At 53.5% G+C, this 136,789-nt stretch overlaps 7 protein-coding genes and 1 non-coding gene across 24 annotated transcripts; 1 reads left to right on the top strand and 7 right to left on the bottom strand.

The window, feature by feature from the left end:
* The first annotated feature begins 11,006 nt into the window (after positions 1 to 11,006).
* Positions 11,007 to 14,933, top strand: WNT1 (Wnt family member 1). Its single transcript, XM_075552986.1, has 4 exons — positions 11,007 to 11,110; positions 11,791 to 12,044; positions 12,690 to 12,955; positions 13,486 to 14,933. Exons 1-4 carry the CDS (start codon positions 11,007 to 11,009, stop codon positions 13,972 to 13,974), a joined length of 1,113 nt encoding a protein of 370 aa, XP_075409101.1. The 3' UTR covers positions 13,975 to 14,933.
* Positions 14,934 to 23,508: 8,575 nt separating this feature from the next.
* On the bottom strand, positions 23,509 to 29,385 carry DDN (dendrin). The gene is made up of 2 exons (XM_075551773.1): positions 29,177 to 29,385; positions 23,509 to 28,792 (listed from the first exon to the last, which is right to left on the bottom strand). Exons 1-2 carry the CDS (start codon positions 29,383 to 29,385, stop codon positions 26,830 to 26,832), a joined length of 2,172 nt encoding a protein of 723 aa, XP_075407888.1. The 3' UTR covers positions 23,509 to 26,829.
* A 2,243-nt stretch (positions 29,386 to 31,628) lies between these two features.
* On the bottom strand, positions 31,629 to 45,092 carry PRKAG1 (protein kinase AMP-activated non-catalytic subunit gamma 1). 3 transcript variants are annotated; one of them, XM_075551770.1, is made up of 12 exons: positions 45,001 to 45,092; positions 40,964 to 41,012; positions 36,391 to 36,500; positions 36,112 to 36,193; positions 35,956 to 36,014; positions 35,765 to 35,810; positions 35,472 to 35,526; positions 34,391 to 34,517; positions 34,122 to 34,287; positions 33,972 to 34,009; positions 33,576 to 33,722; positions 31,629 to 33,434 (listed from the first exon to the last, which is right to left on the bottom strand). In XM_075551770.1, the coding sequence occupies exons 1-12, from the start codon at positions 45,007 to 45,009 to the stop codon at positions 33,327 to 33,329; spliced, it is 996 nt and encodes a 331-aa protein (XP_075407885.1). In that variant the 5' UTR covers positions 45,010 to 45,092; the 3' UTR covers positions 31,629 to 33,326. The 3 variants fall into 3 exon arrangements, with proteins under 3 accessions (XP_075407885.1, XP_075407886.1, XP_075407887.1); XM_075551771.1 differs by lacking the exon at positions 45,001 to 45,092 and adding an exon at positions 44,457 to 44,540; XM_075551772.1 differs by lacking the exon at positions 45,001 to 45,092 and adding an exon at positions 37,903 to 38,066 and having other exon boundaries at positions 40,964 to 41,015.
* Positions 45,093 to 45,486: 394 nt separating this feature from the next.
* KMT2D (lysine methyltransferase 2D) lies at positions 45,487 to 85,944 on the bottom strand. 14 transcript variants are annotated; one of them, XM_075551764.1, is made up of 55 exons: positions 84,749 to 85,944; positions 80,259 to 80,344; positions 79,880 to 80,006; positions 79,473 to 79,696; positions 79,268 to 79,377; positions 78,938 to 79,100; positions 78,264 to 78,429; positions 78,047 to 78,161; positions 77,750 to 77,907; positions 77,394 to 77,539; positions 75,910 to 77,256; positions 74,702 to 75,816; positions 74,235 to 74,348; positions 73,781 to 73,891; positions 73,006 to 73,110; positions 71,882 to 72,063; positions 71,553 to 71,717; positions 71,347 to 71,456; positions 71,201 to 71,248; positions 69,932 to 70,153; positions 69,625 to 69,744; positions 69,434 to 69,547; positions 68,901 to 69,031; positions 68,667 to 68,814; positions 68,471 to 68,536; positions 68,182 to 68,292; positions 67,855 to 67,992; positions 67,666 to 67,750; positions 67,256 to 67,497; positions 67,089 to 67,162; positions 66,804 to 66,854; positions 64,876 to 66,702; positions 64,587 to 64,769; positions 64,372 to 64,508; positions 61,716 to 63,604; positions 60,292 to 60,415; positions 60,098 to 60,194; positions 59,945 to 60,011; positions 59,615 to 59,847; positions 56,618 to 59,533; positions 56,352 to 56,492; positions 56,061 to 56,228; positions 55,755 to 55,848; positions 55,165 to 55,240; positions 54,838 to 55,013; positions 54,622 to 54,752; positions 53,887 to 54,019; positions 53,597 to 53,724; positions 52,279 to 53,419; positions 50,873 to 51,009; positions 50,641 to 50,771; positions 48,762 to 49,047; positions 48,503 to 48,576; positions 48,304 to 48,412; positions 45,487 to 48,175 (listed from the first exon to the last, which is right to left on the bottom strand). In XM_075551764.1, exons 2-55 carry the CDS (start codon positions 80,305 to 80,307, stop codon positions 48,083 to 48,085), a joined length of 16,548 nt encoding a protein of 5,515 aa, XP_075407879.1. In that variant the 5' UTR covers positions 80,308 to 80,344; positions 84,749 to 85,944; the 3' UTR covers positions 45,487 to 48,082. The 14 variants fall into 14 exon arrangements, with proteins under 14 accessions (XP_075407879.1, XP_075407871.1, XP_075407880.1 ...); XM_075551756.1 differs by having other exon boundaries at positions 55,755 to 55,914; positions 64,876 to 66,699; XM_075551765.1 differs by having other exon boundaries at positions 55,755 to 55,914; positions 64,876 to 66,606.
* On the bottom strand, positions 60,493 to 60,655 carry LOC142452146 (U1 spliceosomal RNA). The gene has a single exon (XR_012785187.1). It is a non-coding gene; the product is annotated as a U1 spliceosomal RNA (small nuclear RNA).
* Positions 85,945 to 89,952: 4,008 nt separating the features above from the next.
* RHEBL1 (RHEB like 1) lies at positions 89,953 to 93,535 on the bottom strand. The gene is made up of 8 exons (XM_075552985.1): positions 93,292 to 93,535; positions 92,642 to 92,713; positions 92,168 to 92,235; positions 91,852 to 91,934; positions 91,702 to 91,758; positions 91,271 to 91,318; positions 90,612 to 90,693; positions 89,953 to 90,454 (listed from the first exon to the last, which is right to left on the bottom strand). The coding sequence occupies exons 1-8, from the start codon at positions 93,341 to 93,343 to the stop codon at positions 90,365 to 90,367; spliced, it is 552 nt and encodes a 183-aa protein (XP_075409100.1). The 5' UTR covers positions 93,344 to 93,535; the 3' UTR covers positions 89,953 to 90,364.
* A 21,041-nt stretch (positions 93,536 to 114,576) lies between these two features.
* On the bottom strand, positions 114,577 to 119,281 carry DHH (desert hedgehog signaling molecule). The gene is made up of 3 exons (XM_075552984.1): positions 118,728 to 119,281; positions 115,853 to 116,114; positions 114,577 to 115,593 (listed from the first exon to the last, which is right to left on the bottom strand). Exons 1-3 carry the CDS (start codon positions 119,028 to 119,030, stop codon positions 114,968 to 114,970), a joined length of 1,191 nt encoding a protein of 396 aa, XP_075409099.1. The 5' UTR covers positions 119,031 to 119,281; the 3' UTR covers positions 114,577 to 114,967.
* Positions 119,282 to 121,118: 1,837 nt separating this feature from the next.
* Positions 121,119 to 134,522, bottom strand: LMBR1L (limb development membrane protein 1 like). Of its 2 annotated transcripts, none has more exons than XM_075551752.1 (17): positions 134,102 to 134,522; positions 130,697 to 130,781; positions 129,635 to 129,668; positions 128,624 to 128,763; positions 128,327 to 128,430; positions 127,404 to 127,530; positions 126,801 to 126,869; positions 126,615 to 126,679; positions 125,865 to 125,937; positions 125,701 to 125,784; positions 125,526 to 125,602; positions 124,720 to 124,797; positions 124,460 to 124,533; positions 124,134 to 124,224; positions 123,966 to 124,032; positions 121,894 to 122,055; positions 121,119 to 121,736 (listed from the first exon to the last, which is right to left on the bottom strand). In XM_075551752.1, the coding sequence occupies exons 1-17, from the start codon at positions 134,171 to 134,173 to the stop codon at positions 121,669 to 121,671; spliced, it is 1,470 nt and encodes a 489-aa protein (XP_075407867.1). In that variant the 5' UTR covers positions 134,174 to 134,522; the 3' UTR covers positions 121,119 to 121,668. The 2 variants fall into 2 exon arrangements, with proteins under 2 accessions (XP_075407867.1, XP_075407868.1); XM_075551753.1 differs by having other exon boundaries at positions 121,894 to 121,971.
* Between the last annotated feature and the right edge of the window lie 2,267 nt (positions 134,523 to 136,789).

The raw sequence follows: 136,789 nt of genomic DNA, 5'->3' as shown, positions 1-136,789 counted from the left end.
TCAGTTTCTCCACCAAGAGCAGGTGGCTGGAGGGCGCCTTTGGCCAGCTGAGGTCCGAGCTGAAAAGCGACTTGGGCGTAAGGACCGTCTCCAGTGGAGCCCACAGCTTGAACATGTGTGGGGCATTCTGAGCGGGCAGGAGAGCCACGACCCGCCCCGCCCATCTCCGAGTCCTGCGCCTGCCCCTTGGGAGGGGTCAGTCTTGCCCTGAGTATGGTCCTAGCGGAGGCTGGGGAGCCGCAGAGGTCTTGGGCCAGCCTCTAGTGGCGCTTGGCTTGGAGGCACCCCTGCTCGCTGGGGTCTCCACCTTCCAAGGATCCCAGGGGCTGCACTTGAGGCTGGCCAGCTTCCTGCTTGGCTCCAACAGTGCCTTGCCTGGCTTCAGGGAGGCCCCTGATCCCAGAGGAGTCCAGCGAGGGCAGCTAGGAGAGAGCCTGCTCTCGGGGCACAGACACAGGCAAACAGCCACCAGAAGCTACGGTGGCAGCGAAGGGGTTAGGCGCCACCGCGCTACTGCCTGACTCACCCTCATAGTCGCTCTAACCACTTCGGGCTATTTTTGCCAGAGAGGGGCCCCAGGCTTCCCAGCCGCCCCCCCCCCTTACGCCCCTGCCAGACCGCAGCCCAGGCACGGCTGGCCCCGTGGACCACGGCTGGCGCTTTGACTCAGAAACCAGCCTGGGGCGACAGAGCCACAGGGTTGATGCCCACAGCCAGTCAGCTCTTCCTTGGCAGTGGGCTGGCAGCACTGTTGGGGCTCCTGGCTCAGGCTCGGAGGTACAGCTGCAGATCCTCCCCTATGCTGCACTGTGAGTGCACCACCAGACAAAGTTGGCTGAAAGCTGGGCGCCACTTTTTCATGGGGTTCTGCACCTAACCACCTGTGTGTTCAGGGTCTTGAGTAGGCTGGGGGTTGGGGGGAAGGGTCCACAGGTGGGGTCCTGCAGTCCCTGACAACACTAGACAGCAGAGGGTTGGATACCAAGTCTGGGTACCATAGAGTACCTGTACACACCCCACCTTAAGAACCAAGCAGCAAACCACAAAGCCCTATCCAGGTAATTTCCATCCTTACACCTGTCCTGCACCAGAGTCCTCCTTCTGGTCCCACACATCAGCCTGGCACTCCACTAAGCTCCTGAAGGAGATGACCTTGCCTGGCCCTGTCCCCATAGGGACCTTGTGGACATTTGTCTTTCTCTGTGTGTCTAGGGGTCTCCTTTCCTCAGGTGTCACAGGTCTCAATGACTACCCCTAAGGTCCCAGCTTCTCAGTGGTCCCCTCAGTGGCCTGCTCCCATCCTGTAGTACCCTTATTCCGGCGCTCTCGCCCTGCTGAAGCCCAGCTCTGGGACTAGAGGCCACAGGCAGGCAAACTGGGTGGCCTGAGCTGGCCCGCAGTGCCCTGAGCACGACCGACCGACCGGCTGGTTGGCCTGACTGCTGACCCATGGGCGGTTGGAGGGCGGCGGGGCAGGCGGGGCCGGCAGAGGGCTTCGGGTGCACACCCATTGCCTAATACCCCAAGAACGCGGCAGCTCCAGGAAAGAGGAGGGGCTGAATGAGGGAGACCTTGGGGAGGAAAGTGGGGGGCTGTCATCATTGAGGGGAGGAAGCCAGAGCAAAGTGGCCCCCTGTCTCTTCCAAGAGAGAAGTCAAAGGGCTCCCCTTCTTATCATGGGGATGGAGCAGGGAGACAGCAATAAGGCGAGAACATAGGGGCCCTGGAGGGAGGGGGTAAAAGACAAGAGTGGGGCCCCAAGAGATTGGGGAGAATCAGATCGAGAAACTGAGGTGGTGCCTAAAGCCAGGCACAGCCCTGGGAACCTCCCCGCCCCCCCCATCCCCATCCCCCTGCCCCTCCCGTGTTTGCCTTGGCCCCGGGTCTCGGGTGACTCATCTGCTGCTGAGCCACTGATAGGGGTGGCCAGGCCAGGGGAACCCAAATTATAGGCCCGGGAGGGACGGATGCGCCCGCAGCGGTGAGCTCAGCTTGCACTGCCCACCCTCTGCCTCTGGCCTCCGCTTGCAGCATCTGAGGCCACCACCCAGAGGCACCAGAGAGTCCAAAACATGACTACACTGGACTTTGGGACCACCCCCCTCCAGTCCGCATTCAGCCCAGTGGCCCCAACAAATCTGTGGGATTACCGGGGGATAGAAATTTGCTTCCATTCTCCACCCTGGCTAATCGGTGAGCTCAAGCAGGCGAGTGCCCCCTGCTGGTGCCCATGAGGAAGACAGGCTCCTCCATCCACAGACTCAACCCTGGTCCTCTGTTCACCCCCAACCTCCAAAGTCCAGACAAAAGGACGTTTCCCATTGGATGATACACCTTCTTGTCCCCATTCCAGAAGGTTCTTTTGCCACTGAGTCCCTCCTTCAAGCCCTTAAAAGTGGTGTGGTTAAACTCAACTAAACATGATACAGAAGACTCCATGGGGCTAAGAAGGCTATGGAGGCCGTGCTTTGTATAAGGGGGAAAGAAGAGGCCATGGGGGTGGTGGTGATGGCAAAGGCACAGAGGTCTCTGGGAAAGAACATCCCAGAAGACAGAGAAGCAGATACACAGACCTTGAGAGTGAAGTGCGTGCTTCTTGTGTTTAAGGAATTAGCCAGGTTGCCAGTGTGGACTGGATGGGGCAGGGCAGCAGGCAGGGAAACTGGAGAGTGAGATATCATATGGAAAGATTTTGCCTTTTGCTGTGAGGGAGACGGGGGGGGGGCACCGAAGAAGGCTGAGCAGAGGAATTCAAGGATCTAACTTTGGTATGAGAATTGCCGGCCCGGCCTGGGGCTGCTGTGTGCCTAGACCAGGGTGGAGAACTGTGAGGAACTACTGCAGTAATTTCGGCAAGAGATCCAGGGCTGGAGTGATGCAGTTGTGAGGATGGTTCCGATCCTGGTTCTGTTTTGAAGAGGTGGGGATATAGAGGATAAAAACCAAGAGAGTGAAGGAATCAAAGAGGACTCCAAGAATTTGATCCTGAGCAATTCCAAAGATGGACTTGAAAGTGATAGCTAGGCCAGCCACCTGAAGATCTCCAGGGACCAGGAAACAGACAGAAGATGAAGACACTCGGCCCTGCCCCTGGAGGAGAGGGGGCCAGGGAGACAGACATCTCCCAGAGCTGGGCCCTTGTGATTGGACTTCCAACCTCGTACTTTGTGGGCAAAGAAAGGTCCTTGTATACCAGTGGTTCTCAACCTGTGTGTCCCGACCCTTTTGGGGTTGTGTGTCGAACGACCCTTTCACAAGGGTCACCTGATTCATAACAGTGGCAAAATGACAGTTATGAAGTAGCAATGAAAGTAATGTTATGGGTTCTATCTGTGAAAAAAAAAAGTAATGTTATGGTTGGAGGTCACCACAACATGAGGAACTGTATTAAATGGTCGTGGTATTAGGAAGATTGAGAACCACTGATGTATATGGAGTTGCTGTTTGCTAAGATGGGGATGATGGCAGACAGAGCAAGTTACAGCAGGGGGTACTCAGGAGTTCAGCTCTGGATGTGCAAATATTAAGATACTTATTCAAGGGTTAGATGTGCAAGTCCAGAGTTTAGGACCAGAGGTTAAAAATAAATAAATAAAAGGGTGAAGAAAGCTGACGGTGCCTGGCTATCAAAAGATATAGCATCTGGCGTCTTAAAGGTTTGAAAGTAAAAAAGCGGCCATCTAGCTCAGAAGCAACAAAGTCCACATAGAAGAAGCACACCAGCCTGTGCGATCATGAGGTGTCGAAGGGATCAGGTATCAGGCATCATCAGAACAAAAAAATCTTACCATAGTGAATGAAGTGGGGAGTGCGAAGTGAAGACTCAAAACCCATCTGTAGGCCACTGGAGATCCCCTTACAGAAGGGTCTCGGGAGGAGATGAGCCAGTCAGGGTGCAATGTAGCAACGATGAAACGTACCACTTTCCTCTAGTTCCTAAATGCTTCCTCCCCCTACCCCACTATCATAATCCCAATTCTACCTTGCAAATCTGGCTAGACCAGAGGATGCACACTGATAAAGATAAGAACTGGAAACACAGGGAATCCAGGGCAGATGATCCCTTCAGGACAAGTGGTGTGAGTGGCGATATTGGGAGGGTAGAGGGTGAGTTGGAAAGGGAAAACCGATTATAAGGATTTACATGTGACCTCCTCTCTGGGGAACAGAAAATAGAAAAGTGGGTGAAGGGAGAAGTCGGACAGGGCAAGATATGACAAAATAATAATTTATAAATTATCAAGGGTTCATGAGGGAAGGGGAGCAGGGAAGGAGGTGAAAAAATGAGGAGCTGATGCCAGGAGCTTAGATGGAGAGCAAATGTTTTGAGAATGATGAGGGCAATGAATGTACAAATGTGCTTTACACAATTGATGTATGTGTGGACTGTGATGAGTTGTATGAGCCCCTAATAAAATGATCTTAAAAAATAAATAAATAAAAGGAAGCAGAAGAGAGTGTGGACAGAAAAAAAAAATTCCAGAGTAAAGTTGATTGCATCCTAGTATTTAAAAGTTGCCGATATAATTGGCATAATATGGACTATGAAGGCAACATCCTACATCTTACTTTGGTGAGTAGCAACTAGGGTCTTAAAAGCTTGTGGAGGGTCATGCTAAGGTGCAACTAGGGAACTCTCCCCAGGCTGTGCAGAGAAGATGGGGAATCAAAGATGCCAGGAAATGATTAGCCAGAGGACTAATGGGCCCTGTGAACCGCAGCCTCCACTGCCCAGAGACTAGAGGGACCTTGGTGCCAGGCTACCACTGCTGAATGCTCTGAAGAGGATCACAGGAGGAGGTCCTGGAGAGAGTGGGAGAAAGATGTGGAACAAAATCCAACTGCATAAAAAAAAAAAAAGACCAGGCGTTCTGCTCCAATAGAGACCGGTGAAACTCCTGAGACTGTGGCCCTTCCACAGGCCTGGAACTGAACTCAACCTCATTGCTCAATTTTCAGGCATAGGATAGACAGGCCTATATCGCACACGTTAACCCCGGGAAGATGTGTACTCCTTAAACCAGGGCTCCTCAAACTTTTTTAACAGGGGCCAGTTCACTGCCCCTCAGACCTGTTAGAGGGCCGGACTATAGTTTTGGGTTTTGGTTCTTTTTCGGACTATAGTTTTTAAAAAAACAACCTATGAACAAATTCCTATGCACACTGCACATATCTTAGTTTTAAGTAAACTACAAAACAGAGCAAAAACACCTGGCGGCCTGGATGAACAGTCTTGGCGGGCCGCATGTGGCCCGCGGGCCGCAGTTTGAGGACCCCTACCTTAAACAATCACCCAAACCAAACCCAAAGGGCAGCATCTGCCCAGGGATCATGCTCAGAAGGCAGGAAGGGCCAGGAAAGAAGGATGAGGGAAAACAGGAAACACAGGGAGGAAATGGGATGAGTGCCTGCCATTACACTGTGGCCATTAAAGTCAACGTCACAAAACAACAGGTGTGTGAACTATTGCACGGAAACCAACTTTCTCTGTAAACTTCCATCTACATCACAAAAAATGATTGTTTTAAAAAAAGAAAGTGGAGACATGAAGAGAAACCAGATAAGAAGAAGAAACAAAAGGTAAAGAGGCAATGAGGTAGGAATAAAACCAAACCAAGAGAAGGAGAGAACCACTGCCATTCAGTGGATTCTGGCTCACCGCAGGAGTCTCAGACTGTACATCTTTGTGGAAGCAGACAGAGTCCTCCATCTTCTTCAGAGCAGAGCAGCTGGTGACTGGGAATCCTGTCCTTCAGTGAGCAGCCCAGTGCTGAACCCACCGCTCCACCTGGGCTCCTCCGACGTAGGAATCTTACTCAAAAAAACCTAGGGAGAACGTCTTTCAAGGGGAAAGTTTTCCGCTGTCTCTGTTGGCCCAGAAAGGTTGGTGAGGTTAAAAACCAAGAGACGACATTGTTGGGTGATGTTGAGAAAGAGGTGTAGCTTGGTGGTAATGGTTCAAGCAACCCTTTTGAGGTTTGCGGTTGAAGAAACACGTGGCAAAGGAGCGTTCCTGGATGACATGAGGCATGGGACCAACTGCGGAGGTTTCTCAGATGGAAGCCACGGCATGCTTGCCTCCTGGTGGGTGTGGTCCTAGAGAGAGGCAAACTGATCGTGCAGGAAAGGAAAAGGGTAGACTGATGGGGTGATTGTATGATTTAAATAGCAATTTGGTTCCGAGCCCACTGTGACCAGTCCTTTCTTCTCTTTGCCCCTACTCCTCGTGGTAGAACCATGGAACCAAGGGTCCTGGCTTCCCTTCTCATCTCTGCGTGTCCCGCTTAGTCGCACACAGGGCCTCCCTGCCTTCAGAGCTTGCCTGTGGAGTTGCCTCTGTCCACTAGGCCAAAAGACATGGCTCAGGCCCAGTGGGGAAGAAGTCCTAAAGACCAAGGACATGATCGACCATTGTGGAAAGTGATGTGCTGTTACCTCTAATGAATAGGGAGAGAAATTCCATGGGATCGATCCAGTACTACCTCTGTTGGGTTTGTCCCCTGAGGAAGTAAGAACGATAGCATAAATAGACATATGCACTCACTGTTCCCAACAGCAAGAAGTAGGAAAAGATCCAAATGGCCAGCCATAGAAGAACCGATCAGGAAACTGCACATACTCACAAAGAAATACTATGTGTCACCGAAAAACAATCATAGAACCATGAAACACCTCATGATACAGGTGGAACTGGAAACTACTTAGCAGAGTGAAGTTAGTCAATCAGGAAAGTACAGATATTGTATGAGACCACTATTATAAAGACTAAAACCCAATACAAAGATTTGCTTACCAAGGGAACAGATTGTGGCAGTTACCAGGGAGAGGAGGACAAGGGATAGAAGATGAAGCAAGGGATTAGTGGTGTGGCAGTTACACAATCTGTCAACTTGCGAAGGGGTGGAGTCTAGCCTGTCAATCAGGTCAGCCAATGACATCTCTGTGTTGACATAGTCTCCTCCCGGGGATTCTGGGAACTCCTGTCTTCCTCCCTGGAGGTGGGACACATACGCTTACTGCAAGACAGTCCTGTTGACAAGCTACATGGAGCCACACTAATAACAACCAGAGACCTGGAGTTGTAGGTGCCACGTGGAGACCCACACAAGACTTTCTATCCACTGACCTGTGATCTTCCTGCATTTAGCATCATTGCATGTGTTGCATGAATCTGAAGAGGAATTTATAGACTGGTATCAGACATATGGGCTAATATCATACTTATGGACTTGATCTGGACTGGGCTGTTTTCGTAATATACAATTACTCTTTATAGAGGGTTAGCAGGTATTGAGTTGGGTGAAAAGGGGGATGGAGGTACACAGAGGGAAATCCTCATTGGGAAGTAGGTAGGCTGTGGGTGTGGGGGGTTGATGGGTGGTTTGAACTGTTGAATGCAGAGTTGATGGTCTGAAATGTAAACCCCGCACCTAAGTTACAATAAAAAAAAGACAAAAGACAGTCTTCCATGATATATTGTCCAATCACTTAAGTCATCACTGCTGGGTGCCCCCTTTTGAGACTGCTGGTTTGGGACCTCTGGAGGATGCAGGACCAGCATCCTTCATGCCATGGGGATGAAGCATTGGAGAGGCCAGGCACGATGGACTGGGCAAAGAACTTGGGAAGGACATTACCCTAAAAAATCTAGCATCCTCCCCCCAACTACCATGATCCGAATTCTACCTGGCAGGGCTGGATAGGACAGAGGCTGTACACTGGTACATATGAGGGTTGGAGATACAGGGAATCCAGGGTGGATGATACCTCCAGGACCAAGGGCGTGAGGGACGATGCTGGGAGAGTGGAGGGTGAGTGGGTTGGAAAGGGGGAACTGATTACAAGGAGCCACATGTGACCTCTTCCCTGGGAGAGGGACAGCAGAGAAGGGGGGAAGGGAGACCCCGAATAGGGCAAGATATGACAAAATAACGAGGTATAAATTACCAAGGGCATATGAGGGAGGGGGGAAAAGGGAGGGAGGGGGGGAAAAAAAGGAGGACCTGATGCAAGGGGCTTAGGTGAAGAGCAAATGCCTTGAGAGTGATTGGGACAGGGAGTGTATGGGTGTGCTTTGTACAATTGATGTATGTATATGTATGGATTGTGGTAAGAGTTGTTGGAGTCCCTAATAAAATGTAAAAGAAGAAAAAAAAAAAAGATCATTTGATACATGAAAGCCCAGATAGATAACCCTTCAGAGAGGGTAACAGGAGTAGTGGTTCCCTGAACAAATGGGAAGAGAGGAGGGGAAAAGGGGGATGAGGGAGCAGTGGATAGCCCTGATGACTGTATAACCTCACTCACGGGAAGTGAACAACAGAATTGTATGTAAATGAAAATATTGGATGGTGTAAATGTGGCAAAAATGGATAAAATACGTGTTGCTGGGGGTATAGTGAGGGAGGGAGAGTATAAAGGGGAGCTGAGATCAAGGAGTTTAAGAGGAAAGCAAATGTTCTGAAACTGACTGTGGTAGCAATTGTACACTACTGCTTGATGTGATTAAACTATGGAATGTTAAGATATCTGTTAAGAGCTCCCAATAAAATGATTAAAAGAAAAAAAAATCTAGCATCCATCAGACTTTACTGTGTGTTCACCGGTAAGGTATCACTTTTTAAAATGCAAATGTACATGGAGAGCTAATTAACTTAGCAGGCATTTTATTCCATACCATGGTTTTCTTGACTCAATTAGGAAAGTCTGGTCTTTTCTGAGATCTGGGACTTTGGAGGCCGGGTCAGGGGAAATTACCCAGCCAGAGAGTCCCCTAAAACAGAAGATGAAGCATAGGAAATCCACAATGGAGGCAGGACAACTCTAAGACCCTTTTTTTGCCTGACTGTTGAGTCATTTGGAACTGGACCGGCCAGCACACTTCCAAGGTCAGGAGGAACGAGCTAGGGCTTTGAGTCAAAGCAGCCTCCTCTTCGTTTTGAATTGAACCCTGCCACTTATTAACCCTGGCGTCATGGACAGCTAAGCAGTTGGCTAGGTTGGTGATTCAAAGTACCACCAGCCACTCCCACAAAAATGTTTCAGCCTTGGAAATTCTATAGCCACTCTTGATTTGGAATTGATGTGATGGCAGTGGGATTTTCTTTTTCTGGTTCACTACTTATTAACTGCTTCCTTAGACAACAAATGATGTTCGTTTGCTTCTCTGTAAAACGGGAGAGGCCAGAAGAGCAGGCTCCTCTGTCCAGCATTCAGCTGCATGTGGGAGTGAAGAATGATTACCAAGCTGGTAGTGCCCCCTATCCCCCAAATAGGGAACAGCAGCCTCTTCTTCCACGGGGGTCAAGGTGGCGGTGGCTTGAAGCTGAGTTGGAGCACCAGGAAGCAGAGAAAAGAGCACCATCAGGAAGCGTGATCGATCGCAGGCACTCCGCTGTCTGAGGGTGGGGTATGGGGGTAGTGAGGATGTCCAGAGCTCTTGATGACAGGAAGAGTCCAGAAAGAAGCAGACCACTTGGACATACACATTCCCTATTGTGGATTCAGTTCAGCTGCCCTCCTCTAGTCCTGGCCTTTCCACCATACACACACTTGACAGTCACTGCACTGCCCTGCCTTCCTGATCTACTTCTCAGAAGACTCGGCTCTTCCAGGTCTTGCCCCTCTTGCTGCCACCTTGATTGCAAGCTAAGCACACACCCCTTGACACGCACAGGCTGACACACACTAGTGGGTGACACATCACAGGATGAAGTGACAGGGTGCATGGGGTGACAGGGTGACACATACATGCATACTCTCCAGACAGGACAGGCACACACTCATCTGTCTACCTCCACACAACCCTCGGTTGACCTTCTGGGCCTCCCCTGCATGCAGCATCCACCTCCTTCCAGACAGACAGAGAGACAGAGGATGAGCTGCTTCCTCCCACCCCTGGGGCAGGAGGGGGGGAAGGGGGGAAGGGGTAGGAACCTGTAATAGTCACTAGATGACTCCCTCTGACCTAGAGTCTATAGAAAGGTTCCTAACATTCCTCTTCACAATACAGTGTATGTGTGTGTGGGGGGGGGAGGGGGGGATTTGGAGTCTGCAGCCGGCAAGCAGGCAAGCAAGCAGTGCTCTTAATGCACACTCACGCATGCATTTTCTCACTTGCATGAACATTCCATTGTCCCGCGCACACACACACACACACACACACACACACACACACACACACTGCCATGGGCGCTCATTGCCACCCACACGCTCAAATTGCCACTGCCTGGGTTTCTCTCTGTGGCCAGGGTTCTATGTGGTCAGCTCACCCCCAGCCCACCCTGGGGATTTCCCTAACCACAGCCCCACCCCTCCCCGCCGTCGGGGGTTGGGGTTCCATCTCCTCACCCCGCTCAGAACCACAACTTCCCTCCAGCGAGGGGAGCGAGGGGGCGCCGGCCAGGTCCCGAGTGACGTCGAGGGACAGCCCCAGCTTAGACTGGCAGACTGCGGGGCTGCAGGCTCCTGCGGGCGGGTTCTCCCCGCAGCACAGTCTAGCCGCGCCCTCTGGCGGACACTGGTCCCCGACGGGCTCCCGACGCAAGGAGCCAGGCGAGCGCGCGTGGGCGGGCGGACCAAGGGGAGGGGTCGGCAGCCCGTGCAGGCCCCGGAGGGGAGGTCGGGGGCCACCGGGCGGGGGGGCGGGGGTGAACCCCGACGGCCAGCCCGCCACCACTGGGCTCAGACGGGCGGGAGCTGCGGCCCCGCTCGCTCCCCCTCGCCGGTGTCCCTGACCGGTGCGCCCTGGTGCCCCGGCGTGGCCCCGCGGGGCAGCCTCCTCCCGTCGCTTCAGTCAGCGCCGCAACTATAAGAGGCGGTGCCGCCTCAGCCCACCAGCCGGGACGGGACCGTGAGCCATGCTGCCCGCCATCCGCCCCCGGGGCTGTTAGAGCCAGACTGCGGACTCTCGCCACGGCTGCCACCGCCGCAGGTCGAACCACCGTCGTGGGCAGCAGTGAAAGCGGCCGCGAGGGCAGCACGGAGGAGGCAAGGCCGGGCAGGCCATGGGGCGCTGGGCGCTGCTGCCTGGCTGGGTTTCCGCTGTGCTGCTGCTGGCCCTGGCCGCCCTGCCCGCGGCCCTGGCCGCCAACAGCAGTGGTCGATGGTGGTAAGTGAGCTGGCGGGGGTCATCACTTGTCTCGGGCGAGCCAGGGGGTCAGCCCGACCCAGCTCCCAGACTCTTGAAGCCAAGCCGTCCGTCCGCAGACAGCAGACAGGTTCTCTCGCAGCGCTATGACTTCCCGCCGCGACACCCAGGGGCACCCGGGCCCAGAGCTGCCCGAGGCTTCAGCTCGGCTCAACAGGGGTGGGGGTGGGATGGGGGGAACAAATGATGACTTGCCTGCGGTGGCCCTGGGAACCCCAGACAGGGAGCTCACTCCCGTCTAGCGCGACCGGCCCTTTCTCCTCCTGCCCCAACTCCAGCCTCACGGGGGCGGCCACAACACAGGTTTCCTGGTCCGGGAGCTAGGGGCTAGGCGTGCGCCCTGAGCCAGCAAGAAGAGGGTGGAACTCCTCAGAATGTAACGCCTTGGGCGGGCTGCCTGGAAGCAGGTTCCGACTCCCCACCTCCCCGACTGCACTGGTCCGACCCAGGGCACCCAAAAGCCTACACTTCCCGAGTCCTTCCAAACTAGTGCTGGAGCGCGGAGTTTTTACCTGATCTTTGCTCTCCACTTCACACTCTCCGGAAAATGCCCCCTTAGGTGGATTAGGTGGTGGGTGGGCCTTTGGGGTTAGGGTGCAGCTCTCCTTTCTGAGCCTGAACTCTTATCATCATCCCGCTAGGGGCATCGTGAACGTGGCTTCCTCCACGAACCTGCTGACCGACTCCAAGAGTCTGCAGCTGGTCCTGGAGCCCAGTCTGCAGCTCCTGAGCCGCAAACAGCGGCGGCTGATCCGCCAGAACCCCGGGATCCTGCACAGCGTGAGCGGGGGTCTGCAGAGCGCCGTGCGCGAGTGCAAGTGGCAGTTCCGGAACCGTCGCTGGAACTGCCCCACCGCCCCGGGGCCCCACCTCTTCGGCAAGATTGTCAACCGAGGTGGGTGCCTCGGAAGGAGAAGCTTCCGGGACCAGAGGAAACGCGGGGTCACCCCCAGGGCATGGGTGGGTGTCTGCAGGGTGGCAGGATCAACCCGCCAAGAGCCTCAGCTCCGGCTAGACCGGGCCAGGCTCTTTCCAGCCTGGTGGGTGCATGAAATTAATTTTTTTCCTGAGCCGTTGCCCCACAGAAAGGACTGGTCGCCCCTTTTCCTTACTCTTCCTGAAGGCACCTGGGAAGTTGCTTTTGGAGATCGTGCGTCTGCTTGAGGCCCAGCAAGGCTGGCAGCACCAAACTGGGCCCGATGCTCAGATGGCAGAAGGGACCTGCGATGCAAAACTGGTGGCTCGCTCGCTCCCCTCCTGTTGATATTTCTCCCAGGGGTTGTCCCCACTCTGGCTCTGGAGTCAAAAAAACGAGCCCTGGGCCCAGGGAGGTGTGTTTCAGGCGCGCGCCCTTGCCTGTATTCTCTCCGTGGGGCATAGACACCAGCTTCCCGGCCCTGCCCGGGCACCTAGCGCTCAGGACTAGAAGGGTGGACTCCAGCCCTGGGACTCCCAAGTGCTTGCGCAGCCCTCCCCTGAGGGTGCTGGCCACTCGCGCCTGCGCGCCCCGTCGCTGATTCCCCATTCCCTTCCCCCACAGGGTGCCGGGAAACTGCGTTCATCTTCGCCATCACCTCGGCCGGGGTCACCCATTCAGTGGCACGCTCCTGCTCAGAGGGCTCCATCGAGTCTTGCACGTGCGACTACCGGCGGCGTGGCCCCGGGGGGCCCGATTGGCACTGGGGGGGCTGCAGCGACAACATCGATTTCGGCCGCCTCTTCGGCCGGGAGTTCGTGGACTCCGGGGAGAAGGGGCGGGACCTGCGCTTCCTCATGAACCTACACAACAACGAGGCCGGCCGCACGGTGAGCTCGGCGGAGGGGGCGGGGGGTGGGGTAGGGTGGGGGGGTGGGGATGCGCAGGGGGCTAACCTGGGACTTGGGAAATAACAGCCAAGAAATTTTCAAAAAGGCAAGGAGCTTAGGGTAGGGCCCCTTGAGGCGCCCTGGGGTGGAGTGGGATAGGTTGGGGGCGCGGCGCGGGCTCCGGGAAGGAAACCAGAGACGGGAAGACAGTGGCTGCGGGCACAGTGGGGAGGGGGGGCTGGGCGGAGGGCAAGGGCACCGGCAGAGGGGCGAAGCCAGAGGAGCCCTAGGCTGTGTCGCCGGCCTCCCGACGCAGTACAGTTTCGCGGACCAGGGCGGAGGGAGCGCTGCTGACTCGCTGGCAGGGAGCCGCGCCGCGCCTGGTCCCCAATCCCTGTCGCCAGGCCCCGCGGCTGCCCTGGGGCCGAAGCTACGCGGGGGGGATCCCCTGCCTGGGGTCTCGGCGGCGTCCGGGAGGGGGCGGCATCCGGGGCCTGACCGAGCGGGGCGCCCTCTCTCCGGCCCCGCAGACGGTGTTCTCGGAGATGCGCCAGGAGTGCAAGTGCCACGGGATGTCGGGCTCGTGCACGGTGCGCACGTGCTGGATGCGGCTGCCCACGCTGCGCGCCGTGGGCGACGTGCTGCGCGACCGCTTCGACGGCGCCTCGCGCGTCCTCTACGGCAACCGCGGCAACAACCGCGCCTCGCGGGCGGAGCTGCTGCGCCTGGAGCCCGAGGACCCGGCGCACAAGCCGCCCTCCCCGCACGACCTCGTCTACTTTGAGAAGTCGCCCAACTTTTGCACTTCCAGCGGCCGCCTGGGCACGACGGGCACGGCCGGGCGCGCCTGCAACAGCTCATCGCCCGCGCTGGACGGCTGCGAACTGCTCTGCTGCGGCCGGGGCCACCGCACGCGCACGCAGCGCGTCACCGAGCGCTGCAACTGCACCTTCCACTGGTGCTGCCACGTCAGCTGCCGCAACTGCACGCACACGCGCGTGCTGCACGAGTGTCTGTGAGGGGCGGACAAGGGCGGCGGACGCGCGCCGGGAGCCTCCTCCAGCCTGCCCTCCCAGCCCCACCCCCACTCCCACCCGGGACTCGCCGGCCGCCTCCTGTCCCCGCCACGCACGCCTAGCCCCACTCTGCCACCTCCTTCGACCTGGGGATTCCTCAAACCACTGGCCGAGGGCGGCACGGACTCTCCAGCCTTCCCCACGGTCCTGCCGACCTACCTCCCTCCCTCTCCGCGGGAGACCCTTTGTTGCACTGGCCCCCCCGCAAGGCCTGGAGGTGAGAAAAGGACCGTCCCCTCCCCCAGCGGGGCCGCTCCGGATCACGATCACGGGGTACTTCGGTTTCCTCCTCCGCGCCTACACCTCTGGGCTACTATCCTCCCCCGACACTCCGTTTTTTTCTCCGGGTTTCCACGTGTCGTCCCTTCCCGCTTTTTTCCCTGCCAAGGGCGCAGACCCTGACCGCACACCTGGGCTTCAGGGCCTCTCCTCCCACCTGCAGCTGTAGCGGGAGGCCCCAGGGTGAAAGGGCAGCTGTGGTGATGTGGAGGATGAGTTGGGGTGGGGGTGGGGGGCAGCTGAAATGCTCCCGGTCGGGGCCCCCAGCCTCAGTAGAGGTTGCCACGGAACAGCTGTGAGCTCTGCCGCCCCCAGTCCCCTCCCACCCCTTCCTGCGCTCCCTCCTGCCTTATCAGTGTGTAAATAATTTGCACTGAGATGTGGATGCCAACCCAAGGCGTTTGGTTGTTGTAAATAAAACTATTTATTGTGCCGGGTTCCAGCCTGGTTCACAGAGACCACCCCCACCTCACCCCAAGCCCCTCTTGATTAGGCTGCCCTGGCCCCTTGTCCATGTGCTAGCCTTTCTTCCACTCCCTCCCTAGTCTCTCAAACCCGACCTGCCTTTGCTGACCTGAACCAGCATTTCCTTCCAGTGTTGCTATTAGTGGCCTCTCGCCCCGCCCCCACCAATGTAGCGTCTTCCTCTGCAGAATAAAATCTCTATTTTTATCAATGACTTGGTGGTGGCTCTTCCTTGAATACAGCACACACTATTTGTTCCCTCCAGACACACTTCTCTCTCTCAGCACCCCTCCCAGGCCTGGGAGTGAATGCTTCTCAAAGATGTGAAGTACCATGATGGGGGACTGGTTTCCTGGCCCTGACCCCCTGACCGAGGACCCTGAGTTTCTGACCCTTGGTTGACCCTAAGGAGGCCCCTTGGAGCCAGGTCTCCTGAGAGAAGAACCTGGTCAGAAGACCCTGCATGGTTCTTGGGGTGTGAACCCCAACTGTCCGGATGCTGCTATTACCTGGTGCTAAATTGTGCCTGTTTCCTTTCCTTGGGTGGTTAGAGTTTACCCTTCCTCCCGGGAAGGGTTGTGAAAATAGCTACAAAACCAACAAGCCTTGATGGGCTCTTCCTTTGTGGGGTAAAGAAAGACCCAAGCAGAGAAACTCAAGTTGCTGCCCCAGGGCAGAGTACCCAGTGAGTGGGTAAGCACAGGGAGTGCAAATTCAAAAGGAGGCTTTAGTTCCTAGGAAGGTGGAGGGGCTGGGAGAGAGACCCAATGCCTGCCAGCCCTGGAGGCAGAATCAGTGCTGCTGAGGTGAAACAATGTGAAATGGCTCACTACAGATTAGCAAATCAGCACAAGTAAGACTGGGCTTTCTTGCTTATTGGGTAAACTGGCATTGCTGTCTCTTATGTTGGGCAATTGGTCAGGGCAGCAAGGAAGGCACTCCCCTGCCCTTTTTGCACCCTCAGCTTCTTCTCCCCGCCACCCCCAGCAAGGAAGATCCAGATAAGATTACAGGTGATGATGGGTGACAGGACAGGTTCTAGTCTTGGACCTGAATGCTCAGAGAAGAAAGGGCAAGAGTGTTAGAATCCAAGTGCAGGCTAGGCTTGAACCAATGCAGCCAAAAGGAAACCCAAGTGTGGTCCACCTGCACCCAAGCCCAAACCATTCAGTCAGCCATTCCTCTCTGGTGCCTGATTTCTCATTCCACCCCCAACGTCAATACTGCTAAGTGCACAGTAACCAGGGTTGGCCTGATCCTGCCCACAGCCCTAAACTTCTAATCCTCTGTCAGATGTCTAACCTTAGCCTTAATCCTCCCTTCAAGAAAATGCTACCTCCTTCTCAAGCTCTCAGATCGGTCCCTAATCCTGATTGTAGCCCTTCCCAGGGGAGGACCAAAAGGGCACTGCATGGAGAACTGGGGAGCATCCCACCCCCCAAGGGCAGTAACAGGATCTAGGAGGACTAGAGAATTTTCCCCTCTCCCTAGGACCCTTTTGCTGTTGTTTCTGCCTCCCACCACTCCCTGGATGTATGAACTCTGACCCTTAGTGTCCTTTGGGGGATGTGTGGGGGTAGGGCAGTGGGGCCAAGAGCTGCTCAAGCCTGCAGTGACATCCCTCTCCCTCTCTCCATCCACCGAGCTGGTACCAGCTGGGCGTCACTGGGCAGCCTAGGGGAAGGGATAGAAGTGTTATTGACCTGGGTAGAAGAAGCCATCCGAAAGGCCTTGAGCCTCCACTAAAGAACACCCTGCCACAAGAAATGCCTCCTCTGTAACCCAAAGGATGGTTAAAGCCTCTGGCTCCCTAAGTAAGGAGAGGCTGCCAGAGGCCTGCCTTAGAGAATGCCCGGAGTTAGAGAGAAGAAGCAGGTGGGGTGAAAGGGTTGACAGCCTAACTCCAAGAATCAATCAGCCGCACCTTTGGGACCCAAAAGTTGGGGGTCTCTGGACTGAAGTGACATGCAGGGGCCAGATGAAGAGGCAGTAAAGGGATGGAGTCCCGGCCTGCCTCAGATGGGATGAAGCTTCCAGGAGTTAGTCCCCTTGCTTTCTGGGCTTCAACTGCCTTGTCTCTTCAACGGAGTGGCTCTCTTTGGTTATAGCGATGTAAGCCTTATCCTTCTGAGCGGATGGGGTCTCCGATGAGACACCATGCGAACTGTTTGGATGATTTGAACCACTCTCTATGCCTGGTACTATGCCACATGCAGGGGCCACAGGGATGTGCAGATGAGACTGCCAAATCAGAGACACTGGCAGGCTGGCCAAAGAATCGGCAGCTCTGGTGAGGATCGTGGGGGCTGATGGCCCCATAAAATGTGGAGTCCTCTGCACACCCATGAGGTCAGAGGACAGCCTCCCACCCTTACGTCATCTGACCGCCAGCTCATCTCTTCGGGAGGCTAAGGGTGCCAAATGATGCTGGGTGCCAAACAATGCTGGGCCCTCCGCAGGATGTGCACACAAAAAAAGGCAACCCAGCGAGCGGGCTGTAGCATCCACAAATCATTGCGAAGGATCTATTTGATGATGACAACTACTGTGTGCGCTGTCCTCCGCCGGGCTGGTGAGGGAGATCCCTGGGCAGGATGAGAGGGTCCTTCCACCTCCTACAGGCCACAGGGTCCAGAGCAGGCTCAGGGCTGTCCTCCAGAGGAAGGTGTCCTGCAATCTGCCTGAGGCTATCCTCCCAGCCCTCCTGGTCCTCAGGTGCCAGGTTCCACAAACCCAAGGGCTTGTCAGGGACCCCAGACACATGGCTGACCTGAGCTAGGGAAGGACGGAGGGAGGGAAGATCCCAGGGCAGTGGAAAGGCTGAGAGGACAGAGATAGCAGGCAGTGCACAGTCCGGGATGGGGGTGGGGCAGGGAGGCAGCAGGCTGACACCACGCACACCGGGGCCACACGCACCCTGGAAAAAGCCTGTCAGTGGGACTGCAAATACCCTAGGGTCTAGTGCCCCCCCATCCTACCCCCTGCGCTGGCTCAGGCCTCCTCTCCAGGGCCGAGGGAGAAAAATAACAAAATGAGGAGAAAATAAGCTGTTTGGCTGTGGTGTGAGCAGGAATATCCATGCAGAGCTGCCCACCACTCACCCTTACTCACTCTTTCCACACCCAGCCAGGGCGCCCAGCATGAGACAGACCACCCCCCTGCCCCCTCCCCCGTCTGGGCTAAAAGCAGACGCTGGGGAGCAGGAGCAGCGGGTTATAAATATGCCCAGGGAACTGCTGCCAACTCTCTGCCTTGTCATCCCTCCGAGGGGGAGGGGGTGGGGTGGGGTGGCTCCTGGGGAGGAGTCAGGGCTGCCCTATTCCCCTGGGGCTGAGGAAGTGGACCTTCCAAGAAGCTACTGTGTGTGTGTGTGTGTCTTCTTGCTCATGCATGCCTGCCTCCCCCTTTTCAAGGGCACCCTTCCATGTTCCCTGGGCCCTTCCTCATCTGCTCACTCAGTGGTGGGGGCAGCACAAGGTCCAGGGGTCATACTGCAGGCCGGTGCCACCTCCCTGTCTCAGACCCGTTTACTCTCAGCAGAGCTGAAGTTCATCCATTCGTTCAGCAGGCATTGACTCTGGACCTGCTGAGGGCCAGACCTTGAGAACAGGCTCACCTGCTCCTGCTCACACGAACATACACACCAACACACACACGTGCATACTCAAACTCACACAGGTGCACACTCAGACCCACACAGGTGCACACACAGGCTCACACAGGTGCACACTCAGACACACAGGTTTACACTCAGACCTCTGTTCATAGCAGCTCCAGGCCCCCTTGGGGTTTTCTGGCTTTAAACAGGCAACCTCACCAGAAGGTAAGGTAAGGCTCAGGCTCCCAGGTCTGCCACCCATTAGGTGATGTGAATGGAAGGGGGGAAGGGGCTGAGAAGAGGGCACCTCAATACCCCTCTGATTAGTGAGGGGTCCTTTCCCCAAACTCTCAGTCCAGCCCCTATCATCTTCCTGTTCTGTAAGGTGCTACTAGACATCTGTTCAGGTGGCCAGAGCCTCCTATCATTTGCCAAAGAGGTGCCAAGCTGGGCAAGAGGGGGCAGTGCCACCCTGGGAAGGTTCTTCCCCATTCTCCTCCCCAAAGGAGACCCCCTCCCTTCTCCCTTCTCCCTAGTAATCCTCCTCGGAAGTAAAGGGCTGGTCCTGGAGGCCCCTCAGCCCTATTGTGGCCCCTCGCCCTCCTCGGCTGGCGTCTAATTAACTCCTCCTGCCCCTGGTTTTGTGTGCCCCCCTTACCCCACCTTGTCGGCCCCGCCCCTCCGCTCTGGCCTGCTCCCCCCCACGGACATTCCAGCCCGGCTGGGCCAGTGTGCCAGGGCAACCAGGGCCGGACCAAGGCCTAATCCCCCCGCCGCCTGGCCCAGCCTGGGGAGCCCCACTCACCTCCCCACTCTCTGGGGGCTGCTGGACTCTGCTGTGGCTGAGACACACAATTGGGACAAAGGCACAGCCCCCAGGGGGCTAACTCAGCCTTCACGCCCAGGTTGTGGGGCATTTGGGGAGTTTAATGAATTGTCCATCACGCCTTTCAGGGCCCGCCCGTCAGCCTGGATTAATCTTCGGAGCCCTGGTGGGGTAGGAGACACTAAGCCTGTATTTATTACTCTCCCATTGTCACTAATTGAGGTAATTATCTGTGACTCTGGCCTGGCCAACAATGCAGCATTCACTCCCGGGGACCTCGCTGGGCCTGGCTCCCACTCTTGACACCAACCCTCCCTCTCCTCCTCAACCCGCCAAGGGCTAAGTTGGACCCTGAAGCATGTTGGGAAAGTGGACAATGTCCCAGGAGGACAGCATTTCATCCCAACCAGTGTTTCCACAGCTCCTGCTCTGGAGTTGGGGGCCCGAGGGCAATAGGCAGGAAAAGAAGGCAACCTCTCTCTCAGCGAACAGACTTGGTAAGCACAGCCCACAGACTAGGGGGAGCATGTTTCTGGGGTGTCTGGTCCTCTGCATTCCTCCACTCCTTTGTGGGCCTACCCTTGTGCCCTTCCAGGGCCCTAATATATGGGGACATTTTACCACATTCCAGGTCTCCTAGGAGGGCCAGTGGAATGACTGTGGATAGGATGGTGGAGGGGAGCAGGAGAAGGCTTGGCAGGGTGTTCACAGGAAGGGTGAGAGATGGACGCCATTGTGGGAGGAAGCCCCCCAGGGAGAGACTTGGAGTGGTGAACAGTAGGTGTCATTTAGAGACTGTCTCAGTCACTGTTGTTTTTCCAAGCACCTAGCAGTTGTACCTGGCACCAAGGTGGCGCTCAATAAATCAAGTACTTGTGAAATGAATGATGAACAGACCAGGGGTTGGGAAACTGCCTGGGCTTCTCTTCTGAGTTGCCTTCCGGCTCTGCTAGAAGGAGATGTCTACATCATCCTGGGACAGGTTCTTGGATGTGCACATCACCTACTGGAAACCGCTCAGGACCCTGGAGGGGCTCAAAGCTACAGCTAGAACAGCGCCACCTCGTGGTGCTTCTCGGGAGAGCTGCTGTAGAAACCCCCAGCAAAGTAGACTTCTGTAGAGGACAGGAGAAGGTATCACACTGGGCAGCAGCCAGCCCTCTTTGAATGTAAATGATGCACTCATTGCCATCGAGTCTATTCTGACTCACAGTGACCCTATAGGACAGATCAGGACTGCCCCTGTGGATTTCTGAGACTGTAACTCTTTAACGAGAGTAGAAAGCCCCATCTTTCTCCCACAGAGTGATTGGTGGTTTTGAACTGCTGACTGTTAGCAGCCCAAGATTATAGTCAAGACAACCATATAGGGACAGCTCTACTCTGTCACCTTTGAGAAGTTTATAGTCCAGCAGGGGATCCCAGAAGACAGCAAGACCAGCAAGGGTAGTAAGCAAGTTGCAGAGGAGAAAAAGTGCGATGGGCATGGAGGAGGGTTCCAGCTCAAAGCTCTCATCTCTCTTCTCTCAGTTCCTCTCACTAAAGCTCAGATGCTCTATCCTTCCTTGCTTTCTAGGGACACTTCATGGTTTGGCTCCCACATACCTTTCCAGAATTCCAGAATTCCACTCTGCACCTCTGCACTCCCTGGTGCCTCTATGCTCTGAGAAAGCCATGTGTTTTCTTACCACTCTGCACCCTTCTCCATGCCCTGGAGTGCCCCCCTTTTTCCACCCCTCTTTCTTCCTCCATAAGCGCTCTTTGAATCCCCCTTGGCCGTGGCCTTGCCTTCTTGGTAGGGCTTTTATGACCTGCAGTGCCCATCCCTGGGTGGCTATCTGTACACCACACCGACTTTCCTCTTTGGCTTCCAGTTCCCCATGGGCTCAATGTGCCTTCATTAACTGATCAATAGATGGATAAATGCACAGGCAGCTGGCCTGGTGGATGGATGGATGGGTGGATGGATGGGTGGTTAATGGATGTAGTTGCTTGGATAAATAGTGATCGATGAGTGTTAACTATTGGCTGGATGGTTATATAGATAGATGAATGAATGGTTGAATGCTTTGTGTGTGTATATAGGTCTGTATGTACAGATGGGTAGATGAATGGATGGATAAGTGAATGGAAGTGTGTGGATGGATGCTTGGGTGGTCTTCATCTCTAAAAGGATTCTCAACATCACAACACATTATGTAGTAGCAGGGGTTTGAAGGGAAGGGGCTGACCCCGTGCCAGCAAGGCAGAAGAGGGAAGATCATCTACACCCAGCCTCCCTTCACTAACATATGCATGCTTGGCAGCCTGTCTCTTGAACCCTGGGGATATTTCCACTCCCTAGGAGACAAAGCCTACAAGGAGCCTTGGTGGGCTGGTGGTTATGTCTTGGTCTGTGTACTGAAAGGCTAGTAGTTTGAAACCACCAGGTACTCTCTGGGAGAAAGATGGAGTTTTCTACTCCTGTGAAAAGTTCCCTTCTCGTAACTCACAAGTAAACTCTACTCTGTCCTATAGGGGTGCTGTGAGTAAGCACTGACTCCTTGGCAGTGAGAGAGAGGAGACAAAGCCTTGAATAAATGTTCCTTTCTTTCTTTTTAAAATAATTTTATTGGGGGCTCTTACAGCTCTTATAACAATCCATACATCCATTGTGTCAAGCACATTTATACATATGTTGCCATCATCCTTTTCAAAACATTTTCTTTCTACTTGAGCCCTTGGCAACAGCTCATTTTTTCCCTCCCTCCCTCCCTCCCGCACCCTCCCACCCTCATGAACCCTTGATAAATTATAATTATTTTAATATTTTACACCATCTGCTGTCTCTCTTCATCCATGTTTCCGTTGTTCCTCCCCCTGGGTATGGGGTGGGGGTGGGGGGGTTATAAGTCAATCAGATAATTGCAATTGGTTTCCCCTTTCTCCCCACCCTTCCCCCACCCTCATAATATCGCAACTCCCATTATTGTTCCTGAGGTGTTGCATTTTTTTAACTGAGGGTTTTATCTGTCTTGGTTTCTGTGTGTTGAGAGCTCTTATCTGTACCAATGTGCATGCTCTGGTCCAACTGGATTTGTAAGGTAGAACTGGGAGCATGGTAGTGGGGAGGAGTGAAGCATTAAAGAACTAGAGGAAAGTTGCATGTTTCATCGGTGCTATACTGCACCCTAGCTGGCTCGTCCCTTCTTTGTGACCCTTCTGTGAAAGAATGTCTAATTGTCTCCAGATGGGCTTTGGGTCTCCACTCCGCCACCCTCCAGCCCCGAGTTGTTCCTTTCCTCATACCTTCTTGGCCCCTGTGCATGCCTGGCTCCAGTGATATGGATTCTGCCTTCACAGTAATGACTGGGGATCTCCTCCTCCACATCCTTTCCCCTTTCCCTCAGACAACTTGACTGTGAGCTTCCTGAAGGCGGGAAGCACCCAAAAGTCTCTTTTACTTCCCTAGGGTAAGTATCTAATGGAAGGACCAACAACTGAATAATGGAAAGAATGCGGACTCTTTCCCCCATAGACACACTCACTACATACTCATCTCTTCAGGTCCTCTCCTCCTCCTCCTCCCACTCACACACATTCATACTCTTGACCCAGAACCTCTGAAGTCCCAGAATAGGTCCTGGGTCCTGGTTTCCTTTACCTATTTGTGGCTGATCTATAGCAGTTCCAGGGCTTTCCTGAAAAGGGGAGGGTCCCCAGCTTCCTGTAAAGCCATAGTAACCCGGCCCAGTGTGGGCCAGGAGGGGGCTTCTTTGGGAAGAACCTAGCAGTTGGGAGGGAGTAGGGTCCTGGACTAACTGAGAGCTTCTGCCCCTACCTGACCACACCCTCCCGGGTCTGCTGGCCCTACTCCTGACCCCGTGAGGCTGTCCCAAGGTGGGGGCGGAGTGGCCGGTGTCTAGGGGCTGGCTGGCTGGCAGACACAGACAGATTTAGAAGTCATTTTCGCAGCAGGGAGCCTCCAACCTCCCACCCACAGGCCCTGTAGACCAGTCCGAGATATGGCCAAGCAGGACTTAGCCCCTAGACCAGCAGTGGCTCCTCCCTTTCTTCTCCCTCTCCCTTTCTCCCTATAATTTTTTGGCAGCTGGTTTTGAGCCCATTCATAGGCAAAGTTGGGGGAAATCTTGGGGGCGGAGAGGAGGTTGCTATGACACAAGATCAGCCATCTGTCCTGGTGCTTCCAGGACAACATTCACTAATTCCAGGACCTATGGGTCTCATTCCAGAGAGCTTCCCTCTCCCCTTGTCCTGGCTTCTGCTGCCAGCTCCTCCTCCTCCCTCCCTGCACCCCACACCTGCCCTCTTGCTACACTTCCCACAGACACTTGTGAACTAGACCAAGGGAGACCTGGTCATTACACTCACTGCCATCAAGGCAATCCCCACTCATAGCCAACCTGACCCTGAAAGAACAGAGGAGAATTGCCCCTGTGGGTTTCTGAGAGGCTAGAAAGCCTCATATTTCTCTCTCAGAGTGACTGGTGGTTTCGAACCACTGGAAGAGCTGACCTGACAGTGAGCTGCACAATGACTACACATGTCACTTGCAATATGTCAAACACTGGTGTATGGGTTTTACATACTGACTAATCTTCCCAACAGCTCTATGAGAAAAGCAGTCATAATAACTTCCTTGTGTTGCTGAAGACAGGGAGACACAATTTATGTAATTGTCCCAAGGTCACACAACGAGTGCAAAATAGACTCCAGATCTGCACCCACAGGAGTACCCCGGGTTCTCTGTTAACTGTAGCAACCTGCGTGGGCTCTTACAACTGACCTCTGGGTGCTCATCCTCAAAAGGGCTCAGGCAGCATGGTGGAACCCTTACCCGCAGGGCCAGTCCCCCCTCGCTGTCACCTCTTCTGCCAGCCTCAGAGTGTCCCCTGGGTTGTAGCAAAGTTCAGGCAGATCCTCTCACCTCTGCCCAGGCCTTTCCCAACCTTCCTCCGAGCTTGAAGCCCATGCTCTTCTCAGGCCCAGAGGTCTAAGGCACAAACCCTTCAGCTGAACCATGTCCACCCCAGTCTAGCCTCAGCCATAATCTCCTGCCTTCTCTTCACCAGTCAAACTGCTGCTGAACCAAGCCATGTGGTCATCAATTTCCTCAGCAGACCAACTTCCCCTCTGTGCCTTCCCAAACCTTATCTCCGATGCCACCTCCTCCATCCACAGAGACTGCTCCCTCTCCTTCATTTGACCTTTTACAGTAAGGGACACTCCCAGCTCAACACTCCCATTATGTGTGTTTTCATCTTCATCTCTTCCTTCCGATCACAAACTGCCCATGGTCATTGTCAGACAGGACTCCCAGTCTCTGTCCTGGAGCCCGGCCCAGGCTGGCCCCATGCTCACTAACTGCTCAGGGGTTAGAACTGGGTTTCTGGGTGGAAGGGGAACCTTCTGGAGCCTTTGGTGCCTGCCGAAGGTGACCCCCACTTCCTCTAGCAAGAGCTAGCTAACACTTGCTTGGCAGTCTGGGTTTCTGACAGGTTCTGGGATGGGCCTTACTGGGGCTCTCAGCCGGCTTTCCCCCACCCCTCCTATGTGAACCAAGTCAGCCTAAGGTTCGGATCCTTACGGATCCTTACGGTCACTAGGTGGCCGGAACACCCCCATCACACCCCCACCGCCCAGAACCTCTCCCGGTGGGTGACGCGGACATAATTGGAGAGTACTTGGTCTGGGAGCAGGGCTGGAGCCCGGACTGCTGAGGCAGAGTTGGCGGGCGGGTGGGGGTGGGAGCCCCCGGCCAGCACCCGGAGACTGAGTCTGGGTGAAGCCCCCGCGCCGCCGAGAGAACGGCAGCTAAATATACCCGGGCTGAGTCAGCCCTTGCCCGGAATGGGGAGTGGGGGGTGGGGTGTGCTGCGCCGGGGCAGGAGAAGAGCACCGAGGTGGAGGGGATTTCGGAATCCAGAGAGCCCAGAGCCGGAGCTGAGGGAAGACAGGGGAGGGCCCAGAGTGGCCTGCAGAAATGGGAGTCCTGGTCCCCAGTTCGTGGGAAAGAGTGGGGAGCACGGGGGGAGGGGCGCTGTAGGAAAGGGGGTGCTGGAAGGAAGCCGGGGCCAAGTCTGGAGCGAAGGGGAACTTACATTTATTGAGCGCCTACTGGGTGCCAGGCACTGTGCTAGGCGCTTTACATACGTTATCTCATTAAGTCCTCACAACAACCCTGCGAGGTAGGTGTTTATAAACCCTCATCCTCATCCGACAGATGAGGGAAACTGAGGCTCCAGGAGGTGAAGTGATCCAAGGTCACATGGCTACCTAGTCAATGGCAGAGACAGAGTTGATGTCCGGGACTGGAGAGAAAAAGGTCTGGGTCCCAAGCCGCTTGGTGTGACCGAGCACACTGAGGGGCGCGGCGCGGCGCTCTCTCTAAGGCCTGCTCCCGACCCCGCTGCTGACCTGGTGCGGGACAGGCTCGCAGTAGGTCCCTGTCCTTTGATTAACAGGCAGTGCGGGCTCTGGAGGCGGGCGGGCAGGGGGTTGGGGGGGGGGGGCAGTTGGGACCAGCAACGGGGGAATCTGCGACCTGCGCGCGCCCCGCAGTGGCTACAATGAGAATCACACCCTCCAGGCTGCTGCTTGGGACCAGCCTCGCGCTTCCTCCCCAGAGGGTTTCTGTAAGAGGCAGCAATGAGCCGGGTTTCCTAGTGCTCGCCGGTGGGAGACACAACGTGAAAAGTCGTGGTGGACTTTTCAAAGCATCAGTCAGGAACAGTGGGGAGGAGGGAAAAGAGAAGGCCTAGAAGCTCCTAAGAGGTTTTCCTGGCTGCTCCCACCACCACAGGCCAGGGGCCAGGCCAGAGCTGCCGAGGGGAGCCCTCCCCTGAAGCCCAGAGGCTGGGAGAGGCGTCCACCCAGTCTCCTTGGCGCTTCGCTCCTGCGAACGCTGGACCCAAACAACACGGCTTGCTGCTGTGTCCTTAATGGAGGGAAAGCACAGGTGACCTGGAAAAGCTCCCAGGGACCGCCCCCCCCCCCAGGCTCAATCACCCACTCTTGTCCTTTCCTTGGCTTATGAAAAGAACCATGAGACAGGAGAGTGCCCCAAGATGCTGACATGTCAGAGATAAGAGGTGGCCTGGCAGGGGAAGTCAGTTGGGAATGGCAACCAAAAGGGTGGGGCCACCACAGTGTGTGCGCTCATCGCTGGTGTTGACTGGTTCTAAACGCCTTCCTTTCTCTCCTCCCAAGGGCCCCTGGGTCACAGGTCCCCAGCTTGCCCAGGAGGTCTCAGTGCCAAACATCAAGTTCTCCGCGGAGACTCTGCTCTCCTGTGACTGCCGCCATCCCTGCTCTCACCCACAGCAGACAAGGGCAAGGCCTATCTGCTCAGGGCCACCGGAGCGGCCTCAGCCCCTGCTGAAGACCCACCCCAGGGCCTCCTGGCCCACGTGCCCTGCATGGGGCCGCCATTAAAGCCTAATGCTCACCCCCACTTCTCCTGAAAAAAATATAAAGGAATGGGCAAACCGCCCTTGGTTTCTCACATGGGAGCCTTCCACTTCAGGTCGGGGCAAGGGTACAAGGTCAACAGAAGCAAAAAGGCAGACAGAAAAAGAGGGTGGGTGGCCCAAGAACGCGTTGAGAGGCAAAACTATAAGAAGGGGGTCTCTCACCGCTGCTCCCTATTTCCTTGTGGGCTCCTCTGGGCTGTCCCCACCCGGAGGCGGGCCTCCTCCTTTCGGCTGATGACACCTAGAATCTCCCGGATACCTTCGCTTAGCTCCACTCTCTTCACCCCCTCCCGGGGCCCCTTGGAGCCTCCAGCCCCAGACGGGGTGTGCTCACTCCGCCAGGAGATGCTGGAGGCCTCTGTGTCGCTGGCATCTGAGGAGCCGCTGTGGACGCTAAGTTCCGCAGCTTCATCAGAGTCCGAGTCTGGGGCGGTGTGGCGACGGATGCGGGACACGGCTTCCCGAAGGGCCCCCGCGTAGGGTCCCGGGGTCCGTGCCCAGGTGCAACTCACGTGTCGTGGTGGTGGTGGTGGGACCGCGGTAATTTCCTCCAGGCCCTCGGCGCTGCCCCCGTCTCCTGAAACCGTTGGGCCTAAGGCTGCATGCTCTGGGCTAGCTGGCTGCGTGGGGGCGTCCCGCAGGTTCACTTCGCGGACCGGGAGCCCCAAGATTCGGGAGGCGCGTTCCTGCAGGGAGCAGTCCCCCGGCTCTCCGCCCTCAGCGTCACTTTCGCGCCCCATGCCGCTGCTGGCCTGGGCCTGGTGTGAAAGGCTACCACTGGACAGCAGCTTTTGGCAAGAAGCAGGGACAGCGGCGGGCCCCTTGCCCTCGTCCTGGTCCCCCTTCGGTCGACTAGCCGCATTGCTCACAGCGCGCGGCTCCCCAGCCTGCACAAGCTGCACCTGCTGGGTGCGGGGAGTCGGCACGTACTGGGACCGGATCACCACGCACGTGGCGTCAATGACAAAGACGCCTTCTCCCCGAGTGGAGCGGTAGGAAGTGCGGGGCAGGGTGTGGGCGCGGCGGGTCACCTTCCATCCCTCCAAGGTCTCGGGTCGAGCCCGCTCACTGGCGCCCCGGGACTCTTTCCATCCAGTGCCTCCGGGGGCCCAGGGTCTGGGGAGGGTCTGACTCTGCCTGGGGGGCTTCCTTTTAGGGGAGGGGAGCCAGCTTTTGGGAAGCCAGCTTGCTTCCCCACCTTCTCTCCCCTCCCCGGTGCCCCTAAGATGGGGTCTGGACCTGGGGGCGGGGCGCGGGGGGCTGGAAGTCGCTGGGGCAGGCCCCAACGGAGCTGGCTCCCTGCGGGGGCTCCCTGGGGTTTGGGCTGGGGACTGGCCGTGGCCCTTCTCCGTGGGACCCTTGCCGAACTCCGGCCTGGCTCTTGCCATGTCACAGCCTGGGGAGCCCCCCAGGAGACCTTGGCCCTGTCTGAGGCCCCACGCCCCGAGGACATCCCGGTAGATTCTAGGATCCAGCCTTTTCTTGGCGCGCCCTGCCTCGGACCTGGCTGGGGTCGGAGCCGGAGAAGCCGGAGCGGGGATCGGAGCCGGGGCCAGGGCGGGGGCGCAGGAGGTGGGCGCCACGGCCTGCTCGGGACCTCCCTTGGTCCCTAGGGTCCGGTGAGGGCCGTCGTAAGAGGGTGGAGCCACGTAGGGTGGCGGCCGGTCCCAGCGGCGTCTCGGGGCCATCCTGGCAGCGCCTCGCAGCAGCAGGTGAGCCTCGTAGCTGGGGGGCCCGGGGCGCCGAGCCCCCCAGGGCCCCGCCCACGCCGCTCCGGGAAGGATCTGCGGCGGCACGGACGGACGGGACGCCCGGCCAGGCGCTCCGAGGCGCTCCGGCCGCGTTGGAGCCGGGAGTGCGGCTGGCTGGGCCACCCGGGGACCGTGACGGGGCTCGGGGCGGGCCCGGCCCAGGGGGCTCCTTCGGCCCCCGCCCGCTTTGCGCCTCTTTCGCTCGGTCTCCTTGGCCTCCCGCTCCTGCGACGCCGCCTTCCTTTTCTCTTGCTCCCGGGTTCGGGCCTCGGCCAGGGACCCCGCCCGCCAGTTGGTGGCCTCCTGCAGCACCCTGGAGGCCCAGGGCCGGCGGGCCGGCGGCTCCGGGGATCCTGGGCGCGGCCCACACCTGGGACAATGAGCAGGAAGCCAGGTGAGCAGTCTGGAGGGGAAGGGTACCAAGAGCCGGGGAGCTGGGAGCACTGGGAAGCACTCTGGGCCACCGAATGGAGGGGTGTGTGTGAGTGTGGGCGCACGTGCGTCTACGAGAGGGAGAGGGCTGGAGTGGAAGTGGGACTCCTGGCCATCTCTCCGCGCACACTTCACCAGCGCTTGCCCCATCACATTGCCTGCCTCTTCTCAAGCCCTCTCCTGCTCCGCTACCCACCCCCAACAACACAGACTGAGGAGTCCAGGAGTCGGATCCCAGCCCTCCAGGTGGGGTGTCTGCGGGGTGCTTGGGCCCTACTACTTGCCCCCCCCCCACTCTTCCCCTGGTCCCTCCTGCACTCACGTGCGGCTCTGTGTCCAGCGGGCCCAGTGGCTGTTCTGGGAATCCATGGGCTGTCGAGAAGAGGCCGGGTGACTATAATGACAGGAAATGGTCTTCACTTCAATCACCAGCAGCTTGGACTTCTGCACCCAGAGGCAGCTGCCAGACTCCTCGTCCAGGAGCTCCCGGGGGCTGTCGGGCCCCTCGGAGAAGAGCGGGCCATCCAGCATCCTGCCCCACCCCACCCCGGCCCCCCACCCTCCCACCCGCCCCGAGAGAGCCCCCTCCCAGCCCGGGGAGCCGGCGCCCACTGCAGAGCGGCGGGCCCAGAGACTAGGGACTATATATACCCGGGTACACGTGTGTGCCTGTCTGTGTGTGCGCGCGCCCATGTGACAGGCGCGGACGGCTCAGCGCTGCTACCTCCCCCACGTGCATAGCCGCCCCCTGGGGCCTAGGATTGGGAGCCCCTTCCCACTGCTCTGGGTATCCCCAGCTTGAGGGGACCCACAAAAGTAGGTGAAGGACTTTTGATTCTTGCTGAGTGCCCCCTCCCCCCACCCCTGCCCCCATTTCACCAGCCCTCCCCTTCTCCTTCGGGCTGCCTGATCATCCCGTTTAGGCCTTTTCACCTGGACTTCGGTTCCCCCAACCAGACAATGGTGGTGGGACTGGAACTCAAGGTCTCTGCCTGCCACTCAGCTGGTTTCCATGGGGTGCAGGAGGGGCTGGGCCAAGGCTGGGGGTCTATTTTTAGCGGCAGTGGCTTTCGGGTGCAGAGATGAGATAAGTAACCAGCTTCCAGGCTGGAGGGAGGAGGCGGGTGGCTTTCATGCAGCTTTTGAGTGACTCTGGGGGCAGAGCTGCCTCCCCCAAGTTCAGAGGGTGACACTCCCCCCTCCCTCCCGCATCCTTTAATGCCTGCCTGTGTCCTGAAGCAGGGCTGTCAGTCCTGAAGCAGTCCACAACTTGGCTTGTTCACCCAACTGCTCTCTTCTCCCATGCTACATATTTGTCCTTGGGCACCCTCCCCAGCAGCAGGCTCTGCTCCTGCGTCGAGGCCAGGATGTCGGGGTCACACTGTTCTGTGCCCACACTCTGCCCAGCTTTAGGGAGGACGGGATAGAGCTAAGTACCGTGCCCTTTCAGAAAGGATGGAGGAGGAATGGCGTGCTCCCTTGGCACAACCAATCCCTTAGCAACTGAAATGATGAATGTGACCGTTTCCCAGGATAGAGTTCCTGTTTCCAGTGCCACAATGTCCAGCTTCCTCAGCTCCCACCTGAAGTGATGCTCAGGAGGTGAGCCTCTTAGGCTCATTCTGCTGCTCTGGGAGGGGGGGGGAGGCTGTTGCTTCATCCGCACAGTCCCTCCCCCCAAGCCTATGGCAGGTGTCCCCTGATTCACCATGGTAATGTCAGTGGCAGCACAGCCCACGCCAACCCTTCCATGCAGAGACTTAGCAACCATGCCTGGCAACCGTGGCAGCAGCTCCAGTGGAGGGGAGGGGGGAGGGGAGACTGTATATGGCAACAGCTCGTGAGGAAGAAGGGATAATTTGTGTCTCCTGAAAGTGGCACAGGTCAGAAGAGAAAGCTGGGCTCCCGGGGCATTCACCCCTTTCCCTGTTCTATCCTACCACTCTTGACACTGGCTGGTTGTTTTTTGGGGTGGGTATAGGATGAGGAAGGGATCTCAACTTGCTTTCCTTTAAAGCACCTGCAGTCTTTTGGGTACAGACTCTTCCTTTTAAGGGGATGGGACCAGAAGGGTTGTTATGGGGCAGAGCCTGACTGACAGGGGACCTAGGCCTCTTGCTCCTATCATGAGCCTTTAAAAGAGGGGACCCAAGCGCCCCATCCCAATCACTTGACTCCCCAAATCTGTGTACCTACCAGCAGCACTGGAGACTTGATTGAAGGAGCTTCTTTCTACCCCAAGTCCCAGCAGAGTGCTAGGGCTTTTGAAGGCCTTGCCACCTCCCTAGACAAACCCTCCTTCTGGAATGTGGCATGGAGCCATCTGTCCTTTCCACCATGCACCCACCCACACATAACATAAACATACTCCGATTCTAATTACTTGGAAGCTTCCCTCCCCCAAGTTTGGGAATGTGCAGTGAGGCGTGTGAAGAACCCACAGTGCATCTCTATGATCCAGCACGGAAAGCCGAGCTAGCAGGTCTTGCTGCTTTTCCTAGTGCTCCATCGGGAAGTCTGGTGGGGGCACCAGCGTGGTCGGACGAGGGGCTCAGAGGGCTTAGTTAGGCATGGTGGGGACAGGGACAAGGAGTTCCTGTGATGCGGCTCTTGGCCCTGGATGGGAAATTGTTATCATAACCGCATGGCAGAGATGAGTGGATACTGAGCAACTAGCTCAGACTCATGGTATCCAGTGCTGCCTGTAGTACTGGTCCACACAGTGCCAGCACAGGGGAAAGGTCTTAGTTTTCTAGTGCTGCTCCCACAGAAATACCACACTGGATGGCTTTTTCAAACAAATTTACTCTCACTGTTTTGGAGGCTACAAGTCCACATTCAGACTGCCAGCTCTGGAAGAAGGGTCTCTCTCTCTGTTGACTCTGGGGGAAGCTCCTTGTCTCTTTTCACCTCCTGTGGGCCTGTCAATCCTTGGAGATTCTCCATGTGTGTCGGAGGTTCCCAATGCTGAGATCCCAGGGCCAAAAGGCCTTCTCTGCTTCTGGGTCTTTTCTCTTGATAGCAGCAGGTTCCTTTGATCTCTGCTCACCTGTTCTCTTTGTATTTCAAGAGATGGACTCTAGATACTACCTAATCCTATAGATTGTGTCTGGCCTCATCAACTTCGTAGAGCTTGGGGCTAACAACACATAGATTGCATCTAGTCACAAAATGGAGGATAAACAACATTAACACTGAGAATCATGGCCTAGCACACTGATACAAATTTTGGAGGGTCACAATTCAATCCAAACTGGGTAAAACAGGGTCACCATGGTCCTGATGTTCCCCCTCCTTCCTCCAGCTATTTTCACCTTGGAAGAAAGGCAAGACCTTCAAAGACAACAACGGCCCAGAGGAACACAAACACAGCCGAGCTCCTACATGTAGAGAGCTGACGGTTGTGGTGGGCCTCTGGCTGGAGGAAAACCCCCCCTGTCTACTACGACAGCCTAACACTCTCATGGGCTTCCAGCTCTGATCCCAGCAGAGGGGAAAGTGAGATTGCAAGCAGGGGGCTGCAGGAAATATCAGCTATGGAAGGCAATCTAGAGTAGTGGTAAAGAGCATGGGATTTGGAACCAGACTGTCAGGGTTCAAACTGCAACTCTACTTTTTACTAGCTGTGTGACCTTGGGCAAGTTACTTAACCTCTCTGTGCTTGTTTTTAAAGTCTCCAAAACTGGAATAGCAATAGTACCTCTCATCATTCTAAGGGTTCAATAAATTAATTGATGTAAAGCAAAGCACTTGGAAAGGTGCCTGGAGCACAGCACACGTTTTACTGACACACAGGTGGTGTGCTTGTTGCTATTCACCAGTCACAGGAGTCACAGGAAAGCAGAAGGCTGGAGCAGTAGTGTCCATCAACTGCAAACATCAAACACTGCAATACCACGAAGAGGGTGCTGTCACTTTAATTAGATTTGCTGTGAAAAGCAATTAACTTCAGCTAACTACCGCATCCTCCACATAACCCCCACCTGCCTGCTTCCAATGAAAAACAGCTCAGAAGCTCAGAGGCGTTCCTCGCTGCGGTCCTCTCCACTCCCATTATGGGAAGAAGCGTCACTAACCGGACTCGGCCTCCCCCAAACAGCATGAAACAGGATGAATAAAAATATCTCTATGCAGGCTGTTGTGCTATTATCCTAGGGCGGAGTTTGGGGTAGGAAGGAGGCACAGGCAGGGTGAAGTCTAGGGATCTCTTAGAGATCAGAATCTGCCTGAGGGCAGGCACAGAGCCCACCGCTGACCCAGAAAGGGAGCTAGGTCTAAGAGGGCAAGGGCTGGACTACAATGTTCTCAAGCATGTGTGTGAAGGTAAGGACGGCTAGACAACTACTACTACTCCTTCCTCTTCCACCTCCCTGCACTCCTGAGGGCAGGGGACCGTCACGATTCTCCCAAGGTGTCATCGCCTTCCCAGAGCTGCTCGAGGCAGTGAGTGCTGCCTGATCCTCTCCCCCAGCTCAGGGCTTCTTCTCTCCGCCTGTGAGCACAAGGGCCTGCAGGATGTCGGACAGAGATACAATTCCCTTGACCACGTCATTCTCATCCACCACCACAAGTCGGTGAACCTGGCCCAGAGCAACGAGAGCGGAAGGAGGTACTCAGTACAAGCCTCAGTTGGGGTTGGCCACTCATCCTCCCTCCCCAGCCCACCAACCCGTTCCCCTCACCACTCCACCCCTGCTTCTATCATGTCTCGGACCTCCTACCTCTGCTTCCACCAGCCTGTTGATGATGGTCTCCAGAGTCTCGTGACGGTAGCACTTGAGGACTCCCTCAAAATAATGCGACCGATGTTGCAGGGCTTTGGTCACAGACACATCTAGGTTGTTGTAGGTCTTCTCGGCTGCCAGATTCTGGGTAGAAAGAGGAAGGCGCTTACCGGGAAGGGGGCCAGTCCCAAACTTCAGCCCACCCAACCTCACCAGAGGGATTTACGGCACTTGTCACCCATCCCCTCAAGCCACACCCAGTTCAGCAATTCCTTTTCAAACAGGATTTGAAAGCTTGGAAGCTCTCAAGTCAGACTCCCTTCTCCTAACATAATTCAACACCCCATTCCCCCAGCCCCCTTTCCATACATCCCAAACCCTCCAGTCACTCACGATAACATCAAACTTGGAGTAGATGTCCACCACACGCCCTAGGGGGACAGAGGTGGCTCAGTAAGGATCTAGCATCCGAGGCTCCCCTGCCCAGAGTCCCTCTGCCAGCAGAGGTGCTGGGGGAGCGCCCTTGGCCCAGCCATTGCTCACCCTTCTCATCCACCACTGGCAGGGCAGACACTCGGTGCTGCACAAAGATGCCCAGAGCCACATAGACAGGGGTGGTCGTGCGGACCATGGCAATGTTGGCATAGGTGCCGATCTGCAGCTCTTCCAGAGACTTAGACATGAACTCTGGCTTGGGAAACTCGGTGATCTGGGGAAAGAGCCATCAGCTTGAATTCCAAGGCCCCCCACACCACCCTCACAGACCCTTCCAACTCTGTGTATAAGTAAGAACTGGGCTGAGAAGCACTTACAAACAACTTGAGGAACTTGAGGATGCGTTTGTGGGTGAGGATGTACAGTGTGTTGCCTGATTCCGGGTCAATGACTGGCAGCCTATGGATCTTGTTCCGAATTAATGAAGAGACAGCATCAAATAAGCTGGTGGAAGGTGGGAAACAATGATCATCAGTTCCATAGTGCTGGGGCTGAAGGAAATTAAATGAGTGAGCTTATAAAAGGAAAAATGGTGTGTGTATGCACGGAGGCAGTGTTTACACTAGACCTACAGAGTGAGTGTGTATTTGGGCAGAGTGTCTTTTCTCTCTTTTGCACCTTTCCTTAGATTTTTGAGTGTCTAATGCAGTGGTTCTCAACTTTCCTAATGCTGCGACCCTTTCATACAGTTTCTCATGTGATAGTGACCCCCCAACTGTGAAATTATCTTTGTTACTACTTCATTAACTATAATTTTGCTATTATTATGAAACATAATGTAAATCTCTGATATGCAGGATGTATTTTCACTGTTACAAATGGAACATAATTAAAGCATGGTGATTCATCACAAAAACAATGTAATATAAATACTGTGAAATATTTATTTCTAATGGAAAATAAATGAAATTCTGTCTTGAAGCATGGTATAGCATGGGTAACAGTCTTCCCGCAGGGTACTAGAATGTGGGCAGACCCGCCTGGGGACGGATAGAGGAGCGTTGTCTCTGTTCCTAAGATCATCAGAAATATGTGGTTTCCGATGGTCTTAGGTGACCCCTGTGAAAGGGTCGTTTGACTCTCAAAGGGGTCGCAACTCACAGGTTGAGAACCGCTGGTCTAAGGCTTTAGCTAAAGGAGGTCTGGTACAGTGGGTTACACGTTGGGCTGCTAGCCACAAGGTTATCAGTTTGAAACCACCAGCCTCTCTCTGCGGGAGAAAGACAAGGCTTTCTACTCCCATAAAGTTTTAAAGTGTCAGGAACCCATAGGGGCAGTTCTACCCTGTCCAGTTCGGTTACTATGAGCAGGCTCTGACTCGAGGGCAGGGAGTAGGCTTAACTATGCCCATGGTCCGGGGCTCCCCTTCTGGACAAATAGGCAATCGCTGGAACTCACCTGGCATTAGGAGAAATGCAGACAAGTGGTTTAAAGGAGTCCTGTAGGTACACCTCTGAGGGGAAAAGGAATGATTTTTCACACGCAAAATACCGCCATGGAGAACCAGCTCTCACAGATCACTTTCCTGACTGTGGGGGTGGTGTCTGGGTGTTTGGGGGATCGAGCAGGAGGGGGGCGACAACAGGATGGGGCATATTTCCCTTGAGCTACCTTGTCTTTCAGGGAGCCCTCCCTCCTTCTGCACAATCTCTGCTGCTTTATCCTTTGACAACCCTCAATCTACTACACACCTCTCCACGTTTCTATCTTGTGTTCTTCTAGCTCATAGATCTGCACCTGGAAGTGGAAGTAACAGAGTTTGAGACCTGATCTTCCAGTTTTGGTTTCATTTGCTTCTTAGGCTTGCTTGGAGGAAAGAAAATAAGAATGAAGGACTCTGGGGAGGGCAAAGGGTTTTGATTGTTGGCCTAGGGCTCCTTACCAAGGCTGATTTATAGTAGCGGTGCAGAATGTTGATGAAATCGGTGATAGTCAGCATGCCTAGAGGCCAAGACAAGAGACTTCAGCACTGGCCTAAGCTTCTCTTCCAACCCAGGCACATGTCCAAAAATACTCTTTTCCAGAAACATTTGCTTACCCACAAAACTTTGCTTCTTACTGTCCCACAAAGGGGCAGCTCGTACACCATTAGTCACTAAGGCAAAGAAAGCTTTCTTCACCTGTAGCCAAAAGAGTAATAATCACAAAGAGAAATTCACAGGGGAAGGACTTTGAGAAGCACAGGGGTTGGGTCTATCGGGGAAAACACGAGACTAGCCCCACAGGACAAGAATAGTATCCCCGGGATGAGCTAGGACGGGAAGTGTGGAACCAGAGGCTTCAAAGAGGGGACAAGGGAAGGGAGGAGGTAACCCACCTGCAGGGAAGTATCAAATACAACCAATTTGGAGCTTGTAGGGATCAGGTCATAGCAGCGATGAGACTTCATGAAGGAAGTGTACACGCTGTTGTTGGACTCTGGGGTCTCTGCATAGGGTGGGAGAGTTAGTAGCTTCCTTCCTTGCAACAATGCCATTCAAAAGAGGCAGAAAACAAGTGTAGCTTCTAAAACGCTCAGAGCATGACTTTAAAAATGAGGTACCCTATTGTATGTTTTATTCTTATTGGTTCCACAAAACCAGGAAAACGTCCTCAGAAGCCATTTCACCCCACAATCCTGTCTCTGGGTGAGTTGATGTCTACTGGCACTTTTGGCCAAAGACGGCTGACTGAAAGGGAAAGTCTCAGGAGTCCTCATTATTCTGTCCTCGTCTACAAGCGGTTTTCTCATCTTAAGCCCGTTCTCCTTTCCTCGAGGTAGTTAGCACATTTTCACTTGTTCTCTTCCCAAGGATAAAGATGGAAAAATAAGTAACCTTCATAACATTCTTCCAAGATCTTCAGATGTTAAAGGTATGGTCCACGCCAGGTTGTTTCGGATCAAATAAGCTGGAACCCAGTACTCAATCAACCTAGCCCTAAAGTCCCTGAAAGTCACGTGGTGTGGGCCACCCTGGAACTTGCCATTCATGCCCCGAGCCTAGCCAGATGGGAGTTTCTGGCTTAGGCTTACCTTTCTATTCCTCTCATTTTAATGGCTTGCTCTAAACTGGAGCAGCAGCTCTCCCAAATAATGGCTTGAATGTGCTCGACATTATTTAATTCTATCAAATCTGTAAGGTAAATATTGTTTCCATTTTGCCAGATAAGAAAACAGGTTCAGAAGAGTTTAAATAAACTTCTCAAGGTCAGACCATTGGTGACAGAACCAAGACCCAAACCCAGATCTGCTATAACTTCTTACATCTTTTTTTTCCTTCTCCATTTTTCGTTTTACCAAAGGTAGATGAGCAGTTTAACGAAGTCAAATAGTTCTACAAATTTGTTTAAAAAAACAGCAATTCTTGCCAACTACCTCCCTATTTGACTTCGCCCCCCCCCAAATGATCTGAGCATGTTGATACATTTCTGTGTCCATGTTTCTATCACTACTGTTTAATTCCTTTCATTTGGAGGTAAGCTCTATTACCTTACTACCAGGGAAGATGACAATCTTCACTTCTCTTTCCTATAAGTATACGCCCTTCTTGAACATGCATCTCCCATCCTGCCAGCAGTTACATCATAATCGTCAGCATTGAAAATTATTTTGACTATTAACTCAGAACTAAGCCCAACAGTAACCTCCCCTCTGCCCTGCTCCTGTTTCCCCTCGAGTTCATCACCGTCTTGTCCTTTTGTTTTCTTATTTTTACATGTAAAGCACATAGAGCTAATTCAAGCCTTAAACTCTTTACCAAGTGTCTAACTCTCTCAAGAAGTTCAGAAGCATCACAGGCATTCTATCAATTTAAACTACGCAATGAAGTCTCTCCCGGAGCCTTCTGACCTGCTCAAGTCTGGGCTGCTTTGTCCCGTGTGCGGTCATCCTGGGCTCTTCCTTCATCACCACCCAGGGGCCTCCTCTCCCGTCTCTCCTGTGCTGGTGCTCCTGTTCCCTGTATCCCATGCTTTCATCTTTCTCGACTTACTAGAGCAGTCTCCAGTAGCTTCCTGAGAAAGGGTGCACGGGAGTTAAGTTTTTGGACACCTGGTAGCCTGCAGACATTTTTATTCTACCCTCATGCTTGATTTATAATTTGGCTAGACATAGAATTCTAGATTGGATTTTATTATCCTGTAGAATGCTGAAAGCATCCTTAGTTTCTGGCAGAGCTAAGCGTCCATGGCGTTGAACTTATTCTCTCTGGAAACTTGTAGGGTCTTCTCTTTTTCTGTGTTGTATAATCTCACGATGGGTCAATTTCATACATGGCACGGTGCTGATATCCAGGGGGTCCTCAAGGGGAAACTAACTTCTGTAATTTCTAGGCAATGTTCTTAAATTACTGCCTTCCCTGTTTCCATTCTTCCCTTGCTATCACCACCTAATCTTCAGACACTGGGCCTCCCAGACAGAATCTGTTTTCAGATTCTGTATTTGATATTTGGCTAAGTATCTTTTCTCTCCTATTGTCTATCTCTGTGCTTTTGAATTGTTTTCTTCTAGGCTTCTTGACTTACACATCTTTCTGGGTTTCATTTTCTTTGCCATGGTACTTTTAACTTCTAAGGGCTCCTTTGGGGTTTTCCAGGAATTACTTTATATATGTGTATGTGTCATGCTGCAAACGCATCCTTTTATCTCAGGCTCCTGAGATAGTGCGAACTTGTGAGCTGTCTTCCACTCTGTGACCCTTCCCCCTCGCTGCTTTTTTCTGTTTGTTTCTTTTGGCATACCTTCTTTTTCTGAGGCTGTCCTCAGGTGTCCGGGAACCCCTGGTTTAAGAGGATTTCAAGAATTTTTTCAGAGGAGAGGCTTTAAAGATCATTACATGTGAATGAGGAATTATTGACGGCGAGTCATTTAGGTGGGGAACTTTCAGTACTTGGGTTTTTAGGACTTTCCCATTGAGCTGGTTGGATTCTGGACCGAAGGATGAGATAATTTCCTGTTTGGAGGGTGAAGTCTTTTCTGACAGTGTTCTGGAGGCTGACTGGAAGAGGGCTCCATGCCCCTATTTTTAGTCCAGTACCTCAGCCCTCCACGGAGCCAGAACTCCTCTCTAGACCTTCAGTCTTCGCCAAAGTGTGGAGGGGGAGTTGTCCAGTTGCAGCATATGGCATAAGGAATCTTGACTGCTTCTTAGACCTTCAATGCCCTTTGGCTTTCCCTAGTGCTAATTTAGAATTCAGGTTTTTTTTCCAGCAGTTTTTCTGCTAAGATATTTGCCATTCTTCTGTCTGCTTTCCAATTGCTATCATCTCTTCTCTTGTTCTCTCTATCCTTGTTTACTTACACCTTATGGTGGTTTTAATGCTTTCTGCGAAGGAGTAGATGCAGGTGTGTGTATTTAATCCCCCAATCTCTAACTAGAAGCCCACCATTGTTTTTCACACTTGAGAACTCTCAGACTCTCAAGAACATGTCTTTAGACACTCGAAATACATTATATTTATATACTGTCATTTAGGCTAAAGTCCCAGAAATATAGTTGACTTGGTTTTCTCCGGTGTGTTTATTTTATAAATAATTTAAATCAGGTGTCAAATTTGAAAAAATCTAGATGTTTTAACCTAACAAGTCCTAGTTCCTTTTGAAAATCAGATCTGGCACATCTAGGTGCTTTCCTGCATAACTGGCCTGGATAGGGACTGTCTCCTTTCAGACAGTACAAGAGAGCTAGCTATAGGAAACCACAGTCAAGTACTCAGAGGACATAAATGTCAGCACCGATCATTAGATGGCAGTGCTCCATTAGGAAGTGTCACCCAGGCAATTCAGAATTAAGATGAACTTTTTCAGAAACCTACAAAATCAAAGTGGAAACATCTTTAATTCTGTACAGAACTCTTAGAACCTTAATATGTTCAAACATCTCCTATGCTATCATTCCTCTTGACGCTCATCTCAGTCTGTATTTCCATCCCCGGGAGAAAAAGTACTCCTGATAACGTAGCAGGCCCCAGGAAGACCTAGGTGTGCTCCTGAGGCGTGCCCCTTTCCAGATATGCCGACAGGACTCGCAGCTCTCTAGATGGTCTACTTTTAGCCTTCCTCTCAGAACTGCCTTCTCCGGGCCCCGGCTTTTAGAGCTTCGGGGCTCCATTTCTAGATTGGTCCTAAGGGCTCTCAAGGCCTTGCTATCATTTGTGATGTACCTTTAGTGGCTTGAGTGAGTGCTTGATACCACCAGGGCCTTCTAAAACCTGGTCAGCCAAACCGGAGCAGCCAATGGAAGTTTTTCCTGTACTTCAGAAGTTCCCCTCCCGTCTTTTAGTTAATTGAGGGTAACTTTAATCGCCCTGCCAGGCCAAGATTTACCCAAGTGATCCTGTCAAAAAGTGACTTAATTTGTATGGTTTGTCATACTATCTGGCCCAGCTTTCATCTTTCCCAAGGAGTTATCCTGAGTACTACTAGCAGTTAATGTGTTTAGCTGCTGCTAACTGAAAGGCTAGAGGTTCAAGTCTACACGTGGGGGTTTCAAAAGAAACACAGCCTAGAGATTGACTTCTACAAAACCAGTTGTTGGAAACCCTCTGGAGCACAGTCCCACGCTGGCACACACATGAGCTGCCATGAGTTGGAGATGACTTGACAGCATTTTTTTTAATCCCTAAGACAGATGTGGAGTCCTGGCTGCATAGCGGGTTACCCATTGGGCTGCTAAGCGCAAAGTCAGCAGTTCAAAAGAGGAGGCTTCCTACTACTCTCATAAACACACATAGTCTCAGAAGCCCATAGGGACAGTTTTACCCTGTCCTGCAGGGTCACTGTGAGTCAGACTCGCTCAGTGGCAGTGTATGCATGTGTGTATTGTTTGACTACAAATGTGGAAGTACTGCTGAGGACAAGTTAGGTGTGGCCATGGGTTTCATCGCCAGTCTTGTTTCTTCAACAAACTTACCTGGAGGATGCTCACTCTCCAAAGCTAGGGAGCTGTCTGAAGAAGGGACCTGAAGAGACAAGAGAAACATAGACTCACTTTAACCTTGTTCTACCACCGTAGCCTGGCAACATTAGGGGCTGGGCTGGTGTAGTGATGAGTTCCTCCATAGCACTACAGGACCCTTTACACACTGACTGTATTTCATCTTCAAGACAACCCTGAAGTACATATTTTCAGATTTAGGAAATGGAGGTCGGTTCAAGTTGACATTCAGCAAGCTGCCCCAGGTCGCATGGCTGGGAAGGGGTGAAGTTACGGATGTAAACACAGATTTGCCTTAACTTTTGGGGCATGCTATGTTGCCTTTCTGATGAAGCAGCAGGTCTGAAAAGCTGAGACTAGAAAATCTGGTTTAGGGTTGACCCCAGAAGATTTCACAGGCCGACCAGATTAAAACAGGGAAGCTTTTAGACATCGATGGCAATAGCAATGGCACAATTCTGCCTGACGTGACTGCACTATATGATACATAGTAATTTTTAAAGGGAAAAAATAGAGTCAACACGGCGTTCGTCTCCCACTCATGAGATGGTTATGGGAATGGAACTTGCCAGCAGGCCCCTTCTCCTTACCACTGAGGTACAGGTGGGCGGATGCTGGCAGATGGCTGTCAGTCAACAGTAAAAAGTTTGACGGAGGGCTGCAGGAAGAGCATAAATGTTACGCAACCAGAGGTCCGTCCCCTCAGCACCCTTGGGAGTCAAAGGCTGCTATAGCCCAGGAGTTGCCGGTTTTCTAAGCTTCTTCGCCCAAGAGCACTCTGAACACAGACAAACATTTAGAAGCATCTCTTGTGCTCCCTCAAGTGAAACATTTGGAAATGTCATTGTTATCTAGGAAGCCAGACGGGATCACGACAATTTTCATCCACTTGAATTAAGAGTTCCTGCACACCAGGTGCATGCACCCACATAAACCAGGCACATGGAACTAATGAAATTATGTAAAATAGTTCTGGCATAACACGCCCATGTATGTACTATTCACTCGGTCTCCCATATTATAGGCAAAGCATATCATTCTGTTAGTTTTCTGTAATTTCCTATGCATCTATGTATTCCAAAAATGGTACTTCTGGCCATAATCATATAATAAAAGGTACAGACATGGTCAAGAAGTTGGCAGTCTCCATAATCGGAAAATTTGAATTGTGCATTTGTTTCTATTAATTTAAGTTGCTAATTAGAGCACATTAGTTCAACAGTTTATCTACTGGTAAACACTTTTGGCATACATTTCAAGTTAATATAAAATATCAGTACCTACCTTAAGGGAAGTTTTCATGTGATCAGAAATAGAAATGGGGGTCAGCAACACGCTTTTTAAAAACTGGCAATAACATGCTTATCAAAGTCAGGGTGTTTTTTTTTTTAATTTCTGGAATGGTGCATTATTTGCATAAAAAACACAGTGAATCCCCAAAGTAACTTTAAACCACATTTCACTTCCAGAGCCTTTGCATTCACATGCAATCAGAGGCCTTAACTTGACAAACAAGGTGAAGTTGGCAAGACAGTCCTAAAAGTCCCTCTCTCTCCTAATGGGCGGGGTGGGGGCAGGGGAACAGTCACCTCTCTCCACACTAAGCTATAATGTCTGGTAGCTGGGACTGGTATTTTGGCAAGGCTTTTGGAACAGCCGTGTCACTCTGAAGTGGGAGAGAAGGCTGTTCACAGTAAAGATACACATATGGCATAAGGTTTCACAAGGACACAGGAACAGCTTTTTGTCTTTTAAAATACTAACTCAGGTAGGTGGCAGTTCACATTCCCAGGTCATTAACTTTGTATTCCACAGGCACTAATCGAACCCCTAACAGCTCCTTGATTTCCCTTCTCTCTCCTGTGGGTCATCTTCCACAACACCCCATGAATACCCAGCAGCCATACGGCCCAGTGCTTTATCCTCCCCTCCCTTGGCAAACTCCACAGTCCATTCCCTTTCTTCTGGAAGTGTCTATCTTGGTTTCTACAACAGCTACTTCCGCAGAACTTGCTGCACCCACCATATGATACATACATACTGCATGGAATTATTTTGTTCATATAGACATTTTGTTCCCTGTTCAACTGAAAAAGCAAATGTTTTGAGAATGATGAGGGAAACAAATGTAAAAAAGTGCTTGCCATAATGGATGGATGGCTTGTGATGAGTTTAGCGAGCCCCCAATAAAATGATTTAAAAACAAAACAGTAAAATCTGCCTTTCCTACTACTCAGGCTTTGGCTCCCTTCTTTATTTATTGCACTGGCATGTTCCTGGGAGTCCAGAATTGTCACTTCCATTCCTTCATTCTCCTTAACAGTGGTAAACTATGCTGACCTGTCTGCATGGCTCCCTCAAGTCCCTCATTCTCCTTGACAGACTTCACTCAGGCTTTTGTAAACCTCTCACTTGGCAAGAGTCGGTAAAGCGGTCTCCCTTCCCCAAATCTCTCTACTCCTTTGTGCTGTCACCAAGTTCTCTCACTAAAGCATCTCAGGTGTGGAGGGGGCTTTCATCTCCCAACAAGAAACTCACTACACTTTTGGGAAGCAGCATGATACAATTAACAAGAAGCCAACAAGCTGTTAAGAACACTCAAGTACTTCCTTGCTCAGAACCCTCCTTAGGTTCCCATTCTTACAAAACAAAGGTCAAATGTAACATGGTTTGTAATGTCTCCAACCTGACCTTTGCTCACTTTCTCCCTTTGAGTGACCCAAATCAAAAGCTTGATGTTGCCACCCTCCAATTACTTCCTATCTCTCCCACTTTCTATGCCCTTGCTTTCACTGCTCTCAGCCCAGGTCCCTGCTCCCACAGCTCCTTGCCTCTTCTCCATTGATGGGAGCACTTTTCAGCCTGCCTTACACAGTGACTGCAGCTAGCTTGCCCTCACCCCCACTGGATACAGACTGAGCGGTTTCAAAGCTGGGGCTTTCTTTCTCTTCCTTACACCTAAGTCCGTGCATGACATGTTTGAGCTCTAAACTAGAAAACTTACAAACGCTTTTTAAACATAGACGATCTGAAAGTAAGAAATGTTAAAAGCTACCGCATGTCATAGCATTAGGCCCTTTCTTCTGGCTCAGAATCCCGCTCATCTGCAGGAACTGACTTGCTGCCTGGATGACCCACTGCAAATCATCTTAGCACGCTGGGCTCACTTTTCTTCTTTACAACCGGAAGGGCACCCACCTCTCTGCACGCAGGCCAAGGTGCCTGTGGCAAAGGGATTACTTTGTACACCAACCGATTCACAGAAAGGTGACCCTGGAGCCCTTACACAGCTACTGTAGCAGGGGATAAAACGAAGACTGGAAAAGTGACAGGCCGCGAGAAAACACTGGGCTGTAACACTGCCCGGCTAGGGTTTCGGAGTTGCAGGGCTCCAGTGGCACCTGAGCGGGCGCCAGGGGCCTGCCCCAATTTGTCAATACCAACGTGCCAAGGAGTTCTACGAACGTGCCTGCTCAGAACCGCAAAGACGGCCACGACTCGAACTTGTCCCTCTTTCCGGGAAGCACCTCTTCTCGGTCTTGGGCAAGGAATGTGACCTCGCTGGACACGGGGCAGGGTAAAAGCTGTCCAGGTGTCCCTCTTGCCAGGGACTGCAGGGATCACAGTCGGACAACAGGGGGCCCAGGTGATACCTGCAGGCGGAGTCCGTGCAACCCGCCCCCCTCCACCGGAACCCGGAGAGAGGGACCACGGCCCAACTCTCCAAGGGCGACCCCGGGAACGTCGGAGGTGCTCAGGAAAGGGGGCCCGGGGTTTGCCGGGGCGTGAGTGGGTCCTGGTGCCGGCGGGAAGCCGGAGTCCCGGTCCGCCCTGGCGGACAGAAGGCACCGGCGCGGCCCAGTCCTAGAGGATGCGCCTGGCAGACGCGCCAAGGGGCAGGGCGGCCGCCGGGCTTCGGGTCCTTTCCTTCGCATCAGGGCCAGCCCCTGCCAGGGCCCTAACGGGGGGCTCGGACGCCATGGCGCCCCCCAACGCCCTTCCGCGTTCCTCACCGTCTCCATCGCGAGAGGCGCCGGCCAGACTTTGCGCTCGAGGAAGCGGGCTCCGCGCAGGCCCCGCCCCACGCGGCCACTTCCGCCGCGCGACGCCGGCCGCCAGGAAGCGGCGCAAGGCGGGAACCCGCCCTTCCGGCGGCGGCCGCGCCTGGGGAACCGCCCTCCCGGGATCCTCGCGGACCCACAGGGCCTGGCCGGCGGCGAGGACGATCGGACGGAGTCGCTTGTATTTAAAATGTTCTTTTTTTATTTGTCGTTTAAAAACAAACTTGGAAGAAGCAAAATCCAAAACTTGCCCTTTGCCTCTCGCAACATAAATTATGTACATTTCAGAATGATCGCTGATACAAAACATGCCAAAGGACAGGGGCGCTGGGGGTGGAAGGGAAAGGGCGCTTTAAAAAAGGGAATCATTTCATCCGTTGTTACGAAGGACAAACCTTGCTGTACAGGATACACACAACACAAAATAAAGTCTTCACGGGATTCACACTGGTCAGCGATTTATTTTTTAAAAAGGGGGAGGGTCCTGGAGGTGAGGGGAGAAGACTGTAAAAGGGAAAACTGAAGATTGAGTATGTGCAAGTGTAAACCAACCCAAAATACAAACACGGGGGTGGGGTAGTGGGGGTGGTAGAATTCTGATGCAATTATACAGGCGGGGTACTTAAAAAAAAAATCAACAACCAAAATTCCAACCTTGTAGCTTGGGTCTGAGTTAAAGTTTATATAAAAATTAAAAACTGTATAAGGTTTCTTCACTAAAATCTACAGGACTATCGGATACCTAGCATATGCTTACAAAGTCGGCCCCGTTCCCTTTTCCCAATCCCAGGGCCCAAGCCCCAACCAGAGCCTGACTCAGGAGAAGAGTCAGGCTCACCCTTCCTGTAGGCCAGACTTTTAGCGCTTGGAAAAGGGACATCCAATGGCTGTGGCTTTGGGGGCAACAGCCCAGTCTCCCCACTGTCTGATTTAATGACGGTGGTTCCTGTGTGTGTGAGGGGGAGGTGGGTGGGTGGGTGTTACTCTCTTAAACATTTGCAGCTTGAAACAGTTGAGGAAGCAGCTTAAACAAAACAAAACAAAAAATCCTCCCTACCCCCATCAATCCACAACCCCCCAAATTCAAAAAACAAAACAAAAACAAACCTAAAATCACAACAGCGACTGACCGTGCCCTCCCTCCAGCAGGCCTGCCCATCCACTGCCACCAAGCCCACCCTACACACTCCAGACATTTGATTCTTGAAAAGAGTAAATTACAAAATGCCCTTTGCCCACAGCCCCTAGGAGAGAACTGCATATAAGCTTCATCTTCATCCCTGTGGTGGCTCCCTACCAGAAAGGGATGTGGGGCCTCACTCACCCACCCCCTGCTTACCCCTACCCACCAGGAAGAGGTTCAACTGCAGCACAAGCTTGGGCGGAAAGGGGAGGAAGGAGGGGGCAGGGGACCCATCACCCTCTGGCTCCCCCTGGGGCCAGCTCACTTTTGTGCGTTATAACGTAGTCCAACTATACATCAGGGGGTGGGAACCACCCAGCCTTGATACCCCCACCTTACAGCAGTCACAGCCAGGGGTGGGGAGGGGGGGGTAAGGACAAGGGCGGTAGGTTGGGTAATGGAGGGGGCCCCCCCACAAGGGGAGCTCCATGTGTCCGCCCCATGCCCCCCTACCATTTATAAACTGGTTTTGTAAAAAGAAAATAGATATATTTATATAGAATATATAAAGCACAAAAATTAGTAGTTTTACATTTGCTCTCCCCGGGGGTGGGGGGAGGGGAGGGTTCTCACCTCCAGCCGGCTCCCCCATGCCCCACAAGACTATGTACAATCCCATGTATAAATAGATAAATACCCCCCACCCTCCCCGCGCTGACACTAAGCTCCCCCCGCCCCCACGTCACCACCCCATCCCACCAGACCAGCAGCAGTTTGGTGACTGAGGGAAAGGTGGGAGCTCCGGGCCACACCCTGCCTCACTGGGTACGGGCATGCCACTCAGGGACAGCCCTCACCCTGGCCCCACCCGCCCCATCCAGGGGCTAGAGGGCAAATGGGCTCATGATGGGGCTGAATTAATGGGAGAGAGACAACCTGGTCCTAGGTTAGCACAGCCCTCCCGCCCCCGTGTGCAGAAGGAGAAGGAAGTCCTAGAGCAACCAGGGGCCAGCCATCCCCAGTCTTCCTCTTCCTCAACCACAATCACCACCCCATGCCCAGAATTAAAAACAAAGATGAGTTTTTTGTTGTTGTTTTTTTCTTCCTCTTCTGACCCGCCCTTCCACCCACTCAGAAGAGGGCAGTGAGGTGGGGGAGAGGGTTGGGGCAGTAGGGGGCTTGGAGAGGGTCTCACATTTCAAAACAGCAAAAAATCCAACACTTAAATGAGGTAGGTGTGGGTGCGGGGTCTCCTTGCCCGGCTTGCCTGGCTTGCCCTCGTGGGCAGTTGGGCACCTCTTTCCCGTTCATGTTGCATTTGTCAAAGTGGAAAACAAGGAAACACAACCCACAGAGAGACAGAAACACAGAGGAGAAGAGGGAGACAGAGACAGATCGAGAGGGAAGGGGAAGGGGGGGGGTGAAGGTGGGGGCAGGACCCGGCAGGCAGGGCCAGGCGTGGGACCCGGCCTTTGGGATTGTCAAGCTTAGTCAAGTCTCTTTGCAGCCATGAGTTGGGCCGGAGAGGTCGGTGGGAGCAGCAGGGCTGTGAGGCCCAACCACACATCCTCCTCCCCCTCCCTGCTGCCTCCCAGACGCATCTGGGTAGTTCCCGGCCCGTATCCCCCTCAAACCTGAGATGCCCAGTGGCTGCTTCTGTCTGGCCCCTCCTGGAGCTGGGGGCAGAGATGCCAGCCGAGGGGCCGGTGGTGGGGAAGAGGGTTGTCCCTGGTGCCCAGGGTGGGCTTGGCCTAGGGCCCTCTGCCCCAGCCTCCTGCTCCAGGGGCTCCGGTTAGCCGGCAGCCCCAGCCCTGGGTCCTGGCTCTGGCTGCTACCGCTCTTCCCCCTCCTCCCTTTCAGGGAAGAAGTGGGGGGTGGGGGGCCTCCCCTGCCTGGTAGCCTCAAAGCTTCTTAGTTCATCCATTTCCGACAATTCCAGGCTCCACAGTGACAGGGGATCTTGTGCTGATCGTCCTCAAAGTCAAACTGATAGTCATAGGTCAGCTGGAAAGAGAAGAGGGCAAAGTCGAAGTCAAGCCCCCAGAGAAGGACAGCGGACAGAGTAGCTCTGAACTGCGGCTGGTGGCCGAGAAGCGGAGGGGGCGCGGGGCACTCAGGATGCTTCCCCTCACCTCCTCTCCTTTGGGGATTCGCCGGCTGGAGATGATGATGATTTTGTCCTCCTTGTCAAACGTCACAACTTCGGCCACACAATTAGGGGCACAGGAATGGTTAATGTACCTGGTCAGTGGGAGAGTTGGGATGATTTGGGTTCCTGGGTGGGCCACACCCAGAGCCCCTTAAGTCCTTCTTCCTGCATTCATCCCTCACCTGGCCGGGCCTCCAGTCAAGGTCGCATCGATCACGTGCTCATTGTTTATCCGGAACATGTAGATGCCTCGGTTCTAGAGAGGAACAGATGGTAGAAGACGGGGCAGGGGATCAGAGAGCAGCAGCAGTGGGGCTGGGATCCAGCCGCTCAGCAGAGGTCAGCAGACTGGTCTTGCTTTCTCATTTCTGAACCCAATCCGGTGGCTTGCTATTTGGCTAAGCCTGCCCCACGCACGAGGGCCCTTCTGCCAACGCCTACCTGCTCTTCATAGATTTTCTCCCGCCGATTGGCCACCTCGTTGCGGATGATGGTGCCGATGTACTCGATGACCATTGTGTGCTTCTCTAGGTCCTTGGCAGCATAAAGCCCCAGGCCCTGGATCCGGGAGCGAGCCAGGTAGACGTTGTTCTTCCACTCGGTACGCAGGCGCCGGTACTGGGATGACTTGGAGTGCACGAACTGCTTGCTGTACGGGGTGCTGCTCTCGCCCGTGAAGGTGCTCTGGTAGGCCTTGGACATGCTGGTGCTGTTCAGGGTGTGGGGCCTGGGAGGTGACACAGTCCATGACAAGCCTACTCTCCTTCTGAGTAGCTGCACTCCACTCGCCTCCTCCCTGGGACGTGCGCACCTGTTAGATGTGCGTGCTGCCGGCAAGCATCTGAAGTGCTGCCTTGGAAACGGAGGGAGGCACCTGGGTCTCTGCTTTGGTGAGGTAGCAACTAGCTACTGGGGTGTGTGTGTGTGGGGGGGGTTCCCAAATAGCCCAGGTGGGGGTGGGCACAAAGGAAGAGGGATGCACAATTCCCCTACACCAAGCCTGCTCTCCCGGGTCCCCTGCCTCTTACCACCCTCCTTCCACACCACGCTCAAGGCCATGGTCCTTGGCGAGCCTTCCCCAGCAGCCCGGGGCTGGGATTTAAGCCGAGTTTGTTCACAGCCCTGCTTTCTGTACAGCCGGGAAGCCCTAACAGGGACCCGGTTTGAGCTGGCATTGGCTGTGAATTCACACCCACAGGTGGCGCCCTTCCTGCCTCCAGACTGCCCCTTCCGCCGTCCCTCAGTGCAGGGGAGTACCTGCTGCCTGGCACCAGCCCGCGTGTACCCTCCCAGAGCAGTGGTTTTCAAACGCTTGGGTTTTGTTTCTTTCTTACTCTTTAAAACTGTAGTCGAGGTCTTTGGTTGGTTGGTTTGGTTGTTTCCTTTGACAAAATTTTAATTGGAACTCTGCACAAATGGAGTCCCTTGGGTTGAATCCAATTGAGGAAGGGGGCTAGAGAAAGGGGGGCGTGGAGGTCTGCCCACTCAGTCTGTGTTCCAGGGCTTTCTGGAACACACACCCACAGTTTGAAAACCACTGCTGCTGAGCATCAAGGACTCGGGCAGCCTAAGGGTGGAGCCTGTGCTCTCGACAGCAGACTCAGAGCGCCCAGAGGCCTTTCAGAGTGAGCCCTGCTGCCAGACTCTGCCCAGGGAACCAGGCGACGCCCCTGTGGAACACAGACCAACAGTGAGTGAGCCACCTTTGGCAGGCAAGCTTCTGGGCCCAGCAGCGTGACCTTGGTGTAGTCACTTGACCTTTCTGGGCCTCAGTTTACTTGGCTGTAAAATGGGGGTCATACCACCTGCCCTACCTACCTCATAAGGTTGTTGTGAGGATCAAATGAGATAATGGATGTGAAAACGCTTTGAAAAAAAAAGTATAAAGTGCTATACAAATGTCAGGCTTTATTATTTTTCTATCATACTTCAAATTTTTTTTGTGATACCAATGCAATTCAGCCTGGGAAGGGAAGGTGACCCTAGTTCTCATGGTTTGGGAAAATGATAGGCCCCACCCCTAGAGGCAAAAGAGGAGAGGGAAGAAGTAACTGGGTCCCTCAGGCGTTTCATACCATTTCACCACTGCCTACCCAGAGCCTCCCCAACACCCAGCCCCAGGGTGCCCAAGAGAAAGCTGCCCTGCACCCCAGGCCTCCTGAACACCTACCCTCATAATGCTTGGCACCCTCTTAAGCAGGAGGCCTATGAATGACTCCCCAGTCTCTCCAGGAAAACTGATCTGTACCCTAACTCTCCTACAGTGGTTGGCCGGGCCTTACCAACGCCCACATCCCCTGGCCCCGGCCCCCAAGCTCACCGTTTGTAGTGTGTGAGGATTTTAGGCTCCGATCGGGCACAGCCAGTGGGGTTGATCATGAGTGGCAGCTCCATCAGGGGGTGGCGCCCATAGCGGAATAAATAGTTTTGACAGCTCTCCACCCCAGGCAGCTGTGGGCACAAGCCATGCTCACCTCAGCCTGCACTTTTAAGGCAGGAAGAACCAAAGCTCCCAGTGCCCTCGCTCGGCCCGCCCCCAGCCCCTGCCTTACTGATTCAGCTATGCGAAGCACGGCATGCACCGTCAGCCCAAAGAGCTCCTCGCCCTTCAGGTACTCTGGGAAGAGCCTCAGCATGTCAGCCTCTTTTCGCATGGCAGCCACAGGCTCGATGATGCGATTCCACACCGCTGAAAGGCAAGAAAGAATAGCCGTCAGAGGCCATTTCCCTCCCTGACCTCAAGCCCCGCACCCTGAGCCTTCACACCTCCCGGCGACGATGGTGGCTCTTCACCATCCTCTCTTGGTCTCTTAGTTCCACCCTCCCTCCACAAGCCAGGAGGCTCCCCAATGTTGGAGGTGACCAGGAACACAAGGCCCAGGACATTTGCACTGATGCCAGGTTCCTGGTTTCTAGAGGCCAGTACTGGCTAGGGGACCTTGTCCCAAAGCCTTCAGCCATCTTCCAGACGCAGGTTCTTCCTATACCTGCTGGGTACAACAGCACTTACCGCCTAGGGCTAGATAACTACAATCACCTATTTATAGCACTCAAGTCTCACCTGTGACATAATTCTTGTTTGATAAACGATACCTGCTCTTATGCAGGACTGCTGAACCTACAGGGACAGGGTTGGGTGAAAGGGAGCCGACGTCAAGGAGTCCAGGAAGAAAAAGAATGTTTGGAAACGGAATGTGGTAGCAACCGTGCAATCCTGCTTGCCGTGACTGAACTATGGAGTGAGATATTATGTATTGACTTCCAATTCACAGTAAATGAAAAACAACAAAGCAATATCTGTTCCTACTGTTACTTTTATCATCAATACTAAAAACTTCAGATGTAAAGAATGCTGTCTAGGCACAGCAATGACACGAACTGCTGGCTAGGATCAGGTTGAGCAAATCAGATGACAGGGCGCCAGAACTGTGTCCCTTAGCTTCACAGAGGGCAAAAAGAGCAGCCAGACCATGTGTGGTTAGCCGGGGAAGAGATTCCCCATTACCCAGGAATCTACGAAGATGGAAAGGCTGGGATGTCCCTGAGCAGCACAGCGGTCAGGCACACAGCTGCTGACCACAGGTTGGTAGTTGAGTTCACCCAGAATGCCTTGGAGAAGGGGTCTGGAAACCTAGTTCCAAAAGCCAGAGGACCTTGTGGCGCAATGTTAGCGCGTCTGACTCCAAAAGCCCCAGCCCTTCAAGAGCCCTGGAAGGCACAGCTCTGCTTAGACACACGTGAATTACCATGAGATGGAATCAAGCCTTGCCTTCTTCTTTTTTTTTAAAAGAGGCTTAAGTACTTTCTCCGGGGTGTCTTCATGAGACCCCTGCCTGCCTGAGGTAGGGGGAAGGGACCTCACCCTCGACATGGAAGTTTTGGGGTGCTTATTGCATAAGGTGACCCTGACAGAAACACGCCCAACTCCACAGTCCCACTTCAAAGGCCCCAGGCTCACCCTGGGGGGAGGCATCAGTGAAGACCAGGTCCTCCAGGCCCTGCTCCATGACTTTGATGATGAACTCCGGCCGCCCATTGTTCTCGCCAATGGAGCAGCGGTAGCAGCAGCGGCGGTTGTTGGTGCGGAGGCTCCAGTAGACGCGCGTGGCCTCATAGCCCACAGGGTAGAGAGCGGTGGCACTGTGGAAGTCAGCCATCTGGTGAGGCAGCAGCTGTCCGATGGCGTGGAACACAAGCCCCCCGACGCGGAACATATGCAGTCGCTCTCCCCGCTGGATGATGCTGGCGATCTGCTTCACTTCATCCCGCTCGATGTAGACCCGCCGGAAGACTGCGAAAGAGCTCAGCTCCTGCTCGCAGGGCCCCTTGATCTTATGCATTGGGCACAGCATGGTCTTATCCTTGAAGAACATGCACTTGGCGCGGATGGCACAGGCAAAATGGTAGACGTTGGGGCAACGCATGCGATTGCAGCTGCTGGTGGCCCCGGTGCGCTGGCATAGGGAGCACTTGGTTAGCAGCCCCCGGTGCAGGGCGACCTCCACGTTCATCAGTGCCCCACCTTGGGTCTCGTACACCTCTGTGGACCACAGGGCACAGTTGAGGTGCACCCAGAGGTCCAGGTCCAGGTTCAGCAGGCGGGCCGGCCCATCAGTGGCCCCATCGCCCTCCTCGTGGCAGAAGCAGCAGCGCCGCATGTCTCGAGGCACCTTGTCGGGCCGCAGGGCGGTGCCCAGCTGCTCCATGAACTCCGCCACTTCCCGCTCATCCTCCTGCCTCACACTGCCCTTCTGGATGGTCAGCAGCAGCCGCAGCCGCTTCCAGCGCACCCCCTTCCACTTTTTGAGGCGAGGAGGGCGGGAATCCTCCCCTTCTTCTGGGGGCCGGGCTCGGGGCTTGGGCCGGGCAGACTCAGGGGACGAGGGCGGTGGCAGAGGCGAAGGGACGGGGGGCTCAGCCAAGGGTTCGGCTGGGAGTTCAGCCAGGGGTTCTGCAGGGGGGCTGGCAGGAGAGGGGGCCATGGGAGAAGGGGGTGGGGAGGGTTCCTCAGGAGGTGGGGCCGAGAGCTGTCGAACATCAAGATTTGAGACGTTGTAGGTGTAGCTGTGCTGGCTGGGTGGCTCTGGCGCGGGGCTCTCCTATGGGAGGGGGCCCCAGACAGTGAGTGCCAATGCCTCCCCCAAATAGCACTCCACCTTCCACACGGCCGAGGGGGGTGGGAGGCACTTGTCCCGCCCCCCTCCCCACCCAGGTTCCATTCTTCCTTAAGCCCCATCTTCTCTGCCCTTTCACCCACCCCTGTGCCCCAGATCCACCTGTTTCAGGAGGCTCAGGATGTCTAGCTGGCTCTTGAGGGTATAGCCCGGCAACACTGCATCCAACTGCTTTAACCAATCCGGGCCGGCTTCAGGGTTCTTGCAACCCAGACCTTTTTCTTTCCCACCTGTGGAAGGAAGTTAAGAAGGAAGGTAGGAAGGAAGGAAGGATGGAAGGAAGGAAGGAAGGAAGGAAGGAAGGAAGGAAGGAAGGAAGGAAGGAAGGAGCTAGAGTCCCTCACCAGAAACCACTGCCCTCATGTCCCAAGGGTCGTTCCTGCCACACTCACCAGGGCCCTCAGCTTCCCCCTTCTTAGGCTCAAGGCCCGCCTGCGCGGGGCTTTCTGGGAATAGTACTTCATATGAGTTGGGAATCTTCATGCTTAGCAGCTCCGCCACTGCCACCATCACACCATTCAGGTTCTATAAGGGGAGGGATGGGGACATTAACAGAGCGGCTACAGGAGTTTAACAACGCACCCTCCTCCCCTCCCTTGGTGGGGATTAAGGTACTCTGAATAAAGCGCCCTATGCAGTTGCCTGTCTGGCCCTGGGGCTCTCCCAGTCTGTCTCATGTGCTTCCCAAACTGCTACGGCACCAGCGAGAACACAGTGGGAAAGGGTCTCCATGCTCACTGCAGCCACAGCCTGGACAGCCCCAGAGGCACGTCAGCACAATAAAGTACCCAAGAAGTCAGTAGGAAACCCACTGCCTTTTGTTTGGCTGTAACTGGGTTTCCCATTTTCTTTGACCATAAAACTCTGTGACCACTGTCTAAGAGCAGAAGGAACAGAACAGTCCACCCAATGTGACCTGGGAAGTGACTTGTGGCCTCTGTGGCACCCTATTCATCAGGTGATCTGTCTGCCTTTGCCACCAACTGTCATGTTAAATCGGCTCCAGTTCCCACAGCCTCTAGCCCAGGCCTTCATACGCGGCAGGCACTCTAGACGAACCAAGGCTTGTTTTCCATCGCCCTGAGCTCCGGGGACTGCCCCCTGGCTGGGGTCCCCATGGGACTCACCTTGGCTGCAGCAGCAGAGACTGTCAGCATGACCGACACCTCACTTCCTTTGCCCTTCTCCCAGGTTGTGGCAGGCAGTTTCCCAGGGGCCTCCAGGTCTAGGGCCCCATATGGTTTGGCATCTGGGAAGGCTGAATGAGAAAGAGGAAGAGTGTGTTGAGTGAGGTCCCGCCGCCTCGCTCTCCGGGCCCTACACATTTGCAACGCAGCACCTACCTGGGATGCTGGCCCGAGGAATGATGGGGATGACTGGGGACAGGGCCCGGTCATCTTGTTCCCATCGGCAAGAGCCCAGATGAGGGAAACGAGGCGCCTCCTCCCCTAGGATGCTCTCGGGGGACGAAGCTGGCACTATGCTGTCAGGAGAATCGCTGTCCTCGTCACTCTCCATCCTATGGGCCCAAATTAGACACTGGTTTTGGCAGTTCTGGGGACTCCCCTTCCCAAATCCGTATCTGTTGGCCGCTTGGCCTGATGTGAAAGCTAAGGGAAACTGAGGCAGGCCCCTGGCCCTTTGACTCTCATCCCCGGCCCCGCCCGCACCTGACATCCTCCGTTTGGTTGTGAGGGGGTGTGGGCAAGGCGGCCAGCAGGTCCAGACTCTTCACCTCCGAAGCATCTGCGGGGTGGAGAGGGAGAGGAGCAGTCAGGGTGAGGGGGGCTGGGACCCATGGTGCTCTTCCCCCAACATCTCAAGTTACAGCTCAGCTATCATGGCCACCCCTCTCCCAGTCTGGGGCAGACAAGTTTTGTTGGCTGAGCCTTCCTTCTGTGCCAAGTCCCAGACTTTAGCTGCCACTTGTTAATTCATCTTTTTATTAACTTCATTGATGACTACAACCCCCAGTCCTAATGAGAAAACGGAGGTTCTGGTAAGACACTCACGCTGTCTGCAGTGACACAGCTAAAGAAATGCAGGAGCTGGAACTCAGACCCAGCCCTGCCCTGGCTCCACATCCACTGACACACAGCTTCACCGACACTCCTCCCCTCATCACAAACCCGTCCCAAAGCTCTGCCTAGCCCAGCGAGCCTGCCTTGTAAGCTCACAAGGCACCGTGTAACAGACCAACTAGTTCAGACCCCAGTCATCAAATCCTGCAGAGAAGGTGCCTACTCTGTTGACAACTCACCCTTCAATGCCCCTTCGGTGTCTCGGGCAGAGGCGGCATCCTTGGGGTGCTCCCCCAGCTCTTCAGACGGGGTGACTCCATTTACCATCTTTTGCTGCACCGATGGGGGTGGGGTGGGGGGCAGCGACGAGGGTGGTGTCGGCGGGTTACTCAGGTTATTCTGGGGGTGGGGTGGTGTGTGCAAGATGGCATAGGGAGACGGATGTAATCTCCCGGCCCCATACTCTATCAGCAGTTTCCTCCCATTGCCCAACCCACCGCCCCAAGAACCTCAAGCGTCCCCAAGGGTATTGCCATTTTGCTGACCTTGGTAAGCAGCTGGGAATAGTAGTCAGGGCCAGCAGGTAGTGCCCCACTCCCAAAGGCCCCCCTCAGCTGGCTTTGCCCACTGAGTCGAGAGCCACTGCCAAAGGGGGCAAAGAGGCCAAAATTGGCGGTGATGGTAGGCTCCGTTAGGGGCAACAGGGACAGCTCCTAGGAGGGGCAAGATGACAAAGTTGGGACCCTACAGTAGCTGCATCGCTGCCACTGCACAGCTAGGGGCCAAGCTGCCCCCTATCCTGGGATGGGACCAGGGGACTGGCTCCTGGGGGTCACCTGTTTCAGCTGTTTCAGCAAGGCCTCGCTGGCCCTGACCCCGTCCTCCTTCCGCAGCTTCTTTCGGGAGCTCACCAACCTGTCGCTTGCCTTCTGTACCCGCTTGGGCTTCGGGGTCAATGGCTTCCTTGCTGCGGCATCCTAAGCCAGAGAAGCCCACAGTGAAAGGTACTTCTGTCTTCAGAGGCCTGGCCTCGTCTGCCTCACCCAGACCAGCTCTCCTGCCCCCAGGCTCCTCTGCTCCACTTAAGCTGGAGCTCACTTACCTCCTTATTGCTGGGGGTACCCTGTAGTTTCTGCTCCAGCCCAGCCAGCTTGCTGTCAATGTGCCCGTTGATTTCAGATCGTAGCCCCTCTTGCCCCCGCCCAGTGCCGAGCTGTACGTTCTTGGCCCGCAGAAGCTTCTGTAAGAGCAGGTGTCCGGCCTCTGAGCGGGGGCCTGCCAGTAGGAGGTGGTTGCTGGTACCTGGTGCTCCAAGTGGTTCCCCATTGGTTTCTCTCTTCACTGCCTGGGCCCCCAGGGCGCAAGGCTCTTCCCGAGGCTCCTGCTTAATGCTCAGATGGGGTGGCTCGGGCACTGCCTGCCCGTTCACCTGATCCAGATGCCCAGGGCCCAGGTTGCTCTGCTCTGGCTTCTGGGTTTCTGTTAGGTTGTCTGGGGGGTCCCAAGGTTCCAGCCCCTTGCCAAAGAAGGTGTCCGCAAGCTGGGCAGCAGCAGGTGAGACTCTCCCAGAAGGCAGCTCCAAGGGTGGGCCCTGGGGCTTTGGGGTCCCTGGCTGGGTAGGAGTGAGCTGGCCCTCAGAGGGGAGCTGGGGGCTGGGGGAAGGTAATTGTGGGGAAGGTCTCTTTGGCTCTTGGGGGCTGGAAGGTGGTGGTGTGGGATGGACAGGGCCGAGGACTGGCCCTGCTGTTAAGGCTCCTTGTGGGGCAGGGAGCCGGGGTGGGCCCTGAGGTCGAGGCCCTGCCCCTAGCTCCTGGAGAGGGCCTGCTTGGGATCCAGGGAAGCTCCCAAGCTGGGGTTGGCGGCCTAGGAGGCCCTGGAGGGGAGATGTCTGGGTCCCTGGCTCCTGGTAGGGTGGGGCCTGGCGTACAGCCTGGTTCTGCTGCAACTGGCGCTGCATAAGAAGCGCTTGTAGCTGCTGCTGCTGCTGGGGACTCAAATGGCGCAGCTGTGGGTTTTTGGCCAGAACTCCCTGTAGCTGTGCTCGAAGCTGACCCACTGTAGGCATGGCTCCAGCCCCACCCTGAGGGACAGGTCCTGGTTTGGGCGGCAGTGGCCCTACATTACTTTGCATGGGCCTCTCTAGCCCAAGGGGATGTTGGGGACCCAGAAAATTCTGCTGCTCCCCTAAGGAAACAGAGGGTTGGGACAGCAGGTGGGGCACAGAGGGGGCCGCCTCAGCTGCTCCGCTGCCTAGCTGCACGTGACTTCCACCACCTGCTGTGTGGAGTAAGTTCACTTGCTGACGCTGCTGTCCTGGGAGCCTCAGGGGGGTCTGGAACTGCAGGGAGTTAGGTTGAGGCTGGGCCTGGGGTTGGACAAGCAGGACTTGAGAGTCCCCAGGGAGTGGGGGCTTTATCTCTCCTGGTTCAGCGGCCATGGATTCGGGTGTTGTCCCTGCTGCCAATGGGCCTCCCTGATGTGTTGAAGGTCCCTCAGTGACATCTGGAGGTAGAGGTGTCTCTACAATGCCTTGTTCCTTGCTAGTCAGAAGGGGTGGGCCCAGGGCTCCAGGGCTCGGATAGTGTTGAAGAGGCTTGGCTGGCATGCCAGGGCCTAGTGTCACCTGCTGTTGCTGCTGTTGAGGAGACAATAAAGTTCGACTCTGGTTCAAGAGGCCCATCTGCTGCTGCTGCTGAAATTGCTGTTGCTGCACCTGCTGCTGCTGCTGAAGTTGCTGCTGCTGCACCTGCTGAAGTTGCTGCTGCTGCACCTGCTGCTGCTGCTGAAGTTGCTGCTGCTGCACCTGCTGCTGCTGAAGTTGCTGCTGCTGCACCTGCTGCTGCTGAAGTTGCTGCTGCTGCACCTGCTGCTGCTGAAATTGCTGCTGCTGCTGAAATTGCTGCTGCTGTTGAAATTGCTGCTGCTGTATCTGTTGTTGCTGCTGCTGCTGTAGCTGCTGCTGCTGCTGTAGTTGAAGCTGCTGCTGCTGTTGTTGCTGTAGTTGCTGCTGTTGTAGCTGCTGTTGTTGCAGCTGTTGCTGCTGAAACTGGTGCTGCTGAAGCTGCTGCTGCTGTAGGGAGCCCATGGGCTGTGTGCTCAGTTTGTGCTGCCCGCTATGTGGCATCAGACCCTGCTGAAGATGTGAGAGCCCTGCCATGGGCCCCTGCTGTTGGTGCTGCTGGGATGTGACCAGTCGGTGTCCCATAAGGCCTTGACCCTGCTGTTGCAGCTGGGGAGAACTCAGCATCCGAGGCTGGGTCAGAAGTACCTGTCTGTGAGGGCCCTGAGGGCCCAAAGCTCCAGGGTGCTGCTGCTGCAACACTGCCACCTGGGTAGGACCCAGCATGCCCTGGGGCCCCTGGGGTGGCTGAGGAGACAGCTGTTGGACCAGGAGGCCCTGGTGGCTGTTAGGAAGTCCCGGGGTCTTAGGACCCAGGGCCTGATTTGTCTGTGTCCCTGGGCCCTGTTGTTGTTGTTGCTGCTGCTGCTGGGCCTGTCCTAGAAGGTGCTGCTGTTGCTGCTGCTGCTGCAGTTTCTGGGCCAGCTGCATGCGTTGCTGCTGAAGCTGCAACTGCCTTTCCTGTAAGAGCCTTGAATCAGGTCCCAGGCCCCGAAGAGCAAGGTTGCCAGAGAAGAAGCCACCAGAGGGACCAGCCAGGGCACCAGCCCCACCAGAATGTTGCTGCTGCTGCTGCGTCAGAGCTGAGTTGAGAAAAGGGCCCCCTGGTTGTCCAGGTAGCGCCATGCCCCCAGGGGGCAGGCGAAGACCACCACTTTGTCCACCCAGGGGTCCCTGAGGTGGTTGCAGCCCATGGCCTGGGAGGAGCTGACCAGGAAGCTTGGTGAGTAGCCGGGGACTCTGAGAAGGACTGAGGGCTAGCACGGCGTTGTGCTGCTGCTGCTGCTGCTGCTGCTGCTGCTGCTGTTGTTGCTGCTGCTGCTGCTGCTGCTGCTGCTGCTGCTGCTTATTCCGGTACTCAGCCATGAGATTAGTGTGCTCCTTCTGTTGCTTTCGGACCTAGCAGGAAAGAGGGCGAGGTCAGCCTGCAGTCTGCGCAGGCAGGCCGCCCCTCTTCCCTGGCTTCTTGCTGCTTCCCACCTGATCCAGCTGTTTCTGGATCTTGCTCTGCTGCTCGGTGACCAGCTTGAGCTTCTCGGCATCGGCCTCTGGAAACTCCCGGCCAGCCTTTTTGGCGGTGCGCTGCTTGGCGCACAGAGCCTTCCGGGACTTGCGGTGCACGCCAATCTGCTCCTCTAGCACCTTCAGCTGCATCTGTAGGAGCTGCTGGGTGTGGAGCAGCCACTCTTCATACTGCCGCTGGTCAGCCTCATCTGGGGGAGAGAGTGGGCATCAGGGTCTGCAAGATGGTGATCCTTCCACGTCCCCCAAGCCACAGCCTTGTACCCTTCCCCCAGGTCCCCTACTCACTGATCACCCCCTGAGCAAACGTGGGTGGATTGGGACGAGACTGGGAGGGATCACTGGCACTGCGCTCCTACGAGAGAGACAGTTAAGGGGCTATGTTCTGCGTCAGACCCTAAGAAGGGTGGTCCAATGACACAGGATACAAATTTACCCCACCTTGCCACTTACTTGGCCACTCCCAGCTGCCACGTGGTTCTGCAGGTCATTGCCAGGCCCCCCTGAGAGCCGCTGGGCTAGCAGTGACACTTGCTGCCTGGAGTCCACCAAAACAAAGAGGCTAAGTGTGGGCAGATAGGAAAGGGGAGAGGCAGGGGACAGGTGGACCAGGCAGGGCCAAGCGTGAGTCTTACCTGTTCATACCCGGCGCCACTCCAATGCTGCCCTGCGCCATCACTTTCTTGATGCCTTTCAAAGCCACCATTTTGGCTTTTGCAATCGGATCAATAATATCTTCTGTAGCAAATTTGTCTAGATCTGGAAAGGGAAGAGGCAAGTGAGCTGGGTTGGGGTCGCCCTGCTTCCCTCCATGTCTGCTGTTCTTTTTTTTCTTTCAGGGGAGAGCACGAAAGCAGTCCCCACTACCACAAATTATGCAGTCGAGTTTCCCACATTTGGGGAAATCGCAGGGGTCAGCACATCCGGAGTGCAATGGATAAGCCTCGCCCTGGGAAAACCACCTTCGTGATCATGGTATCTCCCCTGCCAGGTAAGTGTCTGCTGTTCTTTCCAAGAACAACGCCATGGCTCTGTGGAAAGACCACTGGACTAGGGACTAGGCCACCGGGGAAACTGAGCTCTGTCCTCACAGGGCCTGGACCCTTCCTAGCACAGTGCTCGGGAGAAGCAAGTACTCAATAAACATCTGCTGATGAACTATGAGAGGGCTTGAGAGCCTGTGGAAAAAAGGAAGTGAAAGATAATGAAAAGTTTCCGTACACTTTCTGAAGCCCTCCTGTCTCATTTTACCTGTGAGCCTCAGTTTACTACTCCTCTTTTGGCATGAGATCATGGGCTCTACATGCCAGCTGTGTGAGCCTGCTGAGCCTGTCCTGTGCGCAGAGAATGTGAGTGTTCCTTATGACCAGGAAAGCACTCTTCCGAGTGAGCGTTTGTACAGATGCCAGCGCAACTCAAGAAGCCAAGACAATGTTCTGGGCATGACGTACACCATCCATAACCCCTCCCCGCCTGTCTAGGATGCGGACTGGAAAAGGAGCCAAGGAATCCAACAACTTAAAATCTCTTGCCCATTATGCACTCTGTATTTCTTCAGTGCTCAGAAAACTTATCTGACTGCCTACTTCCTATCAAACTCTCTGCCATCACATCAATTCTGACTCGTCAGGCCCATAGGATAGAGTAGAACTGCCCCTTTGGGTTTCTGAAGCTGTAAATCTTTATGGGCAGAGAAAGCCTCAGTTTTCTCCCATGGAGCGGCTGGTGGGTTCAAACTGCTGACCTGTGGTTAGCAGCCCACCAGGCAAAACTAATCAAACCTCCCCTCCTGACATCTGAAACAATAAACTGTTAACTATAAAAGAAAGCAGGGTTCAAACTACATGACCTTGGGCAAGTCATTTAACCTCGGTGCCTCCGTTTCCCCTCAGGCCAAATGTCAGGGACTATGCTCTCCTTTCCTGGAAACTACCGTGCTTTCTGCCTGTACCACTAAAATGGTCCTGTATCCTTCCCTCTTAAACTGGCGATTGCCTTAGCTCGCTGGCGCCAATGCCCCATTTGGTGGCAACTACTGCCCGCCCGCAACCGAGGGTACCTGTGTCTGGGAAGAAGCTGTTGGCCAGCTGTTGCTGCATCGCCAGCTGCTGGGGCTTCATGCACATGGAAGGCGACACAGTGCTCATGGGCTTCTGGGTCAGCACTGGCTGCGGGTTTTGCTGGGGTACCAATCCTGCTTGCCCTCCATGCTGTCCACTTATCATATGCCCTTGGTTGGACACCATGGCCATGGAGGGGGCCAGGCGCTGTGGGAGGGCATGAGGTGATGGCTGGGTGGGCATCAGTGGCTGGGCCAAGCCTGGCTGTCGCGTGCCTCCAAGACCGAGGGCAAGCTGCTGTTGGGGTCCAGCCAAACTGGGAGAAGAGCCCTCATGTGGTAAAGGCATGGCCTGGGCTGTGGCGGATGTGGACAGGAGAGAATGCTGCTGCTGCTGCTGCTGTTGCTGCTGCTGCTGCTGCTGGGCAGGCTGCAGCTGTGCCGAAAGCTGCTGCTTCTTCTGTAGTTCCTTCTTCTCATGCTCCAAAAGGTCCTCAATGAGCAGGGGCAGCTCACTGGCCACCAGGGAGCTCTCCATTTTGTCCAGCTCATCCCCCGGTGCTGTGTGTCCACCAGGCAGAGCCAGGCTCCCACTCTCCAGCTCAAATTTTTCCAGCAGGGAGGACCCTCCTGGGCCACTCAATGGGCTGGGGGCCAGTAGATGGGCTGGTGGTCCTCCTGCGGCCCCAAAGGGGCCCTTTTCACTTGGGTGCCCACTGCTGGGAAAGGGGCCTGTGGCTATGCGCGTGTCCCGGCTGCCTATCACATTCTGCCCTGGCTTCAGCCCCAGACCCAGAGGAGCCGGGGCAGGTGCTGGCTCGATCTTTGGGGTAGTAATGGTGAACTGGCAAGGGGAAGGGTGGCGCCCACCCTCCTCCACCTTAGTCTTTACTTCAGAGAGCCCTGGTGCCAGGCGAGTCTCAGAGGCATCAGGGGTAGGGGCAGGACGCTCCTCGGGGCACAAGGGTCCTGGCTCCACCCCCCGAAGCAGGGCCTCTCGCTCAGCCTTTTCATTGGCTGACTCCACTAGCCTCAGATGCTCATTGAAAATGTCCTTCTTGTCCCCCGTGTCCAGCTCAGGGTCAGTATAGGCCAGGAGGTCAAACTCGCCTCCGTTGAGCAGGTCGTCTAGGTGAGGGTCGTTCGTCTCCAGGTGTTCCAGGGTGCCCAGCTCATCATCACCCTTGGCTACATCCACTCCCAGGCCCAGATGAGCAAGCTCCTCATCATCCTCTAAGGCCTTGTGGGCATCGAAGTCATCATCCAGCTCAGAATCCTCACAGGGTAGCTTTCCAGCTTCCAGGGCCAGAGGAGGGGGGCGGCTAAGTTCAGTGCTCGAAGGGGGTCGGTTGACCAGCTCCAAGCCCGTGGACACTGGCGGGCCCTTGGTGTGGGGCGTGGGATGGAGGCTGTTGTTCAACTCAGTGGCTGGTGGGGCTGAGGGTTTCTGGGGAGGAATCCCTGATGCTGCCAGGCCTCGAAGTCCTTCCGGGGCCAGTCGGTGAGGATCCTCACTTACAGCGTAAAACCGGGGTCTCTGAGGAGGGCCTTGGCCAGGAAATGGAGGCCCCCCAGGGCCTAGTCCTTTTTGCACATTGTGCCGCAACTCAATGAACTGGGCAGGACCGAGTGGACCAGGCACTGACTCACCAGGTCCAGGCAAGCGTGTGGGAATTCCTGTCAAAGGGGAAGAACCTAGGGCTTGGCGGCCAAGTTCAGGCCCGGGAGCTGACGGAAAGCGAGTGGACATTGCGAGTCGCATGGAGGTGGCTGCTGTTGCCTGCTGCTGCTGCTGCCACAGTTGCTGCTGCTGCTGTTGCTGTTGCAAGGGCAGGGGCCCAGGAAAGGGCGCTCGCTGGTAGAAGGCCTGGGAGCCTCCCCCCAGTTGTCTGCAAGAATACACAGTAGTCAGGAACATAAATGGGAGAGAGCAAGCAGACGGGCTAAGGGGAGGGGGAGGATGAAATGAACACACTGAAGACAGGGAAGGACTCAGTGAGATGGGAGGACTGGAACTGGAGTAACGGGCAAACTCAGAGGTAGCTGGAACAGCAGAAACACCTGTCCCTGGACTGATCCATAGGGAAGGCCTGGATTCCCCCCCCCCCCCCCCCCCGAGCTGGGGAAGCCATCTGCCTCAGTGCCCACCATCTCAAAGTAAAATCCTGCTCTTAAAGACTCCTCTTTAATAATGGAAACTTGGGCGTTGAAGGAATTAATAAGGCACATTAAGATGGAAATGGTTAAGAAGTCCCTAGCACCCCCCGACCTGCAGCAGGAGAAGTTTGGAATAAATTTGCAGCTCTCTTCAGGGTGGTCCCAAGACCGGCAGTGTGTTAAACCCAAGACTCACTGCCACACAGTCCATTCTGACGCACAGTGACCCTCCAAGGACAGGATGGAACTGTCCTAGTGGGTTTCTGAGACTGTAACCCTTGATGGGAGTACAAACTCTCGTCTTTCTCCAGTGGAGCAGCTGTTAAGTTTCAAACTGCTGACCTTGTAGTTAGCAGCCAAATGTGTAACCATCATGCCACCATGGCTCCACCCTGAAGCCCACAGAATTAATTAGAATCAGCTTGGGGGTGCTGTGACAAGCCCTCTGGGTGATTAGGATGTGTGCAGTGGGAGAACCAGTGGGCCTCTGGAGTCTTACCGGCTGTTCACATCCATAGAGGAAGGGGTGGCTGGTGGAGGTGGCCGGGAGAGCCGGTCATCACTGGGGAAGGCCCCTGGCCCGAGGACAGGGCCAACCAGCTTGCTCTGGGACAGTCCCACAAGGCTGCCCTTGTCCTAGGAGAAATGGAGGTGAGGCTGCCACTTTCAGTAGCCTGCTGCCAACCCTTTGCCAGACCCTGCTACCCCACCTACCTGGGCCCCAGTGAAGGGAGTCTGGCCTCGACTCAGCTGCTCAAAGGCAGGACTATTGGGCTCCGCGCTCCAGTTGCTTGGGGGCCCCACTGCCCCCGCAGCTGCCGCAGCTGTTTCCTTCTCCTGCCGCAGGGTGTTGCGCTGGATCTGCTGCCGAATCAGCAGCTCACGTAGCCGCTGGCGCTGTGCAGACCAGAGAGGAGGGGCAAAGTCAGTTCTACTCCAGGGATGGGGTTGCCGGAGCCAGACAGTGGAGTCCCGGGAGCTCAGCTCCAGGCTGCCGACTCACCTGCCGTTGCTTCTCCAGCTCTGTCTGGCTGAGGCTGGGCATGCCTGGATCCTGGGCACCTGGGAGTTCAGGTGCTGCTAGGGAGCTGCCCATTCCAGCCCCTGGATCTTCTCGCTTCTCAGCTGGAGAGGTGATCCCTGCCCGCTGTGAGGCTCCGTGGGGCAGGTAGGGGAGGGGTCCGTCCGGTGCCGGTGGTGGCAAGACGGATGGGGGTCGGAGCGGGGACAGCCCATAGCCCTCTCCTGTGCACCCACTGCTGGGCCCCAGGGGGCTGCCTGACGGGTGAAAGTTAGCCGTGGCTACGGCGTAGTTTGTGCTTTGGGGCTTGCCCAAGGTGGTTCCAGGCCCCAAATGGCTATTGATCCCATGGGGGGGTGGAGGGAGGCCAGACTGAGGGACAGGGGGCTTTAGGGAAGACTCCCCTACTGCCTGAGGGAAAGTAAACCGCATGGGAGAGGGGGTGCCTACAAATGCGCCTGTTCCAGGGGACCGGGCAAAGTTAGGGGGCTGCCCACTTGGGACCTTGGCATGGAGCTCACCTGCCGGCCCTGAGGGCAGGGCTGCTGGGAAGCCCCCAGCCCCCAGCGGAGTGTGGGCTAGAGGCCCAGCCTTGAAGGCAACTTCAGGGGGCTGGGGCCGGGGTGGCTTATGCAATGGGGCAAATGGGTCGCGGGACTGAGGGCGTGAGGGTGGGCGAGAATAGGGGTCAGGGGACTGGAAGCGAGGGGTAACGGGAGAGGGGCAGAAAGCCTCAGCAGACAGGGGACGGGGTGTCAGTGGAGACTGGGAGCTGGACTGGGACTGAGGACTGGCGGGAACTCGGGAAAAAGGGTCAGAGGGCAACGAGCGAGGGGGCAGGGCACAGCAGCTCTCAGGAGGTGGTGGTGGCTGGGGCCGAGGCGTCAGCGGGGGCTGGGCATAAGGATCAGGGTAAGGGCCGGGACGAAAGATATCTGGGTGGCTGGGGGGAGAAGGGGCCAGAGCCTGGGCAGGGGACGGCTCCTGGGGCCGCAGGCCCAAGCCTGGGCTCTGGGGCTCTACCTGAGATGCCCGAGGGGTGAGAGGGGCTTTGAAGACATCAGGCGCCTTTAACTCCAGGCCACCTAGGTGGGGGCCTGAGGAGGGTGAGTCAACAAAGCCCAGGTTTGGGGGCCCATAGCTAGGAGAGGTGCCCCCAAGCTCTTCCTTCTTCACCTCCAGAGCCTTCCGGGTCTCCGTGAAAGGTGGGGGTGAGAGCAGGGGCTCAGAAGCCTTGCCTCCCCCTGCCCCTCCCCCTGGGCTCTCAGGCACAGGCAGGCTGTCCAGGGAGGGGCAGCGGGGTTTGAGGAAGGGGTCAGGTGTGGAAGGCTGGTGCCGGGGGGTGCCGGGTGGAGTCGTGTGGAATTCCCCTGGCTGACCAGCCCCAGCACGAGATGAGGCGCCCATCGTCGGGGGCTGTGCAGGGGCCCCAGTCGGGCTGGGATAGGGGGGGTAGGCAGGTGGTGCCGTGGGGAAGCGGGGCTCCAGGGCGTAGGCGGGGGTCAGTCCAAAGGGGTCCTGCGAAGGCACTTGGGCAGGCACCTGGGGCGGGAGCTTGAGGAAGAGCTCACCGGGCGAGTCGGGGCCGGGCACCGTGCCTGCCGGCGGCTTCAGGAACCCGTCCGCAGAGGTAGACAAGCCGGCGGGGGTAGTGGGACTGCCAATGAAAATGGTGGGGGCAGCAGCAGGGGGCGGACTGCCCAGTGCCCCAGGCTGAGGGGGAATGCGGAGATGTAGGGCTGGTCGGTCAGTCTTGCGGGCTATGTCGCCCACCTTGTTGGTCTGCTTGTTGATCTGGCTCTCAGCCTGCTATGAGGAGACCAGCACAGACCAGTCAGGCTGCTGTGAATAGGCCTCAGGTACCCTCCACGCTCCGGGAAGCCACCCACTAGAGGACCTCGGGGACTCACCTTCTGCACCTTGTTAATGCGGTGAGCCGCCCGGTTATCTTTGGCCTTTTGCTGTGGGACACGAGACACAGCATCAGGCCATCAGGCTGGGGCGCAGTCTCACCCCCAGGCCCTGAGGCCTCACCATGTCACTCACACTCCCTACCCAGAAGCTGATCCCTCCGGCCCAGAGGCTTCAGGGGTGGGGGACAGAAGAGAACTGTGGTGAATTTACCAAAGACACAGCCCCCATGCCCATCCCCAGCTCAGTTTCCCCACGAGGAGCCACGCTCCTTCCTGTCTCACCAGGTAGGGAGCTTTGTCAGCGGCTGGAACCTTCCTCCAGAGCTTCATGATCTGTTTACACCGGCTTGACCAGTCTGCAGGTCAGAAGAAATGAGTTAGGGAAGACAAGGTCCACCCCACCCCCACCCACCTGCATGACCAGATCTATTGACCCCTCTCACAGGCACCTGGGTAATCTTGCTTCAGATTGGGAAAGTTAATGTTGGCATAGAGCACAGGTGAGATGGTGGAGAGCTGGCCCAACTCCTCGTCTTTCTCCCAGCGCTGAAGACTCCGCTGGTTGTAGGAGAGCCCGTCGCCCTCACCTTCTGTGGTGGGGGTGGTGGGGGTAGAGGGCGTGGTGCCCCCTGAGCCCGTCCATGGGCTGTCTGGCTCCCCAGGTTCTGGGCTGAAGAAGCCCCCGCGCTCCCTGGGGCGCAGGGGCAGAGAGTCACAGGGGGCAGGGAGACCAGACTCCATTCAGACACACAGCCCAAAGCCCAGGGGCCCCCAGGATACCAAGGGAGGGAAGGTATGGATCCAGCCACGAGGAAAAGACCACAGGAGCTGCCCACAAAGGGGCAGCATAGATACCAACCTACTATCCAAAAATGGGGACTGGCAGAGGCCAGGGTAGGAATCCATTGGGCTGCTGGAAGGGAGATTGCTCAAAGGGAGTCCGCCTACAAGAGGCAATGGGTCAGAGAGAAGGGAGTAACCGGTCCATCCAAGGGCCAGCTTGGCTCTACCTAACCACCCAGTCTTCACACCACTCTTCCTACACCACCTTGGAGAAAGGGTCTCTGCAGTGGGGTGCGGCTGCCATCCAGGCCAGGGGTCCCACAGGCTAGGTGCTGCTCTCGTTCTGAACCCAGAACATCCTTGAAGAGCTGCTGCAGGTCCTTGGATTCTATCTTGGGCAGTTCTGTGAAGGAAAGGAGAGACGCTGTTGAGGAACAGGAGACATCACAGGTCTATAAGGTCAACGACTCGGGAAGGTGCCCAGGACTCGACCCCCCCAAGATGCTGTACAGACAGCAGGCCCAGGGGTAGGCCCGGCTCCTTCTCCCAAAGAGGATCCTTACACACAATGAAGTGCGGGTCACAGCCTCACCTTCTGTGGGGATCCTGTCTAAATCAGAGCTAAGCATCCCTTCACCCGGGGTGCCTGGCTTCTCGGGGTCACTGGGCACTGGGGATGCCTTTACGCCCCCATCCTCAGGTCCTGCAATTTCCAGGAGAAACCCGTCAGCCAAGGCTGGTATGGAGGTACCACACCAGCCACCTGGAACCACACAGGGGCACAGTATCGTTTCCAGCCCCCAACCCTGCCAATGCTGAGGGACAGAGCAGGGTGACACAGGCAAAGCTAGGATGGGGCAGAGTTCCACAGCATCCCTCACCTGGTGTATCAGCCTTGCCCTCGAGGCCACGGGATTCTTCATCTGCAATGTCTGGACCATCATCTCCTAGAAGAACAGTTCCACTCTAGTCTGTGATACCCTGCGCTGGGCTCAGGTGGGCCCAGCTCGAGAAGTTGACAGCTGGAGGCCAGTCTGTTCCTCACCAAATACCCTTGGCAGCTCCAAGTAGACTGACCTTTCTGCAAGGTGGGGGGCTCCTTCCTTTCTGGGCCCCCGTCCCCTTTGGCTTTGGGAGTTCCCAGTCCAAAGCCTGGCCGGCTCACTCCAACTGCAAAGAGGGCTTTCCGGCTCAGGTCCAGCAGCTCCTTCCCAAAGAAGGCCTCCTGTGAAGGAAGAGAGAGGTGCTTCCTCACACTCGGCAGTGGGAGCCCCGGTGCCCCCACTCTCGCTCTCAGCTCCTCAGCCCCACCTGCAAGTAGGCTGGGAACATGTCCTCGAGCTTGCTCTTCTTGCGTCCGCGGCGCTGCTGCTTCTTCTTCTCATCCCCATCAGCCAAGCTCTGCTCCACAGTGCCCTCTGCAGGCAGGTCAGCCGGGATCACTGAGGACAGGACCAGAATCAGTTTCTCTGGAGACTCTGGGAGAGCAAGCTGCTCCTCATTTGGCCTAGTGACATTTTCTGCCTGCCCTCTTCCTGACCCTCTCTTGGTCCTTTTTTTTTTTAGGCTTAATATTGTTTCTTCTTTTTTTCACATTAGGGGCTCATACAACTCTTATCACAATCCATACATATACATACATCAATTGTATAAAGAACATCCGTACATTCTTTGCCCTAATCATTTTCAAAGCATTTGCTCTCCACTTAAGCCCTTTGCATCAGGTCCTCTTTTTTTCCCCCTCCCTCCCCGCTCCCCCCTCCCTCATGAGCCCTTGTTCTCACTGGTTCTATCCTCAGGACCTGAGATTCCCACCTACTCCCAGGCCCCGGGGGCACCCTCACCAGTCTCACCCTCGTCTGGCTGCCCATCACCACTCAACACCTCTGCCTGGGCCGCAGGCCCCTTTTTCACACGTGTATGGGACTTCCGCTGTCGCACCATGAAGCCACCGATTCCTATGACCAAGAGAGCTGAAGATGAGGACCACTGGGGGCCTGCTCCTCCCACCTCCTGCCCTGTCCCAGGGCCTCACCAGGTCGGTATGGTTTGCGCTTGCGCTTTTTGCTTTCCTCAGTCTCCTCCTTGCCGGGCTCTGCGTCGGGGCTGGCGGGGCCCTCCAGCTTAATCTCGCACTCCATGGGTTCCACACCCCCTGCACACAGGGATGAAGGGGCGGTACCATCAGAGGCCAGAGTCTGTTTAACCTTGTCGCAACAACAGAGAGAGCTGGGCCATATGGATATGACCAACTGTGAGGCCGCCCCCATTCGACCCCCAGACCCCAACCTTCACAGACCCACTCCCGCCACTGTGCACTGCCCAAGGTGCCCCAGCCCAACCTTCACCCTTGATCAGCTCATCCGCGTCCAGGTCTCCATCCTTCTTGTCATCGGGGCCAAGGGCATCTGAGGGCTCAGAACCCTCCAGCCCCGCCTCGCCTGGCAGGCCAGGCCGCCCTCGCCGCTGGCGCCGCTTGTGCAGGGGGGACATGGTGAGATTGCGCAGCACAGCCATGCCAGTTTCCGTCAGCCACACACCCTCGAAGCGAAAGTACTGGGGTTCTGCACAGGGGAAGGAGCACTATGAGGCAGGGGAGACAGCTCCAGGAACACCAGGACTGCAGAGGCGCATTAGCCTGAGAGCCACCCCCACGTCACCCCTGCCCACCAAAACCAAAGCAGTGTCAGGAAACAGGACAAAGTTCAGACTGGGATGTGAGACTACCAACGGGTGCTAGCTGAGGCCTGGGTTCTCCTTCTAAAGTGAACCAGAGACAGACCACTGCAGCAAAAGCCTGACTTTGCTTTTGAATAACCCTAGAGGTCAAGGAGCGCTGCTGGCATAGTGGTCATGCATTGGGCGGCTATCTGCAAGATCAGCAGTTTGAAACCACCAGCAGCTCCACAGGAGAAAGATGAGACTTTCTACCCAAGTTAAGTGACAGTCTCAGAAACTCATAGGGTCAGTTCTACCCTGCCCTATAAGGTCACTGTGAGCCGGCATCAACTCAATGTAGTTTGGGTTTTTTTAACACTAGAACAGTGGTTCTCACCTGTGGGTCTCGACCCCTTTGGGGGGTTGAACGACCCTTTCACAGGCGTCACCCAATTCATAACAGTGGCAAAATGATAGTTGTGAAGTAGCAACGAAAATGTTATGGTTGGGGTCCCCAGGACATGAGGACCTGTTTGAAAAGGTCTTGGCATGAGGAAGGTGGAGAACCCCTGGGCTAGAGTCACCACAGTCCTCTCCAATCCTCTGGGGCATGGAGGGCCCTTAATTTAAGAATGGCAGCACAGTGACTGAGATGCCAGAAGCAGAGTCCACATCATGAGGGGAAACACCCCTGGGGCCAGTGCTGTGCGCCGTGTTTTCTGGAGATGAGAATCGAGCAGGAGAGAGGCCACAGTGCCTGGAGGGAGACTGCTGGGAAACTGGAGGGAGGCCTGTGTTCTGGGGGAGCTTCCCCACTAACTTACTGAGGAGTTCAACCTCTCTGGGTCTTAGTGTATGCCTTAAAGGGAAGAGAGGGTTCGGGGGTTGAGCCTGGAGCAGGCAGACGATGTCTATGTCTCCTCTCTTTGACAGTCGCAAGGTTTGGGACTCACCTGGCTCTTTCACCTTCATAGGCACCAGCTCTGGAGGAGCAACAGGCGCTGTGGAGAAAAGGCCAAAACCGAGGACGCTTGAGGCCTCACCCCAAAGCAAGGCCGCCTGGCCCAAGTCCTACTCTGCCCATGTAGCCTGGACTCACCCGCAGGCTTTACCACGTAGGGCTGGCAGGAGACACAGTCAAAGCCCTCATCTGCAGCCTGCTCCACCTCCTCCTCTGTGAAGAGGCTTTCACAGCCAGCGTGCATCCACCTGGGACAAGGCGGGATAGGAGATGAGCCCAGGCATGGCAAGACTGGGAAGTGGGGTGGGGAGTGGGGGTTACATACGGGGAAGGGAGGTCCTCACCGTTCACAGTGGCGGCACTGGATGAGTAGGTCCTCCTCCACGTATGGGGCATGACAGATGGGGCAGGTCACCAGGCTAGCACAAGGCCCGCAGTGTGTGTAACTATTCTGCCATTCACAGTGGAAGCCAGGGGTAGCGGCCCCACACTGCATACAGGAGACACACCTGTGGGCAGAAACCGGCCCTCAATACTGAACTCGCCCAAGAATCCCCAAGTCGACCTCACTGTCAACCAGGCGACCAACCTGGCCTCCCACACCCAGCCCGGCCTTCTCCACATCACATCCACCCTAAGAGCCTGGGCTCCGGCCTCTGAAAGGCCTGCTTACCACTTGCACTTCCAGCCGCCTTTGGGCACGGTAAGCAGTGGGGGGTCCAGGCAGTATGTGTGGTAGCTGATGTCACAGTCGTCACAGAGCAGCAGGCGAGAGGGATCGGAGGCCTGGCCGCATACCTCGCACACAATGCACTCCACGCACCGCCAGCCCTTCAGCAACATCACTTTGGTGATCTGGTGTGGAAGACGGGATTGCTCAAGGCGCCACACGGAGGGCAGGGTGGGACAGCTTAGGGAAGGGGGGGAGACTTAGTGTGCAGAGGCTGGAAGACACCCAGCGCACAGGTGAGCCCTCCATTCTACACACACGGAGGTGCATGCAGCATCCCCTTGGTCACCAAACAGCAGCTCTGAACAGAGGCTCCCAAGGGTCCCTGTTGAGCAAGTGGCAGCTTCCCGCCACCACTGCTCACTGCTAGAATAGAGCGACAGTCTTTCACTAGCCAGCCCCCAAAATGTAAGCTCAGGGAGAACACTAGGTTTCCTTCTCCACATTTTTACTTGAATATTTAGAACCTGCTATGGCTGCAAGTTAATGTCAGCAGTGGACAAATTACACTGATAATAACCAAAAAGAAAAAAATACCTTAACAGACAATTCTGCTTGGGTTAAATCAGGCTTTCTCTGGTGGTGTGGTGGTTCCACGTTGAGCTGCTAACTACAAGATCTGCAGTTCAAACCCACCAGCTACTTTGTGAGAGAAAGACGGGGCTCTCTACTCCCATAAAGAGGGACAGGCTCCAAAACGCACAGGGGCAGTTCACCTCTGTCCTGTAGGGTCACTGTGAGTCGGAATCAGCTGGATGGCAGTGAGTTTGGTTCAATTTGCTTTTTCTCTTTGTGGTCCTATGATCCTGTTTTACATTTTATCTACAAACTATCACACTTTCTCTGCACCAATTTGGTTACAGTGCACACGATGGGCTGGATGACACTAGACGCCTGCCTGTCTACCACAGACCCACCAGGAAAACAGCCATGAGTTCCAAAGCCCTTTTCCTTAAGATGGGTTTGATCGTCACTGGAGACTGAAGAATGAGTTCCGTGCGCAGGAGCCACCTTGAGAACTGCCTGACCCCACTCCTCAGCCCATAGCTCTTGGGCCCTGAACTCACCTTGCTGTTAACACAGTAAGGGTGGTAGCACTGAGAGCACTGGGAACAGGCAAGGAGGTGGCCCTCTGCTCCCCGGCCAAAGCTGCCGCATACCACACACATATCCTGGGGAAACACAGAGAAGGCCATGTCTAGCAGCTAGGAGTCTCATTCCATTCAGCCCCAGCCAACTGACTACTATACTAACGTGAGACCAGCCAGTCTGGAAAGAAATCCCCCCCACACTCCCCCGCCCTGCCTACCCCACAGCATGACGATACCACAGGTACCACCAGACCGAGTTTCTCCTCCACCTAACCCCCCTGCTGAACTGCTCCTTCCTAGCAGGTCACGGCTCACCTGGACAGGAAACCTGAAGTCATATACCCTAAGCCAAGTAAAGGGAAGGAGGCGTGAAAAGAAGGCAAGGTTGAGCAGGGATTGAGGGGCAAGAGTGGACAGGAGGAGATCATGGAGTGACAAGTCACAGACATGCTACCAGCTTCGAGATCACTCAGGTCAATGTATGAAAGTTTCTGAGACGACAAACTCCAATCATGCAGAGAGCCATCTGTCTTTTCACTGGTCTGTCCCAAGTCCTGAGCTCAGTGCCAGGCTCCGGAGAGACTCGGCGGGGCAGATTTAACAACATGGCTCTGATTCCTCACCAACTTTCTCATTAAGTGGGTATCTCCAGGGAGTAGGTGTCTGGGTTTCCTCACTGCCCTGCCCACCAAAACACCCCACCCCCACTGTTTCCTGCTGAGGCTGGGGCTCTGCCAGTCAGGTGAAGTACCTGCATCAGGACAAATTTGTCGGTGTTGGAGAAGAGAACCACGGTGTTCTGCATGGTGTCATCGTCTTCTTCCTCTTCTTCTTTGCTGGGAGAACTATCGATATCAGCAACCTTATAGGCAGAGAGTTGTGCAAGGTGAGCCAGACAAATCTGCCCCAACTCAGTGCTTTTCCTCTTTGGTGCTGGGGGACGGAGGTGTGGACCCCTGGCTAAGTGGAAGACCTAGAGCCAGGCCTAAGCAGCAGTGGCAGCACATCCCATCTCTTAAGCGGGGCCTCAGCCCGATGGCAGGCAGAGATTTCAAGTGGGCAGAAGGAGCAAACGCAGCTGGACAGGCCCTAGGCTAGCAGGCAGGCAGACAGGAGGAACGCGGGGGCTGGCAGGATCTACAGGGTGTGTAACTGCGGAGGGGCCAACTGTAGCATGTCTTAGGGGATGGGAGGCCTCTCCTTACTACCAGAGTCTCAATGGAAGAAGTAGTTGATTTTAGCCGGGCCCGTCCTCTCCCACGTCCTCCGTGTGCTCCTCCACGTGGCCGGCGTCTTCCTGGGAAACTACTGCTGCGTCCCTGTGTGAAGGAAGGTGATCAGGAGAGCAAATCTAGGGTTGAAGACTCAGGCAAAGGGTGAGGGCTCAGAAAGCCCTCAGGGCGGGGATAAAAGGCTGATCCAGAGTCCAGGTAGCTCTGTCCCATGTGCTCTCCCTCTCCCTAGATTCAAGAGTGGCCAATGAGGTACCCTGGGGTGCGGGGGAAATACTGGATTACAGGCTCAAAACTCAAGATTTTAATCCCAACTCTCTAATGGCAAACTTGAGAGTTACTCCCTCTACAACCAGACATCAAGCTGCTCCTTAATACAGAGGCTGGGAAGGGGCAGTGACCTGGAACTACACCCCTGGGTAACGGCAGGGCGAGCCCACCTGCTTGATGCGGGAACGGGCAGGGGAACTGCGCCGCCTCCCCTTGTCCCCCTCGGTTTTGCCTCCGCCAACGTTTGTCCCAGCTTCACACAACAGCGAGTCATCCGTCTCTGGCAGCGAGTCAGTGCAGAGCCGCAAGGAGCCCTCATCTCGGGCAGGGCTAACATCTGTAGAGACCCCCAGCTCCATGGACAGAGACCCGCCACCCTCGGGGTCAGGCGAGCCCAGCAGAGGCTCTGAGCCCGGAAAGCTCGCACTGGCATCCCCCTGGCTCAGATTGGAGATCTCGTTGACGATGTCTGACTTGATGAGAGCAGGTGGGGTGGGTGCCACGGGGGCCTGGGGCTCCTCCTGCATCTCACAGGGGGAGCTCTGTCCTGCTGGCTTGCCCTCTGGGCCGTAGACCTCCATAGGGGTCACAGGGGCCAGCTCCTCAGGATCCAGAGGCACAGGGGAACCCTTAAGTTCACAAGCCATAGAACGGCCGGGGGTCTGTCCAGCTTCTGGCTGTGAACCAGGCGTGTCCGTCCTCTCCAGAGGGGCTGTGTCTTCCTCCAAGCCAGAGAGGTCATCCAGCGCTGGGGCTGGGCTCGGGGCAGGGCAAGAGAGGTCCTCCATCGGGGAGGGGAGAGGACTGGTGGGGCTGGGCTCCAAAGCTGGGCACTCCGGCTCTGGGGCCTTCTCAGTCTCCATGTCCTGTGGCCCTGCCTCACTGGGGACCTCTACTGACTTCTCCATGGGGCTCAGAGGGGAGGGGAGCGACAGGGGCGGAGCGGGAGGGGAACACTGGGAAGGAGGGGGACTCTGGAGGGGCGGGGAATGCTGGAGGAGTGGAGAACACTGAAGAGGCAGGGGCTCCATCAGAATGGGAGAGACTGGTCCTCCCATGGGGGAGCCTGGAGACGGGGGAAGGATCATAGGAGGGACAGGTTCAGGGTCAGTGCAATTCGCTTCTGGTGGAGGGCTGATGGGTGTCTCTAGGATGGGGGCAGCTAATGGCGACTCAGAGTCACTCTCCCCTCTGGCACCAAAGGGGTACTCTAACTCCCCCAGAGGAGACAGGGCCGGCGGGGCCGCAGTTGTGATGATGGGGGAGAGTGGAGGAGGAAGAGAATCTGCAGGGAGACAGAGAAAAGGCGGTGCTCCGCTGTGGCCGAGCAACAGCCAGAGAGCCGGTCCCAGAGGACAAGGTGGGGACGTCCCCTTACCTGATGGTACTAGCGGAGGCGACAAGGGCGGCTCCCCAGACAGGGACATGGGCAGATCCTCAGGCAGAGGGGACAGGGGTGGCCCCCCGGGCTCAGACAGGGCCGGCTCTCCAAGCACAGGGGACAAAGGTGGCTGCTCAGGCGGCGGTAACAAGGGCAGCTCTTCAGGAGCAGGGCACAGGCCTGGGTCCTCAGACCGGGGGCACTGATGTGGCTCAGTAGGGAGAGTGGACAGGCACGGCTCCTTGGGCCGGGGGGAGAGATGTGACTCCTCAGGTGCTGGGGCCAGGCGCGGCTCCTCAGGTGCCAGGGGCGGAGGTGGCTCCTCAGGATGGGGGGCCAGGCACGGCTCCTCAGCCACAGTAGACAGGCTTGGCTCCTCAGGCCGAGGGAAGAACTGGGGATCCTCAGGCTGGAGGCAGGTACGCAGCTCCTTAGGCAGTGGCAACAGGGGTGACTCTTCCCGAGGCAGGGGTGTGGGCAAGTCCTCTGGTGGTGGGGAAGCAGGGGAGTCCTCAGGCAGCTGGGGCATGGGGGAGACCTCAGGTGGCAGGGACAGGCGGGAAGCCTCGGGTGGGGGGGACGTGGGGGAGTCCTCAGGCGGTGGGGACAGGCGGGAAGCCTCGGGTGGGGGGGACGTGGGGGAGTCCTCAGGTGGAGGGGACAGGGGAGATTCCTCAGGTACCGGAGATCGGTGAGATGCCACAGGCAGGGAGGAAAGACGTGACACTTCTGGTGGAGGGGACATAGGTAAGTCTTCCGGTGGTGGGGACATGGGCGAGTCCTCGGGAGGTGGGGACAGGCGCGATGCCTCAGGGGGTGGGGAAAGAGGAGACTCCTCGGGTGGAGGGGACAGGGGAGACTCTTCAAATGGTGGGAACAGGCACGAAGCCTCAGGTGGGGGAGACGTGGGGGAGTCTTCGGGTGGCGGAGACATGGGTGACTCGTCGGGTGGTGGGAATAGGCGAGATGCTTCAGGCGGTGGGGACGTGGGCAACTCCTCAGGTGGGGGGGACAGAGGCGACTCCTCTAACGGTGGGGGCAGAGGTGATGCTTCTGGTGGTGGGGACAGAGGGGTCTCTATTGCGGGGGATGGAGGAGACTCCTCCAGTGGAGAGGAGGGTGACGACTCAGGTAGAGGAGGTAGGGGAGACTCCTCAGGCGGCGGAGAGAGGGGAGACTCCTCAGGCGGCGGGGACAGGCGTGAGAGCGATGCCTCAGGCGGCGGGGATGTGGGCAATTCCTCAGGTGGTGGGGACAGGGGCGACTCCTCAGGTGGGGGCAGCAGTGGCATCTCCTCATTTAGGGGGGCCTCCAACTGGGGCTCAAGTTGGACCCCTGTTCTCCCTGCAGACATAACACATTGTGTTCCTACCTAGCTCAGTTCTACTCCATGCAAGTGCAGCATGTGGGGCAAAGTAGAAATGGTCCCTTGCCAGAGAATAAAGTGGGATTCATTTCCAGGATCCTCAATCCCTACTCACCTAGTGGTTTGGCTTCACATTGCAGGGGCCCCCGGTCCTTGGATTGCATAGAGGTCATGTGCCCACCCTTTGGCTGCCCTTGGCATGCAACGTACAGGGCATCGGGCTCATCAAGGGCGGTATCACCAGGTTCTGGGGATGAGAATCTGCAGAGGGTAAAGGGGAGCAGGCACTGTGGCTCTCTCCAGGTAGCAACTTCTAAAGAGCATGCTGGGGGCGGTGGGGAGCAAGGTCAGATTGCTGTGGGTTGTTTGCCCATCACAGGCCTTCCTTGAGAGCCAACTTGGAGTACGGCCCCTGCCACGCTCTATACTTCCAGCCTCTCTTCCCAACCTCACCCAGCCCACACCCCTTACCTGCGACTGACAGGGGGATGCTGCTCAGCATCAAGACCAACGGGCTGACCTCCCTGGGCTTTGTGACAGCGATGACAGAGCGAGTAGTTCTCAAACCATTCCGACTTGGGGTTCAGCTCTGCTGAGCCTGCCGCACAGACCCGGCACACCCGGCAAGCCTGGAGACAGGAAGAAGGCAAAGCAGGTGCTGGGTGGCCAGCAAGGTATAGGAGAGCACCAGCCTCGTCGCAGCAGAGAGCCTGGAAATGCTGCCGAAGGCAGAGTGAGGGAGAGCGCCGAGTGGAAAAGAATACTAACCTTACACTTCCATGAGTGGGCGGGCAGTTCCTCCATGGGTGGGTTCAGGCAGAAGGTGTGATACCCTTTGTCACAGGTCTCACACACCAACATCTTAGAGTCATTCCCAGGCTTCCTGTAGGAGACAAGGCACGTGACAGGGTGCCCCCTGCCCTCCCCGTTTCCATCCTAACCTATGCTCTGCCCTAAGGCTTTCTTCTGCCTCTCCCACACTCACCTGCAGGCTTGGCACACTTTGCATTCAGGGCACTGCCAGCCAGCACGCTTACGGGCAGTCAGAGCGGTATCCAAGCAGGCCCCATGGAAGTGATGCCCACAGCTGGTACAGAAGAACAGGTCACACAGCGTCCCTGGCCCCTCACACACTGCACAGCGAGCCTCCTCTGGTGTGGAAGAGAGCTCTGGTCACATACGGCTTCTTGGCAAGTCTCCGCAGTGCTGTCCAAGCGACAGTTTTTCCACAGGCACCACCCCACAAGACTCACCACCGTCCAGTCGATGCCCACTCACAGCAATCCTGTAAGCCAGGACTAAACTGCCCCGGGGGGTTACCAAGACTAACTCTTATGCGAGAAGACCTCTCAACTTTCTCCCATGGCGCCACAGCTTCACACTGCTGACCTTCTGGTAACCCACTAAGGTACCAGGGCTCTTAGTTCAGAGGCACAGAAAGAGTTAGTAACAATTTGTTACTGAGTATCTATCTGTCTAACGTAAGCCAGGCACTGTTCTAGGCACTGCAGAGAGTGAAAAACAAGACAGGCAAAGCTTCTGCTCTCACAAAGCTCGCACCAATGTTAGCAGGGCGGACTAATGCTAAGACATTAGGCTTTGACGTAGGCACCGCAGAGGGTAAGAAACCAGGGTTCCCCAAAGGGCAGGGTTCCTCACCCAGATGCGTGGCCCCCTCACTGTGCTCTGGGCATAGCAGCTGCAGTGTCTTCATGGATAAGAAGGAACCGCTGGCAGCCGCACAGGGGAAGTGGTACAGCCGTGGACATCCGGGCGAGCGGCAAGGAATGGAGGCACCGAGCCTGGTGCAGTGGGAACAGCGCTGCCAGAGTGGAGACAAAACCTTAGTGCCAGCCAGCTCTCTCCACAGCAGTGGCTCAGGAACCAGCTGCCGGTCTCCAGTCTCCCCTCCCTACACTCCACTACCTCTGCCTACCCCCTCAAGCCCTACCCTGCCCTTTGCCCATGCAATCCTCGCTCCAGTCCCACCTGTGAGATCCCTGAGAAGATGGCCTTGTCCACACCACATAGTTCTGGGCCCTCCTGCCCCCAGACGCCTGCTGACCACGCAGCACACCAATGGTGAGCCCAGCAAGGGCCTTCACAGGTGGGAAGAAGCAAGCACAAAGGGTTAACCAAAAGGTAGCCATTGACACAGAACTGCCCAGCCCCCCGCCCACTTCTACTAACTCACCTCCAGGCTCTCCTAGATGAGCAGGTGTCAGGCCCTCAGGGAAACCAATCTGTGACAGGTCTTCACTGGGCAGCGCTGGTGCATCAGGCCTTGGGTTTTCCCCAGGGGACACCACTGGACACCGGGGCCAGTCAAAGGGCAACTCAAAGCGCTGCAGCTCCCGCTGCCCATGCAGACTGGGCTCCCCACAGTTACAAAGAGCACAGCGTCGTGCTGGACCCCCACTGTGGAGAGAAGAGCATCAGCACCCAACCTGGGCCTGCAGCAGGCAGCCTGCCCAGCCCAGCATTTGGCGTGCCCGGGCTTCTCGACACTTAGTCCTCCAAATCTACTCTCCTGAAAGCCTTGCCTTCTCATATCAAATCCTCACTTGCCCTTCTATGCACCTTTTCCCCCCAACTAGTTACCTGCAGTCCTGGGAAGGTTCCTGAAGCCTGGAGTCCCCAGAACTGGGGACAGAGACCTCCCCCACATGTGCGTTGGGAAGGTCTGGCTCAGCGGTGCCCGACTCCTCGGAGGCTGCAGGCCCATCAGCTGGAAGCACAGAGCAGCACAGGTCAGATGTCATCCCATGTGATACCGTCCACTCACCGCAGCAGGGAGATAGATTATCCAAAACCCTACTGATATCAGTGCTGGCCTTTCAACTTTTGTCCCAAAGGACAAAGTGCTTCAATCGCCTGAAGACTAGTTAGATTTAGCTCCTTGTCCTTGTGGCAGGACCAGAAATGAAGGTTCCCAAAAAGAGCAGAAAGCTGCCAAACAACCCCAAACTCCCCTACTCACCTGCTGGTTCTGAATCTTTATCCTCCCCAGACGGCTTCTGGCTGTCCATCCCTCTCTCCGACTGGGCAGGGCCCTCTCGGGGAGACCTGTCAACACCAAGACATGTATGCATATATGCTGCATGCGTCTCCACACTAAGGACTTTTTCCAGAGTCCACCCCCATCACCACCCCTCCCAAAAAAAGGTAACCAGACCCTACAGAAATCAAGAGGAAAGCCATATCTGCAAAGTCTTGTACTAAGGACAAGGAAAATCATTCTTCCTGATCCTCATCCCCCCCCACCCATATACTCTAGATCAGGCGTACTCAAACTACGGCACAGGGGCCACATGCAGCCCACTGAGGACATTTATCCAGCCCACCGGGTGTTTTTTGCCCCATTTGTTTTTTACTTCAAAATAAGATATGCGCAGTGTGCATAGGAATTTGCCCATAGTTTTTTTAAAACTACCGTCTGGCCCTCCAACAGGGCTGAGGGACAGTGAACTTCCCCTGTTTAAAAAGTTTAAAGACCCCTGCTCTAGATAAACACATGCCCTAAACCCCCACTCTGGATTCTCAGGAGACCCACTCCCCTTTCCAGCCTCCTCCATCAAAGTTCCCTGGACAATAACATCGAAACAGATGCACATGCTATGTGCGTCTTACCACCCTCTGCCACCTCAGTTCCTGGCTTCTGAGGGGCCCTATTCTCTGTCATCTTCCTTAAGTCTCAAGTCAGCTACTAACCTAGGTACCTTGTCAGTGTCAAGCCAAGGGTAGTCATAACCCAAAGAAGCCTAAGTCCTCAGACAGAGGACTTACAAGTAAAACACATGATCAGAACCAAGACCAACTATGGGGAGACAGACTGCCCCCAACCTCCATTGGTTTCAATCAAGACATCATAATTACAGCAGAGGAAACTTCTCAATTTTCAATAATTGCACACCCAAATTCATCTCAGGCCCACCCCCACACTCTTCCAGACCCTGCCCTGACTCAGCTCAGGGTCTCACCTAGCCTGAAGGCCTCAGGTCGTTGCCCTTAGCAACGCCAACTGCCCTTCCTCCTCAGATGTCCCCAGTAGTTAACAGAAGTGGGCCTTAAGAGTTACTGAGCATGTGTAGCCTGGTCTGTAGCTAAGCATGCTGGGAATTGTAGTCTCAGGAAACACATTGCCTCTTGGAGGAGTTCTAAACCGGGCAGGACACAGCAGAGCCGAGTAGCTTCCTTCCTTTTCCGTCAAGTAAGGTTTCCACACACACTATGTGAGAGGTGGGGAGTGGGGGGAAGGGTAACAGTCCCTTGTCTAAGATAGGGCTGCCTGTACCAGAGCCAGATGAACCACAGCAAAGTTATAACTAAGAAGAGTTATCCACACCTGAAGGCATATTTTCCTAGACCTAAGGAAACTTAGTACCACACACACACGCACAAAGACGAAGAATATAGGATAAGAAGACAATCAGAGATGAGGAATGGGTAAAGAATCCTATAAAGGAAAATGGAGTTAGGGAGAGATGCCAACAGCTTTTAGTGAGAAGGGCAGGGGCTTAAGCAGAGAAAAATAGTATCCAGTGTTCCCAGAGGGGTGGAAGGAGGAAACCCGAAAATGGAGCACAAAATAGAAGTTGGAGAAAGTTGTTTCACCTTTTTCACTTCTCTTGCTTAATCGAAGGGGCCACATCCACCTTAGAATAACACCTCTTCGCAAACTAAAGGAAAATACCCAAGCCAACACCTTGGGGTTGAGTGACTGGGGCAAATTAGACCATGGGAGCCCTCAAAAGGACCCAAGATCGGGAAATCATCAACCTAAGAAGTGCCCTTCCCTCAACTCACACTCCATTCCCAAAGATGGGCAATGCCCTTTCTGAGACATGTCAGAGGAAAGGAAATTCCTTTCCGTTCTTCCCCTCCTCAGTAGTCTCAGAGATTACCAGATAGAGAATGAAGCACCCTTGCCCACGTCATCTCATGCCCAAGGCTGCCACACCTGAACACATAGCAGGGCACCCATCTGGCCAGCCCCAGGGAAAGCTGCTCTAGAACCTCAAGGGGCCTTTAGAAACCACCTATGGGAAGTGGAATTGGAGGTCAGGGCACCAGCCATGTCCCTCTCTTCCTAGCTAGTCATTTACAGCCTGACCACACCCAAGGAGTCCAAAGGGGCTTCAAAGTTTCCTACATGTCTGCATATTATTGGACTTGCCACTGCTGTCCCCAAAGATTCTCCACCCACAAAGTCGGGGCCAAAAGAAATCACACACAGAAGGAAATAAAAAAGCAACAGTGATAATACAGTGGGTGGGAGGAGGGCCGCCTCATACAAGGCCAGAGGAACAAATTCCTCTGTCCTCTCAAGCTGGGAAGTCTGCCCCTGTTCTTCGAGGTAAAGAAACAACCTTCATCCAGCCTTGGGAGATGAGTACCAAACTCCTCCAAAGCTGGAGCTCCACTGGGCTTGTGGTGGGATGATGAGAGATCAAGAAGCAAGGAGCACAGTGCTCTCCAAGTTGAACCAAAAAGACTCTCAGAGTCCACCCAAGAAGCCCGAAATCTCAGTCCCTATTTGCACAGCCCTCTAGCCTAGCACCTGCACCCCAGTTGCCAGGCCCCTGAGACCATCATTCACAGCCAGAAATGTCTATCTCTATTTCTCTCTCTCTCTACACACACACACACACACCCTACCCCCCCCCCCCCCGTCAAGCTTCCTCTGGGGTAGTAGAGATCCCAGTGAGCAAGGTGAAACCCAGAGAATAAAACTACTAATGCCACCTAGTCTAGGACTAAGGCAGGGAAGAAGGAAGGGACTTATCTCAACCTACCCTCTTCTCTGCCTCCATCCCAGCCCAACGGCTTTCAATTCATTTTCACAGCCCAGGGGGAAATGGAGGCTTGGGGAGGTAAAAGGCTAAAGTAGGCCCTTGAGTGAACAGCTCTTCAGTAGGACTCAGGACTTCCTGGTTCCCAGCCTGAGAATCAAACCACACCTCTCTCCACCCCCATTTTGGGTCACCCTTCCAGGAGGAATCCAAATGGCACCACTGACCTGTAGACCCTCAGGACTGTCCCTGGGTCAGCCTGGGGCCAGCCGTGGCTAATAAGAAGTCCTCCTAAGGAAGTTGCTGGAGGACAGAGACTAAGTGGAGTGCCTCCATTGGAGGCAGGGGCAGAGTGCACGGGTGACAGCTCACCTCACTCCACCAGCTTGTGCCACTTCTCCTCTCCAGGTTACCACCCAGGAATCTTTCAAGGGCAAAGCCTCTATTTTCTCCTTTCCAAGACCAGGCTCAAAGAGACAGGGTAAGTGTATGCTGGAGGGGGTGGCGTGAGGGAGCAAAACACACCAGCCAAATCCCTGCTGGGCAGCATGACAGGTGTGAGGGGGGCTGTCCCAGTCCAGGGCCCAGAGGCTGTGGCTCCTGCTGCACCCTCCATGCACACACTTACACACCTCTTCACCCTAACACATCCTTCTGAAGGCTGGAACCACTGGCTTCCAGAACAAACAGCTCTGGTCAGGCCATTTACCATCCAAAGAGGTGCAAGCCACCCTATTCTGCAAGGCTGGCAAAGGCCCTGAGGATCAGCTCACATTCCCTGGTGGGAAGAGGCCTGGGGAGATCTGGAAGAAGCTTGTAGGATTGGTCAGGGGGTTCATGGGCAGCCAGTTTTCCACATCAGCCCCAGAGAAAGCAGGAGACAAAAGCTTTTTTTTTGCAACCCACATTCACAGGGAGCAAATCTCAACAGCCTCCTCTATAATCCCCTGGAGATTATGTCCATGCCGAGAGGAGGGAAGGCAAAGCAGGTGAAGATAGCACTAGGCCTGGCTATGGTCTCTTTGCCACCAAAGGTAGTTTCTAGCTGAACGGCAAGGCCAGAGATGCCCCAGCCCCTCCTAAAGCTTGCCCAGGGCACCCCCTTCACCACACTAATCAGTTTCCACACACTCTCCTCTTTTCCCAATGAAAGAAGGCCTGGTGAAAAGACCTCGGGTTCCTTGAGTCTCCCAAGGACTGCTTCGGGTGCCCGGCTGGGTAGGACTAGCCTTAAAGTCCAACCTGGCAGTAAGTCCAACCGGGCAGTGGGACCATCCCCCCCCCCCTATCCCAAGTTGTTCAGTTCCCAAGGCCCAGGAGGAACCCTGGGGGAGAAGCAACAGCCTGGGATTGGTGCTGGCAGCAGGGCCTGGGTCCTAGTTTAGTCGAGCTCCCCCCAACACAAAAATAAACAGGCAGAGAAGCGATCTGGCCAGGTTCCCAAACTCCCGTGGTTCCCTGACCCCCCTGTCTTTAAAGAGGCACACCCCAAGGCACCAGGCCTCAGTTCTGCCCTGGAGACTGGCTCAGGTTCCCTTGACAGACCCTGCCAACAGAACCCTCCTCAGTTCTGGCACCCCGTTCTCCAACCTAAAGGCCAACTCCGGCCAAGATAGTCCATCTGGCTGCGCCCCCAGTCCAACCCTTTCTGGGCCCTGGCCGGGCGGACTTCACTCACCTCTTCACAGGGCGATCCAGAAATCCTCATCCGAGAACATGGCCAGAGCCCGGGCCGCTCCCCGACCTCCAACCGCCAGAGCGAACACTGCCGCCCCCCGCACGGGGGGGCCTCGGGGGGCCAAGAACGGTAAATCCAGGTCGGAGTGGCCACCCTCCCCCCCCCCCCAAAAAAAGCAAAAAGCCAAAGAAGGGTTCTCTGCTTGAGGTTCCAGCAGTTTAGGTCTCCATGGACAGCCCCAGGGCGGCGAATCCCGAGCGGACACAAAGAGAGCACCGGTGGCTTTGATCTTGGGCGAGCAGGCTCCGCATCCGCGTCGTCGGGCGGCCTCTCAGTTCCAGGGCCCGGCCAGCGCCCTGGCCGCCCGCGCCGGGCTCGGGCGGAACGTCGAGGCTCTCCAGATGGAACGTCGAGGCGCCTCCCCAGCAGCCCGGAAGGAATGCCGCGCCGCCCCGCGCCGGGCCCGGATCGAGCGAGAGACCCTCACCGGCGCGCCGAGCCGCTCTCCCCGCCCGGGCCGGCGCCCAGGGGCCGCGCGAGCTGAGGCGACGCGGAGCCGGCGGGGCCGCGGGGCTGAACCTGACACACACCCAACGCCGGGCTCCTCGATCCCGAGCGCTCGCCCTTGGCGGCTTCGAGTCCCCCACCTTCTGCTCCCCCCGGGGAAGGGAGGAGGGTAGGTGGGCGAGGAAGAGGAAGGGGCGGGCGGTGCGAGTCCTCTGCCCGCTCCCCGCCGGCCGCTCCAGGCCCTGCGCTCGCCTCCCTTCCCCTTCGGGCTTCGGGAGCTGCCCCGCCCCCGGCCTGGCCGGCTCTGTTCAGCGGCACCTCCTCGACCCCCAGCTGGCTGTGATCGCGGGGGGCCTAGGGGTGCATGGCCCAACCCCGGCTCCCGGCGCCGGGGGGTCAGGAAACTGAGCGGAAAGTGGGGAACGAGGCAGCCATTTGCAACCGGAGAGGAAAGTAGTGCAGCGCGGCGCCGCTCCGCCTCCCCCCCCCCCTCCGCCTCCTGTGCGGCCGGTAGGGTGGTTCCTGCGAAGGGGCTATTTTCTGGCCTGGGAGCTCGGCAGCGGTCGTAGAGATTCGTGACGCCTCCGGTGCGAGATTCGGGGGTGCCTTTTGCCTAGGAGACCCCACTCGAGACGGGGAGAAAGGAGAAGACGCGGCCCTATTTTGTGTTGGAGCGGAGCGGCGGATGGATACCAGCCTCTCGGCGAAAGGCTGTGACTCTGCAGTTCTACGCACACGTTTTGGGATCCCTCCGCCGCGGGTTAACCCCGGCTGCGCCGGGCCGGCCGCTGTGCAGACACGTGGGAATGAAGCCCCCCTCCTCACCGGCCCGGCCCTGGAGCCACCTCCTTTACTGCCCGGGCAGTTCACCTCCGACTCTCGCCACTTTCTAATTCCGTTTCTAGGGAGTCCACGGCCCCTGAAACTCCAGCTAGCCCCATTGCCTTGTCCAGGGGCAATCTTTCCCGGGAGGGGGATGGAAGAAGAGCCAGGAGATTGCCCGCTGCTCTGCATCCTGGGAACTGGAGTCCGCAAATGGAGAAAGTGAGGCAGGGAGCCTGGCGCTGCAAAGGGTGGGTTCTTGCCTCGTTCGGGGGCCCGGAAAAAAACCGGAATGAGTTCCTAGTCGTACCTCCTGGCTCCCGAATCCCCTCATGAGAGGAAGGAGGACTGCCAGTGGCTCCACAAATCACCACATACACCGCCCGGTCAAGATAGACGTGTAGAGCGTCCCTTCTTTTTCTGGGTGACCCCCACGCCCACCTCGCCTTTCTCTCTCACTCTCCAGGGCCTGTGTCCCTGTTTTCTAAGTAAACAGAGGGGCTGTTTCTTGGAGCCTTGCTGCTACTTGGCTGAAGTACTGTTATTCTGGACAGATCCCAAACACTCCGTGCAGGCACCCCCACCCCCATATGGCTGAATGAGCAAGAAGCGCCCGCGGTGTGCGCAGGAGACATATTAACCATGTGCTAGATACTTTATATACTTAGTGATTCCTCATGCTCACTATATATTACAATGAATTCTCTCTATCCTCCGTACGACACATGAAGAGACTGAGGTGTTAAAAATAGGTTAAATTGCCCAAAGAACTACAACTAGGGAGATTGAGCCATAACTTAAACCAATGGTCAGGTTTTCTCAAAATTAAAAATATATATTTTTAAGTTGGTTTTGTTAAAAAGGATATAGGGGGAAATTTTTTGAGGGAAAGATTTTTGTAACCCTGTACAAGGGAACTTTCTGTAACTGTAACACAAATACATCCACTACCCAGTATGGTACTGTAGTACTTATACACATTGGCCTGCGATCTGCAAGACAGCTGTTCCAAACCACCAGCGCTCCCCAGAGGAAAGGGCTTTCTATTCCTGTAAAGAATAATAGAAAATCACAGAGGCAGTTCTGCCCTGCCCTATAGGGTCACTATGAGTGGACATTGACTCAGTGGCAGTGAGTTTGGCAGGTTGGCTTGTGTCCACTATAACCATTAGCCGCATGTGGCTATTGAGCACTCAAAATATGGATGTTGCATCTGAGGGACTGACTTCTTTGTTTTTTACACAGTTTAAACTTAAAAGCCCTATGTGACTCGTGGCTTCCATAATAAATCATGAGACCTTATTCCCTACTGTGCAGGATTTAGGATTAGGCATATCCTCTGCTGGGCACACACTGACCCACCAGTCATCTCCTTCAAGAAGTCCGACTGTGACCCCATACCTATCCCAGGTAGAGTGGAATCGTTTTAACGCTGAATCAGATGGAGACTGGTAGGCCCTGCCCTACTCTTCGGAGCCCCTGTGGTGTCATGGATTCCATGCTGGACTGTCAACCTCAAGGCCAATTCAAAATCACCAGCCACTCGAGAAAAACACCAGGCTTTCTACTCCTCTAGAGTTAGCCTCAGAAACCCAGAGGGGGTAGTTCTATCCTGTCATATAAGGTCGCTATGAATTGGCATCAACACGATGGCAGTGAGGGTTTTTTATATATATTTTTTAACTCTCCACACTTAGAAGGCAGTTAGTTGCTCACCAGAAAGAACTCCAATACTAACACTGCTAAACACCATCAGTTAAAGGCTTATTATGTATCAGAAACTGCTAAGTGTTATTAGCTCATTTGATTCTCATCTCAACTCTATGAAGCAGGCTTCACCCAACTTTATGAGAAACACCCTAGTAGCCCAGTGGGTTAAGCCTTAGGTTAATGGCAAAGTCAGGGTTCAAAACTACCAGCCCCCCACCAAAAAAAATGAGGCACTCTGCTTCCTTGAGGATGTACCACCTCAGAAATCCCAAGTTGCAATTCAGTTCTACTCTGTCCTATAGTGTCACTATGAGTTAGAATGGGCTTACCAACCAAACCAAAACCAAACCCACTGCCATCGAGTTTATTCCGACTCACAAGGATCATATTTGAGGTTTCTGTGACTTTAAATCTTTATAGGAACATAAAGCCTCATCTTTCTCTCAGGAGTAGCTGCTGGTCTCTCAGCAGCCTAAGGCTTACCCAATAGCATTACCAGGGCTCCGACAGTGTGTTAAGAGACACCTGTCCAAAGTCACAAAAGCTCACTATTCCAACTTAGTTATTTTCCCAGTATTTTTTATTGGCACCAGGTCAAGAATGCATATTGATGTCCTTCTGGAAAACCTCAGATGTCTATAAGTCTATCCCCAACCTCGAGGAAATGGCAGCAGAAGGGTAAGTCCCCGTAGGGAGTATCCCAAGTTAGATGTGCAAAAGGACCTAAATGTAAAGAGAAAGGCTCTAACAGCAGAGAGGCCCCTATGCCAGTGAGATTGCTCTTTGGAATCAGCTTCTTTCAAACAAACAACACAAAACAAACTCACTGCCATTGAGTCCTTGCTGACTCTCAGCGACCCCTGTGGGTTTCCAAGGCTGTAACTGTGTCCTGTGAGTAAGCTGCTGGAACTGCCGGACATGCTTCTTCCAGCAGCCCTTCTTTCTTTTTGGACTCTGGATCATAAAAGCAAAGGCTGCTGGCAGCACTTTGAAAACCAGCATGCGAAACCATCATCCCAATTGTAAGCCTGTCCACCCTTGAGCCAGGCACTGAAAAGGTTAAATCAAAACCAACAAAAAACAAAAAAAACCCACACCTAGATGTTGTCCACCCACCTCAGGGGCTCAGGTTCCTCCAGTTGGCAGAAGAGGTCTGTGACCCCCTTGAGAAGGTACAATGTCCTTAGGAACCCCAGTGACCTCATGGATGATGTTGGGATGCTAGCAAGGTCAGCAGTTTGAAACCATCAACCTAAGGGAGAACCGATGAGACTTTGCACTCAGAAGACCACAGGGGCAGCTCTCTCTCATCAGAATCAACTCGTTGGCAGGGAATTTTACTTGACTTTGTAAGTCTGTTCTTGGAGAAAGTATTAGGCCAGTTTAGGCTCTACGATTGAGAGGTGTTTTAATCGGATGCAGATGGGACCAGACCAGTTAAAACTTCATCCAGATAGACCCAATAGGAACCCTTATTGAGATGGTTCAATAAGGAAAGGCAGAAGGAACAGCTTTGGACAACTAAAAAATGTAGCAAAACTCTAAGGGTGGAAAAGGTTCTGAAAGGTCACAAAGGTTTGAGAAGGGCAGTGTATACATTTTAATGAAAAGTACTAGCCACATGCTGGGGAGGATTGAGACAGACACTTAGGAGCACCTTTCTTACTCCAGTCAACTCTCTTGAGGCGCCTGGACTTTCGCAATAGTTTTGTCCCTGCCTCCACACTCCTCCTTGATTCTTATAGCATTAGGAATGAGGGGCTTCCCTACCCTCCTGAGTTCATGCAAATGCCTGCCCCAGGACAGAGGCTAGGTCACGGTATGTAGCAGCTGACCGCTAGAGGGCAGTGTTTCTGTAGTTAAGGATCTTGAGAATCAGAGGGCACTAAGTCCATCATCTGCCTACAAACAGGGACGGGAGTGGTTGGCAGCCAAGTGGTGATACCTGTGTAAGGAAAAGCCAACAAGATAGAAAGGTGGGAAAGGCATGTAGTATGTGTTAGGATAATGGTCCAAGATGAATGAGGAGTAAGGACTAAATAGGTCCAAGATGGGAGGAAAAAATTCACCCACTAAATGACCACAGCCACCACTACTCGGAGAGGTAGACAGCCAAGAACATTGTCCACGCTGTGCCTTTCCTAGTCAGAAGTCAAAATAAAAGATTTTGCAAGTTTATTTGTTTATATACATTGTGACCCCAAGGAGCCAGCTCCACTTCAGGAGTCCCCAGCTCCCCTTACCTAACACACACACAAAACCCAAGCGGGAGGCTGGACCCTGGATAAACAATGCCCAGGACCCACATCCCACTGTTGCAGGTGATCACATAACTCATTAGCAAACACGGAGGGCTGGAGGCCAGTGTCCATGAGACATCCTTGCCCCTTTGTAAACATTGACACCCAGGCCTTTGGAGCCTGGGAAGAGTGTGCAAACTGGAGGGCACCAAACTATGTGACCAGAAGACTAGAGACACAGTTGGCAGCCATACCCGTGAAGTCCTGAGGGTGTGCCCCACTGGCACCCAGCAAATGCCAGAGGCACAAACAAGGCAGTCTCCCTCTGCCCAAAGGCTCACATAAGACGGCAGCGCCTCTCTTGCCCATAGGAATTCTCCACACGGGCAATCTCCTGGATGACTTTGGTGAAGATCCGTTGGGTGAGCTGCCAGACATAGGAAGTCAAGACAAAAGTCAGGTCGGTCATGTCAATACTATTTTAATAGCCACTTCCCCGCCATGCCCAACACAAACCAGTGCCACAAGAAAAGCACACTACTCCCTTCCCCTGTCCCCCCCACCCCAATATCCAGGTCAAGTACCTGATCATCTCGAGCCGATGACTCCATGAATGTCGCACCCCAGGACTCTGCCAGCCTCTTCCCTTCAATTGTTTGGACCTCCCTGGAAGCAAATTTGGAGCATGGGAGGCAGCCACGTCCCCTAGTTGTTTATAAAACCTTTTGACTATACAGCCCACCTCTGACCTCACCCATTCCCAAGGTCTGGGAGGACTGAAGACGACGATATCACTAAACAAAGGAGTGAAGCGTGGATGTCGGATATCGTTGCGAATAACAATATATACACAAGTACACTGCCAAGTCTATGGTCTAGGGAAAGCTCAAGGCCAGGATCATTCTTTACTTTCTCCTTTTCCAAACAGTGACAGTTGTGGTCTTGGTGAGGAAACAAGGCTCTTTCCCCCCACGTCTTTCTTTCTTAAGCTACCTCATTCTTATTCCTTACTCCTCATTCAGTCAGGGCCATTACCTAACCTGGGATCCATCCCCCAACCCCACCTCTGCCCCACATGGGCCTTATGGCTTTTGAGAAAGAAGGGTTATTTCATCTTAACCTTCAAGCTGTAAATGGAGAGATGAAATGACTTGCCAAAGCTGTGGCAGAGGCAGGAACAGGGCATGGCTGGGGCCTAACCCAGATCACTTCCCTTCACCCTGGGCCGCAGAGATTCACATACCTGGCTAGAGAGAGATCTGCTTTATTCCCAACAAGCACCACCGGCAGACTGTGAGCAAACAGTAGTTACTATAAGATTCCCTTCATACCATAGATCCCAAACTCCCACTCATCAGGGCTGAACACCCCTCCACCAGCCCAGGCAGTACCACATCCTCCCTCCCAACTTCCAACTCATAGCGACAGACTCTATAAGGACAGGGTAGAACTGCCCCTGTAGGTTCCTAAGACTGTACCTCTTCACGGGAGTAAAAAGAAGGCCTCATTTTTCTCCTATGGGGCTGCTGCTAGTTTCAAGTCAAACCGCTGACCTGGCACATAACCCACTATGCCACCAGGGCTTGTGTCCTCCCTAAATGTCACCAATTTTTCTCTCTGCTCTCCTTCAGCCGCTCCTGTCCACAGATGTCTCTATCCCCTAGGGCTACTTACCGCGTTTTCCCATGGTCTTGATGTAGCTTTTGGTAGAGACTCTCAATGACTTGGAAGCTTCAAGCAAAGATATAGAGCTGTTAGTGATCTTAATTCTGGGGTAGCCCTCAGGTTCTCCCAGCCCCTCCACTCACAACCTTAGTCTCTTACCTATGCTGAGAGGTGACAGAGTACACAAGCACATAACCATGGACGCCAATGATGAATGAATAGGGAAGAATGCTGTACTCATCCTGGCAAGGAATAGAAATATCAGTACCTAGATCTACACCACTCAGTTGGCAAAGGGGTGGGGTGCCACCCCAGGGTCCCTCCCTACTCCCGTTAGTTCAACAGATATTTTCAACATAGCTCCTGTTGAGTCAGCTACTTTGCATTTTACTTTACAAATAAGCTATAGGCTATTGCAAGACTTCACCTCCAAAGGTTTAAGTGCCACAGTTGGAAACCCTACCCCAGTTGGTACCTGTCCTGCTGTGTCCACCAGGTGTAGGTGAAACTCATCTTTGCCAAGAGTCACTATCTTGCTGTAGGCTGAAAAGAAAAACTGGCCATGAGAAGCATCGAGGGCTAGCATCGTTTCTGAATCCTGGAGGCAAGAATGGATGGACTAGGTCCAGGGAGCACTGCCATCGAGTCAGTTCTGACTCATTATCAACTCTTTAGGACAGAGCAGAACTGCCCTTTTGGGTTTCTTAAAGGGAGCAGAAAGCCTCAACTCTCAACACATTATCCACTAAGCCACCAGGGATCCTGGAAGGACAACCCCACCCTAGGCACAGAACTCTTGCAAGATCCACTCGTAGAACACAATTACCTGAAAAGGATTTCATAGCTAATCAAATCAACCCCTCAGCATCAGAGAAATTCTGCTTCTCGGGATTGGGGATTAGGGAGAGCGGAGCCCCATCCCATCAGATGACGGGAGACATCTACTCACTGGTCTCCACTGTAGGGTCATACTCTTCCAAGAACTCGCCTTCCACAAATTGATGAGCCAAAGATGTCTTCCCTGTGAGGAACGGTAGTAACTGTATCCAAATCCCCCACTCACGGTGACAGCCTCTGTCCTTTCAGACTGTGCACTGAACGAATGGGGACCCTGTGTTGGTACCCCCAACCTGTGAGTGTCCCAAGAACGCCTCTCCCTAGCCTACCCCACCCTCTTTTCATCCAGGATTTCTGTACCTTTCCTATAATGTAACCAGTGCTCCACCGGCAGTCTCCCCCGCCTTCCCCTGTCCCCCTCCCGAGGGGTTCCAGGATTCCCTGGCGCTTATTCGGCCCCACCCTTACCCAGGGCACCTGCGACCACCCGCCTTCCTCAGACTGCACCCTCTGCACTGAATCTTCCCCCCACTCCCACTCTGCCGGTCCTGCAGCCAAACCTACATTAACCCTTGTGTACCCCCATCCCTGCATCGGCCCCCACCGCACCCAGCCTTTCCTTCTCCATCCTTTCATTTCTCGCTCTGCACTACCGTTTGTTCCAAGCCACCATTCCTCTTTGGGTCGGGCTCCCACGGCAGCGCGCCCCCTCTGGCCACCAAGCCGCGGTGCATCCATGCTCGCCCCAAGGCGGAGACTCACCTACTGAGCGGTATCCGAGGATGACCACCTTCCTGTAGCGGACCAACGGCATGGCAGGAGCCGGCCCCAAAGGGCTGGGACAACTGCGGGCTGAGCAAGCCCGAAGAGGAGGAGAGCAAGGGGTAGGCGGGCCAAGCAGGCGTGCACGAAAAGTCGCTCAGCCAGAAGCTGCCGGGGACAAGCAAGAGGGAAACCAAAACAAGCGCCGCGCCCGGAGCCGGCCACGTGATCACAACACAGCACGACTAACGCGAGGGAGCTCGGCGCCGAGGGAACTACAGTGCCGCGCCGCCTCGGGCTCCGCCCCCCAGGCCGCTTGCCATTGGTTCATTAGAAAATCTAAGGGCGGGGTCGCCAGCAGGAGGGAAGGGTGGGTCTCACGTGGAGCGGGAGAACCGGGAACTACGCTTGCGCAGACTGGAGCCGGTTCATTCATAAAGAAACGGGAAAGAACCCGGGGTCCTAGAGATGTTTGCGCATTTCCAACTAGCAGAGCTGCTACGAAGAGCCATGGCTGGAAAATGCCCGCTATGTCTGAACTAGAGTTTCTTCTCAAAGGACTCCAGACCTCCCTTTTACAAGTCCACTGTGATTTTGAGATGAAGAAAAAGGGCCAAAATTTTCAATATTCTCCTATTCCCTTGCCCTTTAGCACCCCACCCCCCGCCGACCTTTTGTTGGTTGTCTTCCAGGGTGTATGAATCACAATTGTTTGGGTTTTTTTGCGTCCCTGGGTGGGCACGAAACAATTCTTATTCTTGAGGAAATTGCTAGAATTTTTGTAACCAAGTTGTCTGAGGTCGTTTTAATCCATAGATTCATTTATTCAACAAATACGCGGGGAGCTTCCATCATCTTTTAATATCATTGTTCCAGGAGCTTTCTGAAACCGGCTCGCATTTGTGGGGCTCTATTTTATGTTTTCAGAAGCCTGGTGGTGGTGCTGTGGCTAGGTGTTGGGCTGCTAACTGCCAAGTCGGCGGGGTTCTAAATCTAAACCCAACTTTTCCTTGGGAGGAAAGTGAGGCTGTCTGCTCCCATGGAGATTTACCGTCTCAGGAACCCCACATGTGAGTACTATGCGTCAGAATCCACTGGTGGCAATGGTTTTTGGGGATTTATGTTGCAAACACTGCTCCTGGCTTTGGGAATGTGGGGCTTAGCAAGAGGGAAGAGAAAATCTTAAAACCTAGGGGTGGGGCTGGGGTAGGGACAGAGACAAACATAAGCAAGGAAATAGCAGATAGCATTCAGTGCCATCCTTGAGGACCTCAATAGTTCTCCATTAACTGTAGTGTTGCTTGTAATCAGTCCAGTTGTGAAGATTTTTGCTTTCTTTATGTTCCACTGTAAACCATACTGAAAGTTGTTATCTCCTATCATCATCAGTAAGTGTTTCAATTTCTCTTTGCAGCAGCGAGTTCGGAGCCCTTGGAGTATGGTGGGCTACAACCTGAGCTGCTAGCCACAAGGTCAACAGTTCAAACCCCACCCCCAGCCACTTATTGAGAGAAAGATAAAGCTGTCTATAACTGTTAAAGATTTGAAAACACAGGGCAGTTCTACTCTGACCTATACGGTCACGAATGACCCTATCATGAGTCATAAATCAACTTCATGATAGAGAGTTTTTTGTTTGTTTTTGTTTCCAACGAGGAAAGTTGTGTCATTTTCATACCACAGCTTGAGTCTCTCTCTCTTGTTTCATTCTTTGTCATAAAGTCTAACAGCTCTGATGGTTTAGTCACTTTACAGATTGAGTAAATATGGCAAGAAGATAACTCTGCCACACTGTGTCTCCTTGTTCTGTTCAAAAGACTGCCTCTTGGTTTATGTCGGAACACAATGAATAGTTTTAGAATTCCAATTCCTCACAATGTTATCCATATGTTTTAAAGTTGAAGTTGCCAAGGATTTCATTTTATTGGATCCATAATCAATGACCATGGAAGTCCCAATCAAGAAATCAAGTAAAGTATTGCACTGGGAAAATCTGCTACAGAATAAAAAAAGAAATCTAAAATGTTCCAAAGCAAAGACATCACTTGAGTGTGTATCTGTCAAGCCATGGTATTTTCCATGGCTTCATATGCATAGGGAAGTTGGACAATGAATACAGAGGACCAAAAATTTGATGCCTTTGAAGGATGGAGTTGGTGAATATCCAAGGACGTCCAGAAGAATGAACTAATCTGTGTTGAAAGAAGGACAACCAGAGTGCTCCTTAAAAGCAAGGATGATAAAACTTCATCACACTTACTTTGGATATATTAAGTCCAACATTAGCCCATATGTCTGCAACCAATGTACAAATCCTCTTCCAGCTCACAAAACACATGCAATGATGCCGACTGTAGGAGGAAAGTCGAGTCAGTGAATGTGTAAGCATCTCAGCACTGGCAGGGGTCTCCACACAGCTGCTCCAGCACCCAGGGCTGCATCAGGGTAGGTCCATGTGGCTTCCCTTCAGGGCTGTCTTGTAGAAGTGAACCTTGCCAGCTGAAGCAGGGAGCTGGCTAAGGCAGCTGCACCCTGGTCCGACCATCAGAAAGCAAGAGACCTGAAAACTAGAAAGGCTAGGCTCATTCAGCCATTTCTTTCTCCGTCTTCAGTTAATTCCACATGCGTTTATCGGCCAGGTTGGCACAATAAACCTTAACTACCTCAAGTAACAACAAAAGTAATTTTATAGTTGAGAGTCACCATAACATGAACTGTATTAAAGTTTGTGGCATTAGGAAGGTTGAGAACCACTGGCATAGAGGGAGGAGGCAGGTCTGATTCCTGCCTCCTGGCAATAGGGAAGCCAAAGCAGATCAGATATGGCCCCATTTTGAGCTGTTTCCACAATAGACAGCGAAAAGATCAATAGAGTTCTATGTGCCAGGCATAGGGTTAGGTGGTTTCCATGCATTATCTCATTTAATAGTCAACAGTGACCATAAGGGCAGTAGGTAGAACTACTACCTTCATTCCATACTTCTGGGTGTGGGGAAAAGAAAAATGACCAGCACAAAGTCTTAAGTGACCCAAAAACCAATAACTAAAAAAGAAAAAGCTAAGTCAATAACTATAATTAAAAGACAATCTGATACGAATGAGCTAGGGAATGATTTAGAGTGGGTACACCTCTTTTTATGAAATCCTAGGAGGCCTGAGATGGCATTTGTGCTTGAGACATAAGTGACACCACTACCAGTTGGCACCGAGGCCATTCTGATGCACAGTAGCCCCGTCTGTGTCAGGTAGTATTGTGCCCGTAGGGTATTCAGTGACTGAATCCTCAGAAGTAAGCTGCCAGGCCTGTCTTCTGAGATTCCTCCATTGGAGATGGCAAGGTCATCTTCAATACCTGTTTCAGAAAATGATGATGTGTACCCAACCTATATTAACCTGAATTTTCTTTTTCTTTTTTAAAATAATTTTATTGGGGGCACGTACACTTCTTATCACTATCCATACATACATCCATTGTGTCAAGCGCATATGTACATTTGTTGCCATCATCATTCTCAAAACATTTGCCTTCCACTTGAGCCCTTAATATCAGCTGCTCGTTTCCCCCCTCCCTCCCCACTCCCCCTACCTCCTGAATTTTCTAATATGTCAGTTCTTGGTATCTGCAAAATATTGGTGCCCAATTCTGAGGATGCTCAAACACCCTATGTAAAATGATCACAGTATTTGCTTTTAACTTATGTTATCCTTGTTAGGTGCTGTCCAGTTGGTTCTGACTCACAGTGACCCTAGGTACCTTAGAGCAAAACACGAAACAGTCCCGTGCCATCCTCACAATCATTACGTTTGAGCCTCTAACCTATGTATGTCCTATTACATATTTTAAATGATCTCTAAGAGTATTCAAGATACCTAATGCAGCATCAAGGCTACACTAATAGCACCTCGATGCCCCCGCTCCACCTTAGCCTTTGAAGGATTCGTTTGACCCTTTAATTGCCCCCTCCCCCATATACATCGTTAGTTGAATCTGTGACTATGGAACCCGGGAACGCTGAGGGCCAACTGTGTTCAGTCTATGTTGTAGCCACTTGAATCTGAAGAATGTGGTTGGAGTCTTGAGCTCTAGTGGACAACCAAGAGTTCCCGCTCCAGGCTCTTCAGCACTGCGGCTGCCCTTGACCTTGCTTGAGCTCCTGTAGGCTCATCTGCGCCCACTCATCCTGCACCACACCCTCCTTCGTCCCAAGCCGCCATCACGCTGAAGCTTACCAAGGTGATCCAAGAAGACGGCTCTTCCTCCCAAGGGGGTAGAAGAGGATGATGAAGATGCAGACATGTCAGACGATGAAGAAGAAGAAGAGAACAGTGGAGAGGAGGTTATCATTCCTCAGGGGGGGAGATGGGCAACAAAAATGCCACAGTGCCATCAAAGAAGATGACAACTTCACCAACAAAGAAGGCGGTGGTTGCCAACCCAGCCAAGAAAGCAGCTCTCACTCCCCAGTAACATGACAGCTGCCATGCCAGCCAGTCAGAAAAGGTGGCGACACCGGCCCGGGGCAGTAGCTACCAGCACCTGGCAAATGCACCTGGTGGCCACCACTGGGAAAAGGGAGCTGTCCCAGCAGCAAAGGGGGTGAAGAATGACAAGAGTGTCAAGAAGCATGGAAGGGGTGAGCAGAATAAAGAGGAATCTGAGTCAGCCCTGATGATCAGCCGTGGCCCTTGACGCAGAGGAGGAGGAGGAGGAGGCCGAAGGCCATGATGACAAAGCAGATGCTGACCATGACTCTGAGGAGGATGCCTCAGAGGATCAAAGGAAGAGGCTGTGGAGATCACACCAGCTAAACGCCAAGAAAGCACTGGCTCAGGGGGTCCTGGTGAAACCTAGAGTGAGGCTGAGGATGAGGAAGACAATGACGATGACGGGGATGAGGAGGGGGAGGAAGAACCTGTCAAAGAAGTACTGGGAAAACGGAAGCAGGAATGGCCAAGCAGACAGCTGCTCCCAAAGCAGAACCACCTACAGCGTTTAGCTCCTTATTGGAAACCTGCTACCGCAGTCGTCCCACACCCTATGTTGGCCTGTCTGCAGAAACCACTGAGGAGACCTTGAAGGAGTTGTTTGATCGGGCCAGGATACTCACAACCGCCGGGAAACTGGCCCTTCCAAAGGGTTCGGCTTCAGGAGCTTCAACCATGAGGAGGATGCTAAAGCAGCCAAGGAGGCAGTGGAGAGTGGCAAGATCGATGGCAACAAAGTGACCTTGGATGGGGCCAAGCCCAAGGGCAAAGGCAACTTTTGGGATGCTATGGTGGCAGAGGAAGCTTTGGAGGAAGAGGAGCCACAAGGAACGAAGACGAAGTTCGAATAACTCCTGTCCCTGCCTTTCCCACTTCTGTATGGGGAAAAAAGAAAGGGCTCTGAGTTCATTGGGACGGGATCTTGACAGAGCCTTCAGCAGACATTCTGAGTACAGAGCCTGTGAAGACCACATTTCATCCTCTACACATCCGGGTTTTTCCTACAGTTGGTTTTACTTTGTTGTGGGGGAAGGAGATTTTGCTTCAATGACTGGGACACATTAAAAGGCCCTAAAGTCTGGGAAAAGAAAAAAGGATTATTTAGCTGCAATTAGAAAAGCTAAGTAAGAATTGCTTAAACGAGTAGTGGTGTATCTTCCTCACGTAATAGTGCTGAAGGCTAAGTGGCATGGTTTCCATCATGGCAGGTCTGGCCTCTACAATTCCTTTTCCTCATGATTATCATCTCATGGTCTCAAGTTAATGTCTCGTGGTCACATTTAAGTTCCGAGAGGCCCTCGTGGGCATATTGAGACTGCTCATGAAAAGGAATGCACTGTGGCCATGCCATCTTGTATGGACCTGATTTCTTCTGACAATATAAGGAGCTTGAATAAGCATGGGGGGGGGGAGCTGTTCAAATGGAAAAACAGCAAAACAACAACAGTTATCTATTATTTTATAAGACATCTGCTTATTTTAAGTGACTAGAGAGGACCTGGTGGCGCAGTGGTTAAGCACTCACCTGTTAAGTGAAAGGGCTGTGGTTTGAACCCACCAGCTGCTCTGCAGCAGAAAGATGTGGCAGTCGGCTTCCATGAGATTGCAGCTCTGGAAACCTATGGGCCAGTGCTACTCTGTCCTGTAGGCACGCTGTGAGTCAGAATCCACTCACCCATACCAGGCTAGTAGTTGTGGGTAACGAAGTGCGTACATAATTATAAGTATACACTTGACTAATCTAATTCCTAAAAGTTGAGTCATTAATCAAACTGCTCCTTTTATTTTGGATCATTTAATCAAGAAAATGGATGATCATCTAATTTTGAAACCAACGTTTTTTCAGCATATACGGGGGTAGTGGTGGTGGTGTGGAGTGGAGACACAAAGCCCATCAGTAGACAATTGGACATCCCTTTACAGAAGGATCACAAGGAAGAGACAAGCCAGTCAGGGTGCAGCACAGCACCAACGAAACACACACCTTTCCTCTAGTTCTTTAGTGCTTCCTCATCCCCACTCTCGTGAACTCAATTCTGCCTTACAAATCACACTAGACAAGAACATGCACACTGCTACAGATAAGAGCCCACAACACAGGATCCATAAACCCCTCAGGACCAACCATGAGAATAGAGATACCAGGAGGATAAGGGGAAGGTGAGGGGGAAAAGGGGGAATTGATCACAAGGATCTACATATAACCCCCTCTCAGGGGCATGGACAACAGAAAAGTGGGTGAAGGGTGACAAAGGATGAGGTAAGATATGAAAATAATAATCCATAACTTATCAAGGGAAGGTGAGGGGGAGGAAATGATGACCTGATATCAAGGGCTCCAGTAGAAATAAAATGCTTTAAAAATGATGATGGCAACATGTACAAATGTGCTTGACACAATGGATGAGTGTATAAATTGTGATAAGAGATGCAACAGCTCCCAATAAAAGTATTTAATTAATAATAATAATAAAATACTGTATTTCTTCACACACACACAAAGAGAAGGTGATGATGTATTATCACCTTAGGTTGAAATGCGCTAGTATATTGCTTTCAGAACTACTTGTTACTTCCTTTTCTGATCTGAAGGTCTTTCTCTAAAGACCCAAATGGTAGAGTTTTTGGCTCTTGATAGTTTAACATCCTCTGTTTGTCTCTCCAGATCCTCTCTTCTCCCCTCTGGAGTCTGGAAGGTAAAGGAAGGTCAGAGTCTTTATTTCCCCCATTCTCTTCCTGCTGCGCTGCCTCTTAAAAGAAACAAAAACCAACTGCTTATTCTAAGCAGGCGTTATGGCCTCAAAGTTACTCTGTGGAGTTAGAGTGTTAGCCACTCAGATCCTGGAGGTCCAAGGGTCCAGTAAAGTCTCCTCCTTGCACTAGAAGGGTCGTACCTACTGACGCTGAGCAAGTGACCGGACTGGAGAGCGAGGTCACGGTGGCTGCACGGAAAGTATTTGCCCCAAAGGATGCAACAGCATCAGGAAAACAACCAAATCCACTGCCCTCAAGTCCATTCCGACTCATAGCGGCTCCGCATAGGGCAGGGTGGGACTGGCCTCGTGGGTTTCCAAGACTGTAACTTTGTAAGGGAATAGAAAGCCTTGTCTTTCTCCCACAAAGCAATTCCATTTGATAAAAAGACAGAAAACAAACCCCATTGCCATTGAGTCAATGTCTAGTCATAAGACACGGTTCCCGTCCCATCTTTCTCACATGGAGTGGCTGGTGGGTAGGAACTGCTGGCCTTGTGGTTAGCAGCCCAAGTCAGGAGCCAGTTTGCCACCAGGGTGCTCGGGCAGTGGTTCTGCTTCTCTACAGAGGCCACCGACCATGTTGGGTGTTTCTTACCTACAACAATAACTACAGTGACAGCTCCTTCTGGGTTTCGGTAACCTTTCCTTCCCCTTGACCCTGAAGGCCTTGGGGTGGTGACAGAACCCTGCTGATTGATGCCAGACTCAGAATACTCCATCACAGTGTTTTTGTTGTTGTTTTAATTGGGAAATTGTTCCTTTGTGTTTGTTCTGCATCCCCTGTTGGTCCCCCTTTTGCCTGTCCACACCATTAGAGACAGCCCTTTCATATTTTCCTCCGTTCCCTATTTGAGTGTGTGCCATCTGTCTCCTACAAGGACTCAGCATGACAGCCCTCTCGCACGGAAACTAAGACAAAACACCCAACCCACGGCTGTCTTGCTGATTCCAAATCACAACAACCCTATGGGACAAAGGAGAATTGCTCTCTAGGGTTTCTATAAGGCCTGTCGATCTTTATGGGAGTAGACTGCCTCATCTTTTGCCCACAGAGTGATTGGTGGGTTCAAATCCCAAACCTTTAGATTAGTGACCCGAGTGCTTAGCCCACTGTACCCACCAGGGCATCTCTCTCACATTATAGCAGGTTAAATTGTCAAGGAAATGATTTCAGGCAAAATTACATTACCACTTACCTACATCACAACCTAAGTCGCTGGAAGCAATGAGGGAGAAACAGTTCATTCTGCCTGGCCGAGTGACAGCAGGTTTCACAAGGTAATAATCGAGCAAGACCTTAGAGCTGAGAAGGCAAAGACTAGGGGAAGAGTGAAAACACAGCATGTTCTGGAGATGCAGGTTGGACGCTGTACCTGGAACACCGACTGAGTGCCAGTGAGGGCTGGAAGCCAACCTGGCATCTCATTAAGGAGAGATTTGAACTCCAGATTTAAGAACAGGACCTTAAGTCAGTGGTGCAAGGTTCTCAAAATATACAGCTAGTTGTATGCAAGATGACTTATTAATACATCAACTTTATTTTTTAATAGCTTTATTAGGGGCTCATACAACTCTTATCACAATCCATACATACATTAATTGTGTAAAACACATTTGTACATTCATTGCCTTCATCATTCTCACAACATTTGTTCTCAATACATGAACTTTAAAAGAACACTTTATGTTGCATTGTTTCTAATTTATAGTAGAAAAAAAACTAGAATGCCCAAACTGAGACTTCACATATATTCTTGCTTAGCAGAAACTATGGTTGGCAGTTTTAAAAAGCCAATAGAATTGGAGACAAATATTAAATAAGCATTAATATAGGTGATGAGGAACTATCAAAAAAGGCCATAAAATAGTACAAGGTTTGGGAAGCCAGCAATAAGCAAAGTAAACTTTGTAGTTTCTTTTGCAGGGAGAAGGTCAGTACCATGAGGAGACTGAGCTTTTAAGAAAATGCTGGTGGCCTTGTGAAGGATGATGCACTCAGGAGGCCTGGATTGGGGCAGGAAACCCTAATGCAGCGGTTCTCAACCTGTGGGTCACGACCTCTTTGGGGGGGTCGAACGACCCTTTCACAGCGGTCACCCGATTCATAACAGTAGCAAAATGACAGTTATGAAGTAGCAACAGAAATAATTTTATGGTTGGGGTTGAGGGTCACCACAACATGAAGAACTGTATGAAAGTGTCGCCGCATTAGGAAGGTTGAGAACCACTGCCCTAATGGAAGACCAGTGTCCACCAGGGGGAAGATGGGAGCCTGGACTAGGAGAATGACAGAAAGGACTCTCCTGGTAAAAGTTATGAGAGGGATGGGGGAGAGGGGAGGGAGGGAAAAAATTGAGCTGATTCCAAGAGCCCAAGTGGAAAGCAAATGTATTAAGAATGATAAGGGACAACAAGTGTACAAATGTGCTTAACGCAATGGATGTATGTATGGATTGTGATAAGAGTTGTATGAGCCCCCAATAAAATGATTTTTAAAAGTTATGAAGTTGCTGACCTAGTTAAAGGTGACAAGGTAGAAGAAGATGACAGTTCAGCTTATAGAAGTAGAGGATATGGGCAGAAGGGTAGTGGGGCCTGTGAATTAATGTACTCCATTTTGACATATGGATTTGGGGGCACCTGCCAAATGTTCACATGAACTGATGTGTTGGTTAAAGATATGTTTCTCTAGACACTCCATAAAAAAGCACCAAAAATTAAAATAAATAAAAAACCACCAAAATACATGCATAAGTATCTTCTCTGCCTGTCTGCAGGTCCAGCTCTTTCCTGGTCCCTTCCCCCTACACTTGACTTCTGCCACCAACCCATTTCAGGAAAAGTGGGGAAAAGGTATTTGGGTCTTCTGAGGGCTCAATCCAGGGGTCACAACCAGCAACTTACAAAATAATGGAATCATTTAGAATTTTTTAAAACTGCCATCGAGTTCATAACTCATAGCAACCTTAGGTTGTTGTTATTGTTGTCGTCAGGTGCCATCAAGGCCCCTCCAACCCATAGCGACCCTGTCCACAACAGAATGAAATACTTCCTAGCCCTGCGCCATCCTCACACTTGTTCTTATGCCGGAGCCCACTGATGCAGCCAGCCATGTGTCAGTCCGTCTCAGCAAGGGCTTCTTCTTTTCTGCCACCCCTCCACTTTACCAAGCATGATGTCCTTCTCCAGGGGCTGGTCTCTCCTGACAACATGGCCAAAGTATGGAAGATGAAATCTTGCCATCCTTGCCTCTAAGGAGCACTCTGTCCTTACTTCTTCTAATACAGATCGGTTTGTCCTTTTAGCAGTCCTTAGTACTTTAACTGTTCTTCTTGAGCCCCACAATTCAAACACATTGAATCTTGTTCAGTCTTCCTTATTCGATGTCCAACGTTCACATGCGTATGATGCAGTGGAGACCCCCATGGCTTGGGTCGGGCGCACTAAGTCCTCAAGGAAGCCTCAGTGCTCCTCAATACCCTAGGCGGTCTTGTGCAGCAGATTTACCTAATGCAAAATGTCTTTGATCTCTTTGGCTGCTGCTTCCATGAACATTGGTTGTGGACCAAGTAAGACAAAGTCTTTGGCAACTTCAACCTGTTCTCCAAGATTTCTCCAACCTTTATCATGATGTTACCCCTTGGTCCAGTTGCGAGGATCTGGGTCTTCCCTAAATTGAGCTGTAGTCCACACTGAAGTCTGAAATCCTTGGTCTTCACCAGCAAGTGCTTCAATTGCTCCTCACTGTCAGCAAGCAAGGCTGTGTCATCTGCATACCGCAGGTTGTTAATAAGCCTTCCTCCAATCCTGATGCTGCACTCTTTTTTTTTTCTTATTTGTTTGGGGTTTTTTAATCATTTTATCAGGGGCTCATACAACTCTTATCACAATCCATACATACATCAATTGTGTCAAGCATATTTGTACATCCATTGCCCTCATCATTCTCAAAACATTTGCTCTCCACTTAAGCCCCTGGTCCTCATTTTCCCCCTCCCTCCCCCCTCCCTCATGAACCCTTGATAATTTACAAATTGCTTCATTCTTTGTAAAAAATCATTTTATTGGGGCTCTTACAGCTTCTATAACAATCCACACATCAATTGTATCAAGCACATTTGTACATAAGTTCCTATCATCATTTCCAAAATATTTTCTTTCTGCCTGAGCCCTTTTTATCAGCTCCTCTTTTTCACTCCTCCCTCCCCCGTGCACTCTTCTGACACTCCAGCTTCTCTGATGATTTGTTCAAAATACAGATTGAACTAATATCAGAGAGGGTACAACCCTCATGCACACCTTTCCTGATTTTAAACCCTGCAATATTCCCTTTTTCTATTTGCACAACTGCCTCTTGATCCATGTACAATTTCCAAATTACACAATGAAGTGTTCTGGAATTCAGATTCTTCACAAGGTTATCCACAGTTTATCATGGTCCACGCAGTTGAATCCTTTGCATAGTCAATGAAGCACAAGTAAGTATCTTTCTGAGTCTCTGCTTTGAGCCAAAGTCCATCTGACATCAGCAATGATATCTCTCGTTCCACATCCTCTTCTGAACTACCCTGAACTTCTGGACGTTCCCTGTCAATGTGCTTCTGTAACCATTGTTGGATGATCTGAAGTAAAATTTTACTTGTATGAGATATCACTCATACTGTTCTGTAATTTGAGCTTTCGCTTGGGTCACGTTTCTTTGGAATAGGCACAAATATGAATCTCTAGAAGTCAGTTGGCCAGGTAGCTGTCTTCCAAATTTCCTGGTGTAGATGAGTGCATGCTTCCAGTGCTTCTTTAGTGGCCTTACAGGACGAGGTAGAACCGGCCCTGTGGGTTTCTGAGCCTGGAACTCTTCACAGGAGCAGAAAACATCGTCCTTCTCCTGCAGAGCAGCTGGTGATTCTAAATACTAACCTCTTGGTTAGCACTCCAGTGTGTAACCACTGTGACTCTCAAATTTGAGCACACATCAGTCACCTGGGCGCTTGTTAAAAGTCCAGATAGCTGGACTCCACCTTAGAGCGTTTGGGTCAATGAGTCTGGGTTAGACCTCAAAGCCTGCCTTTCTAACAAGTTACCAGGTGCTGCTGAGATTGCTGGTGTGAAGAGAGCTCGCACTTGAGAATAGCTTCGTAGTGCAATTTTGTTTCCATACCAGAGGGTGGGAAACTGCAGTCCAGAGCATGGAAGCACATCACAGCAGCCAAGCACAGTGGACTTTGCAGTTCGCCAGACCCACTTCAAATTTTGACTTACTCACTGTGTGATCACAATGAGGTAACTCAACTACTCTAAGCCTCGATTTGTTTTGCTTTTTAATCGCTTTATTGGGGGCTCGTACAGTCCTTATCACAATCCATCCATCCATCCATTCACTGTGTCAAACACATCTGTACATGTTACTATCAGCATTTTCAAAACATTTTCTTTCTACTTGAGCCCTTGACATCATCTCATCCCCCACCCCCCACCCATGAACCCTTGATAAATTATATTTTCATATCTTACACCAAATGCTGTCTCCCTTCACTCACTTTCCTGTTGTCTGTCCCCCTGTGAGGGAGTTATATGTGAATCCTTGTGATCAGTTCCCTCTTTCTCCCCCCATCTTCCCCTTCCCCTCCTGGTATCGCTACTCTCATTATTGGTCCTGAGGGGTTTATCTGTCATGAATTCCCTATGTTTCCAGCTCTTATCTGTACCCATGTACATGCTCTGGCCTAGCCAGATTTGTAAGGTAGAATTGGGGTCATGATAGTGGGGGGAGGAAGCATTAAAGAACTAGAGGAAAATTGTATGTTTCTTTTTTTTGAAAGTTGTATGTTTCATCGGTGCTATACCGCATCCTGACTCACTTGTCTTTTCCTTGTGACCCTTCTGTAAAGGGATGTTCAATTGTCTACACATGGGCTTTGGGTCTCCACTCCTGCACTCCCCCTCATTCACATCTAGATGATTTATTGTTCTGGGTCTTTGATGCCTGATACCTGATCCCATCAACACCTCATGATCACACAGGCTGGTGTGCTTCTTCCATGTGGGCTTTGTTGCTTCTCAGCTAAATGGCCACTTATTTATCTTCAAACCTTTGAGACCCCAGACGCTATAACTTTTGGTAGCCAGGCACCATCAGCTTTCTTTACCACATTTGCTTATGCACCCATTTTGTCTTCAGTGATGATGTTGGTAAGGTGAACATCACAGAATGCCTGGTTACTAGAACAAAGTGTTCTTGCATTGAGGGAGGACTTGAGAAGAGGCCCAATGTTCATCTGCTACCTTAATACTTAACGTATAAATATATGTACATAGATATATTTCCCTATTATTATATACAAATATATTTAGCAATGAAGTCCCCAGGGAATACCAAAATTATACTTTGGGGCCAGGGCATGGCACCCCATCAGATTCTACAAGAAAACACTCCTATAGGTCCTGGAACTATTTATAGGCTTTTCTTTCTTTGTTGTTGTTGGTGGTGGTTTTTGTTGTTGATGTTTTCTTTTGCACTGTCTTGTTTTTGTGCTTATTATTGTCTCTGCATATCTATTTAGATAAGATAGGCAGGATAAACAATCCAGAGGAAAAAACAACAGAACTGAACTTTCCTGGGCGACATAGGACAGGGGAATGTGGGGGAAAGGAAAGGGGGTGTCAACCAACCCAGGGAGAAGGGAATAACAAGTGATTTAAAATCAATGGCAAGGAGGGTATAGGATGCCTGGTGGGGCTTGATCAAGGGCAATGGAGCTGAGAGGAATTACTGAAACCCGAAAGAAGGCAGAACATGACAGTGGGACAAGAGGAAAGTAAAAGGAAATCGAGGAAAGAACTAGAAGGCAGAGGACATTGATAGAGGTCTAAATACAGGCATGAGCCTCAGTTTTCCATCTATAAAATGCTTAAGATGATATGTCGGCTCATATTTGTCATTCTTATGGCTGCCTACAATGGGCTGCTGACAGAAAAGCAAGACGGAGCCATAGGGTGGACAGTGGCAGTGGTGTCAGCAATAGCTTCCGGCATCCAGTGGCAGGGAATTCCAAGGTCTGGTGTTTGGTGGCTGTTGCCACTCTGCCTCCGCTGGCTTGGTTCTATGATGCAGAATGTTGGTTTCTGGTGGCATAGTCTTTGAGTCTGGGTCAATAGCTCTCTAAGTAGTTCTATGACCCACTTCAATCAGTCACTCCTGGGTTTCTGTTGCTTGCAACTAAGACCCCTACTGGAATCAAGCACTTCACACAACTGTCAGAAGTAAATGAAAACCTGTACATGCTGCTCCTGTCACTCAACTGAGAACTAGTTGATACTCATTAGCCAAAGCCATTATCATCATTAACATTTGAATGTGAACTTGCAGTTGGGCCAGAGGAAGGCAGGTATATGATCTGGCTCCCACAGTGATGCCACTGAGGAAGGTATTTCTGGGATAAGCACTCAGTCTGGTGGGTTCTAGAATTGGACTCTCTCAGGACACCGCCAATCCCATGTGCTGGGACAGGCTTCCAGGAATTCCCACAAGCCTTGCAGTCGTTGCTTGCCTCTGTCCCGGCACTCCCTTTCCTGGTACTGAATGTTGCCTGGGGAGCAGAAGCTCAGCATAAATGGAGGAGGCCTAAAGCACCACCCTTGTGCCACCACGGGAGCACCTCAATATCTTCTTCCTTCCCCCAGAGAGTTCTGGGCACACTAATGACTCAACATGATGGGTTCCTAGTCACCATCTTCCACTTTGAATTAATACAGTCACATTGGTTGATTAATGATGCTTTCATTGGTTTTTATTAAATGATACTTTTATTAATGTATCTTACTCCTTCCAATATATCCCCTCCCATCCCGTAAGGTTCTATTGTTCAATGTGCTTTCAGTTTAAGCCACCTTTCTTCACGTGATTTCACTAATCCTGACCTGATAAAACAGAGAAATCGGTTCCTTTTATTTCCCACCAACCCCCTCATCCAATCAACCACCTTATAAACATTTCCTGGAACTGTCCTTCATCCCTTGGGAGAAAGATGAGACTTTCTGCTCCTGTAAATTTAGTTCTAGAAACGTTCTGCTCCTGTAAATTTAGTTCTAGAAACCCATAGGGGCAGTTCTACCCTGTCCCATAGGGTTGCTATGAGTCATACTTGACTCAAGGGCAGTGAGTTTGGCCCTTCATTCAATCTCCACTGTCACTGTTTTGCTTTTTCCTCTTGGTCAACATCCAGTCTCATCTCTGTACGTGCGCCCCTCTCCGAACCTTGTAGGACTCTCCTGCCCCATTCTCTACTCAACTGTCAGTGTGATCTTTTCAAAAGTGACATTTCTCCAGGCCCTTGTCCTAAAATAAAAACCTAAAACAATGAAGTGAAATGATTAAAATGACGTGGCCTAGTCCTCTAGAAAAAAAGCCCAAAATCTCTGGCATCATACAATGCCTACTGGTAAGTGCAAGGAACTTACTAAATATTTACAGGAAGGAGTGGGAGGAGAGAGTCCAGTCTCAGAACCTGGGAAGAACAGGCTTGTCTCTTATGTGTTTGTTTGCCTAGTTCAAAGCTCAGAACACTTCTGTTTCCAACCTTTTGTAAGCACTGCATTGTGGCTGCTGGCATCTCTTACCAAGTGATTTCCTCAAGGTTACACAGCTGGTGAAGAAGTATCAAACAGAACATACAGCCCTACTGTTCTTAGCTGTTGAATCACAGGTTTACAAGTGGCACCTACAGGTCATGATGCTCGATCCTCCTGCAATACTCCCACCAAATGTGTAGGCCTTGGTTTAGAGTCTGAGATAAAGGCAATCTACCGCCCTGCCCCACCAAAGACACCTCTCCATGTTGACACAATTCTCACAGTTATTCACAATCAGACCTTTCAAAGGAATTCTCTATCAAGCCGACTTTGGAAAAGACAGAGAGAACAAAAGGAAGGAGGGTCTGTGGGAGAGAAAAACTCATACCTTGCTTCCTATGGTGGACCCAAGATGCTTTGGGCCAACTGCCTCCAAGAGAAGAGGAATGGGGGTGACTTTGGGTCCAGCTTAGTTCAGAGAGAGGTCTGCAATATCTGGTCTAAGAGATTCTACGAGATACCACACACTAGCCAAGGGCGAGAACAAGGGAGGGATGTGTGTGAAGGAAATGGGATTAATTCCAGCTCAAGTGTTGGGAGGAATCCCAGCTGCTGCAGCTGCTGAGGGCTTAACCAGCTGCTCCCTGGGCAGCTGCAATGTCCACCCTAGGCCTAAATCGAAGGGGAGCGGCTCTGTCTCAGCTTTGGGCCCCCAGCTCCAAACTAAGCCAAGGCTCTGATGAAAGCATCGCGGGTGAGCCAAAGGAGCAGAGCAGAGCAAAGAGCCCTGGTTTCAAGGACTTCTGTTTGGACACCATGTGGTTTCAAAGCAGACAACTGCGTTCTTCGCTTATATGGTCCCAAGTAGAGAAGTGGACAGTTTGGGGTTAGATTTCAGAGACAAAGGAAGGCGGGCCTGGAAGTAAGGCGGTATCACCTTCACGTCTCCAGTTTTCCTCCACCGCCTCCCTACCATGTCCACTCCATAGCATCTTCTATGGATGGGGGCTCTGTGACTTGTGATTTGACATTCAGACGAGAACCAATTACTTAAGGTAAAGAAGATACACTACCCCCAAAGCTCTGCCCAATCACCAGTTCCCTTTTGAAAACGCAAGTTTGATGAGGCTCCTTTCTTGCTTCAAATTTTCCCGTTGCTTCTCATTTCCTTCTGGACAGGATTCAAGATCCTTAAGTTAGATCATCTCTCCCTCCAGTTAAATTGCACTAGTTAGTGTTCCTCTGATTACTCTTACTTTTTCACTACAACTCCAAGCCTTTGCACACTCTGTTCCCGCCCTCGGACAACTCAGACTTGTACCCCTTCATGCCCCAGCTTAAATGTCACGTCCCACGTCGTTCGTAACACTCTGTGCTTCACACAACCCTGCTAGCCAGTTATGCAGTGTATTTCTCGCCAACTAACCTCTAAGAGTCATGAGGAAAGGCTGTGTGTATGCCTTTATTGTCATATCCCCATTGCCTCGCACAAATCTAGACACACAATAGGCACTCATTAAAACTATTGAATTAAATCAATGTTCCATTGAAACCATTGAACATTCTCAGGGAGAATGTTCATTTTTATACATCAGTCAAGTCACCTGCAGAGTCAGTGGTAGGGAGAAGAGAGTTTGAGTGTGTTAAATGGGATTCAAAATCCATACCCCACCTTTCTTGGGAACCCCCTTGACCAGGCATAGCTTTCTTTCCCATAGACAGCTGCCTCAGTCTCCCAGCCAGAAAGGACACCTCCCCCTGATGTAGTACAGACCACAAAATCACAGCCAGGGACAATCAAGGATCTAGATCTGAAATGCTTGTCTTCCCCCCACCCCCCAAAAGAGTGGATTCTTTCACTAAGGAATGAACCCCATGTGAGCACTGGTTTCTTCCTACCTCAAACAATCTGGGTATCCAACCTCCCCTCTCCTTCTCTAATCCAAAAGGAGCTTAGCGTCTTCTCAAGCTTTCTGTGTTGCTATAGGAACTGGCCATGGATTCCTGCCAGAAGCTGTATGGCTGGCACCCTAACTGATGGCTGGGCAGCTTAGTTAGGAACCCAGCCCTCCAGATAATAGGAAGTGTCGATGAAAATTAGAGAATTGCTGTCAAAAACAAGAACTTTATTAGGGACTCAGTGAAAGGAATGACCAAGGATCAAGACAGTGGAAGACCTCCTATGGAGCGGCTCCCTCAATCAAGGCAGTCTTGTTTCTTTTTCTTGTGCTCCAGGTCCATCACTTACTGGCTGAGGTCACTTGGGCAAATGACTTCAACCTCTCTTTGCCTCAGTTTCCTCATCTATAACATGACGTTTGGAGGGTTGCTCTGAGGATGAAGTGAAGGAATGCATGAATATTAAATGAGGATTCAGGAACATGATCAGGGCCTGGCACCTCGTAACTACTTAATAAACATTAGCTTCATTTGATTATACTTCCTCGCATCTCCTAGAATCTCCCACTCTAGCTTAACTGCCTGTCTTCCTCCCAGACTCCAAGTCCTTGTTCACAGCGTTCCTTTTGCCTGGAATGCCCTTTCCTGTCCCCTCCACCTACACATGCCTTCACATCCTATGCTCCACAAGGCCTTTTCTGTACTCTTATGGCATTTACAGCTTGTTCAACTCATCCTGACTAAGTAGCAATGTTGCTTTGTTAGTTAACCGGTTTATTCTTCATCTTTACTCCTTCGGGGAAGACGCTTTCTTAGTCTGGTGTGTGTGTTGCAGTGCCAGATACAGATCTGGGCTGGGAAGGCTGAATGAATCCTGCTTGAAAAGGAGAGAAAGGGAAAACCATCCTGGATGATGGAAAAGACACCCAAAAGCCAAGAGCCCCACCATTGCCTGGGAGGTAATTCCGCCTCAAGCCTGCCTATGAGCACAGGCTGAACCTCCCCGTAGAGTTTCCAAGGTGGTAAATCTTTGCTCAAGCAGTTGGTGAGTTCCAGCTTTAGAGCAGCAGTTCTCAAATCTAGTTTCCCAATAGGCTCCAAGGTCTCACCAAGGTCATCACAAAACTCTCTAGAAATTCTCAAAACACGATTATTTTTGTCATTCTACTTCAGTTCTAAAAATATTTAAAAATCTGTCTCACAGGATTATCTGAAGAGATTGTGGTATCAATTATAAGTGCAACACAGCCCCACAACTTTTGAGAACGACTGATCATGCTCTTAGTGTGCGGTGAGGAGAGCAGCAAACAGATAAGCAGCAAACAGTCAAGCCAATGAGAAGTGGACATGCTCCAGAACACGGGCAGAGTGCCCAATGGGGGGCATGCGCACAGATCCTGCCAACCAGTCTCTGAGAGGGATCACTGGCTCCTGACAAGGCTGACTTCCAAGGAGCCCTCATGGTGCAAAGGGCTGCATGCTCAATGGCTAACTGATGGATGGGCAGTTTGAATCCACCCAGGAGGATCTCTTGTGGGGGAGACCTGGAGATCTGCTTCCATGAGCATTCCAGTCCAAAGCCAACAGACCCTGCTGGGCACTTCTGTGCTCTCACATGGGGCCACTATGGCAGGAACCACATGCCTGACCTACAGGACATAAGCCACGCTGGTTACCTAACCCTCCCTGCTGATCGTGAGGATTAAAGGTGGTGCGTGGCCACGGGCCACATGCACACATCAGCTGGCTTCATGGAGATGGTGTCTTTTGCTGCTTGGTCTTTTGCTTCATGGAGATGGTGTCTTTTGCAAGTCATGGATTTTTTTTAAGGCACTGGGAGGGGTTTTAGGGGGACAAGGAGGAGGAAGAGGGGTGGAAGTAAGGAGTTAGTCTCCGGGTTGGGAAGTATCTTATAGGCTGTCTTTAAGAGAACCAGTGAGTTCTCTTTGTCCCCAACCATCTCCCTACCAACCTCCTACGATAACTGAGAGTCATCACCATTATGGTTAAGGTCCTTGTTTTAGTCAGGTCACTGTTAAGGGACACGCATTACCTCCGAAGGGAGTCAAAACAAGGAGCATATCAACATAGAAAGGTTGTTTATCACCTGGGGTGACAGGATATCAAGGTGTGTTAGGAGAACAACTGCAGGTTTAGAGAGTGAAGAGGAAAGGTTTCCAGCTTGGAGTAGGTTTCTGAGACCAGGATGGGAAACAATAGCTCTAAGTGTGGGTGGAGAGAAAGGGTGGGTGAGACAGCACTTCCAAGCTTTGCCTTTATCAAGAACCACCTGGAACCCTAAAAGATGCGCTCACACCCTGGTCACTAGGTCACAAGGGGGCGGAAGAGGGCAACTCGGATGGTAAAGAAATCTGGACTCCTCCAGGCTACACTCTGAGGTTCACTTTCAGGAGCCATGTAGCAAAACTGTAGATGCCAAGCTGCTTGGTTTGGGAAGGTGTTCTCAAAGACAGGCCGATGGGCTCCCTGCCAGCTCCTGACACCCATTGGTTACCCATAGCTGTTTAACAAGTCTCACCCACCATTTCTCCTCTTCTGCACAGAGAGCTCCTTTGTGTAGGTCCAGTACCCCCATCTTTGCAGTACAGTACACACATAGTTCCCTACCAGGGGGGCCGGAGGAGTAAGCCTAGAATTCTCCTGAAGGCCACCAGAGGGCAATGTATTAGCAGGATCCCAACTTGCAGGGAGTGCTCCTTCCCAAGAGAGGGGCAAGTTCCTGGTGGCACCGCCCACCCCAAGCCCTGGACTCATTCCTTCTAAAGCTGTCCAACTTCCCCAGAACTTCCATTCTGAACGCAGGAGCACCTAACGGCCTGGACTGGAAGTCTCTGGTGTTCCCAGAGGTTCCCCAAACACCCAGGCCAGGGAAGCTGAGCTGTCTGTGCATCACTGAGAAGGGCCCTAGGAGGTGGAGGGCGCTAGTAGACAAGACCAGCAGGGACAGAGTAGGAAGGGGACTTTTCTTTCAGAGCACTTAGGGCCTGTGCCTGTTCTCCGTTCTTCTTGCTCAGCTCCTCAAGGCAGAAACACTCCAGGTTCTTTTTCTTGGCCGCGGGTGTCTGAGAACGGTCAGTTATGGATTAGCCAGGGATTGTTACAGGTCCCCAGCGGGTCCGGAACAAGCATGGGTCCCATCCAGACCCTACCAGGAATTCGTGGCTTTAAGGGAGGTTCCAGGGCTGCACCCTAACATGGGGGCCTAGGGTGCTTTGTAGATCAGTGCTTGGAGTGGCCTGAGTCCCTGCTAAGGGCCCTATAGAAAAGGGGTAGGTATGGGCTCTCAGGCTCCCAGAACAACGCTGGTCCAATCAACCGTGGGTATGCAACAGCAGGGCAGAATGTCAGTCTTTTGTGTGTGGGGGGGGTACCAGTAGCCTCGAGAAGATTTAACTTTTCATCTCTGTGGAGGATGGGTTGGGAGGGCCTTCTAAAGGAAGTAAGGAATGGGAATGAAGGGTCTGCTGGGGAAGAATATGGAAGTAAGTTGTTAAGCAAGTGCCCCTTTCTCCCCATTGCCAGAAATGGAGGTGTTCTCCTGGAAGCCTTCCTTTTATTAGCCTCCCTGCAGGAAAATGCAGGTGTCAGATGCATTTTCGTCAGTCAGCCAGTGTTAACGCTGTGCTCCAGCTTGCCAGAATGGGCAAGTAGTTCATTATATTACAATTTATAAATAGAAAATTAAAATTATGGGTGGGGCTGAGGCGCTGGGGAAGCAGATGCTAAATAGTCCTGGTGGAGGAGTGCCCACCATCAAGCCCAGCCACCTAGGAGCAGGGGTCACCTTCTCGAAAGCAACTCCAGGTTGCCCCACACCAAGGCAATTCCTGTACTGCCCTTCCTTGTCTTTAGTCCTTCCTCCCACCCAATCAGCATCCTCAGAGCTCAGCAGTACGCCGCCCCAGTCTCTGCTGGCTGGCGCCTGGAAGTTTCTGTGTCCGCGGCGCTCAGCCTAGCAGCTCCTCGGCCAGGCGATAGAGGAGCCGGGAGTACCAGTGCATGCCGGTCGGCTGGACGGCCCCGCCGGGAAGCAACGCCCCCAGGGCGTGCAGCAGGCGCAGAGGCGCAAAGGCGCGGTGGGCCCACTGGTGACTCTCCAGCACTGCGTAGCACGAGGCCAGGACGTCGTTGACCAGCAGCGTCCCGTGCGCCGTCAGCGGCGCGAACACGCCCACGGCCTCCTCCCGCGCCACGCGCGCCACGCGCGCCGGCCGCAGCGCGTCCCCGCCGGGCGCCAGCACCGAGTCCCCCGCGCGCAGCCGCCGCGCGAACACCGGCGCGAAGTCGCCCGGCGCGGGCGCCGGCCCGCGAGCGGCGAACACCAGGTGCCAGGGCGTGAGCAGCAGCTTGCGCGGGGGCCGCTCCGTCTCCACAGCCACGAACGAGGCCCGCCGCTGCAAGTCGCGGTCCAGGAACAGCAGCACCGGCGTGGGCACCACCCGGCCGGCCGCGTCGGCCGCCAGCACCCAGTCTCCGCGGTGCAGTTCCCGCAGCCCCTTCCGCTCGCCGCTCCGCAGGCGCACAGTGGCATTTCCCGGAAAGCAGCCGCCGGCCCGGACAGCCAGGGAGTTATCTGCGGGGCACAAGCAGGAAGGAAGGGCTAGATCCAGAACACTGGCTCTCCCAAGGGGTGGCACCAGCCTGGCGCGGACATCGGGCTGGAGTCCCTGGACCACATGCAATTTCCCACGGATCGGGCCCCGCAACGGGCAGAAAGGGAAGTAACAGTGGAACTGGGCAGCCTCAGTTTCCTGGCGGGAGCCCCCCACCCCCTCGGGCGGACTTCAGCACCCCCACCCCCACCACCCTTATCCCCCAGCCGCCTGCTGTACCAGCTTTGACAGACACGTGGACGTGGTTGCGGGACTCGTAGTAGACCCAGTCGAAGCCGGCTTCCACCGCCAGGCGCGCCAACAGCCCATACTTATTGCGGTCGCGGTCGGACGTGGTGATATCCAAGGCGCGGCCTTCGTAGTGGAGGGAATCCTGCGCGTGGTGGCCGTCCTCGTCCCAGCCCTCGGTCACGCGCAGCCGCACTCCGGGCCACATGTTCATCACCGCGATCGCCAGAGCGTTCACCCGCTCCTTGCAACGCTGGGGAGGAGTCAACGTCAGCGTCAGCTGCCTCGGCCCCAGCTGGGGCACCAGGCCCATGGACCCGAGGGTCGACTCTTCAGTGTGTTCTGGGCCCCACTCCACTTCCTCCCAGCTTTCCAGTGTCCTGGAAATCCCTAGAGAATCTGCACACCTACCCGTCCATTCTCCATGCGCATCGTCCATTCTCCATGCGCATCGCGCTCTCCCTCTCCAGAGCCTCTCTGGAGAACCAGGAGGACCCTCTGGGTTGAGGAGTGGGCTCTAGAGTACTCTTTCCCCACCGTGCCCACCTCCACCAGCCTGGAAGCTGAGCTCTGCCCAGGCCCGAGTTGAGAGGGCGGGAGGAAAGGGCAGTTGGGTCAGGAAAAGCTGGCAGCCCGGGTGCCCGAGAGGAGCCCCAGTTGCAGTCTGGCCCCCGCCCCAGGCCCCGGCCACCCTCCCTCCGCCCGATTCATCTTTTGTTTCATGGCCTTGCCTGGCACCGGGCATCGGTTTCCTTCCTTCCTTCCTTCCTTCCTCCCTTCCTCCCTCCCTCCTCCTTTCGGCCCCTAGCATTAACCCCTTCCTTGTCCGCCCCCCCCACCCCACTCGCCCTGCAGAGGTGCCCTACCCGAGCCGTGTGAGATCAAGGCTACTGGAAAAAGGGCTGGGCGGCGGGGGCTGCGCCAAGTACAATGGCCATTCTCAGGGATGACTTAACCGAACGAGAATCCCGGGCCGAGGCCGGGGACGCGCCGGGGAGAAGCGGACTCAGCAGCTCCTGCCACAAAGGCGCTTTTCAGCCGCCCCGGCGCAGGGAGAGGAAAGGGCAGAAAGCCGCGCCCCCCATCCCTGCCTTGGCCCGCCGGGTCCCCTCCCCCAGCGCAGCGCGGCCAGCCCTCCTCGTACAGGGGAGGGCTCCGCCAAGCCTGGTCGTCCGAGTCGCGCCATCCCTGTCCCAGGTGCAAGCCGAGGAGGCGTGGGAGCAGCACCTGAGAGGACTGGGAGAGTCTGGGGGTCCCCTGCAGGGAGGGTGCGCGGAGGAGGCAGCGGCTGGTAGCCTACTCCCCGCCCCCTTGGGGGAGAATGAGACCGGGTGGTTATCTCCACAGCTCGAGTCTGGGAGTATGAGACCTTGGCCCGCTCCACAGCGCCGACACTGTGGGAGGAGGCTGAGACAGGACAGCTTCCTTTTCTCCCCCTTTCGACCTCTCACCTCGGACTTGGTTTTCCCCTCTCTGCCAGAGAGACCCTTTCCCCTGCCCTTCCTTTGGAGTCTCCCACACACACCTCCACGGAGTTGGGGGGAAGGGGAGAAGAGAAAAAGTGCTAACTTCGTCCAACTTCTTGTCACTTTGTCCCCTAAGGAGGCCCAGAGGCCCTGACCTGCGGGGGCAGCAGCCCAATGCAGAGCCAACTCAATAGAGGCCTTTTGCAGCCAGGGTGTGGGGGATAAGCTGGGCTAAGGGGGTTCCCAGGCCCGCCAGAGTCCCTCCTGGGCCTATCCCTGGTGCTGCCCCTTCTGTTGCAGGTAGTAGCCAGAAGAAAGGGCAAACCCAGCATCTTCCTTCACCAAAGGGGGCAGGGGGAGAGTCCCTTTCATTTTTTAAATTTTTTTGCCAGGAGAAAGACTTCAGGGCAGGAACAAGAAGGGATTCTTTCTTCCCAGGACAGGTTTTCCTGACAAAGTAACCTGGAAAAATGATGGCAATTAATCAGAGGAAATCCGTGCCCCTCCCTCTCGTGCTCTCCCACCCCACACACAATTAGGTGGTGTAATGGAAAGTGTGTAGGACTTAGAATCAGGAGTCCAGCATTCTCCCTCCAGCCAATAATTAGCTGCACGATTTTGACGGAATCACTTTTCCTCCTGGGTCCAGCTCTCCCTCTTTGCTAAAATGGGGGGTGGAGCAACATGACCTCCCAGCTCCCTGTCAGCCCTGATATAATGAGGGGTGGCAGATGCTTTAGATATGGTAGTTGAATTTACTTCTGTTCCAAGGGAAGGCCCTGAGCTAAGCTGAACTTGGGGGATGGAGAGGTGCTTTGATTCTCAGGTGGGCCCATCAATTCTTCTCTTCAAGGACAGTCTAGTTTAGACCTAATAGCACTGCCCTGATTGTAGGACACTCCTCTTTGTCACAGATAATGCCTGCCCACCCCCCCACTCTCAGGTAGATGGTGTGTTGACCTGACCCTTCCACCAGCCCCCTGCAGGCTATTGGTCCCTGGAGCCTTTCCACTAGCAGCACGGGAGCCAAGCAAAAGGTAGTTTTCTGTCTGGTGCCTAGCCAGTTCCTGGCCCCCTGGCCCCCGGCTCACCCCAGCCCTTCCTGCCTGGCTCGGTGGCTGACCCCCGGTCCACGCCTCAGCCATTTCCCGTCTCGCCTGCCGCCATCCTCCTTTCCCCGCCCTCGCTCCACTCTCACTAGTCCCCCCACCTCCATCCCAGCCTCTGTGGATGGGGATCTCTTCAGCCCACTTGGTCCAGCCAGCAGGTTGTTCTGGGGGTTAGTTAAGGGGCTGGTCTCTGAGACTAAGAGCTCTCTAGATGAGGCTGGCTCACCCTCTGCCGCTGCCAGAGGACAGGAAGTTGGCAGTGCGCTGGCACAGGTGGGGAGACCTCCTTACCTCCGTCATCAGGCGGTCTGCCCCGCTGTTCTCTTCATCCTTGAAGATGATGTCGGGGTTGTAGTTAGGCACCAGATCCCGGAAGCGCTCAGAGCCCCTTGCCACCCTCCCCTCGGCTGGCCCACTGGCGCCCAGAGTCCGCTCGGGCATACTGGGCACAAACTGCTTGTAGAGCAGCGGCACGAGCTGCTTGCGCACGTAGCGGCGCCTGCCCACAGGACCCCGGCCAGGCCCGCAGCTCTGAGCGGGCAGTGCTAGGAGTGCCAAGCAGCACAAGGGCACCAGACCGATCGGCAGCGCCATGGATGCAGCGGACTAGGGCCAAGCGGCAACGGTCTTGTCCTGACTAGTACGCCAGTCAGTGGGGCATTTCCCCAGGCTCCTGAGCACACAGCAGGCAGAGCGCCCTGGAGTACCCTAGAGCTCTGCGCACCTGGCTGCAGTTGGCTCTGCCCACATGCCCCTGGGGGGAGTCTGGGACCTGCTACTGATGGACCAACTTAGCGGGGAAGGCGGGTAGTGGGTGTGTGCCAGCCTAGCCTGTTTCTGCTGCTGGGCTCCTGTGCTGCCAGGACGCCAGGGCTCCGCCTTAAGTGGCCCCTGGCCCCGCCTCCCGCCCTTCTTCCAGGGCGGTCCCGCCCCCTCCCACTGGGGCGGGGGCTCCAGCCTGTCACTGCTGGCCCATTTTACGACCGAAATGAGTCCCGTTCTGGAAACCAGGGAGGCACTTGCCTAGGACGTCTTCCACTAACTAGTACCTACCTAGCACAGTACTCCGCTGTAGGCACGAATATCTTTCTACCTCCAAGACTAGGCGTGGCCAAACCATCCTTGCCTGATTCTCAAGAGGGATCCTTGTTTTCTCAAGGACTACTCTAGCCAACTGCTGTCTACTGTCCTAGTTGCTACCCAAGCCTTTTGGACATACAACCAGCTTCCCCTATTTCCTTTGGTCTTCTCCCCACCTCTCTCCTTGTCCCCAGGACCGACAACCTGGGGACTATTTTTCCTAGCTGATAGCCCTGAGCTGGGAGCTGCCCCTTGGGGCTCCCAAAATCAGGCTACATTCAGCTTACGGAGTTCCAACTTTTACCCCCTCTCTTAACCTTGCTGGGGAGCCCTGGTAGTGTAGTGGTTATGCATTGGGCTGCTAACCACAAGGCCAGCAGTTCAAAACCACCAGGAGAAAGGTGGGGCTTTTTACGCCTATAAAGCGTTCGTCTCAGAAACTCAAGAGGCAGCTCTACCCTGTCCTACAGCGTTACTACACGCTGAAATTGACTGGATGGTAGTTAAGTCCTTCCTTACCATCGCCACTTAACATGCAATAGCGATTTACCATTCAAATAACTGGGAGCTACCAGGGTGGATACTAAGTGAGAAACTAAGTCCCAGGCCTTCACCTCCTCTCTGGCGAGCCCTCCAATCTCTTGCTCTAGACTCTTAGCTATGCTTCTCACCAATCACCTCAGAAAATGAGCCTACATCACATCCCTCACCCATCGAGTCTTACAAATTATTCTCACGAAGAATTGGATGGTATCCTGACTCTGGCCACCTCTGCATTCCCTCAAGAAGCAATTGCTATGGTGCCATGAGATGCCACCCTCTCAAGACTGGCGATTATTGGGAACAAGCTAATTTCTAATGGCATGCCTGCCCTACAGTCAGGTGCTCACCAAGTATTTTGCAATCTACACTTTATGTATTCCATTCTTACCTGCTTCTTTGGCTAGCACTCACAACTTTGTTAGAAAAGGGGGGGATTGTCACATGACCTGCCAACTGCAAGACAACTGTCCTATTACCTATACATACCGTGACCAAATATCCTTAGAAACTACAATCCAACTGTCAAGTCAGGGAAGGCAGGTCAGGCACAGCCATGGCTGGGGGTGGGGTGTGTGTGTAAGGCAATCCTCTTCCTAGGCTTTTCTGCCCTACCACTGAGTTCAGAAGTAGGACCATGTTTCCTGATAAGAGTCAGGGCAACAGTCAGCTGTAAGCAAGGGCTAAGGGAGGAGAGAGTATGTAGTGGCATAGTGTTTACATGTTGGGCTGCAATCCGCAAGGCACACAGTTCAAAACCACCAGCCATTCTGCAGGAGAAAGATGGAGTTCTCTACTCCTGTAAAGAGTTACTGTCTCGGAAGCTCATAGGGAAAGTTCTACTCTGTCCTACAGGATCTCTGTGAGCCAGCAACAACTGGCTGGCAGTGAGAAGGACAGTGAAATGTCACATTACCCATTGTATGACCTAACACCAGATACAGGTTTCCAAAGGACACCCAGAGTGCAAGAGGGAAGGAATAGGGTGGTGAGCAGACACCCCCACCCACCCCCATTTTTCTCAGTTGATAGGTGACACAAATAGACACAGAGACAGGGCCTTTAAAAAAACCAAAGCAAACCCTGGATCAACTTTATTGCTGATGGTTCTGGCCTCTTCTTCCCTGTGGTCGTGGCCTCTCAGGTGGTCTAAAGCCCCTCCAGAACAGCACAGTGCTTAAGTTCTGCCGGGACAGAGGCAAGGGAGACAACCTGTCTCTTCCCAAGCCTTCCCCAAGTCCAGATCATTCCCTGTCCCACCCTTCCCCCTCCCTATTGCACATCAAATCATGTAAACATGGCTATGGGCAAAGCCCAGAACAGCATTGAGGCAGACTGATGTGTAAACAGATTTGGGACCAGGAGGCACAGGCAGCCACCCAGCCCCACCCCATACGGAGGCCCACAATTAAATCTGGAAAAGCTGGGGCTCCGGTCCCAAATTCTGGCTCAGATTTGCAACAGTGAAGATGGCTTGCCTGCCCCCTGCCACCCACTCTCCTCTCAGATTTCAGGTTCTGAGGTCCCTTCCCTGCCCCCACTCTGGGCTCTCCTCTAGGCGTGGGCAGTAGATGGCAGTGTCCAGTTTTCTCCCTCCCACCCCAGCTATAGGTCACTGGTGCTGGGTCTTCCTAGAGGTCCGGGGGAAAGCGGAGACAGGCAGCGGCAGTCTGTCCAGCCCTGGAGGAGAAAAAGGGAACAGTCAAAAGTAGGGCACAAGTCCTGTCTGCAGAGATAAGACAATCAAGCCACCAGACTGAAGGATGAGGTTAACGCCATACCAGATCTCCTACCCACCACTCCCATGCCCGACAACCACTGCATAATCCCTTCTCACCAAAGGCCCGAATCAGCTCTGCCCGTACAGCTGCGGTGAAGGTCTTCACCAGACAGAGCGTGGTGAGGCCTGCGAAGGCTGCATTGTAGAGGAACACGATGTAGAAATTGCCCAGCCAGTTGAAGCGTCCAAAGTCACCCAGCAGGTCAAAGCGAGTGAGCCCTGAAGTAGGAACGCCAGGATGAAGGTGGGCTCCCTGCCCCTCCCCTGCTCAGAGCTCAGCTTTCTGCTGCCTCCAGGTGGCCACATCTCCACACTGCAGTTGATAGGTTGGCTGCTACTGGACATCATTCTCCTCCCTCCCAAGCCCAGTTCAAGGCTGTGGCAGAAAGTGTCAGCAGCTAGACCCCAACTTCCCTTGCAGGGTTTGGCATCTTCTCTTCCAATGGTGTCCTGAGGAGCTCCCTGGGACCTGTCACTTGTTCCTGGGTCAGGAACCTAGAGGCCGGTTACTAAGGATTTTTTTAGTGGACAACTGTGTGGTGGCTATGAGCCCAGACTCCGCTCAGCTTTATATGGTCCATACGCCAACTTCAACCCTAACCAACTGCATGATCTGGGGCTAGTTCCTTCAACTCTCTGTGCCTCTTTTCTCACCTACAGAGAACATAATGGGTTGTGATGACTGAATGACACAACACACATAAAGCATGATTACCTGCCATGCACAGTCTGACACTCAACTGAGCCTCAATAACAGTAATGCTATCATAAAGCAATATTCTTGGGCTCTTGTTACTAACTGCTGTCAAGTTGACTTGGACTCACAGCCACCCCAAGTGTCAGGGTAGAACTGCCCCACAAGGTTTCCTTGGCTGTCATCTTGGAAAGCAGATGGCCAAATCCTTCTGCAGAACTTCTGGGACAGTTCAAATTGATAACCTTTTGCTTAGTGGCTAAACACCTATCCATTGGGCCTCCATGGCTCGATGTGTTGTGTGTCTTTGAGTCAATTCTGACTCAGAAAACTACAGACCAGAGTAGGTCTGTCCCATAGGATTTCCGAGGCTGCAACTCTTTATCAGTGCAGGTCTTCACGGGGACCACCTCTTTTCTCCCAGGGAGCCAGTGACGGGCTCAAACCAGGAAGCTCTTGGTTAGCAGCAAGTGGCTAGCCACTGCGCTATCCCCGGGGCTCCTTCTGGGCCCATAAACCCAGCCCTATCTGCACCCAACCTCAGGGTCGAACTGGTGGACCCACAGCCCACTTTCCTCCTAAATCTCCATGTATCAACTCAAATGGCAGGGTGGACAGAGTATAACGTTAAAAATTAAGAAGAACTAGACTTGAATATCTATCATCTCATACATGTGATTTGTCACCTTTGCTGCTCCTACACTGCGCTGGGGTGAACCAATCATACTTTTGAACTTTACCCGGTAATTCTAGATCACAGCTCTAAAGTGTGTGTGTGAGTACTTTTCCCCTTTAAGTGGTTCACTACCTCTTTTTCCACATGCACTTGCAAACATAGCCCAGAAAGCTGCCCTCTGTCTGACCAACAGAAATCCTCCACAGGCCAGTTCAAATAATCCAGAAGCTTCCACTAAAGAGATCCTGTCAAAACAAGACTCAATATATTATTTAATACCCCTGTCTGTGAGAAAAGCCCTGGACTGGGGTGCAGGAGATAAGGGCTCTAGCCTGATTTTTCTTTGCCTCAAACCAACTTTGTAACTCTGTTTACAAAGCTTCTCTGTTTCTCAATTTTAAAATGACAAAAGTTTTAGATGATCCACCGCAAAGAAAGATTTGGGGACAAGTGGTGCTATTTCACACATACACATATACATACACATACAGATACACACACACACACAAAGCTGTAAAATGGGGCAAGCAGTGGGACATAGCAAATGCAATAGTAATAAAGAGGAACTTCAATCAACAATACTTTGAAGCTCAGCACAGGCAATTAGAGAGAACACCCCAGTTTCCCCATCTGTATAATGGAGATGATACCTCCTTATAGGTCTGTGGTGGGAATTAAAGGGGCCGCAGGTACAGCAAGTACCCATGGTGCCCCTAGCACCAACAGGCACCCATTCCCTTACCTTCTTTGGCTACTTACCCAGAGTTCGAGAGAAGACAGGAAGTGCTGAGCTTAGGACCAGGAGACAGACACAGTTTCCGATGATCTGGGTGGGAGTATGGAACAGGAAGAAGGTAGCAGTGTTGCCAGCACCTAGTGCCCACCTGCTCCCTCAGGGAAGGGTTTCCCCTACTCCCCCATAGCTACCTGTGTCATGGCTGTGTCGTGCCATCTGGGCCGCAGGCCCCGGAAGAGTGGAGAGCTGTAGAAGCCCACAACCGAGGACACCATCAGATAACTGCCACTGGGTTAAGGAAGACCTAGCCAGCTCCCAAGGATCAGCGCGTCATCTCAAAAGGAACAGACCTCACCCTGTCCCACCCCTCCTTTTAAAATCATGCCTTTTTGTTCTTTCTGAACCCAAACTTTGTAAAGTCTTTCCCCTTTCCCCACCGCCCCTGCCAGTTCTGCCCAGAGTCCCACTGAAGACAAGTTTAGTGAAACGAGGTGATGGTGGATTCCCAGGAGGATACAATATGAGTACAACCTGAATGAGAGCACCGAACGAGCCCAGCTTGGAGAAGGAGACTTGGCCCAGGGAGGCGCCCTGAGGGATGGAACTGTGTCACTGGGGCTCAGCCCCCACCGTCAGCACCACCTAGTCCCAGTCTTCTCTCTCTGGTCTCAGCTGCTGGCATCCTTGTCCCAGCCTTCCTTAAGCCCTCCCCAAAACATGTATGCATATATCTATCTGCCTCAGTCAAGAAGAGCCATCGTGGGAGGGTAGCCATACCTGCATGCCCCGGGGCATGGCAGCCTCATCAATGAGCAGTTCCAGGATGTGGATGGCCACAATGAGCACAGACAGCCCCTGTGGGAGGCAAGGTCATTGACTACCGGCTCTGCCTCAGCCCAGCTGTACCCCACAGACTGTCGTTTCTAAGATGTTTCCCCTAGGCCACAAGGCACTGCCTCAATGCTCTTGCTAGCATGTGGGTCTCTATGAGGCACTCAAAGACAACATGATTTCAACTGTAGGTCATGACCCTACAAGGGGCAAGGTAACTGAATGTGCGGGTCGTGAAAAGCCTGACAACAAAGGTTTCGAACATGCAATGACCAAAAATTAACTCAAAAATCAAATGTGTAATGAATCTCAGATGTTTCTGAAACGTTTGCCCACATTACAAATTTCTTGGACGAAAAGGGGTTTTAGGTGGAAAAAAGTTTAAGAAACGGTGCTGACGTGCTCCCTTCAGGTGAAAACACTGTAGACAATCCAGGAAAACAAAGAGAAAAAGGGATTTTTTTTCTGTCAGACCAACAAGACCTTTGTGGGATGGGCTGGGTGTCAGCCTCATTCTTGCCTCAGGGAAAATCGGCACAGCTACTCAGTGGCTTGTGCAACCTTGGAAAAGTTACGGGACATCTGCAGGATGAGAACTGGTGAGCTCAGCACAGGACAGTACACACACACTTTGTGAACAGCAACCACTCTCACTGATAACCAGGTCTCTGCATCTCCCCACTCCTCCCCGAGTCACTCCCAAGTTCAGGGGTTATTTATTCCCCCAGTCACCTCGAGGCTGGTGTACCCACCGTCAGCACCAGCAAGCACAGCATGGCCAAGGGGTAGCCCAGGTTCCGCTGCCAGGCTGAAGCCTTCCGCCGCTTCTCTGCAGGAATGAGAGGCTGTCAGCAAGGGCAGCTGAAACAACGGCTACTCTCCTTGTTGGAGAAAACCAAGTATCCCACTCCCTACCAATCCACATACCCAGCAGGACCCTCTGGGTCTGTAGAGCCAGGACCTGTCTATGCACCAGCTCAATGTCTAGAGGCAGCCAGCAAGACGTGGGGTCTGGGGGCAAAGAACATGATATCAACTCCTCTCCGCCCAAGCCAGGCCCGCAACCCCGGCTAAAGACAAGCACTACTCACTGCAGATCCTGCGGGTCAGAGCTGCCTCTTCAAAGGCTGAGCAGTACAGCTGCTCCTCCAAGTCTTCCAGAAGCTGGGGACAGGGACAAGGGTGGGGCTGTTAGAGGTTCCTGATCCAAACAGTACCCAGGAGAACCTGCTTCCCCCTGGGATTTCCTAATCCCAGCCCTTCCCCTAACCCTCACCCACCACCGCCGCTGCCCTGTGGCCAGCAACTTTATCCAATCCTTCCCATTCTCCATGTGTCTGGTGGCCAGCTTCAGATGATGGGGGTGTAGGATACAGGGGCAACAAAGGCTGTGGGCTTCTGCAAGCCGTGCACTACACAGTCCTAGGAGGGAGCGTTCACAGAATCATAGATTGGCATGTTTATGATTCCTATTTTCCAATGACAGAAATAAAGTATCTTAAGGAAAGGGTGACCCTTTCTAACTCCCAGAAAGGTACAAGACAGATGAGCCGCGGCCCTGCTCTGGGTCCACCAGAAGACCGCCTTAAGTGTCACACTAAAAATCCCTTTCAGGATTTTTCTATCTAAAGCTTAAACTGTACCTGTCCCAGGAGAAGCCACCCCTGAGCTTACATGTGCTCTAGGGTTTTTTAGGGGACACAGGGTGGGCCCCAGTGCCGGATGGGGTGTGAAGGGGAAAGCCTGGCTCCCAAGGCACAGCATGTCACCTGCTACTCCATGTGGCACCAGCTTTGCAGGAAGTTGGCCCTGCAGAACCAGAGGCGAGAGGCACTACATACCCGGGGCTTGACCAGCAGCTTCCCAGTGACCGAGAACGTGCGCGCGAGACCTAGCGGAGTACACACTGTGGGGGGAAAAAGCCAGTCACGCACCAGACCCTGCTCCTCTACTTCCCTTAGCCACCCCTCTGTCTCCTTGCCTCCCATCTTCAGGGCCCTGCCCACTCTGAGCACCTGCACACTCACCCAGGAGCAGCAGGACTCCCAGGAAGGAGATGCAGGAGTAGAGGTAGGGGAGGTAGTACTCCCATAAGTCTGTGGGTGAAGGAAGAGGAGGCCAGTCAGCTTGGCTCTCTCCCCCTGTGTCATAGGGGCTGTCAGGCCCCAGAGTCTAGGTCAGGCATCCTCAAACTGAGGACCCCTGGTCTAGGCTATCACATACTTCCAAACCTACAGGGATTGGCCAGTATTGCCCAGGTGACCCCAAGGGAAAAGAAGAGGGAATGGTGGAGATCTGGGCAAACTGAGATCCTAAATCCCATTTAAAGGGACAATTGCCACTTGGCTTCTGTTGCCAGAGACTGATGTGTACGGATCCTCTCCCTTGTCAAGCAAAACCAGCAATCTTGGTATTACTGAGAAACCTTCCAATTTAAAAATGTTAGCAACTGATTCACACACCCATGCATTAGCCCAATGAAATATTTCCTCAGTTGGATTTGGCCCCAAGCTTAAAATTTCAGTTCAAAGAAGAGGTTGTCAACTTTCTCCATGGCAGAAGGATGCAGTCATTCCAGGCAGGAACAAAGCCACTCATCGTCAAGGGTGGGGAGGAAGCCAGGCTCTCACCATAGAGTGACTCCCTGCTGGCCTTGTTGTTGTCCACAATGGCTGACGCCACCCAGACTATGCCCAGCACCAGCAAGGTGAGGAGCACCAGCATCACCACAGTCTCGTAGACCCGGCCCAGGACACCCTACAGGAGGAGACAATAATATGAGGCAGGCTTGGGGGAGAAAAAGGGGATGGGGGAGCAGTTTACGGCGGCCACCCCTGCACTCCCACCCTTCAATCAGAGGTCATTCCTCTTGTTCTTTCTTTGCAACCATCCCCCACCCCCCGCCCCGCCCTGAATCATTATTCATCCTGTCTCCTCTGGGCAGCTGACCTTGTCCAAAGTCTGCATCCCCCGAGCTCACTCTGGCCAAGGTGAAGCCCCAGCAAGAGCAGAGGATGCAGAGAGGGATCGGGACGTCTTGCCTGTGTTCTCTCCTCTCTTGGATGGTTTTTCCCATGGCTGAGTCCTTCTGAGACCACAGCTCCTCGCTGAGTGGCCCTGCCTCCAATCTTTAACTATCATTAAGTTCCAAAAACGGATTATTTTGCACCCTCAGACCTGGAAGTGGTAATGACTTTCTACTGTCATCAGTGCCATAAAGCCCTTGTTCCCTTCATTTTTGCCTCAAACTCAAAAAAACTCACTGCCATCGAGTCAATTTTGACTCATAGCATCCCTCTAAGACTAAACAGAACTGCCCCCGCTTTGGGTTTGTGAGGCTGTCGATCTTTACGGGAGCAGAGCGTCCTCATCTTTCTCCCTCAGGGTGGTTGGTGGATTGGAACTGCAGCCCTTGCAGTTACCTCTGCAAATAGTCCCTTTATAAAAAATGTCTTCAGTAAAACAAAACAGAAAAACAACTCTGTTCCGAGGGACTATTTGAATGGAATTTGTTTCCAACCTAAACTGTGTAACTGACATAGCCCCTACTCACCTTTCTGGAGCCAGCAAAACCCTCAGACTCTGTGAAGAAGTATGCAAAGGGCATGAGGAAGATGAGGGACAGGTTGGAGAAGAGAAAAACAAGGTTCCAGAGGCCTACAGCAGGAAGACAAAGTACAGGTGGTTGGTAAGCAGGGGCATGTAGGGCCCAACGGCCTGGGGATTAAGTGGGGGGAGGACGGGGGGCTAGCCAGGATGAGCTATGGTTGGGTGGGCCAAGGTTGCCTCCATCTGTCTAACCCTACCAGCTCCCTATCACCACCCCAAATCGCAACCTGAAGCCACGCACCATGGATGAGGGAGCCATTGAGCCACTGGATGTAGTAGTTCCGAGGCAGCGAGAGCAAGACTTCGTTGCTGAGAATGGAGAAGGGCAGGAGCAGGACAGCACCCAGGGCAACTGCCAGGGTGAAGGTGCACAACTCAAGCCTGGGCAGAGAAGAGATGGGTTAGTGAGTGCCAAGTCACCCCAGAAACTGTCCCTTAGGACCTCCACTCAGCCCCTGCCTCCTTTACCTTCAGTGAGGCCGCTGACACACAGGACGGTAAAATCTTTGACATTCACGGGCGCCTGGGCACCTGCCATGTCACTTGCCCAGATCGTCCCAAGAAATGTGCCCACACGTGCCTGAGGGGTGTGCCAGGCCAGCTGCCAAAGCTGAAGGGCCTGACATAGATTTCCCCTGCTTAAGCATATGGATTTGGGAGCTTGTCTCCTTTAGTCGGCAGAACTACATAAAGGTACTAGGGCATGGGGTGAGGGGGAGCGGAGACGTAACTTCTTAGACAAGGTCTGCGCCCTAGGCAGTATCAGCTGAAAAGAAGGGCTGCGTTTCTCTAGCTGGTCCATGGAGGGGAGGGAAGCACAGCTGCTAATCTCAGCATGTGCTGGTCACCAGCAGCAGCCCAGAGCCAAGGCCTTCCTCTCCGAACCACGCACACTCCCTCCTGGAGGGTTTCCACCTTTTTGCTCTGCTGCTGCCCAGGGCCCCCGCTATACTTCCTCCTCACTGACCCCTGAGAGGTGAAGTCAAGTTGTAGCCATGTCCATTGACTCAGCCGCCAGCTGGTATTTCCTGCCCCTGCAGCTCCTGGCTTAACCAGGGAGACAGGCACCGCAGCTTTCCTCAGCACCTCAGGGTGGGGTAAAGCCGGAAGAGAGGAGAACCGTGGTGAAAGCAGCAGCTCAGACTTCATTGGGTGATACCCTTTCCCTTCCTTCTGTCCAGCTCTAGAAGCCTCCCTGTATCCAGGGCCCTGAAGGCCAGTGGTGCCCAGATCTGAAGCAGCTGATACTTACACAATCTTGTTGACTGTAGCATCTTCATCATACACTACAAGAGGAACAGAGGCACAGGGAAGAAGCAGACATCAGTGGGCAGCTCTGGGAATCATCTGAGTTGCTGTGTGTCCCCCTCCCCCTTCATCACCTCTGAAAAAAGGACCTGGCCCCACAGAATCAGGGCTGGGGACAGGAGGCTCTGGAAGAGTTTACCACCGGGGACCTCACAACTTACCCTCTGGCCAAGGGGGCAGACTGAAGATGGACCCCTTATTCTCCCTGTTGTCCTTACTCTTTCCCATTACTGGCTTCTCTTTGTAAGTTCAAAATACAATAATCAACTGGTCTGTGGAGTTGCTTACATCAGTGGCTATGTGCAAGGAGGAGGCATGAAGCGGGGAAGGGGTTCAATAGGAAAAGGCATTCTGATAGAAAATGCCCAGAGAAGCTAAACTGAGGGGCAGCTGCCTTCTCGGGTGGAGTGGAACTCATGAAGGGTTCCATTCTAAGGGGTGGAAAGGATGGACCAGGAAAAGATGGTCTGGGTAGGCTTGGGCTAGGATCCGGGCAGGTGCACCCCCACCCACCCGCTAACAACCATAAGAAGGAAAGCTCCAGTGTCCACACACTCAAGCTCTTGGTAAAGAGAAAGGCGACCATCACCAGGGCCTCGGACCCCAATGGTCAGGGAGCCCTGGGAGAAGAGATGACATAGCGATCATGTCCATGAGGACAAACACCTAACAGCTGCCCACTTCAGGTTCATGAGGGCTTTCACATTAACCATTTCATTTGGTCCACACAATGACATTGGGCAGGGGTTGGACTGTATCCTACTTATTTGGTAAAGGATGAAGCTGAAGGTCAGAAAAAGTTACAAACCGTGCCTAGTGACTTGATTAGTTACAGACCAGCACTTCCTGCCTATGGGAAAAGGGCCGCTGAAGAGGCAAAGGCTCCAGCCCAGCACAGTCACATCCTCTCTCCCAGTGGGCGCCACAAAACCCATTCTCCTGAGGCCGGCCCTATGGCAACTAGGGCGCAGGGAGAAGGCAGGCAGGAGAAGGAAGGCACTGGTACCTGTTGTGAACTCGGCAGGCTTCTTGAAGCGAGTCAGGGTGACGTGGCAGAGTATGTAGAGTGTGGCAAACAGCAGGGCTGAGATCTGTGGCAGAGTACAAGCTGGGATGAGAAGCACTAATTTCTGGCACAATCCATAGTTCCAAGGGCATTCACTGCTAGTGCCCCGTGGTCATGTCCCACAGACTAGGCTCTGTACTTCCAGCGTTTCATTTTTCTCCCAGTATTTCCAATGGAGGGCTCTGGTCTCCAAGATGGGCTGTCCATGGCCCTGGGAAACATCATCGCACCCAGTCCTGTGGGGTTTTAGTTTACAACTGCCAGCACCAGCACTATGACAGGCTGTATAAAACTAAAGTTTGGGGTAGGCTTAAGCTCTAATTTCAGATTCCTGGACACTGCGGTAATTCACTCAGAGAAAGCATCACTACCCACAATCGACCAGTCAAGAAAACATGCGCGAAACCGCTTGTCAACCACCACTGGACAATGCTGATGCCAGAAGTTTTCTCCAATAAATTTAAAGAACAGCAACACTGGACTGCCCCTGGTCCTGAGCCCCATAAAAGCCCAGTGAACAAAGAACTCTGGGCTAATTCCCTTTTGGACGCTGGGTCCCCGCTGCGCTGGGCAGTGGAGGGAGGGAAGCTCTAGCTAGAGCTAGCAAATAAATTCCTTTTGCCGCTTTTGCATCTCAACTGATCGTAATTCTTCCATGCGCCCAAGGTGAGCTCGCGTTCCCTTCCCCAATCCAACATTGAGCTCGTGTTCCCTTCCCCAATCCAACAGGCCTACAAGGGTTTCCCCAGAGAAATTTCCTTCACTCAAAGAAACTATGGGCAAAGGTAGACACAAACACATGGCTGCAACAGAACCAAGGACATTTACTCTAAGCACATTCTTGGAAAGATCAGTTTGAGGGAGGTAGAACGTGTCTGTATTAGGCTGCACCCCTTTCCCCCTCCTACCACCTTGACCCATGACCCAGATCAGGATAAGAGGAATCAAATCATCTCACTCCTAGACCAACTCAGAATTTCTACTCTGTGCTCACTCAGGGATCCTGCAAGAGTAGGTCTCCTCTGACTTTCGACTCCATAAAGAGTTAAACTCCGAAAGAAGCCTGGAGGTCGGCAGTGAGTTGTAGTTCTGGGTCAAGCCAGAGCCTCTTTTAGCCCTCTTCTCCTAAGAGGGTGCTTTAGTTGGGGCCCAACATCGAACACATTCTGGAGTTAACACCCTTTAAAGGTGGCCAATCCTAGACCCTAGTCAAGCTTCCCACTCTAGCACCAAGCTTTTCAGAGCTGTCCCATACCCTCACTGACTTCCAATACAGTTATGGCAGAACTTGGCTAGGCTAATTTGCATATGCATGCATCCTCACCTTACCCTAGGGAGAAAGATGGGGTTTTCTATTCAACTAAACAACTGTCTGGCAAGGGTAGGTCTATCCTCCCCAATCAGATTGCTGTGGGTCAGCATGGACGCGATGAGTTTGAGGGGTTTTTTTGGTTTACCCTACTCCACGTAAGCTGCAGTTGCCCACAAGTCTGTTCAGCTCCACAAATGAAGCCAGAGTCTCAAAAAGAGATGTTATTATGCTTGAGGTAAGCAGTGAAGGTAGGGCCCACTCCCATGGGCCCTCGGGACACCACAGGGAAGCAAAATGCAGTTTTTTATACAGTATAAACTCCAAAAACTCACTGCCATCAGGTCGATCCTATGTCACAGTGATGTTGTAAATCCAGGGCAGAACTGCCCATGTGGGTTTCCAAGACTGCAAACCTTTGCAGGAATAGAAAGCCTCGTTTTTTCTCCCTAGGATCAGCTGGTGATTTTGAACTGCAGATCTTGCAGTTATTTATATAAGTAGGTCACAAGTCAAGAGTCATGGATCTAGGACAAAAACTGTAGCTTCTGACAACACGGAAGCGGGCTAGGAAGACGCCACTTAGACAGTAGCTATGAGAGTTTTTACAGCCCAGTGCTCTAAGCTGGGCTTGCGTAACAGCTAGGAAGGTGGGAGGGCTCAAAAGGTCAGACTGGAGTTCCACGCAGCTACAGCATTTCCAAAGGAGAGGAAGGTGTTCCCTAAAGCTAGGGTTGGGAGCAGAGTGGGGGCGGGGGGGTTGGCCTTCAAGTTGCCCTTGGACAGCACTGCAGTCTTCGGCTAATGGGACTACAGGATGGAGGCAACTCCTGGGTCCCAGGTCTCATCCCTCCCAATTCTCTAGGAATGTGGGCTTCAGGCCCTACATGGCCTCAAGGCTTAGGCATGCTTCCTAAAAACGGCTCAACCCTGTAATGGGGGCCCATCTGCCAAGGAACTCACAAGGAAGGTTTCCTGAATATAGGCGTGACTGGAGTCCCACATGGGGATGGACAGTCTCTACTCTCCAGCCCTCACAGTCAAGGGCAGGTCTAGTATAGAGATGATATCCGTGTTCACTTTAGCTCTAGTCCAATCTGAGGCTGCCCAGTTCGACAAAAATGAAGGATGACTCCCACCAGTGAGTCATCTCACTAACACTTTGTGGGGGAGGAGGGTGTTCGAAACTACCTTGAGGTGCTCTGGGAGAAGGAACAGAGCAGACAGGAGATGAGGATTCAAAAACAGGCCTGAGGAAGATGGGAGCCCCTAAGTTCCAAGGGGTGTTCAGTCCAGCGTGAGGAGTCCTGCTGTGTAGCTGCTGCTCTAGGTCAAGGTGACCGGTTTGGGGGGGGGGGGGGTAAGGAAAAGGCAGGAAAGTGCCCTCTAGAGAATTAGGGGTACTCCCTGAATGGCGTGCAAGCTGTAAAACCAGCTTCCAGGGGTTTCCAGCGAACATAAATAAGGGGGCGGGGAGAATCTCAATGGTTCCTCAGCTCTACATCTCAAAACCCACCCCCAAAGAGTCTTTTCTTCCAAAGTGGAGGACCAACCAAGTCCCGACCCCTCCCACACCTACATTTTGTCTGGAATCCTGGTCCATGTGACAACTGCCCTTCCCAGTCGGGTCTGCCCTCTGCTGAGTTTAAGGAGGAGGTGAACAATAAACGGGACCCCTAGCATATCCATCCCTACCAGACTCCCAGACTGGAGGGCCCCAGGGCTCACCGGACTATTCGATTCCGATAACTCGGCCCCAGCTCGCGGAGGCCGGCAGGTGCGGGGTTGCGGGAGGGGGAGGGGCGTGCGGAGGGGAGGAACGGAAAGCGACGGGCTTTGTTTTGCCCGCAGGGACCCAGCCTGGGCACCGACCGACCCCTTCAGCCCTGCCGGGGACCTCGTCGCTCGCCCCGGTGCAAGCAGCGTTTGGAGGCGTTCTGAGTCCGGGTGGTCGCACTCCGACTCGACCTCTCCCCAGTTAAGCACCATGTTCCCTCCACCTCCGCCCTGCCCGCCCTGCCCCGGGCCCCACTCACAATACACTCGCGGACCCGCTCGTGGAAAAGCTGCTCTCGCACGGATAGCACCTCGTAGTCAGCTGCTTCCATACTCTGCTGAGCATGACTGGGGCGGGGTGTCTCCGGGCCCGGGGAGGACGAGCGGGGATGAAGCCTCCGCCGCCAGGCACCCGGACCCAACCAACGAGCCTTTTACCTCACGGGCTACGACGGAAACTCCCGGTAATCTGGGACTCCGATTCAGGCGTCCTGACGCCCCGCCCTTAAAGGGGCAGGCACCACCGCGCCTCTCTTTAGAGGGCTCGGGCCCCTCTCTGCTCCCTCCCCTTTAAGGTCGGGCCTCGGTCACGTTTCCACGTAAACTCCGGCCACCAGGCTAGCTACTAGGAAGTGTAGGTCCTAGTTCTGGTTTTTTTTGTTGTTTTTTTCGAGAGACCGAGTGACGACACACCGGATGGGCGGGTTCCTCCTTGGCATCGGAAGAATCATTGGCTTCTAAAGAGCTGCCACTCATCCCTGGAGGGGCGCTGATAGGTTTCCCCGGGAAAGGAGGCGGGCTCTTTTGGACCTATTCGAAACTAAACGACCATCTCTCACGCACGTCTGGCAGTTGAGAATTTGAGTAGCAGCCGAGATTTTAGTTTGGCCGTAGTTAAAAGGACTATTTGGACCAGACCATCCAGACAAGATGTGAAAATACCATGTGGGTTCTGCCCGGTAACCTAGGGCCGTAGCAGCGGGTCTTGGGGTTGGGGTGCCCCAAGAGTTTGGGTTGGGGTGCGGGCAGGAGGGGGTGGGGCACATCTGCCAGAAATTTTCCCGCAACTTCGTCATTTTTGCGGAAGGCCTAATGGGGAGGCTGTGAAGATTTACCCATGAAGATTTACCGACTCGGAAACCCTGTAGACAGATGGTCGCTATGAGTCGGAATTGATGCGATGGCAGTGGCTTTGATTGTGGGGTGTTTTTGTTTTTGTTTTTTTTTACTGTTTTTTTTTATGGGGTGGTAAAGCAAATAAAGACAACTGGACAGAGAATGACCGAAATGCCACAGTAGGTCGTGCTTATGTAGAGCTGAACCGAACATTAGCTGACCACTTACTGTGGGTGGTACTTGACAAATTTTTTTCCTGCTCTTTTTAACACCACAACAATCCTTCAGAGGAAGGTGCTGTGGTTAGCAGTTTCAAACCCAAACGAAACCTGTTGCTCTCCAGTCAATTCTGACTCAGTAGAACTGCCCCATACAGTTTCCAAGCAGGCTGTCGCATCTTGCTCCTAGAGAGACGACATTATTTTTTACTTCAAGCCCAGGTCTCATCACTGCCTACACCAGGTTTCCTGTGATGAGCAGTTTGAAGTTTTATTAAGAAATACTGCAAGGGCGTCATGTACCCACCTAAATCCAACCCACTGCTGCAGAGTCTATTCAGACACTTAAGGGATCCTGAGAGTAGAAGGGCTCCCCGCTGGGTTTTTGAGGTGGCAAATCTGTAAGGGAGTCATAGCCTCCTCTGTCTTCCCCCAGCACCTGGTGAGTTCAAACTACTGACCTTTCAGTTAGGAGCCCCCAATTGTTTAAAAATCATTTTATTGGGTGCTCGCACAACTGTAATCATAATCCATACATCCATCCATTGTATCAAGCACCTTTGTACATTTGTTGCCATCATCCTTCTCAAAACCTTTGCTTTCTACTGGAATACTTGGTGTCAGCTTCTCATTTTTCCCCTCCCTTCCCCACCCTCCCTCCCCCATGAACCCTTGATAATTTATATATTATTATTATGTTTTCGTATCTTACAGTGATTGATGACTCCCTATGAGTCCGAATCGACTTGACAGAAGTGGATTGGGTTTCAGCAACCCAAATTCTGACCGACCCCCACCAAAAAAAATAAAATCAAACCTTTGAATCTATTTCAAATCATAGCCACCCTAAAAGACAAAAAGGCAGAGTAGAATTGCTACGTAGGACCTTTAAGCCTGCAGTCTTTACATAAATGCTTCACCACATCTTTCCCAGGCAGGGCGGGTGTGCACCACTGACCGGTTGGCAGCCAAGTGCTTAACCATTGCCACCAGGGTTCCTTGACTCACAGCTCTAATCCAAATCTGCTGACATCCAATTAATTCTCACTCAGACCCCATGTAGACTTTCAGAGACTTATGTTTTGCCAGAAGCAGGCAGACTATCTTGGAGCAGCTGGTGGGTTTAAATCACCAACCTTGTGGATTGTAGCCCAATGCCTAACCTCCTGCGCCATCAGGTCTCCTTTAAGGGCTGAAAATGACCTTCCTCAGTCTTTGGTATTTGTATTGTTAGAGAAGTCCCATTTTCGTGGAACTGCATGTGGGATATAAAAAGACTTTTCCCCAGCTTTGTCTTCCCCAAAGATATGCCAAACTTTAGTCTGTTTACCAGCACTAGGTGGGAGGTCAGATGCTTAGTGATACCTCCCTGAAGGCAGCCATCCAGAGCAAGCACACCCTATTGTTTGTGTCTACTCCTTGCTGTTAGGGACAATGGATTGCTTCCCCTGAAAGCTTAGACTAAATCAAGTCTCCAGCTTAAGGGAAATCAAGGTTAGGCTGCCATCATGGCTGTAGGATCCGCCCATCTTGTCACATGTGAACCCCCAATCCCTCCCCTTCCTATTGAGTGTATACCTCTAGATCTCCCCCCCCCATTACTGTATTACAACC

This window comes from Tenrec ecaudatus, chromosome 6, assembly GCF_050624435.1.
Source record: "Tenrec ecaudatus isolate mTenEca1 chromosome 6, mTenEca1.hap1, whole genome shotgun sequence".
In the NCBI taxonomy this organism is placed as follows: domain Eukaryota; kingdom Metazoa; phylum Chordata; class Mammalia; order Afrosoricida; family Tenrecidae; genus Tenrec; species Tenrec ecaudatus.
The sequence above is the reverse complement of the archived record's forward strand: the minus strand, read 5'-3'. Positions and strand labels throughout refer to the sequence as shown.

Excerpts from the sequence above, each read along its gene's own strand:
- WNT1 (XM_075552986.1), top strand. The coding sequence starts at position 11,007 with ATGGGGCGCTGGGCGCTGCTGCCTGGCTGGGTTTCCGCTGTGCTGCTG. Across the intron at positions 12,045-12,689 it reads CGGCAAGATTGTCAACCGAG|GGTGCCGGGAAACTGCGTTC; the intron begins GTGGGTGCCTCG and ends CTTCCCCCACAG. Across the intron at positions 12,956-13,485 it reads ACAACGAGGCCGGCCGCACG|ACGGTGTTCTCGGAGATGCG; the intron begins GTGAGCTCGGCG and ends CCGGCCCCGCAG.
- DDN (XM_075551773.1), bottom strand. The coding sequence starts at position 29,385 with ATGCTGGATGGCCCGCTCTTCTCCGAGGGGCCCGACAGCCCCCGGGAG. Across the intron at positions 28,793-29,176 it reads CGCTGGACACAGAGCCGCAC|GTGTGGGCCGCGCCCAGGAT; the intron begins GTGAGTGCAGGA and ends TCATTGTCCCAG.
- PRKAG1 (XM_075551770.1), bottom strand. Across the intron at positions 36,194-36,390 it reads TATTTGATACTTCCCTGCAG|GTGAAGAAAGCTTTCTTTGC; the intron begins GTGGGTTACCTC and ends TTTTGGCTACAG. Across the intron at positions 35,811-35,955 it reads GCTACTATAAATCAGCCTTG|GTGCAGATCTATGAGCTAGA; the intron begins GTAAGGAGCCCT and ends TTCCACTTCCAG.
- KMT2D (XM_075551754.1), bottom strand. The coding sequence starts at position 80,307 with ATGGACAGCCAGAAGCCGTCTGGGGAGGATAAAGATTCAGAACCAGCA. Across the intron at positions 74,349-74,701 it reads CCCGTTCCCGCATCAAGCAG|GGACGCAGCAGTAGTTTCCC; the intron begins GTGGGCTCGCCC and ends TCCTTCACACAG. Across the intron at positions 55,241-55,754 it reads CACCGAAGGGGCATTGAAGG|ATGCTTCGGAGGTGAAGAGT; the intron begins GTGAGTTGTCAA and ends TCCACCCCGCAG.
- RHEBL1 (XM_075552985.1), bottom strand. The coding sequence starts at position 93,343 with ATGCCGTTGGTCCGCTACAGGAAGGTGGTCATCCTCGGATACCGCTCA. Across the intron at positions 92,236-92,641 it reads TGACCCTACAGTGGAGACCA|CCTACAGCAAGATAGTGACT; the intron begins GTGAGTAGATGT and ends TTTTCTTTTCAG. Across the intron at positions 91,935-92,167 it reads TGGTGGACACAGCAGGACAG|GATGAGTACAGCATTCTTCC; the intron begins GTACCAACTGGG and ends ATTCCTTGCCAG.
- DHH (XM_075552984.1), bottom strand. The coding sequence starts at position 119,030 with ATGGCGCTGCCGATCGGTCTGGTGCCCTTGTGCTGCTTGGCACTCCTA. Across the intron at positions 116,115-118,727 it reads CAGACCGCCTGATGACGGAG|CGTTGCAAGGAGCGGGTGAA; the intron begins GTAAGGAGGTCT and ends ACTCCTCCCCAG. Across the intron at positions 115,594-115,852 it reads CCACGTGTCTGTCAAAGCTG|ATAACTCCCTGGCTGTCCGG; the intron begins GTACAGCAGGCG and ends TGTGCCCCGCAG.
- LMBR1L (XM_075551752.1), bottom strand. The coding sequence starts at position 134,173 with ATGGAAGCAGCTGACTACGAGGTGCTATCCGTGCGAGAGCAGCTTTTC. Across the intron at positions 128,764-129,634 it reads GCTACAGTCAACAAGATTGT|GCTTGAGTTGTGCACCTTCA; the intron begins GTAAGTATCAGC and ends TTCTCTGCCCAG. Across the intron at positions 124,225-124,459 it reads ATTCAGGTTGTACTCATATT|TTATCTGATGGTGTCCTCGG; the intron begins GTATCCTCCTGG and ends ACCCAGTGGCAG.